The following is a 144179-nucleotide window of genomic DNA, read 5'->3' on the forward strand; positions in this document are numbered from 1 at the left end:
TGGCCTTTTCTTTCTTTCCTGTATTTTCAATACCTCTTGCTTTCTTCATGTATGATGTCCTTGATGTCATTCCACAACTTCTCTGGTCTTCCGTCACTAGTGTTCAACGCGTCAAATCTATTCTTCAGTTGGTCTCTAAATTCAGGTGGGATGTACTCAAGGTCATGTTTTGGCTCTCATGGACTTGCTCTGATTTTCTTGTTTCAGCTTGAACTTGCATATGAGCAATTGATGGTCTGTTCCACAGTCGGTCCCTGGCCTTGTATGACTGATGATACTGAGCTTTTCCATCATCTCTTTCTACAGATGCAGTCAATTTGATTTCTGTGTTCTATCTGGCGAGGTCCATGTGTATAGTCACCATTTATGTTGGTGAAAGAAGGTATTTGCAATGAAGAAGTCGCTGGTCTTGCAAAATTCTATGATTCGATCTCTAGCATTGTTTCTATCACCAAGGCCGTATTTTCCAACTACTGATCCTTCTTCATTTCCAACTGCCAGTAATTATCAATGCATCTTGATTGCATGTTTGATCAATTTCAGATTGCAGCAGCTAATAAAAATCTTCTTCATCTTTGGCCCTAAGTGGTTGGTGTGTAAATTTGAATAATAGTCATATTAACTGGTTTTCCTTGTAGGCGTATGGATATTATCCTATCACTGATGGCGTTGTACTTCAGGAGAGATCTTGAAACGTTCTTTTTGATGATGAATGCAACACCATTCCTCTTCAAGTTGTCATTCCCAGCAGAGTAGACTGTATGATTGTCTGATTCAAAGTGGCCAATACCAGTCCATTTCAGCTCACTAGTGCCTAGGATATCAATGTTTATGCATTCCATTTCATTTTTGATGATTTCCAATTTTCCCAGATTCATACTTTGTACATTCCAGGTTCTGATTATTAATGGATGTTTGCAGCTGCTGCTTCTCATTTTGAGTCATGCCACATCAGTGAATGAAGGTCCTGAAAGCTTCACTCCATCCACGTCATTGAGGTCGACTCTACTTTTGAGGAGGCAGCTCTTCTGCAGTCATCTTTTGAGTGCCTTCCAACCTGGGGGGCTCATCTTCCAGCACTATATCAGACAATGTTCCCCTGCCATTCATAAGGTTTTCACTGGCTAAATGCTTTTCAGAAGTAGACTGCCGAGTCCTTCCTCCTAGTCTGTCTCAGTCTGGAAGCTCAGCTGAAACCTGTCCTCCCTAGGCGACCCTGCTGATATCTGAATATCAATGGCATAGCTTCCAGCATTCCAGCAACAAGCAAGCCCCCACAGTACGGCAAACTGACAGACACATTTTTTGGTGTGGAAGGGGCCAAATGCAATAACTTATCCTTTACTTTAGAAGGAATAGCTGGATGTGCCCCATTGCACTGGACCTCCTAGAAATTTCAAGAGGTGGAACGTGCTTGAATTTTTGTCAGATTAATTTCCCATCCTCTAGCACACAAATGTTTTACCAGTTAAGTCCAAAGTCATTGACACTTCCTCCATACTAGGTCCAATCAGCAAAATGTCATCAATGTAATGGACCAGTGTGATGTCTTCTTGAAGGGAAAAGGGAACAAGGTCCCTGTGGACTAAATGATGATATAGGACTGGAGAGCTGATATACCCCTGACGTAGGTGTACTGCTGGCCTTGCCAGCTGAAGGCAAACTACTTTTGGTGTTCCTTCAAAACTAGAATTGAGAAAGAGGCACTGGCCAGATCAATGGCTGCATACTAAGTACTAGGAGATGTATTAATTTGCTCAAGCAATGAAACCACATCTGGAACAGCAGCTGCAGTTGGAGTCACCACCTGGTTAAGTTTACAATAATCCACTCTCATTCTTCAAGATCTGTTTTTTTGCACAAGCCAAGTAAGAAAGTTGAATGGGGATGTGGTGGGAATCACCACCCCTGCATCCTTCAACTCTTTGATGGTGGCAGTAAACTCTACAGTCCCTCCAGAAATGCGGTATTGCTTTTGGTTTACTATTTTCCAAGGTAGGGGCAGTTCTAGTGGCTTCCACTTGGCTTTTCCTGCTATAATAGAACTTTCTCCATGTGTCAGGGATCCAGCGTGGAGGCTCTGCCAGTTACCGAGTATGTGTATTCCAATTATGCATTCTGGAACTCAGGAAATTATGACAGAGTAGATTCAGGGACCCACTGGACCCACTGCCCCCACTGTGAGATGGAAGTCAGCTAAGACTCTATGGACAACCTGACCTACATATGTCCCTACTCTGACTGGTGGGCCACAGTGACATTTTTGGTCTCCTGGAATTAGCGTCAGTTCAGAGCCAGTGTCCAGTAATCCCTGAAAAGTCTGATTTTTCCTTTCCTCAGGGAACAGTCACTCTCATAAAAGGCCATAGATCTTTTAAGATTAACACTATAAAACTTAGCAGTGTAGTAAGGTTCTTCCTCAGGTGGACCCAGCTTCCCCTTCACCCTTCATTCAAGGGGTTGTGGGTCTGTAAATTGGTTCGTCTGGGAATTGAATGAGGGGCCATGAACCTATTTTGGCGATTCAGGTTAGAATGCCGTTCACTTCACCTAGAATTCTTCTGTTTGTACAGATCAAGTAAATATTTAGTAGGCTTTCCATCAATTTCACTCCTAGGGACACCACGATTAAGTAGTCAGTGCTGTAAGTCCATGGAAGTCACACTCTTCTGATTATTGCTGACTCTGCTGTCCATTGTATTACCCATGCCTACCTTGTCTTTTGCAATTAAGTGCTGCCACTTGGCCCTTGCTGTCCCAGGGTCCAATCAGCCCCATTGTAGTTAGGGGTCTTAATGCAGTTAGGGCAGCTCCCAATGTAAAATCTGACCTATGTAAAACACCAATCACAGCAGTCTTCAAGTATGCTGGGGCTCCCTTCACAAATTTGTTCCTCACAGTTGTGGTGAAAGGTGTGTCCTCTGGGCACTCCCTGGGTGGGTCTGTGGGTCCAACCTGATAAATCCACTCTAACATGCTACCTTCTTCTACAGTATACCAAGGCAGTTCTGGCATTTCAACATGATTTAATGAAGGCCACCTCTTAATCTAGGCTTCAGTCAACCAACCAAATAAACTTAGATCCTTTTCTAATCTCTCAAGGTGAAAAACTGAATGAAAAATCTGTGCTTAGTGGGCCTGTATCAATAAACTCAGAGTTATCCAACTTTGTTCCTTTTACCATTATCCCACACCCTTAAAAGCCATTCCCACACATATCACCGTGTTTCTGCTTGTACATATTAGAAAAACCAGTTTTTCTGGAGTGTAGTGTAACTTCTCATGGATCACACTTTGTACTTTGCTCTTGGGGCGTGTAGGACTAAGTCTAGTTATAGATCTGGAAGCAAAAATGAGCAGTAGGGGTGGTTCTGGGGACATTCACCAATGTTTTGTAAGGAATCTACCTCAGGCAATGCCCCACGCAATGTCTCAAAGACTCTAATTAGATGGAGGTGGAAAGGATAATGATTTTACTGGGGAGGGTGGTTTAGCAATATTGGAGTAATCTCAGATAGGTGTGAAAGGGCTGGTTTGGTTAGCAGGAGTGATTCAACAGAATTTAGGGGCTCCATTTTATATCCCTAGCTTCCTGGTTATATGCCCATATGTCCCCATCCCAAGTTTCATGATCCCATTTCTTCTCAATTATTGCTCTTACTTTAACTTCAGACACCATTTGAAGTTGGAAACTTAAATGGTGTTATAATTCAGCCTCTTGTAGCAAGAGATCCTGGGTCTGATGTTCTGCAGTGTCAGCTTTGTTACTCTAAGAAATAAGGCTTTCATAGCAAAAAGATGGAAGCAACCAAGGATGCCCATCAAAGGATGAATGGATAAATAAATTATGGTATATTCACACAATGAAATATGACGCATCCGTAAAGAACAATGATGAATCTGTGAAACATTTCATAACACGGAGAAATGTGGAAGGTGCTATGCTGAGTGAAATTAGTGAGTTGCAAAAGGACAAATATTGTATGAGACCACTACTAAGAACTTAAGAAATAGTTTAAACACAGAAGAAAATATTCTTTGATGGTTATGAGGGTGGGAAGGGAGAGAGGGAGAGGGGTATTCACTAATTAGATAGTAGACGAGAACTATTTTAGGTGAAGGTAAAAACAACACACAATACAGGAGAGGTCAGCACAACTGGACTAAACCAAAAGCAGTTTCCTGAATAAACCAAATGCTTCGAAGGTCAGAATAGCAGGGGTAGGGGTCTGGGGATCATGGTTTCAGGGGACATCTAAGTCAATAGGCATAATAAAGCGTATCAAGAAAACATTCTGCATCCCACTTTGGTGAATGGCGTCTGGGGTCTTAAACGCTGCCAAGCGGCCACCTGAGATGCATGTATTGGTCTCAACCCACCTGGAGCAAAGGAGAATACCAAAGACACAGGTAATTATGAGCCCAAGAAACAGAAACACAGGACCACATAAATCAGAGACTACATCAGCCCGAGACCAGAAAAACTAGATGGTGCCCGGCTACAACCCATGACTGCCCTGACAGGGAACACAACAGAAAATTCCTGATGGAGCAGGAGAGCAGTCGGATGCAGACCTCAGATTCTCATAAAAAGATCTGACTTAATGGTCTGACTGAGACTAGAAGGACTCCGGAGTTCATGATCCTCAGACCTTCTGTTAGCCCAAGACTGGAACCATTCCCAAAGCCAACTCTTTAGACAGGGATTGGACTGGAGTATAAGATAGAAAATGATACTGGTAAGGAGTGAGCTTCTTGGTTCAAGTAGACACATGAGACTATGTGGGCAGCTCCTGTCTGGTGGGGAGATGAGAAGGCAGAGGGGGACAGAAGCTGGCTGAATGGACACGGGGAATACAGGGTAGAGAAGAATGTGCTGTCTCATTAGGGGGACAGCAGCTAGGAGTACTTAGCAACATACATATAAATTTTTGTATGAGAGACTGACTTGATTTGTAAACTTTCGCTGAAAGCACAATAAAAAGAAGAAAAGGAAATAAGGCTTTCTTTCAGAGCACAAGTGGTAACTTTCAGGCCTTTATGTAGCCCTTGAGCTGTGACTCTGAAGCTCAGTCACCACTCTGTCTATAGAAAGCTGGACCAACCAACCAGCCTCCCTATACTTCTGTTTGACAGAAATGTTGAAAGTATCAAATACACAATCACCCAAAATCTTATTTCTCACAAATATTTGATCCAATGGTGAGGGTATTTCATGTTTCTACTGCCACCTCAGCCATCGATTAGCAGTGCCCTCTTCACTACTGGAATTAGTCATTAGTGCCTTTAAGACTACCCAGGCTTGAGAACCAATTCAGAAAACTTATTCTCAAGGTTTTGTTCTTCTAGAATCACTCTTGGTACCAAATGTCTTAGTCTGGGTTCTCTAGAGGAGCAAAACCGGTGACACGTAGATACATACATATAGAGAGATTTACTTCAGTGAAACGGCTCACACAATTGTGAGAAAATGTTCACGTCAATTGTTGGGGCTGGCAAGTCCCAAATCCGAGGGTTAGACGAGAGGCTGGCGATCTCCGCTGGCTTGTGCGGTTGCAGGGGCTGATGAACCCAAAACCTGTAGGTGAGCCGACAGGCTAGCCGCCTTTGTTGACTTACAGGGTTGTGGGGGTTGGTGAATCCAAAATCTGCAGCTCAGGTGACAGGCTGGAGGCTCCTGCTGGCTTACGTCCCAGGAATCAGGGTCTGACACTGAGAAGACGGCAGGATCAGAAAGAGAGCGAGCTTTACAGGAACATTTGTTTATATCACGGATGCAGGCCACACACCCGTAAGAAAACTCCTCTTCCCACTGATTGGCAGTTCACATCAGATCATGAAATGGGAGATGATACAGTGCCAGCCAACCCACTGAGAATTATAGCCTAGCCAAACTGACAACATACCATCAACCATCACAGCTCCCCACCCCTGTGAAAAACTCTGGTGAACCAATCTCAATGGTTAAGGATTCCTTTAGCCTAGGTAACGCAGGCCTAAGTTGCCTAACCCAAGGAAGGCCAAATGTACGCATTCTGTCTTTTCACCCCATCCCACACCAGATGAAGGAGTTCACCATCCCAATAGGAGGAAGGTGATCTCAAGTGTGCTATAGTGTTGGCCCCAAAGACATGGCAAGAACTGGCAGACTTCCTGTCTCCATCTGTTCAGGGCAGGGCAGAGAAGAGCCCCAGGCCCAAACTGTTCACAAGTGTCGTAAGGCAGGATGGCCAGGTCTTGTCTCCAGAGGCAGTAGACTGAAACAATCTTACTGTCACACAAGGGCTAGCTAGAAGGGAGATAGCTGGGCTTGTCCTCTACGGGAGCAAGCCTGGCTACCTTACCACTGTAGAAGAAGGAAGAGGATCTATACACCTGAAAGTCCCACCCCAGACCTGAGACCTTAATTGCCCTAGAGTTTGATCAATTTATATTCACACCTGGACATAACAGAGTCTGATACTGAGGATAATCAAAAGCTGACAGACTTTGGCACTGTGAGAACTTTAAAATGCTGGGCCAAACGGAACTCTTCATGCAGAATAACAAAGCTATTAACAGAGTAGACTCTCATCAATGTGCGAGCAACTATAGTAGTGATACTACACAGCACTGATAGACTTGATAATAAAAAGGTACAAACTGCTCATGTACAAAAACCTCTTTGAGTCCTTTATTGATTTTGGAGATGTGTGGTACGTACAATTAACAGCATCACACCAGCTACGAAGTACAGATATCCAAAAGTGTACTTCAGAACCAGGATCTCAGAGCAGCTTACGGTGCTGCCTGCTCTGAACGTCAACACCCAGGTCTGACACACACAGGACAGACACTCTAACAATTTCACTCTGAAATAGTTCTTTAAAAAAATGACAAGAACTAATAGTTCAAACCCCTTAGAATGTGAGATACGGCAGCTCTTTTGGTGCTGGGGCACTGCTGTCAAAGGCCAGCTCAGGCATTGGAAGGTAAGACAGAATAAGAACCAACCATGGTGAGGGGAAGAGGTTTTATTTTCAGTGTAGAGAGATACCAGATGGTCCAAGTGGATATGTTCAGTCCAGGCTCAGTGTGGGTCCTGCAGGAATCCACCAGATAAATATAGTTTATAAACCAGAGGCTGAAAAATGCCAGCCAGCCATTTGTGTCACTGATTCCAACTGGCAGACACTGACACATCAGGAGTCATTAATGATCGCAGAGCAAGTTTGAAAGGGAAACATGTGAAAGCAAGAAGTGGGCTCACGGTGCCAGCTGGCTCTGATCCTTCCTGCCACTGGGTGCCATAGGTCCCTCTGCTTTCACATGTGAGTTAAGGAAGGCTTCCTTTATTTCAATGTTCCACTTTGAAAACAGCCAACCCCCCCACCCCACCCCTACCATCATTATTCATAAATTCTGTTTCCAAAGTCCTGATTCTCCTGGGCCTAGACTTTCTCCTTCCGCTTCAATTTGGACACTTTCTTAACAGTTCCGTTCTTGTTTAGCAGCTTCAGGACACGGTCCTTATGATCTAACACTTTAAGCATGGAGTCTCTGGCCTCACTGATTTGATCCATCACCAGTTTACACCTCTGCATATTTCCCTGTAACAAAGACAGGACAGCATCCGTCAGTAACCATGAGGACAATATGTTTCAAAGAATTTCTCACCAACCGGGCTGATGCCGTTTTGAGGGTTTCACATGGAAAAAAGGTCTTAATGTTTCTTGGTAATGCAGGCTGAAGTAATGGCTTTTATGAAGGTTATGAGTGGATGGGGGAGAAAATAAGACTTTACAGTGAACAACTCCACAGACGGGCCGCTCAGTCATTAAGGGGCTCACACGAACCTGTATCAGCTCATTTATTCGGTGCAGATCGTCGTCAGTTGCCGCTTTTTTCTTTGGGATAATCCCTTCCTGTAAGTTGGTGAGTCTTTCATAAACATCATGCTCTAGATTCGTCTGCAACATATAAAAGACACTGTGGCCTCAGAGAAATTTTTCTGTTCATCTGAGGCAAAGTGTAATTCTGTAATGAACCTGCCTTGAATTAGCTTTGTAAACTGGTACATGAGTGTTCAGGTGATAAAGTCCTGTCTCTCAAGAGGTAAATTCACAGTAAGGGAAACTGACTAATACTGATTTACACATAATTTGCCAAAGTCAAGCGTCTATTTTTAAGGATAGCTTTTAAACACTGTCCTGAATTCACAATTCCTCTAAAAAGCACACCTATATAACTGACATAAAAATTTGTTTTTCTGCTAAGTAGAAAAACCAACCAAGGCATATGTATTTTAGACGCTCATAACAGAAAATGTTTTTCAGATCACTGTTACTCCAAAGATGGGAAAACTCTGAAGCTATTCCATATATTTTGGTCCTGGGTACCAGAACTAAGACATATTTAAGTTACAAGCATTATGTAGCACACACAAAAATTCTACCATGACTCATGTTAATTTGGAATGCTTCAGAAATTACTCGAAAACTCAGATGTCTCCAGCAACTTTTCTTCTCTTCACATGATGTCTCAGTTGCTAGAACTTGACCTACCAGCTGTAGTAACTGGGCGGCACAGAGGTGGACCTTCCAGCCTTGAGCACGACAGGATACTCCTTTTTGATTAGCTATTTCCTGCAGCATAGCTTTTTTCTCCTCTGGAACCATAAAAAATATTTAAATTTTTACAAAGCTAAAGTCATCAGCCTAAATGGTCATATTTTATCAAGATTTCTTTACCTAAACATCCCTGAATAAATCCCCTGAATTTAAGTCATTAAGATAGCAGGCAAGACATATTCTGCTAAATTTGTGAGTTAAAAAGAGAGTAAGTTCATATTTTACAAAAGGGGAAACAGTCTTTATGAGCTGGACCCTTGCTCAACGGTGCAAGTGCTCAATGTGTGATGGTTACAAGCATGTAGAGGGTTGGGCATAATGACTCATAACAGCATTATTCATGAAAGTCCAAAAATGGCAACAACCCAAATGTCCACCAAGTGTCAAATGAACAAGCAAAATGTGATATGTTCATACAATGGAATGTTATTTGGCAATAAAAAGGAATAAAGCACTAATACAAGCTATACCACGGAAGAACCTAGAAAACATTATGCTCAGTGAAAGAACCCAGAAACAACAGGTTGTATGCTGTTATGATTCCATTTATTATGAAACTTCCAGAAGAGGTAAATCCATAGAGACAGAAAGTAGATTAGTGGTGTGAGGAGCTGGGGAGGCTGGGAAACTGGGGTGAGGGGTGAAGGGTGCTAGGTTTCCTACTGGAGTGATGAAATGTTCTAAAACTGATGTGGCAGTGGGGGCACCACTCTAAATACACTAAAAACCACTGAAGATGTTTTAAATAGGTAAATTGTACGATATGTGAATTGTATCTCAACAAAGCTGTTACTATAAATATATACACTACAGAGAGGTTCTGTGTACCCTTCACCTGATTCCCCCAATGACCATATATAATTATAGCACAGTATCAAAACTAGGAAAGTGGCACTGATATGAAGTGTATCATTCTGTCACTTTATCACTTGTAGATTTATGTAACCAGCACAGCAAAACCTCCCTCGTGCTACCCCTTTATAGTCACACCCCCCATCCCCATCATCCCTAAGCCCTGGCAACAGCTAATCTGTTCTTCATCTCTATGCTTCTGTTATTTCAAGAATGTTCTATACATAAATGGAACCATACAGTACGTGTCCTTTTGAGAATGGCTTTTATTCATTCAGCATAATGCTCTGAAGACTGATCCAAGTTGTTGTATGTATCAGTACCAGACCCAAAAACCCAGTGCTGTCGAGTCGATTCCGACTCATAGCAACCCCACAGGACAGAGTAGAACTGGCCAACAGAGTTTCCAAGGACAGCCTGGCGGATTCGAACTGCTGACCTTTTGGTTAGTAGCTGTAGCACTTAACCACCAGGATTTCATATAGTCCTTTCCTTTCTATTGTGGAGAAGTATTCCATGGTATGGATGTACCACAGTTGGTTTAACTATCTGCCTACCAAGAGACACTTTGTTTCCAGCTTTTGGCCATTAACAAAAAAGCTGCTATAAATAATTGTGTACAGGTTTTTGCATGGGCATTAAGATTTAATTTATCTGGGACAAATGTCCAGGAGTACAACTGCTAGATCCTATGGTAAATATGTTCAGTTTTTGAGAGACTGCCTAATTATTTTCCAGAGAGGCTGTAGAACTTTACAGTCCTGTCAGCAATGCATGAGAAGAGATCCTTTTTTCTGCATCCTTGCTGATAAGTGTACATCTCACTGTATTTTAATTTGCATTTCCCTGGTGCTAGTGACCACCAAACCAAACCCATTGTTGCTGAGTCAATTGTGACTCATGTAATAATCAAATAATCTGAGGAGCTAGACTATATGAAGAATACGGCATCAGGACTGGAGGAAGACTCATTAACAATCTGTGATATGCAGATGACACAACCTTGCTTGATGAACGTGAAGAGGCCTTGAAGCATTTACTGATGAAGATCAAAGACTACGGCCTTCACTATGGATTACTCCTCAGTATTAAGAAAACAAAAAACCCTCACAACTGGACCAATAAACAACATCATGATAAACAGAGACAAGATTGAAGTTATCAAGGATTTCATTTTACTTGAATCCATAATCAACACCCATGGAAAAAGCGGTCAAGAAATCAAATGACATATTGCGTTGGGCAAATCTACTGCAAAAGGCCTCTTTGAAGTGTTAAAAAGCAAAGATGTCACTTTGAGGACTAAAGTGGACGATGAATAAGGACAGAAAGAAGAAGAATGGATGCACTTGAATTAAGGTGTTGGTGAAGAATATTGAATATAGGATGGACTGTCAGAAGAATGAACACATCCGTCTTGGAAAACGTACAGCCAGAATGCTCTTTAGAAGCGAGGACAGTGAGACTTCATCTCATGTGCTTTGGATATGTTATCAGGAAGGATCAGTCCCTGGAGAAGGACATCATACTTGGTAGAGTAGAGGGTCAATGAAAAAGAGTTCAACCTTCAATGAGATGGACTGACAGTGACTGCAACAACTGGGCTGAAACATAGCAACAATTGTGAGGATGGCGCAGGACCGAGCAGTGCTTCGTTCCGTCGTACATAAGGTCACTGAGTCGGAACCACTCAACAGCACCTAACAAATAACAACAGTGACCACCATCTGGCTGTCAGTTTTTGTTCTGGTATATATAAGGCAACCATCAGTCAGAGTCAACTCAATGAGTCAACAGTAGCTATCTAATGCTAGCGGTGTTAAACATTTTTAAATAATTGATTTTATTTTTGGTGCAGCTTTAGATTTACAGAAAAGTTGAGAAGATGGTAGAATCCTCATATACCCCTTCACATACTTTTCTCTATTATTAACAGCTTACATTAGTAATACTGTAGTTGTTACAATTAATGAACCAATACTGATGTATTACTGTTACAGATTGAATTGTGTCCCCCTCAAAATACGTGTTGTAAATATACTACTACCCCTTATAGGAGAGAGTAGAACTGCTGACCTTTCATTTGCAGCCGAGCACTTAACCACTGTGCCATTAGGGGTTCTACAGGGGTGCTATGAGTTGAAATGATGGCAATGGGTTTGGGTTTTTTTATTTTTTAAATAGGCCTGCCTAATCTTTGGCTGAGGAGCCCTGGGGGCACAGTGGTTAAGAATTTGGCTGCGAACCAAAACGTCAGCAGTTCAAATCTACCAGCTACTCCTTGGAAACCCTATGGGGCAGTTCTAACCTGCCCTATAGGGTTGCTAGGAGTCAGAATTGACTCGATGGCAATGGGTTATCTTTCGCTGAAGGGTGAACCTCAGGAGTCACTTTAGTACTGAGTTAAAAGGGTGTCTGTGGGCCATACTCTCGGGGTTTCTACAGTCTCTGTCAGACCAGTTAAGTCTGGTCTTTTTTTTTGTTTTGAGTTAGAATTTTGTTCTACATTTTTCTCCAGCTCTTGTCTGGGACGCTCTACTGTGATCCCTGTCAGAGCAGTTGGCAATGGTAGCCAGGTACCATCTCATTGTGCCGGACTCAGTCTGGTGGAAGATGTGGTAGTTGTGATCCATCAGTCCTTTGGAGTAATCTTTCCCTCGTGTTTTTGGTTTTATTCATTCTCCCTTGCTCCAGACAGGGTAGGACCAGTAGATATTATCTTAGATGGCCGCTCACAAGCTTTTAAGACCTCAGATATTACTCACCAAAGTAGGATGTAGAACATTTTCTTTATAAACTATGTTACGCCAACTGAGCTAGATGTCCCTAGAATCATGTTCCCTAGTGCTCAGCCTAGTAACTCGGTCCGTCAGGGAGTTTGGATGGTTGCCTTGATCAAGTTGTGCTGACTTCCCCAGTATTGTGTACTGTCTTACCCTTCACCACTTATCTATTGTCTAGTTAGTGTCTCTCCTTCCCTACCCTCCCCTTCCCTTGTAACTATCAAAGATTGTTTCTTTCCAGGTATAAGCCTCTTCTTGAGTATTTATAATAGCGGTCTCATACAATATTTGTCCTTTGGCGACTAACATTTGCTCAGCATAATGCCCTCCAGATTCATCTACGTTGTGAGGTGTTTCCCAGGTTCATCATTGTTCTTTATCATTGCGTAGCATTCAATTGTGTGTACGTACCATAGTTTTTTATCCATTCATCCGCTGATGGGCACTTAAGTACTTTCCACCTTTTTGGCTGTGTGTGTGTGTGCGCGTGCGGTATTTTTGTATACCTGTGGTTATGATATCATCTGGGCAACGGGTTTTCTCTGTTGCGTTAATGAGACAGCACTAGTGCAGCATATGTCTGAATTCAATCTCTTCAGTTATAAAAGAGATCAAATAAGCAAGCCAGAAGCAGAGATGGGGAAGACAGATGCCAAGCCACATGATGATCACCCAGGAGCAAAAGCTCAAAAGAAACAAGGACCTTCCTCCAGGGTGGACACAGAAATCCTTCCCCTAGAGCTGGCACCCTGAATTCAGACTTCTAGCTTCTTAGCTGTGAGAAAATAAATTTGTTTGTTAAAGCCACTGACTTGTGGTATTTTCGATACAGCAGCACTAGGTAACTATTAACTAAAAAAAAATTAACTGAAGTCCATAGTTATTCAGAATGACTTAGTTTTTATCTAATGTCTTTTTTTGTTCTAGGATCCCATATTCCATCTACTCATCATGTCTCTTAGGCTCCTCTAGGCTTCTCTCAGTTTCTCAGACTTTGTTTTTGATGCCCTGGACAGTTTTGAGAAGTACTAGTCAGGTATATTGTAGGGTGAACCTACAATTTTAATCTGTCTGATGTTTTTCTCATGATTGGACTATGGTTATGGGTTTTATGGAGTAAAGTGCCATTTTCATCATATCATACCAAGGGAATGTACTATCAACACGATTCAACAGTTGATAATGAGCTTCATCACCTGGCTGAGGTGGTGTTTCTCGAGTTTCACCACTGTAAAGCTGCTCTTTCTTTCCCCCCTTCCATTCAGTGTACTCTTTGGAACAAAGTCCCTATGCACAGCTACACTTCAGGAGTGGGTATTTTTTGCTTCCTTAAACATCTTTTCATGTGCTTATTGGCCATCTGTATGCCCTATTTGGTGAAATTTGTCTTCATGCCTCTGCCCATTTTATAACTGGACATTTTGTTTTTACTGTTGAGTTTTGAGAATTCTTTATACAGTCTACGTAAGTTTTTTTTATTAACTTTTATTGAGCGTCAAGTGAACGTTTACAAATCAAGTCAGACTGTCACATATAAGTTTATATACACCTTACTCCGTACTCCCACTTGCTCTCCCCCTAATGAGTCAGCCCTTCCAGTCTCTCCTTTCATGACAATTTTGCCAGCTTCCAACTCTCTCTATCCTCCCATCCCCTCTCCAGACAGGAGATGCCAACACAGTCTCAAGTGTCCACCTGATATAAATAGCTCACTCTTCATCAGCATCTCTCTCCTACCCACTGTCCAGTCCCTTCCATGTCTGATGAGTTGTCTTCGGGGATGGTTCCTGTCCTGGGCCAACAGAAGGTTTGGGGACCATGACCACCGGGATTCCTCTAGTCTCAGTCAGACCATTAAGTATGGTCTTTTTATGAGAATTTGGGGTCTGCATCCCACTGATCTCCTGCTCCCTCAGGGTTCTCTGTTGTGCTCCCTGTCAGGGCAGTCATCGGTTGTGGCCGGGCACCAACTAGTTCTTCTGGTCTCAGGATGATGTAGGTCTCTGGTTCATGTGGCCCTTTTTGTCTCTTGGGCTCTTAGTTGTCGCGTGACCTTGGTGTTCTTCATTCTCCTTTGCTCCAAGTGGGTTGAGACCAATTGATGCATCTTAGATGGCCGCTTGTTAGCATTTAAGACCCCAGACGCCACATTTCAAAGTGGGATGCAGAATGTTTTCATAATAGAATTATTTTGCCAATTGACTTAGAAGTCCCCTTAAACCATGGTCCCCAAACCCCCACCCTTGCTCCGCTGACCTTTGCAGCATTCATTTTATCCCGGAAACTTCTTTGCTTTTGGTCCAGTCCAGTTGAGCTGACCTTCCATGTATTGAGTATTGTCCTTCCCTTCACCTAAAGCAGTTCTTATCTACTAACTAATCAATAAAAAACCCTCTCCCACCCTCCCTCCCTCCCCCCCTCGTAACCACAAAAGTATGTGTTCTTCTCAGTTTATACTATTTCTCAAGATCTTATAATAGTGGTCTTATACAATATTTGTCCTTTTGCCTGATTAATTTCGCTCAGCATAATGCCTTCCAGGTTCCTCCATGTTATTAAATGTTTCACAGATTCGTCACTGTTCTTTATCGATGCATAGTATTCCATTGTGTGAATACACCACAATTTAACCATTCATCTGTTGATGGACACCTTGGTTGCTTCCAGCTTTTTGCTATTGTGAACAGAGCTGCAATAAACGTGGGTGTGCATATATCTGTTTGTGTGAAGGCTCTTATTTCTCTAGGGTATATTCCGAGGAGTGGGATTTCTGGGTTGTATGGTAGTTCTATTTCTAACTGTTTAAGATAACGCCAGATAGATTTCCAAAGTGGTTGTACCACTTTACATTCCCACCAGCAGTGTATAAGAGTTCCAATCTCTCCGCAGCCTCTCCCACATTTATTGTTTTGTGTTTTTTGTGTTTTTTATTGTTTGTTTTGTGCCAGCCTTGTTGGAGTGAGATGGAATCTCATCGTGGTTTTAATTTGCATTTCTCTAACGGCTAACGATCGAGAGCATTTTCTCATGTATCTGTTAGCTGCCTGAATATTTTCTTTAGTGAAGAGTGTGTTCATATTCTTTGCCCAAATCTTGATTGGGTTGTTTGTCTTTTTGTGGTTGAGTTTTGACAGAATCATGTAGATTTTAGAGATCAGGCGCTGGTCGGAGATGTCATAGCTGAAAATTCTTTCCCAGTCTACAGGTGGTCTTTTTACTCTTTTGGTGAAGTCTTTAGATGAGCATAGGTGTTTGATTTTTAGGAGCTCCCAGTTATCGGGTTTCTCTTCGTCATTTTTGGTAATGTTTTGTATTCTGTTTATGCCTTGTACTAGGGCTCCTAAGGTTGTCCCTATTTTTTCTTCCATGATCTTTATCGTTTTAGTCTTTATGTTTAGGTCTTTGATCCACTTCAAGTTAGTTTTGGTGCTTGGTGTGAGGTATGGGTCCTGTTTCATTTTTTTGCAAATGGATATCCAGTTATGCCAGCACCATTTGTTAAAAAGACTATCTTTTCCCCCAATTAACTGACACTGGGCCTTTGTCAAATATCAGCTGCTCATATGTGGATGGATTTATATCTGGGTTCTCCATTCTGTTCCACTGGTCTATGTGCCTGTTGTTGTACCAGTACCAGGCTGTTTTGACTACTGTGGCTGTATAATAGGTTCTGAAATCAGGTAGAGTGAGGCCTCCCACTTTGTTCTTCTTTTTCAGTAATGCTTTGCTTATCCGAGGCTTCTTTCCCTTCCATATGAAGTTGGTGATTTGTTTCTCTATCACCTTAAAAAATGACATTGGCATTTGGATCGGAAGTACATTATGTATAAATGGCTTTTGGTAGAATAGACATTTTTACTATGTTAAGTCTTCCTATCCATGAGCAAGGTATGTTTTTCCACTTAAGTATGTCCTTTTGAATTTCTTGTAGTAGAGCTTTGTAGTTTTCTGTGTATAGGTCTTTTACATCCTTGGTAAGATTTATTCCTAAGTATTTTATCTTCTTGGGGGCTACTGTGAATGGTATTGATTTGGTGATTTCCTCTTCGATGTTCTTTTTGTTGATGTAGAGGAATCCAAGTGATTTTTGTATGTTTATCTTATAACCTGAGACTCTGCCAAACGCTTCTATTAGTTTCAGTAGTTTTCTGGTGGATTCGTTGGGGTTTTCTGTGTATAAGATCATGTCATCTGCAAATAGAGATAATTTTACTTCCTCTTTGCCAATCTGGATGCCCTTTATTTCTTTGTCTAGCCTAATTGCTCTGGCTAGGACTTCTAGCACAATGTTGAATAAGAGCGGTGATAAAGGGCATCCTTGTCTGGTTCCCGTTCTCAAGAGAAATGCTTTCAGATTCTCTCCATTTAGAGTGATGTTGGCTGTTGGCTTTGCATAGATGCCCTTCATTATGTTGAGGAATTTTCCTTCAATTACTATTTTGGTGAGAGTTTTTATCATAAATGGGTGTTGGACTTTGTCAAATGCCTTTTCTGCATCAATTGATACGATCATGTGGTTTTTGTCTTTTGTTTTATTTATGTGGTGGATTACATTAATGGTTTTTCTAATATTACACCAGCCTTGCATACCTGGTATAAATCCCACTTGGTTGTGGTGAATTATTTTTTTGATATGTTGTTGAATTCTATTGGCTAGAATTTTGTTGAGGATTTTTGCATCTATGTTCATGAGGGATATAGGTCTGTAATTTTCTTTTTTTGTAATGTCTTTACCTGGTTTTGGTATCAGGGAGATGGTGGCTTCATAGAATGAGCTGGGTAGTATTCCGTCATTTTCTATGCTTTGAAGTACCTTTAGTAGTAGTGGTGTTAACTCTTCTCTGAAAGTTTGGTAGAACTCTGCAGTGAAGCCGTCCGGGCCAGGGCTTTTTGTTTTTGGGAGTTTTTTGATTACTGTTTCAATCTCTTTTTTTGTTATGGGTCTATTTAGTTGTTCTACTTCTGAATGTGTTAGTTTAGGTAGGTAGTGTTTTTACAGGAATTCATCCATTTCTTCTAGGTTTGCAAATTTGTTAGAGTACAATTTTTTGTAATAATCTGATATGATTCTTTTAATTTCAGTTGGGTCTGTTGTGATGTGGCCCTTCTCGTTTCTTATTCGGGTTATTTGTTTCCTTTCCTGTATTTCTTTAGTCAGTCTAGCCAATGGTTTATCAATTTTGTTAATTTTTTCAAAGAACCAGCTTTTGGCTTTGTTAATTCTTTCAATTGTTTTTCTGTTCTCTAATTTTTTTTTTTTTTAATTCATTTAGTTCAGCTCTAATTTTTATTATTTGTTTTCTTCTGGTGCCTGATGGATTCTTTTGTTGCTCACTTTCTATTTGTTCAAGTTGTAGGGACAGTTCTCTGATTTTGGCTCTTTCTTCTTTTTGTATGTGTGCATTTATCGATATAAATTGGCCTCTGAGCACTGCTTTTGCTGTGTCCCAGAGGTTTTGATAGGAAGTATTTTCATTCTCTTTGCATTCTATGAATTTCCTTATTCCCTCCTTGATGTCTTCTATAACCCAGTCTTTTTTCAGGAGGGTATTGTTCAGTTTCCAAGTATTTGATTTCTTTTCCCTAGTTTTTCTGTTATTGATCTCTAGGTTTATTGCCTTGTGGTCCGAGAAGATGCTTTGTAATATTTCGATGTTTTGGACTCTGCAAAGGTTTGTTTTATGACCTAATATGTGGTCTATTCTAGAGAATGTTCCATGTGCGCTAGAAAAAAAAGTATACTTTGCAGCAGTTGGGTGGAGAGTTCTGCATAAGTCAATGAGGTCAAGTTGGTTGACTGTTGTAATTAGGTCTTCCGTGTCTCTATTGAGCTTCTTACTGGATGTCCTGTCCGTCTCCAAAAGTGGTGTGTTCAAGTCTTCTACTATAATTGTGGCGGTGTCTATCTGACTTTTCAGTTAAAATTTGATTTATATATCTTGCAGCCCTGTCATTGGGTGCATAAATATTTAATATGGTTATATCTTCCTGATCAATTGTCCCTTTTATCATTATGTAGCGTCCTTCTTTATCCTTTGCGGTGGATTTAAGTCTAAAGTCTATTTTGTCAGAAATTAAGATTGCTACTCCTCTTCTTTTTTGCTTATTGTTTGCTTGATATATTTTTTTTCATCCTTTGAGTTTTAGTTTGTTTGTGTCTCTAAGTCTAAGGTGTGTCTCTTGTAGGCAGCATACAGACGGATCGTGTTTCTTTATCCAGTCCCAGACTCTGTCTCTTTATTGGTGCATTTAGTCCATTTACATTCAGCGTAATTATAGATAAATGTTTAGTGTTGTCATTTTGATGCTTTTTTATGTGTGTTGTTGACAATTTCATTTTTCCACTTACTTTTTTGTGCTGAGACATTTTTCTTAGTAAATTGTGAGATCCTCATTTTCACAGTGTTTGACTGTATGTTTGTTGAGTCGTTACGTTTTTCTTGGCTTTTATCTTGAGTTATGGAGTTGTTATACCTCTTTGTGGTTACCTTAATATTTACCCCTATTTTTCTAAGTAAAAACCTAACTTGTATTGTCCTATATCGCCTTGTATCACTCTCCATATGGCAGTTCTATGCCACCTGTATTTAGTCCCTCTTTTTGATTATTGTGATCTTTTACATATTGACTTCAACGATTCCCTGTTATGAGCTTTTTTTTGTTTTTAATTAATCTTAATTTGTTTTTGTGATTTCCCTATTTGAGTTGATATCAGGATGTTCTGCTTTGTGACCTTGTGTTGTGCTGGTATCTAATATTATTGGTTTTCTGACCAAACAATATCCTTTCGTATTTCTTGTAGCTTTGGTTTGGTTTTTGCAAATTCTCTAAGCTTGAGTTTATCTGTAAATATCTTAATTTCGCCTACATATTTCAGAGAGAGTTTTGCTGGATATATGATCCTTGGCTGGCCGTTTTTCTCCTTCAGTGCTCTGTATATGTCATCCCATTGCCTTCTTGCCTGCATGGTTTCTGCTGAGTAGTCTGAACTTATTCTTATTGATTCTCCCTTGAAGGAGACCTTTCTTTTCTCCCTGGCTGCTTTTAAAATTTTCTCTTTATCTTTGGTTTTGGCAAGTTTGATGATAATATGTCTTGGTGTTTTTCTTTTTGGATCAATCTTAAATGGGGTTCGATGAGCATCTTGGATAGATATCCTTTCGTCTTTCATGATATCAGGGAAGTTTTCTGTCAGCAGATCTTCAACTATTTTCTCTGTGTTTTCTGTCCTCCCTCCCTGTTCTGGGACTCCAATCACACGCAAGTTATCCTTCTTCATAGAGTCCCACATGATTCTTAGGGTTTCTTCATTTTTTTTAATTCTTTTATCTGATTTTTTTTCAGCTATGTTAGTGTTAATTCCCTGGTCCTCCAGATCTCCCAGTCTGCATTCTAATTGCTCGAGTCTGCTCCTCTGACTTCCTATTGCGTTAATTCTGTAATTTTATTGTTAATGTTTTGGATTTCTACATGCTCTCTATGGATTCTTGCAATTTTTCCACTATGTTCTTGAATAATCGTTTTGAGTTGTTCAACTGTTTTATCAGTGTGTTCCTTGGCTTTTTCTGCAGTTTGCCTTATTTCGTTTCTGAGGTCATCCCTGATGTCTTGGAGCATTCTGTAGATTAGTTTTTTATATTCTGTATGTGATAATTCCAGGATTGTATCTTCATTTGGGAAAGATTTTGATTCTTTTGTTTGGGGGGTTGTAGAAGCTGTCATGGTTTGCTTCTTTATGTGATTCGATATCGACTGCTGTCTCCGAGCCATCACTAAGATATAGTAGTGATTTATTCTATAATTGCTCACTGAGTCTTACCTTGTTTTGTTTTCTTTCAATATACGTGGATGGGCTACTAGATTCTGCTGTCTTGTTTGTTGTAGCCCCTGACTTACTTATGACCTATTACCAGCTGGTTTGGGCTGTTGCCAGATATATACGCCTGAGTCTATTCACTATTCTTGAGCAGAACCTGATTTTGGGTCAAGTGTGTGCTGCACCCTAACACCTATCTACCTCAAGAAGTAGTGGTGATAGTTGTGTGCACCAGATTCTATTAGCAGCTGGGGTTCACACTCCAGGGGGGGCAGGATGCTGACAGGCTTCCCCCAAGTGTCAGTGAGGTAGGTGTGTCTCTATTCCTATAGCACCTTGGTGGGAGGGCACTGCAGCTGTACCTTAGGCTCCCAATGCAAGTACCTCTACTGATGGTAGGTGTCACCCTCCTTAGACCCCTAAGGCAGGAGGCTATGTGGTCTGGGGGGAGCTTCAGCCCTCAGTTCCCTGTTGTGGGTCAGTTAGGGCTCTGTTGAATAAGCAGAGATATCAGACCTGGGAAGCTTGTTTTTCCAGAAAATCCGCTAAAAAACAAATGCAGTCAGATCCCTATCAGAACTGCCTTTGGATTATAACCGGCACCTTGTTCCGTGTAAGGATGAAAGTCCGAGATTTGGATCATATATGCTTGGCTGTAGCTGGTTCTGTGTTTTTAGTCCAATTAGGGATGGATTTTTGGTCCCTGGGTTTTTTGTGGTTCCTTCTCTCAGGCCGGAAGAATGGGTTAGGAAAAGACCAAAAAAAAAAAAAAAAAAGGGAAAAGCAAAGCCACCGCGGAGCCGGAGCCGTTCTCCCTCTGGGTCAGGAAATTCCAATGTTAATGAAGCCGCCTGGGAAGGGTGGGGGAGGGTACAGAGGAACAGGAGAGTAGCACCGCAGAATATAGCCAAAGTTGCTTATCTTGCTTGGAATGACTATTTTATCTGAGACTCCCGAGGGGCATGTCACCTATGTGTGCTGGCTGTGGGGAGATTGCCCCCGAGGGTCTGACCCGCTGAAGCCGCGGTCAGATCCTCCACTGCCAGTCCAAAGCCCAGCGTCAAGGTTCCCCTGCTGGGACGCTGCACTCCCGGCTCCAAAATCAGTCGCTGCCTCCCGGGGACTTCTCGTCCCACCAGCCGCGTCGCCGCGCTGCTCCCGCGGACCGGCTAGGCCCCCTCCCGGGGTTAGTTCAGGGGAGTAGGGCTGTGCCCCGTGCTTGTGCCATGACAGTGCCCAGTCAAAAGCCCAGCGCCAAGGTTCCCCGGCTGGGACGCTGCACTCCTGGCTCCAGAACCAGTCACTGCCTTCCAGGGACTTCTCCCACCAGCCGCATTGCCAAGCCACCCGCATGGACTGGCTGGGCCCCCTCCCGGGGTCAGTTCAGGGGGATAGGGCTGCGCCCCTTGTTTGCGCCATCACAAGATTTTGTGTTCAGCTCCCCTGGGCCGAGACCTAAGGCTGGCGCCAAGGTTACCTGACTGGAACGCTGGTTCCAGGCTCCGAAAACAGTCGCTGCTTCCCCGTATTTGTTCGTTCTCCGTCTCTAAATCTGTGTTTGTTGTTCAGGGTTAGTAGATTGTTATGTATGTGATCGATTCACTTGTTTTTCCAAGTCTTTGTTGCAAGAAGGATCCGAGGTAGCATCTACCTAGTCCGCCATCTTCGCCCCGCCTCCGACTACTCTACATGAGTATTTTATTACATATGTGGTTTACGAATATTTTCTCTCAGCTTGCAACTTGTCTTTTCATCCTTTTCCTGGGTTTTCTTGAAGAGTAAAAGTTTTGATGAAGTCCAATTTACTGATATTTTCTTTTATGGACTGATTGTACTTTAGGTTTTCATCACACCCTAGGTCTGAAGATTTACTTGTGTAAGTTTTATGTTCTACATTTAAGTTTATGCTCCATTTTGAGTTAATTTTTGTATACGGTGTGAGGTTTAGGTTGAGACTTGTTTTTTTGCCTATGAATGTCCAATCGCTCCAGTACCATTTGTTAAAAGGCTATCCTCCCTCCATTGAATTGCTTTTGCATCTGAGTCAAAAATCAGTTGAGCACATTTATATGGGTCTATTACTGTGATCTCTACCCCTCAGTACCTGTCTTGATTACGGTAGCTAAAAAAAACAAGTATTACTATCAGGAAGATAGTAAGATGATTTCTCTCCTTTTTCAAGATTATTTCTAGCTATTCTAACTCCTATGCCTTTCCACATAAAGTTTAGAAAAAGCTCTATGTCTATTAAAAAAATCTTGCGGGGATTTTGATAAGAATTACATTAAACCTGTGTATTAATTTAAGGAGAACTAACATTTTTACTATGTTGAGTCTTCTAACCCATGAACACTTTATGTCTCTCCATTTATTTATATTTTCTTTCATCAGCATTTTATAGTTTTCAGCATACAAGTCCTACCATGTTTTGTTATATTTACACCTAAATACATAGTTTCTTTTAGGAGCTCTGGTGGCACAGTGGTTAAGCGCTCTGCTGCTAACCAAAAGCAGTTCAAATCCACCAGTGTGCTCCATGGGAGAAAGATGTGGAAATCTACTTTCCAATGGGGAAGTTCTACTTTATACTACAGGGTTGTAAGGAGTCAGAATTGACTTCACGGCAGCAGGTTTGGTTTGTATCATTTTTAGGAGTGGCTGCAAATGGTATATTTCTAATGTCATTTCCCACACAATCATTCCTAGAATCTAGAAACATTTTTTTTTCACTGCAAATGTTTGATATCGTGTGTGTGTATGAATATATATATAAAAAACTGTGTTTTAAGTGAAAGTTTACAGCTCAATTTTTCATACAAAATTTACACACATATTGTTATGTGACATTAGTTGCAATCCCTATAATGTGACAACACACTCCTCCTTTCCACCCTGGGTTTCCCGTATCCATCCAACCAACCATCTCCTGTCTCTTCCTGCCTCCTCATCCTGCCTCTGGACAGAAGCCACCCATTTGGTCTTGTGTTTCTGCTTGAAATAAGAAGTACACTCCTTATGAGTATTATTTTATGTTTCATAGTCCGGTCTACTCTTTGTCTGAAGAGTGGGCTTTGGGAAGGGTTTTAGTTCTGGGTTAACAGAGTCCAGGGATCATGGTGCTGGGGGTTCCTCCAGTCTCAGTCAGATCATTAAGTCTGGTGTTTTTATGCGAACTTGACTTCTGCTCCACACTCTTCTTCCGATCCATCAGGGACTCTCTGTTGTGCTCCCTGTCAGGGTGGTCACTGCTAACAGCCAGGCGACATCTAGTTCTTCTGGTCTCAGGCTGATGGAGTCCCTGGTCTTCTGGGCTAATAATTTTGGATCATTTTCTCTTCCTAGTTGATCAATCCTTTTATCATTATGTAATGTCCCTCTTTGTTTTAATTTTCTTTGCTCTGAATTCTACTTCTTCTGATATTAATATAGCTATAATTTTTGGATTAATGTTCACCTTGTGTATATTTTTCCATCCTTTTACTGTCAATCTACTTATGTCATTATATTTGAAGTCAGTATCTTGTAGACAGCATATTGGTGGGTCATGTTTTTCATTCACTCTGCTAATCTGTCTTTTAACTGGTATACCGAGGCCACTTACATTTAAAGTAATTACTGATATGTCAGGCCTTATCTATGCCTTGTTATTTTGTGCTTTCTGTTTGTAACCTGTGCGTCTCATTCCTATTTTTTTTCCCTTGCCTTCCTCTGGGTTACCTGAACTTTTTTTTTAGGATTCCACCTTGATTTATTTATATGAATATGATTTTAAAGCTCAGGCAAAGTAATTCAACCAAAGTTTAGTGGTCAGGAGGGGCTTGGCCCAAAGGAGGTGATTTATACATATGTCTGTGTGTATATACATATATTTGTGTGTGTATGTATACATCTATCTATATCTCCTAATAGGAGATGGAAGGATCATCAACATTTTCACAGATGTCTAATTATCTTCCTCTGGATAGTTTTTAATAAAGACTCCCAGTAAGCAATAAGAATCCATTGGTACAGCTTAAAATGCTACCAGGGAAATCCTAAACATTTTACTGACATGAATATAGAATACTTGGTGGTACTAACTGAAAACTCACAGTTCTCTGTGCATTTATTATATTTGGGACAAACGACACTTAAATACAGTCTATCAGAAGAATATTTGCAGAGTATTTTCAAAGTACTATTAGCTATTTTTATTATATGTAAGTTTATTAAAATGTTACCCTCAGGGTTCAACAACAACAACAAAACATTTATTTAAGGCTTGCCTATTGATCATACCAAGAACTTTGTATACATGTTAAATAAAAGGTCCTCTTGGAAAGTAAACTTCCCAGGACTTAAAATACACACATATTTCAGCATTCTGCTCCCATAAAAAACACATTTGGGGCGAGGGGGTGGGGCCAAGATGGCAAACTAGCCAGAAGCATTAAGTCATTCTTCTGCAACAAAGACCCGAAAAACCAAGTAAAACAGATAAAGATGTCAATTCTGGGACCTTGAACCTTAAACAAATGGATAAAGGGAAACCGTCAAGAAAAAGAAACTGACAGAAAGTGTGAAGGAGTAAAGATACATAGTGGAGGTTCCTGGCCAAAAGGCAGAACACAGCATAGCCATCTTGGAATAAAGCCAACAACCCCACATGGAAAGTACAGAATTCTCAATAGGAGATAACAGGTACGGTGTGGACACACCAGAACTAAGTAAGGTCACATTTGCTGGCTGCAGCTCAAGGCGGTGCCCAGACACTCTCACGCAGTAGCCACAAGTGCACACTCCTAAAACCTGACCCCTCTAATGAATAGTGGCAAGAACTGCCCCATCTCAGCAGCCTCCACTGCCAGGGAACATAGTACAAACCCACCTCATTGCTCTTCTCCATCTAGCCTAGCCCTACCCACTCCACCCTTTGCCCCCACCTCTCTCCCCTACCCTGCCACACACCACACCTCTGAGCAGGACTGGCCTGAACCTGAGGCCCCTTCCCACCACCTCCAGCCTTGTCCCATGCCCACAACTGGGACGGTCTGGGCCCAAGACCCTTCCCTGCCTACTACGCGCTAAGCCCTTGAATGGGACCAGCCTGGACCCCAAGCACCTCCCTGCTGCCTCTAGCCCCACTCACCGTGCACCGTGGCCCTAAGTGAGACCAGCCCAGCCTCCAGACCTTGCCCTGCCACCTTGGGCCCTGTCCCATAGCACCCTGTGGCCCTGAGTGGAATGGGCCTGGCCATCAGCCCCCACCCCACCCCACCTGCTCTGGTTCCTGGCACAAACGACCTGGATCCTGCCCCTCCTCCCAACTGGACCTGCCCTGCTGCACCACAGCTGAGTGACCTGCTCTGCCCTCCTGGACAAGGTGGTGAGAACTATTGTGCCCACAGATAAGTAACCAACAAAACACGGCCAGCCCACACGACCAGGCATAACGAAGCCAAACAACAAAGCAGGACAAAAGAAGCAAACCTACAATCAATAAAGAAAATAATAATAATGTCTCGGAGACAGCAGACAATACCAAAACATATTAAAAAACCGGACAGGATGACCAAAATAAAGTAGCAGATAACCTTCTCATAGAAGTAAAGGCACTGGAACTACCTGATAGGGAATTTAGAAGTCTTAATATTCAGGAATCTCCAAGAGATTAGGAAAGAGATCACGGAAAGCACAGACAAAACTAAGGAAAAAACAGCCAAGCTCAAGGAAAACACAGCCAAACCCTGCCAAAACAAAGCCAAAATCAAGGAAACACAGACAAAGCAATCGAGGAATTCAGGAAAATAAAAAAAAGAAAGTAAAAAAAATAAACAATTAGAAATGACACAAAAGTGCAATTAGAAAGAAATCCAAAAGATAAACAACAAAATTTCAGAAATAACCAACAGAATAGGAAGTTTTAGGAGCAAATTTGAAGCAATGGAAGGCAGAATCAGCAAAACTGAAGACAAATACATGGATGTCATTTTGTTTGAGGAAAAATCAGAGAAAAGAATGGAGAAAACCTAAAAAATATGTGTAATACAGTCATTAGCAAAAATATGTACATGATTGGAGTTCCAGAACAGGGGAAGAAAATGGAAAACAGAGAGGATCACTGAAGATTTGCTTACAGAAAACTTCCCCAATATCATGAAAGATGAAAAGCTGAGCATGCAAGAAGCTCAACGAACCCCACATATGATAGATCCCAAAAGAAAGTCACCAAAACATATCATAATCACACTCTCCAAAACCAAAGGTGGAAAGAATCCTGAGAAAAATGAAAAGTCATATTCAAAGTGGAAACAGGAAGACTAAACTTAGCAGAAACAATGCAGGCAAGAAGGCAATGGGATGACATGTATATAAAAACTTAAAAAAAAAAAAAAAACTGCCAACCAAAAATAACATATCCTGCAACACTCTCTCTCAAATATGATGGTGAAATTAGGACGCTTCCAGATAAAAAGAAATTAAGGTAATATGTAAAAACAAAACCAATTATAAGAATTATTAAAGGGAGTCCTTTGGTTAGAGAACCAACGTCAGACAACAACCTGAATCTAGGATACAGGTCATCATCAGCCATATACCACCCTAAGTAATGAACTTGCAAGGATAAAACAAAAGTAAAAGATTTATAACAAGGAACCAGAGACATCAATCTGTAAATGACAACAAAGAACAACAGAAGGGGGAATACATGGTGAAGGTATAGAACTTTCAAATGCAGAGGAAGTCAAGGTGATATCAAGTAATAAGAGGCTGGTTCAAACTTAAGAAGTTAAGGATAAATTTCAAGGTAACCACAAAGAAGGTTAACAAACATAGTCATCAAAATAAAGAAGAAAAATGTAGTCTCAGTAAACACAAAATCTACAAAAATGAAATAAATGAAAAGAAACCCACAAACAAAAGGAACTTAGCACAGGGGAGTAAGAAGAACAGAGAGAGCATCAGCACCACAAAAAAAAAAAAAAAAAAGGGCACTATAAATGACAGCATTAAAACTCCCACCGAACTGACAATCACGCTGAACATAAATGACTTAAATATACCTGTAAAAAGACAGAGTCACCGAATGGATTAAAAAAAAAAAAAATCAATAGGCTATCTACGAAAGGCAAACCTTAGACACAAAGACATAAATGTATTAAAAATAAAAGGATGGAAGAAAACGTAACAAGCAATCAGCAACCAAAAAAAAGCAGGAGTGGCAAAACTAAACTCAGATAAAATAGACTGTAAGGCAAAATCCGCCATAAAAAATAAGGACGGACATTATATAATGATTGAAGGGACAATTCACCAGGATGACAATCATAATAAATATCTACACACCCACCAATAGGGCTCAAAATACATAAAACAAACTCTAACAGCACTCAAAACAGAAATTGACTGTTACACATTAATAGTAAGAGACTTCAATACACCACTCTCGGTAAAGGACAGAACATGATCTAAAGGCCACAATCAACTAACTTGACCTCACAGACATATACAGAACACTCCACCCAAGAGCAGCGAAGTATACATTCTTTTTCAACGCACAGGGAACATTCTCCAGAACAGACCACGCCTCAGGCCACAGAACAACCCTCAACAAAATCTTAAACACTGAGGTAAGACAAAGTATCTTCTCTGATCACAACTCCATAAATGCAGAAATTAATGACAGAAAGAGCAAGGAAAAAGAAATAAAAAACATGGGAACTGAATAACAACCTGCTTAAAAAGTACTGGGTAATAGAAGAAACCAAAGATGGAATCAAAAAATTCCCAGATTCAAATGAGAATGAAAACACATCATACCAAAACCTTTGGGACACAGCAAAAGCAGTGCTCAGAGGTCAGTTTACAGCAACAGACACACACCTCAAAAAAAGAAGGGACAAAATCAAAACGTTAGCCCTATAACTCAAACAAATAGAAAGAGAATAGCAAAAGAAACCCACAAGGGTTTCTGCAAGGAAATAATAAACATCAGAGCAGAGAACAGAAAAACAATAGAATCAACAAAACCAAAAAGGATCAACAAAATTGACAAATTACTGGCCAAATTGACAAAAGAAAAAAATTAAGAGAGGAAGCAAATAACCCAAATAAGAAATGAGATGGGAAACACTACAACAGACCCAACTGAAATAAAAGGGATCATAAAAGAGTACTATGAAAAACTATAGTTCAACAGATTTGAAAACCTATAAGAAATGGACAAATTTCTAGAAACACACTACCTAAACTAACACAAACTGGGGCAGAAAATCTGAACAGATCCATAACAAGAGAAAAGACTGAAAACTAATAAAAAAAATACACCCAACAGAAGAAGCCCTGGCCCAGATGGTGTCACTGGAGAATTCTACCAAACATTCAGAGAAGCACTCACACCAGTATTACTCAAACTATTACAGAACATAGAAAAGAAAGGGATACTCTCGAATTCATTCTATGAAGCCAGCATAACACTGATGCCAAAACCTGGCAAAGACACCACAGAAGAACATTACAGACCAGTATATTTCTCATGAATATAGATGCAAAAAATTTTAACAAAATCCTAGCCAACAGCATTCACCATCATACAAAAAAAAAAAAAAATTATATACCACGACCAAGTGGGATTCATACCAGGTACGCGAGGATGGTTCAACATCAGAAAATCAATCAGTGTAATCCGCCACATAAACAAAAGAATCGGGAGATCAACTCAATCAAGGCAGAAATGGCATTTGATGAAGTCCAACACCCAGTCCTGATAAAAACTCTCAGCAAAATGGGAATAGAAAGGAAATTCCTGAAGGTAATAAAATGCATCTGTACAAAACCAACAGCCAAAATCATTCTCAATGGACAGAGGCTGAAAACAATCCCCTTGAGAACAGGAACAAGACAAGAACCACTCCTATTTAACCTTGTGCTGGAAGTTCTAGCTAGAGCAATAAGCCAAGAAAAAGAAATAAAAGGCACGTAAATTGGAAAGGAAATAGGAAACTATCCCTATTTGAAGATGACATATACCGTACATACGGAACTCAAAAGACTCCACAAGAAAACTACTGCTACTAATAGAAAGATTCAGCAGAGTAGCCAGATGCAAGATTAACATACAAAATCAGTTGGATTCCTATACACCAATAAAGAAAATTAAGAAAAGGAAATCAGGAAAGCAATACTGTTTATAATAGCCACTAAAAAAAATACTTAGGAATAAATCTAACCAGGGACAGAAAAGACCTGTTCAAAGAAAACTACAAAATGTTACTGCAAGAAACCAAAAGAAATCTACACAAATGGGAAAACATACCATGCTCATGAATAGGCAGACTCAACATTGTGAAAATGTCAGTTCCACCCAAAGCAATCTACAAATACAATACAACCCCTAACCAAATACCAACAGCATTCTTGAATGAGAGAGAAAAACTAATCGTTAACTTTATATGGAAAGGAATGAGGCTCTGGATAAGTAAAGTATTACTGAAGAACATAACAGCAGGAGGCCTCGTACTCCCTGACCTCAGAACCTATTATACGCCTATGCTAGTCAAAACAGCCTGGTACTGGTACATGTTGACGAATGGAACAGCATTAAGAACCCAGATGTAAATTCATCCACCTACGGCCACCTGATCTTTGACAAAGGCCCAAAGTCAATTAAATGGAGAAAAGACAGTCTTTTTAACAAATGGTGCTGGCAAAACTGGATGTCCATGTGTAAAAAAATGAAAGAGGATCCATACCTCCCACCATACACTAAAACTAATTCAAAACGGATCAAAGACCTAAACATAAACCAAAAACTATAAAGGTTATGGAAGAAAAAACAGGGTCAACACTAGGGGCCCTAATATACGGCACAAATAGATACAAACTGTAACTAACAATATACAAGCACCAGAAGGTAAACCTGCAAACTGGGAAAAAAATTTTGTTTATGAACATATCTGACAAAGGATTTATCTCTAAAAATCTGTTAAGAAAATCCAACACCTCTACAACAAAAAGACAAATATTCCTATTAAAAAATGGGTAAAGAATATGAACAGACACTTCACCAAAGAAGACATTAAGGCAGATATATGAGGAAATGCTGGCAATCACTAGGCATTAGAGAAATGCAAATTAAAACCACAATTAGATACCATCTCACCCAGACATAACTGGCACTAATAAAAAAAAACAGAAAACAAACGTTGGAAAGGTTTTGAGGAGATTGGAACTCTTATGCACTGCTGGTGGGAATGGAAAATGGTATAACCATTTTGGAAAACCATATGGTGCTTCCTTAAGCTAGAAATAGAAAGACCATATGATCCAGCAATCCCACTCCTAGGAATACATCCTAGAGAAATAAGAGCCGTCACACAAATAGACATATGCACACCCGTGTTCACTGCAGCATGATTCACAAAAGCAAAAAGATGGAAACAAACTAAGTGCCCATCAACAGGTGAATGGGTAAACAAACTATGGTACATACACACAATGGAATACTATGCAACAATAAAGAACAATGATGAATCTGCAAAACATCTCACAACATGGATGAATCTGGAGGGCATTATGCTGAATGAAATAAGTCAATCACAAAAGGACAAATGCTGTACGAGACCACTATTACAAAAACTCAAGAAAAGTTTTACACATGGAAAGAAACAATCTTTGATGGTTATGAGAGAGGGGGAGGGTAGGGAGGGAAAAACACTAGATAATAAGTAGATAAGTCATAACTCTGGTGAAGGGTAAGACAGTACACAATACTGGGGAAGTCAGCACAACTTGACCAAGGCAAAGTCACTTAAGATTCATAGACACATCTAAACTTGCCGAGGGGCCGAGTTACTGAGCTGAGCGCTAGGGACCATGTACTCAGGGGACATGTAGCTCAACTGGCATAACATAGTTTATAAAGAAAATGTTCTCATGTCCAATTGTGGTAAGCAGCATCTGGGGTCTTAAAAACCTGCGAGCAGTCATCTAAGATGCATCTACTAGCCCCACTATGTCTGGAGCAAAGGAGAATGAAGAAAACCAACGACACAAGGGAAAGGCTACTCCAAAGGACTAATGGACCACAACTACCAGAGCTTCCACCAGACTGAGCCCAGAACAACCAGATGGTGCCCGGCTACCATCACTGACTGCTCTGACAGGGATTACAATAGAGGATCTCAGACAGATTGGGAGAAAAATGTAAAACAAAATTCTAACTCATAAAAGACATGACTTACTGCTCTGAAAGAGACTGGAAATACCCCAAGAATATGGCCCCTGGATGCCCTATTAACTCAGTTCTGAAGTCACTCCTATTAAGTTCACCCTTCAGCCAAGGATTAGACAGTTTTATAAAATAAACACCACCATATGTATACAAGACTAAATGGGCACACCAGCTCAAAAGCAAAGACGAAGAGGCAGGAAGGGACCGGAAAACTGGATGAATGGAAATGGGGAATCTGGGATGGAGAAGGGGAGAGTGCTGACATATGGTGGGGGTGGCAGCCAATGTCACAAAACAATTTGTTTATTAATTGTTTGAGAAACTGATTTGCTCTGTAAACTTTTACCTAAAGCACAATTAAAAAAAAAATAAATAAGAAGAGTATAGCCTAGAAAATCCTATGGGGCCATTCTACTGTGTTTTTTTAGGGTCGCTATGAGTAATGGAAACCCTGGTGGCGAAGTGGCTAAGTGCCACGGCTGCTAACCAAAGGGCTGGCAGTTCGAATCCGCCAGGTGCTCCTTGGAAACTCTATGGCTCAGTTCTACTCTGTCCTATAGGGTCGCTATGAGTCGGAATCAACTTGACGGCACTGGGTTATAGGTTTTTTTTTTTTATGAGTCATAACAAACTTGACAGCACACAACCACAGGCACTACTGTCAACTATCAAACAACCATCTAGTACAGTTCTTCTGCAATTGCTCTGGGAGTTAAGCAGGTCATGCTTTTTATACTTGCCAATCTGTTAACACATTAGCTTTACTACAATCCAGGTTGCCACTTATTCATTAGACTGGGTTTCCAATACAGTGCATATAACTTTCTGGGACAAAGGATAATTTTCCAAATTTTATACTCAACTAGCTATTTCACCTAAGTTGAACACTAAAGTCTTGAGATTTTATAATAAAAACAGTGGTTTGGAAACTGAAAACTTGTGGTTCTGTCTTTCTTTTCTACTGTGATTGCAATATAGCCAGGTGTCTCACCAATTTCATGCATTAACACTGGATGTTTCTGGGAAAACTAACCTTTGACCCGGACATCACTGTACCGCTGAAAGTGGTGGTAAGCAGCTTTCCAGGGGTTCCGATAGTGACGAAGCAAAGTAATGGGAGGTCTTGGCCGCACGGGGACATACCTCACACCTTCCTCATCTGTTCAAAAGGGAAGAAAAATAAGATGTTAAATAGCTTATTATAAATTTTCAACTAACTTCCAGGTCAAATTCCAGTGATTCATAAATCTGGCTTATGTAATCTGACTACGCAAAGAGCCTCAGGGATGGACAGCTGACTGAAGTGAGAAAGCCTCACAAGACAAGAATAAATAATAAGCCCAAGTGACCATTACCGATATACTCTTTCGGCGGAGACTTGCGCTTCTCAGCCTTCACTAGAAGACTCTTGGCAGTAGACTTCTCATCATCAGTGCTATTTGTCTCCATCATATCACCTTCTTCTGTTGAGATCACATGCTGTTGCTTTCGGGGCTTTTTCCTTGGAGAGGCACCAGGTGGTAGGTCACTTGTAGCTATGGACAGGTTGTTAGCCAGCAATGCAAGAGATGGAGACACAGTGTTGGTGGCCAGTGGAGGAACTGCTGTCATAGGAAAAGGAGCACACACATGAGAGCTCACCATAATGGAAAACTCCATGTGATTTTTAGCAACGAGAAGATTAAGGAAATCACAGAGATAGCTAAACTTATGGAGTCTTGCTACGCATCTGGCACTGCACTAAGAATTCTCATTGCGGCAGAGCCTGCCAGTTGTATCCCAATATCCCACACTTGCTCATCTTCCTTCATATTACCAGTTGCCGTCGAGTTGATGCCAACTCATGGTGACCTTATGTGTGTCAGAGTAGAACTGTGCTCCACAGCGCTTTCAAAGGCTGACTTTTTGGAAACAGATCTCCAGGCCTTTCTTCCAAGGCGCCTCCAACCTTTTGGTTAGCAGTTGAGTGCTTAACCATTTTTGTCACCCAGGGATGCTCTCCTTAGTCCTAAGACCTTTCTTTTTAGAGGGCCATGTTGCCATCCTGCTACAGGACACTCTCTCCTAGCCTCCCTTGTAGGTAGGTGTGGCCCTATGAGATGGAAGCAGAAGTGTTCTGTAGCACTTTTAGGAAGTTTCTTAAAAGGTAAAGGAAGGAGGTATGCCCCTTCTTTCTGTGGCCTGGGAACTCAGATATGATGGCTGGAGTTATAGCAGCTAACTTGTGGAATGAGAGGTGGAAGAAGCCTGGATCCCTAATGATTTCATGGAGCCTCCATACCTTTCCTGGACTCTGCCTCAGGGCATGCACCAAGGGAGACAATAAAATTTTATGTGTTTAGGCCACTATTTTTCAGGTCTTTGCACATAATTCCTAGTAGATAACCTATTAACTCACACAATCTTAAAGGTAATCCAAATAAGTAGGCATTATTATTATAAGTGGGCACAGCTACATAAGTAGGAAGTGGCAGAGGTGGGATCTGACAGAGGCAGCTGGCTTCAGCAGTGCACTCTGAACTACTGCACACACTGCCTTCAGTGAGATGGCACTCACAGTGATGAAGCCAACACGGGGTTGAGCTTTCATGGATCACACAGCTAGGGATTTAGAAACATGGGAAAGGTTCTCCTCAATGCTTATTTTCACTCTACCACATACCTGCCCCATCTTTTTCCAGATATCCACTCCTAATAGTCATACCAAAATTCAGCCCACCTCCCATACCATCTCAATTTCTAACCTCTACTCTCCAGCCCAAACCAACCATCTTTCCAAGTCACTCCTCTTAGTAATCAGCCTCCAACAATCCTGAGACCCCACTAGGAGCTATAAGCCATTCACCCTACTGTCTTCTTACTGTCCCTCATCCCTGTCCTATCACCCTGCTTAAATTCTATAATCAATTTTATTCCCTCCATTGACCCTCCTCTTGTGTCGCAAAATCACAACAGTTTAAATCCAACTCTCCAACTGGCCTGCAGTTATGCACCTGAGTGTAGCTAGAGAAAGCACAAAGCGATGTTGACTCATCTCACTCTAACCTCAGGTGGCCTGACTGCTGTCTGACAATCAGGTTATTTCCCAAGTCCATTCACTCTTCACCCTTCTCCTCCTTCCTCATACCTCCAGCACCTCCTTCACCATCCTCACTCTCAGTTGATGATCTTACTTTCTGTTTTACTGGAAAAAAAAAAAAAAAAAGCAATCAAAGGAAACTTTCAGAAATCTCCACCACCACATCTACCTACCTCCTTGCACTGTGTCCACACTCTCTCCATGCTTTCAGCAAAGGCTAACCCATCCATCCACACACACACTAGACCTCATGCACTCTTACCTACTCAGCCACTGCTCCAGCAATTCTGTTTTCTCCTGCAGGATCCATTCCTACCTCTCTAGTGGCTCTTTCCCAATAACATACAAACATACTGTCATTTGTTCCATCTTAAAACAACTTACTCTTGACATCACATCCCCCTTCAGATACTGTCCTTCTTTCCACCTCTTTATAACAAACTTTGCCAAAGGTTTATACTCAATGTAAACTTTCTCCCAACTTTCTCCTGAACCCACTCCCAATTATGTTTTACCTCAATCATTACTCTTCACAAGATCTCATGACTTCCATGTTGATAAATGCCAATTCTCAGCCTTTATCTTAACTCCATCTCTCAGAGGAATGTGATCCAGCTGATCACTCCATCCTCCTGGAAATATTTTTTTTTTTTCCTTTTCTTCCAGGGCACTCTGTTCTCTAAGTTGATCCCAACCACTCTGGCTACTCCACTCCATCTCCTTCTCTGGGCTCCGCCTCATTTCCAACTCTGTGAATAGAGCAGTGTGCTAGAAGCTTAGGCCACGGATCGCTTCCCTTTATCTGTACTCACTTCCTAGGTGATCTCATCCAGTCTCATGGCTTTACCCACAAGTTGTACATACAATGATGACTCTCAATGACGACTCTCACATTTGTATCTTCAGCCTCATTTTCTATTCCAAATGCCATATATCCAACTACCTACTTGATGTCCCCAGTTAAATGTCTAACCAAACCCCAAACCAAACCCACTGCCGCCTATACCCTACAGAATAGAGTAGAGCTGCCCCAAAGGGTTTCCAATGCTGTAAATTTTTATGGAAGCAGACCGCTACATCCTTCTCCTGCGGAGTGGCCGGTGGGTTCAAACCACTGACTTTTGATTAGGAGGCAAGCACCACCAGGGCTCCTTAAATGTCTAACAGACACCTCAAATGTACCATATCAAAAACTGAACTCCTAATCTTTCCATGCAAAATATGGTCCTCCTACAGCCTTTTCTATCTCAGCTGATGGCAACTCCATCCTTCAGGTTACTAAATCCAAAAACCTTGGAGTTGCCCTGGACGCTATTTTCTCACACACAACATATAATCTGCAAAGAAACTCTCAGCTCTCCCTGAAAAATACATCCAGAATCCAACCACTTCCCACCACTTCCACTGCGACTACCCTGGTAAGAGCCTGCACTGCTTTCTTGCAATTACTGCAACAGTCCTTACAATGGCTCAAAAGACCCTAGGGAATCGTGACCCTCTCTTTGTCTTCTACCATGTCCCTTACTTATGTAGCTCTACCTACCTCTGCCTCTTTGCTATTCTGTGAACATCCTAAGCATGCTCCTATTTTAGGGTTTTTGCATCTACATTGTCTCTTTCTGGAACACTCTTCTTCCAGATAACCTCATGGCCAGCACCTCATCTCTTTCATGTCTCTGCTCAAAGGTCACTTTCTCAGTGAGGTCTTCTCTTGAAAATTCTCTAATTATTGCAGCCAAGACTCCAGCTTTCCATTAGTTTCCTTCCCTGCTCTATTTTTTCCCATAGCACTTAGCACTAACATATATACATAATTATAAATATGCATGTATATATGTTTATTTTAGACTTATCTTCTATTTGTCTGCCTTGCTAGAATGTAAACTCCAAGATGGAGATATGTTTGTTAGTACAATGCTGTATCCCCAATGCCTAGGACAATGCCCAGCACAGAGGAGTCCTCTAATAAGGACATGATAAACCCTACAGTTTGAGTCAAGATTACTGCCATCTTCCCAGCACAGAGCAGTGGGGACAGTCATCCAAAGCCAGAAAGCAAATGAGCAGGAAAATTAAGAACATTTCATTTCCCCTCCTGGGTTATCCATGTTATCTTTCAGTGGAAGTGCTGAGACTAAATATACATAAAGAAGGATATTTCATGGCATAATAAATTAAAATAAATAAATACAGCACATAGCACCACCATGCTTCTTAGTGAACAAACTGCATTGAAAATGGAAGGAGAGTAAGATTGGTAATCGACTGGGTAACTGGAGCACAGATCCATTTACTTTCACTTTGGATCTGTCTGTATTTTATAAGTTTCCTATACTGAACATGTTACCTTTGTAGTTAGGAAAAAAAAGATTCCACAGTAAGTTATTTTTAAAAACTCCAAATAAGCAAAAAAGACAACCTCTCAACTGATCTTTCACAAACTGTAAGTTTAAATTTCAGAAAAAAAGGGAGAAAGGGTAAATGAATATTTTTAAGAGTTATTATTTACATACAAGTTTACCAGGACAGTGTTTTCAATAACATAAATCTTACTTCACCACACAGCAAGGTTTTTAAATTCCTTTCAGAAATTGGCAGGGAATAAATTGTAAAGAAACAGTACTTAGTACATCTAACATATCTCAACCTCTTTTACATGACAATATTTTCTTTTCTCACGATAATTACAAAACATTTGCCATTTCAACATTTTTAACGTGTACAATTCCAGTGACATTAATTCACCATGTGTGCAACCATCAACACTATCCGTTTTCAAATTTTTCCATCACCCTTAACAGAAACTCAATCCCTTTAAGCAATGACTCCCCTTCTCCCCCTCCCTCCTGTCTCTGGTTACCATTAGTGAGATTTGGTTTCTATACATTTGCACAGCCTAGATATTTTACAAAAGTGGGATCATACAGTATTTCCTTTTGTGACTAACTTATTTCACTCACTATAATGTCTTCAAGGTTCATCCATGTTGTAGTGGGTCATTTCTCTTTATGGTTGAATAATATGCCACTGTACATATATGGAAACCCTGATGGCATAGTGGTTAAGAGCTACTGCTGCTAAACAAAAGGTTGGCAGTTCGAATCCACCAGGCGCTCCCTGGAAACTCTATGGTGCAATTCTACTTGTCCTATAGGGCCACTGTGAGTCAGAATTCCACTTTATGGCAATGGGTTTGGTTTTTCGGTTTGTATGTACATACGACGCTTTATTATGCATCTCTTGGGGGACACTTAGGCTGCATCCACCTTTCAGCTATTGTGCATAATGCTACAATGAACACTGGTGTACAAGTATATGTTTGTGTTCTTGCTTCAATTCTTTTGAGTATATACGTAGGAGTGAAATTCTGGCTCGATGACATTATTTTCTTAATGAATAATAATAAAAAAAATTAAATAATATAGGGAAATATTAATTTTTCAGTTTTGATAAGTAAATTAAAATAAAGTATAAAAAGCAGTAAAATGGTTTTAGCTTTCAGAAGGAGGTGAACGCTTTCTTCTATTTATTAAAAATCAATGAAATGCAAATAAACCATACAAGGGGACTGAATCCTTTAATAAACACGAGCTCTGAAGAGAATTCTAGTGAGGATCACTTAAAATGGGCATTAAGAAGTTGGGCTTGCTGGCTAAGGGTCACGCACGCATTTGGACTTTGAGGAGAGTTAGGAAAGGGAGAAGAAGCAACTGCTAACTAAGAGTATTCTGTGAATGAACTTACCAGAAACTGGCCTCATGATGTCCATGGGTTCCACTTCTTCTTTAACTTTTATTTCAGGAACAGGAGGGGCCAAAACAGAGGAGAGACTGCCGCCCACAGCTACTGATGGTGGCGGGGCAGATGCAATGGTGGTGATGGGAGGAGTGATGTGGACCGCTCCAGGAATGGTTGAAAGGGCGACCGCTGGTTGTGCTGGGGGACTAGCTGCTGCAATCATGGCTGGAATGGTTGGTGTAGGCTGCTGCACAGTGGGAGGGACTGCAATGGTGGGCTGGTCGTTACTTTGATTAGACACTGCCTCCACGGACACAGTGACGGGAGTGGTCATGGATACGTGGATTTCCGACTTAGGTTTGGCACTGAAACACAAAAAGAAAGCACATGTAGCAAATGACAGAAACGATCTTAACATGCAACATCTCAGAGGATGGATACTGGTCCAATTCTTTTTGTACAGCACACACCATATCTGATACTCTATTCTTTGATTATAACAGTTGAAATTCAAGGTAATTTTTAAAGAGAAATTTAAAGGAAAATTCAGGTTTTAAAAGTATTCCGTATTTGCTCCCACCTACAACTAGTTTTTATAAACAGAAATAAAATTAACTTACAAAATGAGAAACATTATAAAGAAAACACTCAAAGCCACTCCACCAAAGGACAGCCAACTTTCATGACGTTAGTGTATTTTTCTAGGATTCCTTAATGCACATATACTGTCTTTGAAGTTTTTTTTAGCTTCCTATGTAGTTCTCTGTAAATCAGTTTCTTAAAAAGGAGGTAACTCACACATGACAATGATCCACAAAAAGCACAGAATATAAACTGAAAGTTAAGTTCCCTCCCCCTTCTTACAGTCTGTCCTCTGTCAGAGGCACCGTGTTCACAACCTCCTAGAATAGTGTTTTAGAGATACTCTATGCAGAGAAACTAGTTAAAAATATTTTGTCTGGAAGTATATAGCATAGTTTTCAGTTTTATAAGAAACATTTATCATATTATAAATTCATGATAAACATGATTTTTTTTAAATACAAAAATATTCCACCACATAGATGTAGTAACAGTTCACCTACTTATACTCCTACTGCTGAAAACTGGTTGCAGGACCAAAGGATCTCATACATTGCTGGTGGGAATTTAAAATGGCATGGCTACTCTGGAAAACAGTCTGGCAGTTTCTTATAAAATTAAAAATGCATGTACCATATACCCCAGCAATTATACTCCTGTGTTTTCACCCTAGAGAAATGAAATGTATGCTCACCTATACCCCCCCACCAAAAAAAAACTAAACAAAAATATTCATAGCAGCTTTACTGGTAATATCCCCAAAATGAAAACACCACCAATGTCCTTCAACAAGCAAACAGATAAACAAAGTCTAGTACATCCATACAATGGAATGCTTGTTGTTGTTAGGTGCCACTGAGTCAGTTCTGCCTCATAGTGACCCCATGTACCATAAAACGAAACACTGCCTGGTCCTGTGCTATGCCCACAATTGTTGTTATGCTTGAGTCCATCGTTGCAGCCACTGTGCCAATCCATCTCACTGAGGGTCTTCCTCTTTTCCGCTGACCTTGCACTTTATCTAAGCATGATGTCGTTCTCCAGGGACTGATCCCTCCTGACAACATGTCCAAAGTATTTAAGACATAGACTCGCCATCCTAGCTTCTAAGGAGCATTCTGGTTGTACTTCTTCCAAGACAGATGTGTTCATTCTTTTGGCAGTACATGGTATACTCAGTATTCTTTGCCAACACAATTCAAAGGTGTCAATTCTTCTTCTGTCTCCCTATTGATTGTCCAGCTTTCACATGCATATGAGGCACATGAAAATACCATGACTTGGGACAAGTGCACCTTGGTCTTCAAGGTGGCATCTTTGCTCTTCAACAATTTAAAGAGGTCCTCTGCAGATCTGCCCAATGCAATGCGTCTTTTGATTTCCTGACTGTTGCTTCCATGGTTGTTGATTGTAGATCCAAGTAAAATGAAATCCTTGACAACTTCAATCTTTTCTCTGTTTATCACGATGTGGCTTATTGGTCTAGTTGTGAGGACTTTTGTTTCCTTTATGTTGAGGTGTAATCTGTACGGAAGGCTGTGATCTTTGATCTTCATCAGTAAGTACTTCAAGTCCTCTTTGCTTTCAGCAAGCCAGGCTGTGTCATCTGCATAATGCAGGCTGTTAATGAGTCTTCCCCCAATCCTGATGCCCCTTCCTTTTTCATACAGTCCAGAGTCTTGGATTATCTGCTCAGCATACAGACTGTATAGGTACGGTGAAAAGATACAACTCTGACACACACCTTTCCTGACTTTAAACCATGCAGTAGCCCCTTGTTCTGCCCAAACAACTGCCTCTTGATCTATGTACACGTTCCTAAGAAGCACAATTAAGCATTCTGGAATTTCCATTCTTTGCAATGTTACCCATAATTTGTTATGATCCACTCAGTCAAATGACTTTGCATAGTCAATAAAACACAGGTAAACATCCTTCTGGTATTCTCTGCTTTCAGCAAGGATCCATCTGGTATCAGCAATGATATCCCTGGTTCCATGTCCTCTTCTGAATTTGGCCTGAATTTCTGGCAGTTCCCTGTCGATGTACTATTATTATCGCTTTTGAATGATCTTCGGCAAAATTTTGCTTGCATGTGAATATTAACGATATTGTTCGATAATTTCCACATTCGGTTGGATGACCTTTCTTGGGAATAGGCATAAATGTGGATCTTTTCCAGTCAGTTCGCCAGGTAGCTGTCTTTCAAATTTCTTGGCATAGACAAGTGAGCACCTCCAGCACTACATCCTTTAGTTGAAGCATCTCAATTGATATTCGGTCAATTCCTCGAGCCTTGTTTTTTGCCAATGCCTTCAGTGTAGCCTGGACTTCCTCCTTCAGTGCCATCTGTTCCTGATCATATGCCACCTCTTGAAATGGGTGAGGTTGACTAATTCTTCTTGGTATAATGACTCTGTGTATTCCTTCCACCTTCTTTTCATGCTTCCTGCATTGTTTAATATTTTTCCCATAGAATCCTTCACTATAGCAACCTGAGGCTTGAACATTTTCTTTAGTTTTTTCAGCTTGAGAAATGCTGAACTTGTTCTCCCCCTTTGGTTTTCTATCTCCAGCTCTTTGCATGTGTCATTATAATACTTTACTTTGTCTTCTTGAGCCACCCTTTGAAATCTTCTGTTTAGTTCTTTTACTTCATCATTTCTTCCTTTTGCTTTAACTGCTTGACGTTCAAGAGCAAGTTTCAGAGTCTCCTCTAATATCCATCTTGGTCTTTCTTTCCTGTCTTTTCAATGACCTCTTGCTTTCTTCATGTATGATGTCCTTGATGTCATTCCACAACTCATCTGGTCTTCGGCCATTAGTGTTCAACACAACAAATCCATTCTTGAGATGGTCTCTAAATTCAGGTGGGATATACGCAAGGTCATACTTTGACTCTCATGGACTTCCTCTGATTTTCTTCAGTTTCAACTTGAACTTGCATATGAGCAATTGATGGTATGTTCCCCAGTCAGTCCCTGGCCCTGTTCTGACTGATGATATTGAGTTTTTCTATCGTCTCTTTCCACAGATGTAGTTGATTTGATTCCTGTGTATTCCATCTGGTAAGAGTCATGTAAATAGTCGCTGTTTATGTTGGTGACACAAGGTATTTGCAACGAAGAAGTGGTTGGTCTTGAAAAATTCTATCATGTGATCTCTGGCTTTGTTTCCATCACCAAGGCCGTATTTTCCAACTATTGATCCTTCTTCTTTGTTTCCAGCTTTCGAATTCCAATCACCAGTAATTATCGATGCACCCTGATTGCATGTTTGACCAATTTCAGACTGCAGAAGCTGATAAAAATCTTCAGTTTCTTCATCTTTGGCCTTAGTGGTAGGTGCATAAATTTGAATAATAGTCATATTAACTGGTCTTCCTTGTAGGCATATGGATGTTTTCCTATCATTGACAGCGTTACAGTTCAGGATAGATCTTAAAACGTTCTTTTTGACGATGAATGCAACACCATTCCTCTTTAAGAAGTCACTCCCGGCATAGTGGACTATGTGATTGTCCGATTCAAAATGGCCAATAGCAGGACTGCCGGGCCCTTCTTCCTAGTCTGTCTTAGCCTGGAAGCTCAGCTGAAATTTGTCCTTCATGGGTGACCCTGCTGGCATCTGAATACTTGTGGCATAGCTTCCAGCATCACAGCAGCATGTGAGCCCTCACAGTACGACAAGCTGATAGACGTGAGGGCAATGGAATGCTACCCATGCATAACAAGGAAAAAACAACTGGTATAACCAACAACTTGCCTGGATCTCAAAGGTACTATTTTGAGTGAAAAATGCCAATATGAACAGGTAGCATATGATTCCATTATATAAATCTCAAAATGATCGAGTTACAGAGATGGAGAACAGAACAGTGGTTTTAAGAAGTTAGGGTTGAGGGGCGGGTCTGAACATAAATGGATAACATGAGGGAGTGTGTTTGTGCTAATAAAACAGTTCTGAATTCTGACTATGGACAAATATACACATGTGATAAAATTTCGTTGTATTATGTAATAAAAAATACAAATGCATATTAACAAAAGGCTTGCAGCAATTTGGCAAAATTATTCAAGAAAAGTAGTTGAAGCTTGGTAAGAAAAAACAAATTTTGTGGTTTTTTTTTTTTTTTACCTTGCCCTATTTGCATCATACACCCATTCTCGAGCTCCATGGTAGCCTTAAAAACCTATGGCCCATAATCATGATGAAAACCTGGCAGCAACCAGAGGTATAAGAACAGTATTGGAGGATCTTCAAATCTCATTCTCAGAGGACTGTTATGGTGGTAGTCCTTACCTGAAATGTAAAGAGCATTTTTGCTGGGGGCATTTGTCTTAAAAAATCAGAGGCAACTGATTAATTCTGCAGTTCTCTGAAGCAGTGGGTAAAACTAGGGAAGTAAGAGGCTACCCAGAAACTATAAAATGAAAAGCTGGGGAATGAGATGCTCACAGGGGCGCTGGAAGCTGTGACGTATCACTGGGAATCCAGAAGGCTGTGCACATGCATAGGCCTGTGTGCATACCCAGGGCTGAACACACACCTGAGAAAGACCTGAGAAGGGCCTGAGCTCTGACCTCTGACCTCTGGGAATCTCTGAAGCTCTGCAGAAACAGGAAGCTGGAACTGCAAATTGCCTGGATGGCTGTCGAAGGCATGTTCCAAAATACAGAAAGACCCTTGGCAAAGACTGGGAGATTTACTGAATCTAGGTCTGCCAGTTTGTCATACTGTGGTAGCTTACATGTTGCTGTGATACTTGAAGCTCTGCCACCAGTATTTCAAATACCAGCAGGGTGACCCTTGGTGGGCAGGTTTCAGGGGAGCTTCTAGACTAAGACAGACTAGAAAGAAGGACTTGGTAGTCTACTATTGAAAAAACTGGCCAGTGAAACCTTGTGAATAGCAGTTGAACATTGTCTGATACAGTACCAGAAGAGGAGCCACTCAGGTTGGAAGGCACTCAAAATATGACTGGGGAAGAGCTGCCGCCTCAAATTAAGGGTCAGTCTTAATGATGTGGATGGAGTCAAACTTTTGGGATCTTTGTTTGCTGATGTGGCATGACTCAAAAGGAGAAGAAACAGCTGTAAGCATCCACTAATAATCAGAACGTGGAATGTATGAAGTATGAATCTAGGAAAATTGGAAGTTGTTAAAAATAAAATAGAATGCATAAAGAAGGATATCCTAGGCATCAGTGAGCTAAAAGGGACTGGTATTGGCCATTCTGAATCAGACAATCATACAGGTTACTATCTGGGAACGACAAATTGAAGAGGGGTGGCATCACACTCATCATCAAAAAGAACATTTCAAGACCTATCCTGAAGTACAACACTGTCAGTGATAGGATAATATCCATACGTCTACAAGAAATACCAGTTAATACGACTATTATTCAAATTTACATACTAATCACTAATGCCAAAGATGAGGAAATTGAAGATTTTTACCAAGTTCTGCAATCTGAAATTGATCCAACATGCCATCAAAATGCATTGATAATTACTGGTGACTGGAACGCAAAAGCTGGAAACAAAGAGGGACTGGTAATCGGAATATACAGCCTTGGTGATATAAACGACGCCAGAGATTGCACGATAGAATTCTGCAAAACCAATGAATTCTTCATTGAAAATGCCTTTTTTCAACAACATAAATGGCGATTATACATGTGGACCTCGCCAAATGAAATATACAGGAATCATACTGACTACATCTATAAAAGGAAAAGTTCAATATTACCAGTCAGAACAAGGTCAATGGTCAACTGCAGAATAGACCATCAACTGCTTGTATACGAGTTCAAGTTGAAGCTGAAGAAAATTAAAATAAATCCATGACAGCCAAAATATGACTGGTGTATCTCACCTGAATTTGGAGACCATTTCAAGAGCTGATTTGACGCAATGAACACTAATGACCGAAAACTGGACAAGTTGTGGGAAGACATCAAGGACATCATAAATGAAGAAAGCAAAAGGTCATTAAAAAGACAAAGAAGAAAGAAAAGACCAAAATGGATATTGGAAGAGACTCTGAAACTTGCTCTTAACACAGGGTAGCTAAAGTGAATGGAAGAAAAGATGAAAGAAAAGAGCTGAACAGAAGATTTCAAAGGGCAGTTTGAGAAAACAAATTGAAGTATTGTAATGAAATGTGCAAAGACCTGGAGTTAGAAAACCAAAAAAGGGAAGAACTCACTTGGCATTTCTCAAACTGAAAGAACTGAAGAAAAAATTCAAGCCTCAAGTTGCAATTCTGAAGGATTCTATGGGCAAAATATTGAATGCAAGAAGCATCAAAAGCACATGGAAGGAATACAGAGTCACCGTACCAAAAAGAACCAGTTGAAGTTCAACCATTTCAGGAGGCAGCATATGATCAAGAACCAGTGGTACTGAAGGAAGAAGGCACTGACAAAAAACAAGGCTCCAGGAATTGACAGAATATCAATTGAGATGTTTCAACAAACAGATGCAGCGCTGGAGGTGCTTACTTGTCTTTGCCAAGAAATTTGGAAGACAGCTACCTGGCCAACTAACTTGAAGAGATTCATACTTGTGCCCATTCCAAAGAAAGGTGATCCAACAGAATGAGGAAATTACTAATATCATTGTCACACTCGAGTAAAACTTTGCTGAAGATCATTCGAAGGCAGCTGCAGCAGTACACTGACAGGAAACTACCAGAAATTCAAGCCAGATTCAGAAGAGGACATGGAACAAGGGATATCACTGCTGATATCAGATCGATCTTGGCCTAAAGCAGGGAATACCAGAAAGATGTTTACCTGTGTTTTACTGACTATGCAAAGGCATTCGACTGTGTGGATCATAACAAATTATGGTAAAACTGTAAAGAATGGAAATTCCAGAACACTTAATTGTGCTCATGAGGAATTTGTACATTGACCAAGAGGCAGTCATTCGAACATAACAAGGGGATACACCATGGCTTAAAATCAAGAAAGGTATGTGTTAGGGTTGTATCCTTTCACCATCCTTATTTAATCTGAATGCCAGCAAATAATCTGAGAAGCTGGACTATAAGAAGAATGTGGCATCAGGACGGTGGAAGACTCATTAACAACCTGAGATATGCAGATGACACAACCTTGCCTGCTGACAGTAAAGAGGACTTGAAGCACTGATGAAGATCAAAAACTACAGCCTTCAGTATGGCCTGTGTATTAATACAATGAAAACAAAAAACCTCACAACTGGACCAATAAGGAAAATCATGATAAACAGCAAAATGATTGATGTTGGCAAGGATTTCATTTTACTTGGATCCACAATCAACGTTCATGAAAGCAACAGTCAGGAAATCAAACAACGTATTGCACCAGGCAAATTTGCTGCGAAAGACCTCTTTGAAAGTGTTAAAAAGCATAGATGTCACTTTGAAGACTAAGGTGCTTGTGACCCAAGCCAGGATATTTTCAGTCGCCTCATAAGCATGTGAAAGCTGGACAATGAATAAGGAAGACTGCAGAAGAATTGATGCCTCTCAATTATGGAGTCAGTGAAGTAAAGAATATTGAGTATACCATGGACTGCTAGAAGAATGAACAAATCTGTCTCGAAAGAAATACAGCCAGAGTGCTCCCTGGAAGTGAGGATGGTGAGAGCTCATCTCACATACTTTGCACATATTATCAGGTGGGAACAGTCCCTGGAGAAGGACATCATCCTTGGTAAAGTAGAGGGTCAGTGAGCTAGAGGAAGACCCCAGACGAGATGGACTGACAGTGGCTGCAACAATGGGCTGAAACATAGCAATGATTGTGAGGATGGCTCAAGACCAGGCAGTGTTTCGTTCTGTTGTACATGGGGTCACTATGTGTCGGAACTGACTCAACAGCACCTAATAACAACAAAGGTGTTTAAGGAAATCTGTGTTCAATCATTAGCTGACCATTAAGCTGAGAAGAAACGCTGGTGGAAACACAAAGATAGAGATTTTATCGAACTATTTAAGAAAAATCAAGAAACAAACAACAACAAACACCACCACCACCACCAACAAAAAGCAACAATAACCAACTCTGAGGAGGAGGGAGGATCTGAGTTCCAAAGCTACCACTTTCTATTGCTTTAAATGTCAATTTTTCAACAAAATATTAAAAGATGTACAAAGAAATAATATAAGTATGGCCAATTCACTGGGAAAAAACAATCAACAAAACTGTTACTTGGAGCAGTCTAGATGTCTTTCTAGACAAAAAATTTAAATTAGCTATGTTAAAAATATTCCAAGAATATTAGACAAGTTAACATGTCTAAACAACTAAGGGGAAGTAAGAATGATGTGTCAGCATATATAGAATATCAGTAGAGAGACTGAAATTACAAAAAAAAAAAAAAAAATCAAATAGAAATTCTGGAGTTGAAAAAACAGTAACTGTAATGTTCACTAAGGGGTCCAGTAAAAGATAAGCAGGCAGAAGAAAAAAACCCACAAATTTGAAAATAGGTCAATTATGATTAAATAGTCTGAGGAATAAAAAGAAAAAAAAATGAGGAAACATGATTACAGCCTCAGAGACATGTAGCATACTATTAAGCGTACCAACATATGCATAATGAAATCGCAGAAGAGGAAAAAGAGAAAAGAGGAGAAAGAATATGTGAAGAAATTTTCCACATTTCCTGCAAATATTATCACATACATCCAAAAGTTTAACAAATTCCAAATTCAATGAATTCAACTCAAAGAACAGGACCTACCTCTAGATACACCATATTTAAACTGTCAAATGCTATCATGGATTGAACTGTGTCCCTCCTCAAGTATGTCTTGTAAATCCTAACCTTATACCTGTGAATGTAATCCCATTTGTGAATATGGTTCTGTTAATAAGGCCATATCAGTATAGGGTGTGCCTTAAGTCTAATCACCTTTGAGGTAAGAAAGATTAGCAAAGAGGTGTCAAATGGGGAAATATTGATGCCATGTGGAGATCTTCAAGGAATGCCAAGAACAACCCCAGAGAAGCTGAGACAATGATTTTTCCCTAGAGCAGAGAGAGAGCCTTGCCTTAGAGCCAGTGCCCTGAATTCAGACCTCTCGCCTCCTAAACTCTGAGAAAATACATTTCTGTTTGTTAAAGTCATTACTTGTGGTATTTCTGTTACAGCAGCACTAGATAACTAAGAGTCAGAGATAAAATGAATTTTGAAACCAGAAAGATGCAACTCATCATATAGAACAGATTCTGAATAAGATAAAAAGCTGATTTCTCACCAGAAACCATGGAGGGCAGAATAAAGTTGGATAAAATATTCAAAGTGTTGAAAGAAAAAGACTGTCAATGGAGACTTCTATATTAAGCAAAACAATCTTTCAAAAATGAAGGAGCTGATAAAAAAAATTTTGGAAACAGACAGTAGCAACAGTTGCACAACCATGGTGCGTGTACTTAATGTCTCTGAATGGCACACATAAAAACGGCTGAAATAGCCAATGTTTTGTTACATATATTTTGCCACACACACACACAAAATAACCCACTGAGACATTTCCAGATAAACAAGAGAATTTTAGTTGCTAGCAAACTTGCCCTACAAAAAATGTGAGAAGGAACCCTTCAAGCTAAAAGCAAAGGAAATGAAAAAATAACCTGAAAAAACATGAAGAAACAAACAACACTAATAAAGGTAACAAAAACCTAATAAATATAAAAGATGTTATAAACACATTTTTGTTTGTTACTCATTTTTCCCCATCTGATTTAAAAGACAATTGTGTAAAGCAGTAATTATAAATCTGTGTTGAGGGGCACATGGTATAGAAAGATGTAATTTGCATGATGGTAAGAGCAAAGGAGAAGGGGAAGGAACAGTGCTACATAAAAAGCAAAGGTTTTGTATACTATTAAAATTAAGTTGGTTATTACTCTGAACTAGATTGTTATATAAATTAAGATGTTAATTATAACCTCAGGACAATCTCTAAGAAAATAACTAAAAAACATACATAGTAAAAGAAATAACATGCAAATTAAAATGGTACACTATAAAATACTGATTTAACACTAAAGAAGGCAGTAATAGTGCAATAGAGTAAGAAAAAGATATAGAAAATAAATGATAAACTACGTAACAGAGGTATGAATCCTATGCTATCAATAATGAACTTAACTAAGTAGATAAAACACTCTAATTAAAAGGCAGAGACTGGCAGATGGATAAAAACATAATCCAAGTATATACTGTTCACAGGAGACATAATTTAGATTCAAAGGTACAAACAGGTGCAAACCGTAGCCAAGAGAGAGCTAGCAATACCAGACAAAAGACTTTAAGATAAAAATTGTTACTGAACACAAAGAAGGATAGTTAATGTTAAAAAGGTCACTTCAAAAAGATAAACAATTATACATACATGTTAATAACGAAGACCCAAAATACATGAAGCAAAACCTGACAGAACTGAAGGGAGAAACAGACAATTAAACAATAATGGCTGAAGATATCAAACCCCACTTTCAATACTGGACAGAACTACTAAAGAGAAGTAATTTTTAAAGAATGGAACACTATGATCAACAACCTAACAGACATCCATAGAACACTCCACCCAACAATGGTAGAAGACAGTTCTTAAGTGCACGTGGTACATTTTCCACAACAGATGATATTGTAAGGTCATAAAACTAACCTCAATAAATTTAGAAAACCAAACCAAATCTGTTGCTGTCGAGTCTATTTCGACTCATAGCGACCCTAAAGGAGAGAGCAGAACTGCCCCATAAGGTTTCCAAGGAGCGTCCGGCGGATTCGAATTGCCGGCCTTTTGGTTAGCAGCCGAATACTTAACCACCGTGCCACCAGGGCTTCAATGAATTTAAAGGGGACTACAATAATACAAAGTATATTCTCAGATCACAATTGAATGGAATTAGAACTCAATTAAAACAAATTCGGAAAATTCACAAATACATGGAAATTAAACAACACTCCTACATAACGTATGAGTGTTGTTTTTACAGAAATTACAAGGGAAATTAGAAAATACTTTGATATGAAAGAAAAAAAGATACAATATGCCAGCATTGATGGAATGTAGCTGAAACAGTGATTTAACAGAAGTTTATAGCTGTAAACACCTACATTAAAAAAGAAAAAAGCTCTCAAATTAACAATCTAACCTTGTACCTTAGGATACTGGAAAAAGAAAACTAAATCCAGAACAAGGAGGTAGGAAATAATAAAGATTACAGTGAAGAAACACGAAATAGAGAATGGAAAAACGACAGAGAAAACCAACAGCATCAAAAGCTGGATCTCTGAAAAGATCAACAAAATTGACAAACCTTTAGCTAGACCGGCCAAGAAAAAAGACAGAAGGCTCGAATTACCCAAATCAGAAAACTATAGACCATTATCACTTATAAATATAGATTCAAAAGTTCTCAACAAAATCCTAACAGAATTCAGCTTCACATAAAAATTATACACCACGACCAAGTGGGCTTTATCCTAGGAATGCTGTTAAATTAATGAAGTCACACTGGAATAGGGTGGGTCCTAGTCCTAATCCCTTCTGAGGGGCATTTTACAAAGAGAAGGGCCTAGGAAGGGTCACACACACAGAAGAAAGCAGCTCGTGAGGATCCATCATCAACAAGCCAAGGAACACCAAGAAATGCCCGGGGCTGCCAGAAGCTGAAAGAGACAAGGAAAGATCTGCCTCCTGGATCTGACAGAAAGCATAGCTCTACCATGGCCTAGAATTCAGGTATCCGGCATCCAAAACTGTGAGAAAATCAGTATTTGTTCTTTAAAACCACCCACATTGTGGTATTTCGTTATGGTAGCTTTAGGAAACTAAGGCAGGATCCAAACTTGGAGACTGTCATACTACATCTCACCAAGATCTGTGGTCTGTATCCTGTTATATGATGAGAAGAGGGCAAACACTGTTGCAACTTCTTGTTAATATTCTGCAGAAGCTTTTAAAGGTCATGGGACAGCAGTAACACCCCCACTGATTCAGTGCTTTGTTTGCATGGTTTCAACTTGCACCACCATTTTTACAGCTGTGCATTACCGTGCAAAACGAGGGCTGCATGTACTTCTCCACAAAGCTTTGTTCTGTTTTTCCCTCTGTCTGACACATTCGGACATCAGGGAACACAGTGGCTCATTCCCGCATGCTCCTCAAAACTCTGCTGAGAGGCCTTTCTGTTTACTCTGAGTCATCGCCTGGTCCTCCCATGGCTTTATATTCCTGTCTCAGTTTCTTAGTGCTGCTGTAACACAACTGCCACAGGTGGGTGGCTTTAAAGAAGAGAAACTTATTTTCTCACAGTTCAGGAGGAAAGAAGTCTGAATTCAGGGCACCAGCTACAGGGCAGGGCTCTCTGTTGGCTCCGGGGGAAGATCCTTGTCTCAGGCTTCTACCGCCCTCTCGTTTCTCGGTTCCGTGGCTGTCCTCATGTTTGTTTTCCCCAGTGCATGCTCACTCCTTTCTGTGTCTATGCTGCTCTTTACATCATTCAGAAGTGATTAGGTTTAGGACCTACCCTACAATGATACGACTTCATTAATATAACAAACAAAACCCTATTCCCAAACGGGGTTACATCCACAGGTATAGAGGTCAAGACTCCAACACGTATTTTGGGGGAACACAATTCAACCCATAACACCTCCTTTACACAGCTCTCTTCTCCTTCATATATTTATTATTTCTCTACACCCACTAGAAAGTAAGCCTTATGAGAATAGGCACTGTCTGGTTTAGTTGCTGCTGTATCCCCAGAGCCTAAAACGATACCTGGTATACTGAGGCATTCCATATTTTTTTCCTTGAATAAAGTTTTATGAAGAAGTAGCTCTAAGTAGACTAACGTGGTAAGCTATTACTGATACAATAAATAAAAAATGCAAGCTACAGAACAAACTATACAGCAAGACCCTTTTTCTAAGAGTATATTAATCTATCTGTATGTATATGGTGGAAAAACATTTATCAAAACTGATAACAATGAATATTATTTCTGGGGGTGGGGCTGGCAAGGTGGGTGGGGAACAGAACAATAACTTTCATTTTATATTTTAAGTATTTTTATATTGCCTGTTTTTTCCCCTGAAATTATATTACTTTGGAATTAAGATTAAAAAAAAAAAATCCTGCATGTTGTGATGCCGTGTTTCACAGCCTGCTTATTGAAGGCAGGCTCTGTTCAGAGTGTCTGAATCCATCATTTCATTTAAATTCATAAGACGTCTATGAGGCAGAGGTTATAAATACACCCATTTTATCCAGAGAGGTTGAGAACCATACTCAAGTCACACAGCTGGAGTGTGGATTTTAAAAGATGCACAGGTGCAAATTCTGTGAAATGCGCCACACTTAACAGAAACCCTCTCCAAGGAGGTGCAGCTGAGAGTCACAGCGACAAGAGACTGTACGTCCTCCTCACCCTGCAGGCCTAGGAGACCCGGATGTGCTCCGCACACAGCTCTCCACTCGCGGACTGGCCACTTCAGGAGGCTGCGGAGGAATGAGGGTTTTCCGAACTGCCGTTCTGAAAGAGACAGACAGACTAGGAAACAGTAGTCCAAGGGCATTAAAGGATAAGCAGTACAAGACATTCATTCGCCAGGGATACAAAATGTGCGTGGTTCAAACCCACCAGCCGCTCTTTGAAACCCTATGGGGCAGTTCTACTCTGCCTTACAGGGCTGCTAGGAGTCGGAATCGACTTGACGGCAATGGATTTTTATCTATCAGGGTAGATAAGGATTATAATGCCAACTCCCTTGCTTTCCTCCTCTATCTTCCCAATATAGTCATATTACAATTTAAATTCATATATTTGTAATCATTATTTCTGTGCATTTATACATAGCTGAGCTAGTGGAACCCAAGTGAAAACGTTTATCAGAGGAAAAACGAATCAGTGATCAACTGTCATGCTACTGTTGTTGAGTTGATTCTGAGTCATGGTGACCCCATGTGTGCAGGGCAGAACTGATCCTTAGGGTCTTCATGGCTGCGACCTTTCGGAAGCAGATCACCAGGCCTATCTTCTGAGGTGCCTCTGGGTGGGTCGGGATCGCCAACCTTTTGGCTACTAGTCAAGTGGTTACCTGTGTGTGTCCCCTGGGAACTCCCACATCATGTTACATAGATGCCAAGTAAAGCTAGTACTGAGAATTAACCACTGGGTTTAGCAATATGGAAGCACCGGTGACCCTGACATGTTTAGTTTCCACAGAGTGGTGAGGGCAAATGCCAGACATGAGTGGGTTTGAGAGAAAGTGGCTAGAACTAGACTACACCATTTTGCAATTCCTAATAATTGGTTATGACTTGGACCATTGTGATCCACATGGCTTTCGATGGCTGTTTTTGGGAATAGATCTCCAGGTCTTTCTTCCTAGTCTGTCTAACTTTGGAAGCACCACTGAAACCTGCTCAGCATCACAGCAACACACAAGCCTCTACTGACAGACGGGTGGTGGCTGATGAAGGACACTGGCTGGGAATCAAATGCAGGTCTTCTGCATGAAGGCAAGAATCCTACCACTGAACCACTCCTGCCCCCAAGGGATCACAGGGATGGTGCAGGACTGGGCAGCAGTTTGTTCTGTTGTGCATGGGGTCACCTTGAATAAGGGGTTAACTCAGTGGCAGCTAACAACAACTAGTGGATCTGGGTAGCAGGGAAGCTAACATCCCAAAAAACATGACCACTAGGTATCATGCCTCCTGGTAAAAGAGTAAAACCCCACCACCAACAAAGCAGTCTTGCCAGAAGAAAAAAGTGATTCTAATCAAGCCTTTAGTTTCATCTATAATTACAGAAAATGTGGAGGACAGAAGAACAAGCAAAACTACACTGTGGAGATTCAACTAGCAAAATCCAGAAGAGACGGAAAAACTACAGGACACAGACCAAGCTTCTTCACTAAGGAGCAAGGGAAAAAAGAGATGGAAGAAATCTGTATATTAAAAGAGTCTTATGAGACATATTGACTAATTACACAAAATGTGTGTAACTTACCAGATTCTACTCTGATTCAAATAAATACAAAACAAAATCTGTGACATTTGAGACAAGTTGAAATTTAACAATGATTGGATATTTGATGACACTAAGGAGTTACATGCATTTTTAAGGTATTATCTCTCAACAGACACATGCTGAAACAGATACAAATAAAGATTTGTTTCAAAATAATATGGTAAGATGTGGTGCGGCAGGCATATAGATAAAACAAAATTAGCCATGAGCTGATAAACCGAACATTGAAGATGGGTATTCCCTCTTATGTGTACGTTTTTATCATCCTTATAATTTTCTATAATAAAAAGTAAAAAACAAAAGTAGAAAGACTAGTCTTCCTGCCCCCACCCCCAAACACAAAAACAACAAAACCCAATGAAATATACCACTGTAAGTTCACAGCATGACTCAACTTACTAACACTGACAATAACGAATGTTGGTGAGGATGAGGCAATGATCCTCACTCTTAGAGTGTAAATCAGCATAAAAGCCAAAGCAATCCAGTTGCCACTGAGTTGATTCCAACACATGCTGACCTCATGTGTGTCAGAGTAGAACTGCTCCGTAGGGTTTTCACGGCTGTGACCTAACGGAAGTAGATCGTCAGGCCTTTCTTCCAAAGTACCTCTGGGTAGGCTTGAACCACCAACCTTCTGGTTCGCAGCCCAGCGCTTAACCATCTGTACTACCTGGGGACTCCTTGTAAATCAATACAAGCACTTGGAAAAACTGCTGGCATTTATCTACTACATACAACTGAACGTATGACCCCACAAGTCTCCTAAAGGTATGTAACAGAAATGCATGTGTGATGTATCCAAAATCATGAAAAAATATGTTCAGAGTGATCTATGACCCCCAAACTGGAAACAGCCCAAATACTCATCAACAGCAACATAGATAGATAAAGCGTGATATAGTTTATACAATGGTGCTGTGTGTAACAATCACATGAAAAAAACAGCAGAATCTTACAAAACTGAGTAATGGAATCAGAGGCTCACAAAAAAAGTGTTATATATAGGTTCAAAAAGAGGCAAAACAAACCCATAGGGTCAAAGGTTAGAAAAACTGGTTCGTTACCCTTGGGGGAAGGTGCTCGTAGTGTGATTCTAATCAAGCCTTTAGAGTCGACTACAAATTACAGTGAACGTGGAGGACAGAAGAATGAGTAAAACTACATTGTGGGGACTCAATCAGCAAAATCCAGAGAGATTCTGCAAGACACCCTGGGTGGTGCAGTTAAGTGATCGACTAGTAGTGGAAAAATTGGCAGTTCAAACCGACCCAGAGGCGCCTCAGAAGACAGGCCTGGTGATCTCCTTCTGAAAGGTCACAGCCTTGAAAGCCCTAAGGATCAGTTCTGCTCTGCACACATGGGGCGCCATGAGTCGAAACTGATGTGACGGAAACTAACAGTCGTAGCACACTGTATTCACTGTGTGCTAACTCATTAGGCTGGACATGCGGTATGGGTGCAGTTTTCTGCATTTCAATGAAAACGTTGAAAGAGACTGGAAGAAGAATTGGAAATAGCAAATACAGACAATTCCTTTACCTTCTTTGCATATAATAGCAAAGAAATGGGGTGGTAGATGGTGGAAGAAAGTGGGATCAATAGAAACATTAAAAAAAAATTTATTCATTTATTTTGTTGTTGTTGAGATATACACAAGATAATCCAATTCAACAGTTTGTACATGTACGGTTCAGTGATACTGATTATACTCTCTGAGTTGCGCTGGGTGGGTTTGAACTACGGTTCGAACTACGGGCCTTTTGGTTAGCAGCTGAGCGCGTAACCACCGTGCCATCAGGTCTCCTTGATTTCAGCTTAGCCACTCCTTCCTTCATCCCCAGTTGTGCCTGTTTCTAGTTGTTCTAAAGATTCTGCAATTCTCAACTTTCTCCTATATACACTGAAGACTCAGACTTCTCACAGCTAAGCAAGCAATCATTTGCCTATCTGCTTTCTAGCTTCCAAAGTTTTGTTTGTGGTTTGTGTCCTCTCCTGTTCTCCCCTTCCTTGTATTTATAACTAAAAAAACAAAACAAACAAACAAAAAAACCCACCCACTTTACTGAAGTTCTACAGGGTTTTGAGGAGAGAAATTGACATAGTATGTTCAATCTGCCCTCTTCACTAGTAAGCTTTGCCTCTTGTTTTTATCAGTTAGGTTACGTCATCATGGGCTGACTCAACATTAAAAGACATCCTTCATAACGCATTCACAAATGGGCAAAGATACATGGGTCTAGGCAGCACTTTATGCATCTGAACACCTTTCACAGACCCTGGTCCCAGCAGTTTAGGTATGTTCTCTAATTTAACCTTCTGATGTCGAGTTATCAGCTCAGTTGAGCCACAGAAACTGCTCTGGAAAGTGACTGCTCATCTCTCACCTCCCCAAGTTTAAAGCTCGTTTCACAGCACAGCACACACCTTTCTGACTGACCCACCAATCCAGAGGTTTATATGGCTGCTAAATATAAGTCTTACTGTACTTGGGAAATTGCCTGCATGTGGTACACGCTAATGTTCCTACCTAGACAAGCCTCAAGAGTTAATTATAAGCTATTTTAAGGTTCTAGAATTAAGCTCCCAAACTAGAGAGAACTCCTGAAGTAGTATGCAACAGCTGCTTACACACTCGCACTTCACTGACTCCTGGATTCTTAACACCTGTAGCTCGTGGTTGGCAAGGCTCTATTCAACAAATCTGGGGTCAAGTTATTTTTGAGGAAATTAAAAAATGTCACAGAAGATGAGAAACTTTGGATTTTGCTACCAGCATTGAAGGAGCCCCTAGGTGGCACAAACAGTTAAGCGCTCAACTACTAGTCGACAGGCTGGTGGTTCAGACTCACCCAGAGGCGCCTTGAAGACAGATCTGCCAATCTGCTTCCAAAAGATCACAGACTTGAAAACTTACACGGAGCAGTTCTACTCTGCACACATGGGGCTGCCGTGAGGCGGCACCGACTCAATGGCAACTAACAACAATCAGCACTGGATGCATGTCTACTGTTTATACTAATTATATCCAGAACTGAAGGTGTCAGCTGGCACTGTTGAGGCTACTTACCCATCAGTGGCTGGTTTCTTCCGGAGTATGCTTGGCCGCGGTGATGAGCCCTGGGCTGGCGCGTTGGTGCTGGCACTCTGGCTGTGGGTCTGGACCACAGTGGTGGCTGCTGGAGCAGCACTGAATGTATTGCTAATAGGGTTGGCTACAATTGTGGCTCCATCGGCCAACACCACTGCTGTAGGAAGAGGAGGGGCCGGGAAAGAATAATGAAGACAGGGAAATGGAAGAAACAGTACTAAATGCCACAAAAGACATACACAGAAAGGAGCAGGCCACTGGCATTAGGGTATCCATGTCAAGACTGTCCAATTTCAGGAAGAGAAGGGGTGGAAGCACAATGTCCATCTGCCTGAAAGCAGATGGTAAAGCAGGGGGCCACTGGGTCTACTGACGCATGCTCGTAACTATTCACTTTTCTTTGCTCTACAATCACAGTCAGTAGTCAGTGAGACGAGGTACATACAGTACACAGAGTATCTTGCAGAATATCTCACTATACACAGTGCTTTATGTTTTTTATTTATGTAATTCTTACATCAATTATTATTCCCATTTTAGAGATGACGAAAGAGTCACAAATGGACAGGAAACGAGGTCCTCCGGCTTGACAGCATGCTCTAAAATGTACTTCAAGAAATGTGCGCCTACATTTTTGTGAAACATCACTTCCTCTCAGCATCTAATACTGGGAATCTTTAGGAACTCACTCAACTAATAATTAATTTTAATCAAACTGTATTTAAAACTAGCATCAAAAATTGATGAACATAAGACCATGATGAGGAATCAGTTCATATCTGACCTACAAAAACGGCAATTTCAAATGACTAAAATGTCCAAATAACAGAATGAGTATCCTAGCAGGTACTATTGAAGACGTAGGTACAACGTTCTTCCAGCTGGGTCACCACGGGTTATCTTTTTGGTCAACTGCACCTCTACGACAGCCATTTAGTAGCTCAGAGTCTGGAAAAACTTTGATTAAACAGTGAAATTCAACATCTACTTGACAATTAAAATAATCAGTTCCAAGTTGCTCTCTTTATGCTACACTTAACACAAAAGATAATCTTTAAAACCAATACCCTGAATGAAAAAAGCTATTTCTTTAATTGCATCAGAGAAATCGCAAATTAATGCTCTGAGCATGGCTTACTCCATTTCTTAAAATGTCTACTCCGTTAGCATTTGTTTTGTCAACACTGACACAGCATTAGCTAACACTAGGGTAAGATCTTACACCTTTACATACAGCCCTTAGAAACCTCAGGCTGAATGAGGACACTATCGGTATAAAGTGAATTTGCTCCCTCAACCAAAAGCCCCTTATACAAGCTTCCTACTATGTGCAAATAACATATTAGGCTGTTTATATATGTTACTTCTAATGCTTACAACGACCCTGGAGGGTAAGCTCAAAGAAACACAGTTACAAAGAGGAAACTAAAAACTAGAGAAAATACCTGAGAGACCACAAAACCAGCCAGTTGGCAGAACCTCCACATCACTTTCCGTGCAAAGCGATAAATTTACCTGAAGTCTTTCCTTCAGGCGGAGGCTGCTGAGTACCCAGCGGTGCAGGCTGCAGTCCCTGCGTGCTGATTGGGGCTGCTGAGTGAATCCCCTGTGTCCCAATTGGGGCTGGCTGTATTCCCTGTGTTCCGATGGGGGCTGGCTGTATCCCCTGGGTACTGATGGGTGCTGGTTGGATCCCTTGGATATGTCGAGCATGAGATGCGTCCACTGTCATCAACTGCATGGGGTTTAGATGTACTGTAGATGCCACCCCAACACCAGTCTGAGCTGTGATGGCAGAGTTTGGAGCCTGAGCTGAAACTAACAATAATATAGAAGGTGACTACAAGAATGTTAGCGCCGATAAAACCAGTCCACGTAACTAAGCCAAACCCACTGTCATCGAGTTGATTCTAAATCGTAGCGCCCCTATAAGACAGACTAGAACTGTCCCATAGGTTATCCAGAGCTGTGAATCTTTACAGAAGCAGAATGCCACATCTTTCATTCGCAGAGTGGCTGGGGGGGTTCAAACCACTGACTTGTTAGCAGCTGAGTGCTTTAACCACTGTACCACCTTCTGTCCACAGAAGGAAGGAAAAAACCCCAAAACTAATCTAATATAAAAACAGCATTTCCCACTGTACAAAATCTAAATCTTCAGTTTTCAAAAAAGCCTAATAAAACATTGTATAGCTAAGTTTGTTTTTTTCCTACTACTGCCCACAATTTGGTAAGTCTTTTTGCAGATTACTTGGAATAAGATTAAAACAAGAAAAAAGCAATTGACTACTAAATTCCAACTATAAGGCCAGGCACTGTGCTAAGTATTTCACATAAAACTTCTGAAATGCATCCATGGCTAGCAGGTCAAGAATCTTTGCTGTAACTGATAAAAACACCATCACAGCCACTTCTGAAAAGTGAATTCCAAATTCCATATATCCACTGATGAGTGAACAGGCATGTTTCCTTTTCTGTTCTGTGTATTAAAAACAAACAAAAAACCTGGAAACAATGGCGTTCCCAGAAAGCAACAAAAAGAAAGGATTTCTAATTTTTCATGGGAAGGAAAAAATACAAAAGACTTTTCTTCTCAGTCATCAAATAATCCACAGATGGAGGAACCTCTTCCAAAGCCCCTTAAATTCCCTAGAACACTTGAAAATTTTGGACTCGCACTGTATCTGGTGGAAATATAAGTCACAGTGTAATTCTAAATTTTCCAGTAGCCACACTAAAAAAAAGATAAGAGTGGAATTAATTTTAATAATATGCTGCATTTACCCTAATAAAAAATTTTGTCATTTTAAAATATAACCAATATAAAAACTATTAATAAGATATATTCTACATTCTTTTTTCCAAATTGTTTCAAAATCTACTATGTGTCTCATCCGTAACCCAAAAGCACATCTCAATTCAGATACTGACTTTTCACCAGAAATACCTGATCCATGTTCTCATTTCACAGCATCTACAACTGAAAAAGCAGTTTCACATGGCCATGTTGTTTCAAACGTATCTGGAACTTTTCAAATTTTAATTAAATCATGTTAGAAATTCAGTTCGTGAGTCGAGCCAGCTCCACTTCAAGTGCTCCCTGGCCTGTGTGGCTCACGGACACTGCAGAAGGACAAAGCCCACAATACGGACAAACTGGCTTCCTGATGCCTCAACTAAGCTGACAGCCCACAGGAGAAGATTATGTAAGCCTTGAAAGTGGGAAAATCAACACTGTCTACATGTGACATGATGAATGTTGAACACAGCTGGACAAAAACTGAAAACAAAAGAAAAAATCAAAACAACCCCCCACCTCTGATATCCCACGAACAACAGAAACCCCACAAGAATATACAGCTTTATTCACTGTAATTATTCTACCATTTCAAAGTGCGATAAAAATTAGCAGGATTATCCTCAGGGTGAGATAAAAGCTTACAATGATCACCAGTAAGTCACCACCTTTTTAGATCACAAGGATGGTGATTTAAGACCTTAAAGCTTCAGATTTTAGCTTTATCTGAGCCTGAAAATAAACGCTGGAGTAATTATATGCCATACTAGAAACACTCACTGCTTGCAAAAATTAAAATGTTAAGAGTTATCTTAAAGAAAGATGGGATCATACCTGGATATTGTCGGATGGTGGATACTGAGCTGGTGATGGGCGTATATGTGTGCGCGGCCAGCGGGTATGCAGATGGCGGATAAGTTGGCAAAAAGTATTGAAACTGAACAGGAACAGATGGTCTATAGATGGAACATGGGTTATAATGAGACAAATGGTTTTTTTTTTTTTTCTTTACCTTCAAATAATACCATCCTCCACACCTTCTTAATACTCTTCGTAACTAACATAGTGGCATTTCCCCAACTGTGTCCCACACAATATTAGATCAAAAGAGACATACCTAGAGAAAGTAAAATTTTTTAAAATAGTGGATACTAAAAAAAAAAAACATAATTATACAGGGTCACTATGTATCAGAATCAACTCGATGGCAATGGGTTTGGTGTTCTTTTGGATAAATAATTATACAGATACATTTTAAAACAAATAATTTTTATGGATGATTTTCTAGAACTATTACCAAAACTGACACAGAAACTCAGTAATTGAGTCTCCCCATTCAACCCCACTTGAATGGCGCTAAGTTTCAAATGTTTTTGCTGGGAATTTTATCAAATGTACGTAAGATAATCCCAGTTTTAAACAAACTGTTTCAGAGAATACAAAAAGAAACACGATCCAACGTATTTCTTGAATTTAATATAGCCTTGATACCAAAATTAGTTAGGGAGAACACAACAAAAAGATTACCAACAAATCTCATTTCTCCTTATTGATCAAAAATTCATAAATAACATGCAATTCAGTACCATATACAATTAAACATATCATGATCAAATGAGACTTAACATAGAGTCAACACTAGATTTTCTATTAATGTTTTATAGAAACATTTGTTCCTCAAACCGAAAGTGGTATCTACCAAAATCTATCATGAAATTTCAAAACAGCCATTCAGGCCAAGAATAAGAAAGACAAGGTGGCTCACTATCTCTGCCTCTATTCAACCTCGCATTGGAAACTCAAACATAAGAAAAAAACAGGCATAAAAATTGTGAATGAAAAGACTCCCACAGGAACCAGAACCGCTCAGGCACAATCCCCTGGAGCGACTGTGGCAGAGCTGCCGGCGTTCAGGACGCAGGTTTCTCAGGGAGAGACAGCAAGCCACACAGTCTACTCATGCCTCCAGAATCAGAGAAGAACAGCACTCTCGGCAAAAAATACGCACGTGCATCTAATTTACCATGCCCTCAGCCCCCAAGCTGGCTTCAGTAGCTGTCGATTTCCTTGGGCCTGAGATATGTCCTGCTACACGCCCTGAGCCATTCTCCTGGCCTTGGAGAAGGAATAATTAACAATTGGGGGAAAAGGAAATCTGCCGACTCCCCTAAGCTAGGAACTCAGGGCAGAAGCAGCTCTTGTCAAGGCACAAATGGTCCATGGACTTTGAATGTTTTTTACCCCTGAAGGGACCTGTGTGGGCCCATTTCAGGAGCTTAGGCCCTTGCTGGCAGACTGCAGTGGTGTATGTGCCTGAGATCTGACTTCAACTGTTTTAGCTGTGTGGTGAAGAGGTGGGTTTTTGACATTTCACACCACTCTGCCTATTAAACAGGGTCCTCATCTACTTACACCTGCAGCCTGAGGGCTGGTGGCTCCACCAACATGCCCTAGCCACCCGCGACAGGGGTCCAAGGATAAGTGATGCCTCCCAATCCTTATAACCAAAAGCACTGGGTACCCATAGTCTGACTGCAGAACCCACCCACCTGTGCGCTCTAGGGAAGAGGGACAGGGATGCAATTTCCTCACACACACTTGGGAGATGGTTATCAGTCCCCTGCCTTGCTCAGAGCATGACTCCATGCTGCAACCAGATACCTGTGCCTAAACCGATCACCCCTGCCCTCCTAAGACTGTAGGACAGAGCCTGAACCACACTCTTGGTGACTGACTACCTGGACACCTGAGCTGAATCCAAACAAGAAAAGTGAATGGACTCCTAGGCTCATGTACCTGGTAACAGCTATAGCCATCTAGTGATAGAATGTCAGAGCTTCAAAGGTGCAAAAATTAAGCTAGGTCTCTTAAGCAGCCTATTTGAGCATATCAAAACAAAACAAAGCAAGAAACTAGGATATGGTAAGCAAAAATAAAATAAATTAATGCAATAACTTATAGATGGCTCGGAGACAACAGTCAACATCAAATCACAAAGAAACAGACCATATTGCTTCAACAAGCCCTCAAAACAAAGAATCAAGGAATCTTCCGGATGAAGAGGTACGCCTGGAATTCCCAGGGCAGAATACAAAAGATTAACTCACAGAATTCTTCAAGAGATCAGAAAGAAGATCAGGCAAAATGCAGAACAAGCAAATGAACACAAGATAAAACAATGGAAGATATTAAGAAGGTTATTCAAGAGCATAAGGAAAAATTTAATAGGGTGCAAGAATCCATAGAAAGCCGTGAGAAATTCAAAAGATTACCAATAAAATTTCATAATTAAATAACTCAACAGAAAGTTGAGAGGAGGAGAAGTGAGGAAATGGAAGTCAGGATTAGTGAGATTGAAGATAAAACACTTGGCACCAATATATTAGAAGAAAAATCAGACAAAAAAATTAAAAAAAATGAAGAAACCCTAAGAATCATGTGGGGCTCCTATCCAGAGAAATAACTGAATGATTACAGTACCAGAACAGGAAAGGAGAACAGAAAATACAGAGAGAATTGTTGAAGATTTGTTGGCAGAAAATTTCCCTGATTTCATGAACGATGAGATGTCTCTATCCAAGATGCTCACTGACCGCCACATAGGGTAGATCCCAAAAGAAAGTCACCGAGACATATTATGATCAAACTTGCCAGAGCCAAAGACAGAGAATTTTAAGAGCAGCTAGGGATAAACAAGAAGTCACCTACAAAGAAAAGTCAGTAAGAATAAGCTCAGACTACTCAGCAGAAACCATGCAGGCAAGAAGGCAATTGAAGGGCACTGAAGGAAAAAAAATCGCCAGCCAAGAATCATATATCCAGCAAAACTGTCCCTCAAATATGAAGGTGAAATTAGGACATTTCCAAATAAAGAGAAGTTTATGGAATTTGCAGAAAACAAATCAAAACTACAAGAAATACTGAAGGGAGTGCTCTGGTTAGAAAATCAATAACATCAGGTATCAACCCAAGACTAGAACACAGGATAAGGCAACCAGATATCAACCCAGATAGGGAAATTACAAAAATAAATCAATATAAAAAAAACACTCAAAACAGGGGAACAGCAATGTCATGATGTAAGAGATGGTAACATTAAATCAAAAATGAGGGACTAAAACATGCAGTCATAGGTATTTCATGTGGAGAGGAAGTCACAGGGCTATGAAGAGATAAAAGTTTGTTTTAAACTTGGAAAAATAGGGGTAAATAATAAGGTAACCACAAAGGAGACTAACAATCCTACATGTCAAAACGAAATACAAGAAAAAACATCAAGACTCAGCAAAAACAAAATCAACAACAATAAAAAAGAGGAAAAGACAATATATAAAGAAAAACTACTCAGCACAAAAAATTAAGTGGAAAAAAGAAACTGTCAACAACACACAAAAAAGGCATCAAAAAGACAGCACTATATTCATACCTATCCATAATTAACTGAATGGAAATGAACCAAATGCACCAATAAAGAGACAGAGTGTGGCAGAATGGATAAAAAAAACATGATCCTTCTATATGCTGCCTATAAGAGAAACACCTTAAAGACACAAATTAAAACTCAAAGGATGGAAAAAAATATATCAAGCAAAAAACAAGAGAGAGCAGGAGTGGCAATATTAGTTTCTGACAAAATAGGCTTTAAAGTTAAATTCACCAAAAAGGATAAGGAAGGACACTGTATAACGATTAAAAGGACAATATACCATCAGGAAAACCACATTAAACATTTATGTACCCAACGACAGGGCTTCAAGATACATAAAACAAATTAACAGCATTGAAAAGTGAGATAGATAGCTCCGTAATAATAGTAGATTTCAACACACCACTTCTGGTAAAGGACAGAACATCGAGAAAGAAGCTCAACAAAGATACAAAAGCTCTAAAAGCCACCATCAGCCAACTTGACCTCATAGACATATACAGAACACTGCATCCAACTGCAGCCAAGCATACTTTCTCTTCCAGTCCATATGGAACATTCTCTAGACCACATATTTATAAAGCAAGCCTTAAGAGAATACACAACATCGAAGTATTATAAAGCATCTTCTCTGACCATAAATCCATAAAAGTAGAAATCAGTAACAGAATTACCAGGGAAAAGAAATCAAACACGTGGAAACTGAACAACTTGCTCAAAAATGAATGGGTTACACAAGAAATTAAGAATGGAATAAAGAAATTTATAGTATCCAATGAGAATGAAAACTCTGTCACAACCTTGGTACACAGCTAAAGCAGTGCTCAGAGGGCAATTTATAGCAATAAATGCACGCATCAAAAAAGAAGAAAGGGCCAAAATCAAAAGAATTATCCCTACAACTTGAACAAATAGAGAGCAGCAAAAGAAGCCCTTAGGAACCAGAAGAAAACAAATAATAAAAACTAAAGCAGAATTAAGTGAAAGAGAGAACAGAAAAACAATTGAAAGAGTTACAAAAAACAAAAACTGGTTCTTTGAAAAGATCAACAAATATCAGTAAGCCACTGGCCAAACTGACAGAAGAAAAACAGGAGAGAAGGCAAATAACCTGAATAAGAAATGAGATGGGTGATATCACAACAGACCCAACTGACTTAAAGATTCTTAACAGATACAATGAAAAACTGTACTGTAACAAATTCGAAAACCTAGAAGAAATGGACAAATTTCTAGAAATACACTACTTTCCTAAACTAATACAAACAGAGATGCAACAACTAAATAAACCCATAACAAAAGAAGAGGTTGAAAAGGTAATTTAAAAACTCCCAACAACAACAAAAAAGCCCTGGCCCAGATGGCTTCACCGAAGAGTTCTACCAAACTTTCACATTTAACACTGTTACTATTAAAGGTATTTCAGGGCACAGAAAAGGATGGAATACCCCCAAGCTGATTCTATGAAGCCAGCATATCCCTGATACCAAAACCAGGTAAAGACACCACAAGAAAAGAAAATTATACACCTATATCCCTCATGAACGTAGATGCAAAAATCTTCAAAATTCTAGCCAATAAAATACAACAACACATCAAAAAAATAATTCACATGCCCAAGTAGGATTCATATCAGGTATGCAGGGATGGTTCAATTGTAGAAAAACAATCAATGTAATCCATTACATAAATAAAACAGAAGAACCACATGATCTTCTCAACTGATGCAGAAAGGCATTTGACAAAGTCCAACACTCATTCATGATAAAAACTCTCAGCAAAATAGGAACAGAAGGGAAATTCCTCAACACAAAAAGCATTTATACAAAGCCAACAGCCAACATGATCCTAAATGGACAGAGCCTGAAAGCATTCCCTCTGAGAACAGGAATCAGAGACAAGGATGCCCTTTATCACCACTCTTATTCCACACTATGCTGGAGGTGCTAGCCAGAGCAATTAGGCTAGAAAAAGAAATAAACGGTATCCAGATTGGTAAGGAAAAAGTAAAAGTATCTTTATATGCAGATGACATGATCTTACACACAGAAAACCCGAAAGAATCCTCAAGAAAACTACTGAAACTAAGAGTTCGGCAGAGTATCAGGATACAATACAAATATAGAAAAATCAGCTGGATTCCTCTACACCAACAAAGAGAACGCAGAAGAGAAAATCACCAAATCAATACCATTTACAATAGCCCCCAAGAATACAAAATACTTAGGAATAAATCCAACCAGAAATATCAAAGACCTATACAAAGAAAACTACAAGATGCTACTGCAAGAGACCAAAAGAGACCTCCATATGTGGAAAAGATACCTTGCTCATGGATAGGAAGACTCAACATTATAAAAATGCCTATTCTACTCAAAGTGACCTATAGATACAATGCAATTCTGATCCAAATTCCAACATTTTTTAATGAGATGAGAAACAAATCACCAACTTCATAAGGAAGGGAAAGAGGTCCCAGGTAAGCAAAGCATTACTGAAAAAGAACACAGTGGGAGGTCTGACACTACCTGATTTTAGAACATATTGTATCGCCACAGTAGCCAAAACAGCCTGGTACTGGTACAACAGTAGATGCATAGACCAATGGAACAGAATTGACAATCCAGACATAAATCCATCCACATACAAGCAGCTGATATGACAATGGCCCAAAGTCTGTTAAATGGGGAAAAGATAGTCTCTTTAACAAATGGTGCTGGCATAACTGGATATCCATCTACAAAAAAATGAAACAAAACCCATACCTCACACCATGCACAAAAACTAACTCAAAATGGATCAAAGACCTATAAAATCTAAAATGATAAAGACTACGGAAGAAAAAATAGGGACAATGCTAATACATGGCATAAACAGTATACAAAACATTACTAACAATGCATAAACGCCAGAAGGGAAACTAGATAACTGGGAGCTCCTAAAAATCGAACACTTACGCTCATCCAGACTTCACCAAAAGAGTAAAAAGATTCCCTACAGACTGGGAAAAAATTTTTAGCTACCACGATTCCGATCAGTGTCTGATCTCTAAAATCTACACGAAACTGCAAAAACTCAACAACAAAAAGACAAATAACCCAATTAAAAAATGGGCAAAGGGTATGAACAAGCACTTCACCAAAGAAGACATTCAGGCAGCTAACAGATACATGAGGAAATGCCCACGATCATTAGCCATTAAAGAAATACAAAGCAAAACTACAATGAGATACCATCTCACTCCAACAAGGCTGGCATTAATCCAAAACACACAAAAAAATAAATGTTGGAGAGACTGCTGAGAGACTGGAACACTTACATACTCCTGGTGGGACTGTAAAATGGTACAGCCACTTTGGAAATCGATTTGGTGCCTCCTTAAAAAAGCTAGAAATTGAACTATCATAAAAAAAATTATAATAGGATCCAGCAATCCCACTTCTTGGAATATATCCTACAGAAGAGCTCTCACCGGAATAGATATATGCACACCCATGTTCACTGCAGCAGTGTTTACAATAATAAAAAGATGGAAGCAGCCAAGGTGCCCATCAATGGATGAATGGATAAACAAATTATGGTATATTCACACAATGGAATACTATGCAACAATAAAGAATGATGAATCTGTGAAAGATCTCATAACATGGAGGAATCTGGAACGCATTATACTAAGTAAAATTAGTCAGCTGCAAAAGGACAAATACTGTATGAGATCACTATTATAAGAACTCAAAAAATAGTTTAAACAGAGAAAAGAATATTCTTTCATGGTTATGAGAAGGGGGAGGGAGGGAGGGGTATTCACTAATTAGATAATAGCTAAGAACTATTTTAGGTGAAGGGAAAGACAACACACAACACAGGAGAGGTCAGCACAACTGGACTAAACCAAAAGCAAAGAAGTCTCCTGAATACAACTCAACACTTCGAAGGCTAGAGCAGCAGTGGCAGGGGCTTGGGGACCATGGTTTCAGGGGACACCTAGGTCAATTGGCACAATAAAATATATTAAGAAAACACTCTGCATCCCGCTTTGGTGAGTGGCATCTGGGGTCTTAAATCCTAGCAAGCAACCATCTAAGATGCATCAATTGGTCTCAACCTACCTGGAGCAAAGGAAAATGAAGAACACCAAAGACACAAGGTAATTATGAGCCCAGGAGACAGAATGGGACACATAAACCAGAGACAACATCAGCATGAGACCAGAAGAACTAGATGGTGCCCAGCTACAATTGATGACTGCCCTGACAGGAAACACAACAGAGAATCTCTGATGGAGCAGGAGCACAGTGAGATGCAGGCCTCAAATTCTCATAAAAAGACAAAACATAATGGTCTGACTGAGACTAGAAAGATCCTGGAGGTCATGGTCCCTAGACCTTCTGTTAGCCCAAGAGTGGAACCACTCTTGAAGCCAACTCTTCAGACAGGGATTGGACTGGACTATAAGACAGAAAATGATACTGTTGAGGAGTGAGCTTCTTGGCTCAAGTAGACACATGAGAGTATGTGGGCATCTCCTGTCTGGAAGCGGGAAGACAAGGCAGAGGGGAACAGGAAGTGACATGAGAAGGCAGAGGGGGACAGGAGCTGGCTGAATGGACACGGGGAATACAGTGTGGAGAGGAGGAGTGTGCTGTCTCATGAGGGGAAGATGTCTCATCAGGGGGAGAGCAGCTAGAAGTACATAGCAAAGTGTATATAAGTTTTCAAAGGAGAGCCATTTGATTTGTGAAGTTTCACTTAAAGCGCAATGAAAAAAAAAACAAAAAGACTCCCGGCTCCCCAGAATTGTCCTTATTTGTAGATGAAATGAACATACACATAAGAAAGCTAAGAAGCTATATACTTCTAGAGCTAATAAGAGTGTTCATTAAGGTAGACGGATACAAGATCAACCTACTAAAACTTTTAAGAGGGAAGTATGAGAAGGCTCAAATGATGGTGATACAGCAAAAACCACAGAACTCGCTTGAAGGGGCTTCTAAGGGCCGAATGGAGATAACGAGCATCAAAATAAATTACAGCCACAAACTGTAATAGCGAATAAAACCAAATCTCTGAGCTCATGCTGATTAAAAAAATAAACAACTAGATAAACAAATGGGGAGTAGATAATGTGGAAGAAATAACAGAAATAGAAACGCCACTATTCAGTAATCACCATATTAATAACCGACTCAGCCAAGAATCATCAGTGTATGCTAAACTACTGCAAGTTAATTGGGGAACAAGACATTCACGGTTCCAAAGTATCACCACACAGATTACTTACACACAAAGAAGAAAAAATTATCTTTACAGTAGAAAAAGCTGGAAAACATCTCCTCAGCTAAGTTCTTGTTAACATAAGTAATAATGGGACGAACAGATAGCAAAAGCTCTCTGACGTAGTAATAACACTTAGGTGGTCTTCTTCCAAAGACAGATTACCTGGATGTAACCATGGGGAAACTACCTGATAAACCCTAACTGAAAAATATTCTATAAGACAGCTGACCTACACTCGTTAAAAATAGCAACCTATGAAAGGCTAAAAAAAAAATTTTTTTTTTTTTTTATGAAAGGCAAGGAAAAGCTAAAAAACACATTCAGGTAGTTGTATGTGGTTAAGCAAGAGAATGTTTTTGTTCTTAGAAGATACATACAGAAGTATTTAGGAACAAAGGGCTATGATGCTGCAACCCTGAAGTGACTAAAAAAAAAATCACACATAACACAAAAAAATGGACACTAGGAGAATATCCATCAAAAAAAGAAGGGGTGAATAAACACAGCACATTTCCCCATCATTTGAGCCCACCCTTACTTTCCACATAAAAAAGAAACCACACAGTGTGTTATTTCCAAGGGAAATTTCAAAGTATGAATAAATAAGTGTATTTCATGTATCCCAGATATTTTGTTTTACTGAACAATCAACACGATAACTGACACAATGGGCAGCCGTAACTGGTATTTCTCACCTACCTGTTGTCACTTCGGGTTTCCATGGCCACAGGGTTTGGAGAGGCCCGATGTCCTGAAATGGGAATTAGACTGCTCCTCTCTGCGGGGTAGTCAGGCTGGATCCGGGGAGACGTGTGTGTGATCTGCTGGGGCACGACCTTAGCTACAAAAAGCAAAATCCAATACAGCATCACTCATGCACTCTTCCTGGCAGGCCAAAGCATTCCTGCCCTGGAACCATCTTAAAAATGCAAATACTAAGCATGGGTTTTACGTGTTAACCAAGATAAAAAATGGAAGATGAGTACATAAAGTTCAACTGAGCTATTTCAGCAATCCACTGATATATTCATACTATTATTTGTGAAAACAGGGTTCAGCATGATAAAAATCAACAAAAACCCCTCTTCCAGGATGCCTTTTTTTAAATTAAAAAAAATAAAATAAAAGAGAGGAGAAAACTGTGTAATATAAAAAAAAATTACATAAAATTTTGAATATAGAACTGGCATTCTACTCCAGGGTCCATAGCTGATTAGTATGAAGTAAGCAGAGCATTTTAATTTCCACATCTCAGTTTCCTCATCTATGAGGACTGCTCTAGATCACTGTGCAAAGATTTCTGAAGTCCTTGGAAAGTTCTGAGAATCTACATACTTTATGGAAAAATAAAAGTCATTACCACCTCAGCATTTTCAGATTCAATTTAGTATGCTCTCCTCTACAAACTGAAATCAAATCTTGCTCGGAAGGTAGCTCTCAACTGTACCTACAGACCTGTCTGTTAACTCCACGCCTAGGGATCTGGACAGGTACTGCTCACATAAAGAGTACATTTCATCAGTGACAGGCACAGAACACTGGGACTAGGATGACACTGCCACATTACTTCCAGTGCAGGGCACGGAGCCCCAAAGTTAAGCAGCACAAACCCTACTGTACTGGGTGCCAGCTAGCTCCTAAGGGAAGGAGCGGGAGAAGTTTCTGCAGGAGGCTGGCCAGGATTTCCCATGCTCCCAGAGATGTTGGCATCCACTGGTTAATAAGGAGAAGCTGACAGGACATGTTTTCTTTCCCTCAGACCAGTAAACGGGTAAGTACGGGGGATGCTGAACTGAAAGCAACTGAGCTTTGTTTTTTAACTCTGTCCCGTAGAGTAGGAATGCAGCTCATGTGGCAGAGTAGCTAACCAGTGGTTGGTAACCATACATGTAGCACTTACATTCGCGCTTTCAAATCTTCATTTAAAAAAACAAAAACAAAACCTTAAAGCAACATAGAATACAGAAAACATAAGTCTGCCACAATGCTATCTCCAAAGATAATGTTTCCCACTTCTGCCTTTTGTAATTCTGAGACAACTGTTGTCTGTGGGCCAGAAGCATGGGGGAAAATAAGGATGGCATTCTACCGCAGATGAGCATTCAGGAGAGGTGGAAACCCTATGCTGGGGGTTAATCAGGCTTTTTCTTCCTGATCCAGCACGTTCCTATTAGCAACCACAGCTGAATTCAAGATGTAGTCTCACCTGGAGAAGGCACATGTAACTTGGAAAAAGCTGCTTTGGTGATTTTAATATACCTCCTACATTCCAACATGAAAATTCAATATTGGAGGGTTCTATCCGGTTTCCCTTCTCAACCGAGGTTCCTCTTTAGAGGAACCTATTATGACATGATAAAGAAATATATGGGTTACGATATAACGGGAAAACAAGTTACAGCATAGAGCTGTTGGAACTGAGAAAAAAAAAATCACATTAAGTGGCACATGTTAAATGTGTCTGAACATTTCTGTGAAATGATACTTATATTTGGAACTTAGTAAATTGTTTAAATTTAAAGACTAATGAGGCAGGGAGATATGGACTACATTAATACAGTGACCCAGGACAGGTAAAAATTTGATAGTTTTAACCAAATAAATGAACATATTAGTGTCTCCTCGTGCTTTTAGGTAGTTGGTGTGGCATCTTATGAAGATACAGCAACATTAACAAGAACTAATCTTTAAAAACGATTGAAAGGATGGCTTAAGACCAGGCAGTGCTTCGTTCTGTTGTCCACAGGGTCGCTGAGTCAGAACCGACTCAACAACAACAACAACAATCTTTAAAAAAATCCTTTGCAATGAGGGTTCAAGAGGATGTAGTCCTCACATGGCACACTGTCCCCCTTTATGGGCTCGATTTTCTTCAGAGCTACAGATAGCTGGTGAGGCTCTGATTGCAATGTCAACGACACAGCGGTGCTTGGCCCCATCATCACAGAACTAATGCCATTGTAAGGCGAAACCAGAAAATGGTTTGAAATGACAATATGGAACAACTGATCATCTTTTTCATCCAAAAATGCATTAATGATAACCAATGCACACACACCTCCCCAAACTTCTTTCCATAAAAGTGAAATTAAATCCAGAGGGGCATGAGAGACGTTTGGTCTCTCCAATGCCAAGTGGTCGAGAGCAGCAGTGTGCGAAATACCCCACAACAGTGATTTCTCTGTTAATGGCTTCCTAAGAGGTGGCATGGCCCATCGTCCAGAAGAGCAGGGTCCTTCTAAGCCCTAACCATTATTCAGGGAAAAGTGCCTTTGAAGTGTGCTAAGAGGGCTGGGAAGGTCAGGCTGTTTTCACGTGGCTAGGAAGGGAGGAGAGACCACCCAGATGCTTCATTACACAGCAAAGAGGGAGGCCACATTTCTGTGTCTATGTGTCAGTGAAGGCTAAGACAGTACACAATACTGGGGAAGCCAGCACAACTTGACCAAGGCAAGGTCATGGAAGCTCCACAGACACATCCGAACTCTCCAAGGGACGACCATATTACTGGACTGAGGGCTGTGGGGACAATGGGCTCAGTGAATACCTAGCTCAACTGGCATAACACAGGCTATAAAGAAAATGTCTACATTCTACTTTCGGGAGTAGCGTATGGCGTCTTAAAAGCTTGTGAGCAGCCATCAAATATACTCCGCTGGTCCCACTCCATCTGGAGCAAAGGAGAACAAAGAAAACCAAAGACACAAGGGAAAGATTAGTCTAAAGGATTAAAAGGACCACAACTACTGCGCCCTCCACCAGACTGAGTCCAGCACAATTAGATGGTGCTGGCTACCACCATCGGCTGTTTTGTCAGGGATCACGATGGAGGGTCCCAGACAGAGCTGGAGAAAAATGGAGAACAAAATTCTAACTCACAAAAGAAAAAACCAGACTTCTGGCCTGACATGGAGTGGAGAAAACCCAAGACTATGGCCCCTGGACACCCTCTTAGCTCAGTAATGAAGTCACTCCTGAGGTTCACCCTTCAGCCAAGGATTAGATAGGCCCATAAAACAAAATGAGACCAAATGGGTACCAGCCCAAGAGCAAGGACTAGAAGGCAGGAGGGGACAGGAAAGCTGGTAATAGGGAACCCAAGGTTGAGAAGGGAGAGTACTGACATGTCATGGGGTTGGCAAACAATGTCACAAAACAATATGCGTACTGTTTAATGAGAAACTAGTTTGCTCTGTAAACCTTCATCTGAAGTACAGTTAAAAAAAAATAGAATGCTGGTGTGTGTGCTTCACAAAAGGCAGCAGTCTTTGTAAATTTGCACTGTGTAAAGATGGCCGCCATCCTGTGGCTGTAGTGGAGAAAGACAGAGATGACCTGCCCATCATTACACAACCTAGGCAGACATGAGAAGCTGAAACCTGTGGCCTCTGGATTAGAAAGCAGATTCTGCCTTGCAGGCCATGGGCTCTGCTCTGGAAGCCTGGAAGTATCAGCCCCAGGACAGGAGTCAGCACCTCCGGCCCCCGGGCCAGATCCCGCCTGCTGCCTGTATGGCTCCTGAGCTAAGAATAATGTCACATTTTTAAATGGCTGGAGGAAAAAAACCAAAAGAAGACTATTTCACAACACCTGAAAATTATATGAAATTCAAATTTGTGTCCATAAATAGTCATTCTGGAACACAGCCATGCCACTTCTTACATCAAGTCTTTGAGTGCTTTAGTGCTACCACAGCAGAGGTGAGTGACATAGGCCCATGTGGTCTGCAAAGCCTGAAGTGTTTACTATCTGGCCCTTTATAGGAAAATTCTCCCAATCCTTACTCTAGATGGCTGAAGTCTGGCTGTGAGAACATTCGAAGATTTTTAGTATTCAAAGTATACACATAGTTTTTAAAGAGAGTAAACAAAGCCTAGAAGAAAGCATAGGATGGTCTTAACCACCTTGGGGTAGCACTCAGTGAGAACCTGGGTAAAATGAAAATCAAGGTTTAGTGTTCTTCTCACTGCTGCATCACCCACAGATTCTCCCTGAAAAATCTATCAAAGTGTACAAATTCTCCTCACTCCAGATCTTTGCTTCTTTTCTTGCTTTTCCTGTTGTTTGTGTGTGTTAGCAAAGTTAACCTATTTCTTTAAGAGATACATATCCAGAGAAGAGACAAAGTTTGATGAGTGAGGGAGCTAAACTTAGAGGCGTAAATGAAGTTCACTTTCTAAGAGTACTCAAATATCGTTACCGCTACTGTCAACGCGAAATCTCTATGACAGATAATGTTAAAAGTCAAAATCAGTGTTGCTTTAAAAATCAACAATATTAAAAAAACCAATACTAGCCTTTGACCTTGGGGCCTAGTTAGGGGGGCTGAAAAATTCCTTTTAAGCTTCTACCTGAAGGCTGCGAGACACTTACCGACGGGGATGTTTGAGGTGGTCACAGCAGTAGCATGCGATGAATGTGAGGGCACTGTCATGGTGACAATTGTACTCGTGGGAGCTTGTGTGTGTGACACAGATCCTAAAACAGGAGGAAAAAGAAAATGCTTCACCAATGGCCTCTGCACATATCCCAGTTCTCACAAACCTGAGAAAGGCTCACGGGAAGAGTAAAGAGAACTTTTCTAGCCTATTCTTTTTCTCTGACATAAGCTCAGAAATGAGAAACTAACTCGCCATTCACATGTTCTTATTCCTTCACAAGAAGAGCAGAGTTACCAACTTACCAGCTGTGGTTGCTGAAGGAATGGTGTTGGTCGCCAAAATAGGTGCTACCGTTGCTGCAGCTACTGGCGTACCAGTACTGAAAATCGTCTTCTGTGAGGGAAAACCCCGTAACACAAAGTTATAAACAAAAATATTTCCCAATCAATCCCGTTTAAAAGCAAGCACCACCTTCAGCACTGCCAGGTCCTTAGCAAGTTTTGCACAATTCTAGTTCTCACCCACAGAGCACACAGGCGGTTCTTCATGCCTGTTTTTACCTGAGCCATGGTATGAAGCTGCTGTTTTGGCGTCCCTAATGCTGGGTGAGACGGTAGTGTGATTCTTGTTGTGACATCCCGTGACTGGGCAGGACGCTGAATACTAATTGCTGCAGACGGTGGATGTTGGATAGACAAAGTTGGCCGACTGAAAAGATAGAAAACACACAGCTATTTATAACCTGTCCACAAACACAGCTGAGGTCACTTCACACCTGTATCAAAACATAATCATACAAGCTGTAATTTCTCACAATTCTGTGCAGTCCACAGCTGAACCATGCTTGATCTTTAATCACTCCAAACGAGTAAGCTGTCCATGGAGTTTCTCTCCTGAAACTGCTTTGTCTCATTTTAAAAGGTATCGTTGTGTATCCTGAACTGAATAAAATAATCCTTAATCATTCTCATCATCCTTGATGAACTTAACACTCTTTAACAATCTTGTACGAACGTTATAATAACGGATACACTTCATTCTGTGGACAAGTTAGAAGACAGGCAATAATGTTCTCATGTTACGAATTTTTGACAAATTTCCTGGGGGAAGATTACAGGCAACCTTGATTAACAGCATCTTAACCTGTGATTCTTGGAGCACTTATCTCCCTTGTGATTTTATATCATTCCTTACCAGATGTAAGGAGTCCTGGTGGCACAGTGGTTAAGTGCTCAGCTGCTAACCAAAAGGTCAGCGATTCGAACCCACCAGCTGCTCTGCAGGAGAAAGATATGGCAGTCTGCTTCTGTAAAGATTACAGTCTTGGAAACCTATGGGGCAGTTCTACTCTGTCCTACAGGGTCGTTATGAGTCAGGATTGACTTGATAGCAATGGGTCCTGGTTTTACCAGATTAGCACCTCTCTTGAAGTGATAAAGATTTACAGTTATGATTGCCAACTAACTAAGATGATCTCATCACAGGCAGTATGTGAACTTAACTGAAAGCAAGCTGATGAAATTCCAACAATGGCAAGAAAACTTGACAGTATAACAAAGCTGGGCTCTCAAATCGGGGCGGGGGAGAGAATGAACTATTCAAAAAATGGTGTTAGGAAGCGGCCATCTAAGATGCATCAATTGGTCTCAACCCACCTGGAGCAAAGGAGAATGAAGAACACCAAGATCACACGATAACTAAGAGCCCAAGAGACAGGAAGGGCCACATGAACCAGAGACCTACATCATCCTGAGACCAGAAGAACTAGTTGGTGCCCGGCCACAATCAACGACTGCCCTGACAGGGAGCACAACAGAGAACCCCCAAGGGAGCAGGAGATCAGTGGGATGCAGACCCCAAATTCTCACAAAAAGACCATACTTAATGGTCTGACTGAGCCTAGAGGAATCCCGGTGGTCATGGTCCCCAAACCTTCTGTTGGCCCAGGACAGGAACCATTCCCGAAGACAACTCATCAGACATGAAAGGGACTGGACAGTGGGTAGGAGAAAGATGCTGATGAAGAGGGAGCTAATTATATCAGGTGGACACTTGAGACTGTGTTGGCATCTCCTGTCTGGAGGCGGGATGGGAGGATAGAGAGAGTTGGAAGCTGGCAAAATTGTCACGAAAGGAGAGACTGGAAGGGCTGACTCATTAGGGGGAGAGCAAGTGGGAGTACGGAGTAAGGTGTATATAAACTTATATGTGACAGTCTGACTTGATTTGTAAACTTTCACTTGAAGCTCAATAAAAGTTAATAAAATTAACAACAACAAAAAAAATGGTGTTAGGAAGACTAGGTAACCATATGGAAAAAATAAAATCTGACCCATGCCTCACACACAGCAAACCAGACGAAGTATCAAAAGGATCAAAGATTTAAAGGCAAATGAAGAAGCACATGAAGAAAAGTTGGGAGGCTGCTTTTGCAACCTTGGAATGGAGATCTTTCTATGACTCAATATTCAAAAGCTATAAAAGACCAGTAAATCTGACAAGCAAACCTCCTGCATGGCAAAACACAACTATAAGCAAAATCAAAAGGCCAATGTCTAACTGGAAAAAGATTTGTGATTCCTACAGAGGTTAGGAGGTAGGCTGCTAACCAAAAGGTCAGCGGTTCAAGTCCACCAGCTGCTGCTCCTTGGAAACCCTACGGGGCAGTTCTACTCTGTCCTACAGGGTCACTCTGAGTCAGAATTGACTTGAAGGCAATGGGTGTTTAATGGGTTTACCACAGATCAAAGTGTAATCTCCCCAGTATACAAAAGCTTCTAGAAATCAATGAGAAAAAGGATAGCCCAATAAAAAGTGGGCAAAGGATAGGAATAGCAAGTTCACTAAAAAGAAAGCACAAGTTGCCGCTTAACAAAGAAAAGATCCTCACTCTCACTCTTAAGAAGAGAAATCCAACTTAAACTATATTGAGATACCACTGTTCACCTGTCAGACTGGCAAAAGTCCAAAAAGCTCACAGTGTACTCCGTTGCTGAGGCTGTAAGGAAACAGGTGCTTTAAACCATTGTGGGGGGAGTGTAAATTGGTATAAAGCCTAAGGGAAGTAATTAGATAGTACGTTTCAAAATTACGATGGCATTTACCCTCTGACCACTTTTGGGAATTTACCCTACAGGTACTGTTGCACATATGTGCAATGACATAAGCACAAAGTTTTTCACTACAGTATCATTCATGATAGTAAAAGACTGGAAACAACCCTAAATCACTCATATGATGGATCACTAAAAGAACCAGGAAACTCCACGTACTGAAAGCTTCCAATGTACATTGTCATACAGAAAAAAAAAGGGAAAGAATATATGAATAAGCTACCTTTGGAATAAAATGGTAAAAAGAATTACATCTGGATTTGATTGTATTTGTGTAAAGAAACACTGGAAGGATACCCAAAAAGCTATGAAACCATAGAAAGGCAAAGAGAGAGGAAATGGGAACATGGTAGTTAGGGGCAGAGGAAAGGAATGCCCCTTGTATATGCCTTCTGACACTTTTACATTCTGGAACCATGTGAATATAAATTAGGTAAAAGAAAATGTGATAAGCTCAGCTATAATGGTGACAGCTGGATTCGGACTTCATGTCTCCTTTGAGAAATCCTCTTCCAAATTGCTTTACATCAGACCTAGTGGGATATGAGTGAGAGGTTTGCAGACTGATTAGAAGATGGCTTTATGCCTGCAGGAAGAGATGAATGGTGTATCATTAGAGTTCGAAGGAAAGCTGCAGGTCTTGACGCAGATGTAGCTATGCGATGTGGTGGACCTCACTGGAGTAAAAGCAATTTATTGGAGACGGGTTTTTAAAGAGTCAGTGAAATAGTTAATGGAGAACACTGCCATGAAAGCTGCCCCTCTGCTTGCATTTATGTTGAAAAGTGAGTACTAGGGCAAATTAGCCTAATTATGAAAACAATTTGAAGATCCTTATAACAAAGAAAGATGCCTACTGAATCACCTACAGAAAGGGGCTCCTCAATTCAAACTTTAAATGGGCTCGTATTTTAAGAGGTCCAGTTCATGCAAAAATGTACCCAAAAAAGAATGTTAAGTTTTTAAATATGTTTTAAAAATCAAGGAATATAGTTGTATTCTATTTTCATTTACTCTAATGAACAACTGTTAATATTTCAATAATGTACATTATATGCCAAGCATGTTTTAACTGATTTATATATTAAGTATCGTTACCCCTCACAACGAACACTGAGGTAGGTAATATTTCTAGATGAAGAAACTGAGACATTGACTCTCTGACCTAGCACTATTACCTCCACGAATCTACTGTGAAGACAAACCATAGCAAACATGAAACAACACAGGCCTAAAAGCCTACCAGTATATCCACACACACCAGGGCACGATGCAGCCAAAAAAGCGTAAGTAAAGATCTCTATGGACACATCTGGAGTCACCTCCAGAATATACTATTAAGAGGAAAATCAAGGTATGAAATAGTATATATAACATGCTACATTTTGTGTAAGAAAGAGGACAACCAGGAAAGTGTATGTGTCTACATGTGTGTATTCTTATTTTCGCAAAAAGAAGGCCTGGTAGGGCAAGCTAGGGAATAAAAGAAGTGGTGCCCTACAAAGGGCAGATGGCAATGTGGGAGGCCACAGGGCTGGAGGAGAGACTCACTAGTCTACCTTTTTATACAGCTTTGACTTTTGAACCAAGTAAAAAGCTTACATGTTAAGAAAAGCTAAATCCAAAGGAAAAAGCAAATCCTAAAATCCAAAGAAAAACTTGAAGAACTAATCCCAACTACATATTACATTATAAGAAAGCAACACTGGGAGGATACCCAAAAAGCCTGTAACAGATTACTCTAGAAAAGAGCGAAAGGAACATGAGAAACTGGTAGATGTGAGGCCAAATGGAGAACCATACTCTTTATTGTATACCTTTTGAGTATAAATTAGGAAAAATACAATGGCACGACACAACTCTTGGTGTCCTGGTGGCGTAGTGGTTAAGAGCTCGGCTGCTAACCAAAAGTTCAGGAGTTGAAATCCACCAGCCGCTCCTTGGAAACCCTGTGGGGCAGTTCTACTGTGTCCTATAGGGTTGCTATGAGTTGGAACTGACTCGACGACACCTAACAACAACAACGCAACTCTAAGAGGAATGAATCACTTCGAATGAATAACTTTCGAATACATTCCCACTCTCCTTAATGGATCTAACCTGAGGATAAAAAGAACTGTCAAGTATTTCCCCCCTCCAAAATTTTTTTTTAGTCTTACTGTTAGTAGTGCTACCGTTGTTTACTTCAAAACTTTTTCTGTATACTATGGAATGAAAATAAGTAAGCAGTTATATTAATATTAATATTAACATTAATATTAATGTCTTTAGGAAACAAGGTTTTCAGTGTAAAAAATACAAAAATATAAAATCTAAGCAAGAAAAAACTTGTTAAATTTCATTTGGAAGTATCAGTCTGAACATAACTGTTTTACTATATTTATTGACTGTCTCTGTCCTCGGAAAGTCTGAAAGCAATGGTAGCCTAGCACCCACACCCTGGGTTCTACATCAAGTGATTCTTGGTGAAATAGCTGATTTCAGGACTAGGGAAGCAAGGAAAGTATAAGATAGCTGGAGACATCTTGTAACAGAAAGAATAAAGTGCTCAAAGACTGCTGTTATTGTTAGGCACCACCAAGTTGATTTCGACTCATATAGTGATCCCATGTGACAAGAGTGTAACTGCCCCATAGTTTTCTTGACTGTAATCTTTATGGAAGCTGATCGTCAGGTCTTTCTCCGTGGAGCTGCTGGGTGGATTCGATCTGCCAATTTTTCAGTTAGTAGCCAAGCACTTAACCATGTGTACCACCAGGGCTCCTTCAAAGACTAACAGGAATTATCAAAAGGGCACTCAAGCCAGCTTGAAAGGGTTTTCACTAGCCAAATTTGAAACAACTCAAAGAAAAAGAAAATGACTTTGATTAAAACACATTGAATCAATAAAATATCTTTGAGTTCACAATGACAACCATCCTGCCAAAAATAAAAAAGTCAAAGAGATTAAAGAAAGTTACCTAAGGTCAACCAGCTGGAAAGTGCTCCAGTCTGCCGTCTTAAGCACTACACTAGTCCTCTCAGGGATCTTTTTTTTTAATGGTTTCAAAAGTGACTCCAGGAACACTCAATTTAATAAATTCTATAGGAAATAAGGGGTTAATATCTGACAAGTGGACTTGTGAGAACCCCCCAGTGTTTAGCTGGGTCCTTGCTTGACTTCGGTGGAGTGAGAAGTAGTACTACAGGCAACCCAGGAATCAGAGAAAGAAACGGACTGCGGGCTTAACTGCCTCCGTAAACTACTACCTCCCTTACTGTGACACCAGAAGAAATGGATGATCCTGGCTACCATTACCGAAAGTTTTGATCAAGGACCCAACAGATGGATCCTGATCAAAAGAGGAAAAAGTGTAGAAGAGAACTTGAGACTCATGTGGAAACCAAACCTACTGGATCCATTGTGACTGGGGGGATGCCTGAGTTTAACGCCTAGAAAATAATCTTTAAATCTTGAACCAAAACTATCCCATGAAGTCACTGTGAAATTAAACAACAGTTTAGCCCAATTAATAAAGAATGTTTGTCCCAAGCATAGCGTTCTTATAAAGAATTATCTATATGAGTGTACACTGACAAAGTTAATCCGAAGCATAGATAAGAACTTTAAGGGACAGAGAGGCTCAATTAATGGTGATGAAACACTGTAACTAGAGATAAAATAGTGACACCATGTGAAGTATGTAACCAACATTACTGAACTGTTCATGTAGAAACTGTGAATCGATGTATGTTTGGTTGTACATATTCCCACCAAAAATAAAATGTTAACCGTCCCGCCCCTCGGCCCCCCAAAAAGCACTACAGGTAGAGACTGCTAGTTTGGTATCTTCTCCTTCTTTTCTCAGAGAAGACAACAATGAAAAAGAGGAACGCAATCTCCATCTCTGAAAATCTGGAGACATCTGAAACTTCAAATCACAAAATAGGTAACAGAACTGCCAAAGGCAGTGATAATCAAACAGGAACTAAGGAGGAAATGGAAAGAGGACTGTATTCTCAAGAATAAAATCCAATAAAGAATAATTCCAAAGTGAGGAGCATACTCTGACAGAAGAAATCAAAATCTCTTGCTTGTAACACTGGGAACAGAGCCAGCAGTTAAGGTGGACCTAAACATGTTCCAAGATCCAAAAAGGAAAGAAGGTAGGGCTGAACCAGGACCACACAGACACAGCGAAGCCCCCTTCAGTGTGAGGAGACCCAGGGAAGAGAGAGACTCTGCCATTTGAGCAGTCTATCTTCAGTGACAGGACAGAAACAGTGGCCAAGAAAACTCATACACACGGCCCTGAGTCATTAGGACAATTTCTCCTAACCCAGTACGTAGCCCAGGCTACCATGAGAACAATGACAAAGAGCTGGTCCAGGATGAACTCAATCCATTTAAAGATGAGTACTCAGAAGGAAGCAGCACACGATCTAGTCAAAGATGCTACAAGAAAAAAGGTGAAAGGAAACAGGAAAAATTTACCAGAAATGCTTCTACCGAGCAGATGAAAACTGTGCCATGAATTTAAAAAACTTAATGAAGTAAGTATTTCCATGAAATGAAAACACAAAGCAGAGATACAAGTTCATCGAAAGTAACAATGAGACAACAGGAGACAAAATAAATGGGCAGAGCTCTAGAGTAAAATTATTCAGCAGTTTCAGAAACAAAGGCAAAATTAAAAGTAACACCTGAGAGACAGTGCTGAAAACTCAGTAAGGAAAAGAGAAGATCCTGAGAAAAGTGAGCAGAATGAAGAGCAAAAAAAAGTTTAAAAGGATCTGGTAAAGAAGTCACATAAAGAGATCCAACACACACGTTTAAAGACATAATTCAAGAAAATTTTTCAGAAATAAAGGTAATTTTATACTGCAGTGTAGAAAAGCATGTCATGTTCCAGAACAAAACGACATGTAACAGTCACCACAAAAAACATTCTAGTAAAGTTGCTAAAATTCAAAGATAAAGCATTCTGGGCAAGAATGAGGCAAAAAGCATACTGTGCACCTATGACCATCACAGCACTATTCACAACAGCAAAAAGATGGCAACAACCTGAGTGCCCATCAATGTATGAACTGATAAGTAAAATGAGGCATACACATACAATGGAACACTACTCAGCAAAAAGAAATATGAGTTCCCAAAACACCCTGGAACGTGGATGAACCTGAAGACATTACGTTGACAGCAGGAAGTTAATGACAAAAAAACAAATACTGTATGTTCTCACTTTTATAAAGTGACATGAACTGGTCATGAACAGAAACAAATGCTCATTAGTGGTTACCAGGGATGAGGGGAGAGAGGAATATTCATTCTCTGGATAGTAGACACTTGCTATTTTTGGTGATGGGAAAGGTAACACTGAATGAGGGTGAAGTGTACACAGCCCCACGAAGGTTAATGATGTCACTAAAAAGTACACAAGAAAAAAGGACCTGTTGGTAATTGGTATGGCATATACAATTTTGAAACAACAGCAAAAACAACCAAAAAATACACGTGCATGTGTAATTTTATGTATGTAGGCATATATGTGTATAGGTATGTCCATATGTGTGTGTATATATATATGTATACACATATGCATATGCATCTATGTGACTTTACGGACATATATTTATATGTATAATAAAGCACACAGGGGTCACAGTTACAGATACTTCTTAGCCATGCCCAAATACCTCACGAGGTTAGATTTCTGGGTTTGAAGATTTAGGACCACAGTCTCGTGGGACATCTCAGTCAATTGGTATAATGTAGTTTATAAAGTTATGTTCTACATCCTAGTTTGGCGAGTAGTGTCTGGGGTCTTACAAGCTGTGAGCAGTCATCTAAGATACATCTATTGGTCTCTACTCGTCCACAGCAAAAAACAATGAAGGAAACCAAAGATTCAAAGAAGAAACTAGTTTACAGGAGAAATAGTCTACATGAACCATGGCCTTATCTACCTTGAGACCAGAAGAACTAGATGGTGCCCAGCTACCATTAACGACCATTCTAATCATGGCCACAATAAATGGATTAATAGAATGGGTGAAAAATGTGGAACAGGGCCTCAAATTTCTTAAATAAAAACAAACAAAAAAACACCAGACCTCCTGAGGTAAGACAAGAGACCCCCCCCCAAAACTATTGTCTTGAGATACTCTTCAAACCTTGAACCAAAACGATCTCTGAGGTCACCCTGTAGCTAAATAACAAATTGGCTCAAAAAATATCACCTGTAAGTACTATGACCCTTTAAAAAATCACCTATATGAGCCTCAACAGTCAACAATTACTTTAAAACAAAAATGAGAATGTAAGGAGGCAGCAAAACTAGATTAATGGAACAGAACAACCAGAATGGAAATAAATGAGAACGTTCATGAGTTGTGAAGAATGTAATCAATGTCACTGAACAACCTGTGTAGAAAATGTCAAATGGGAACCTAAACTGCTACATAAATTTCATTGAAAACAGAACGTTATTTAAAAAAAAAAAAAAAAGGCAAAAGGATCAAGGTCTTTTTAAGGGGCTAAAGAAAAAATATGCTTGCTTCAGATTTCTCTACAGTATCATTCAACTCTAGAAAAAAGAAAAAAATTTTTTTTTTTTTGCAACTCTAGAAGGCAGGGAGAAATACCTATTAAGTTCTTATGGGAAGAAAATAGAAACTAAAAAAAAATATTGTCTTACATATAAAGATAATCTGACAGTTTTGAGCAAGTAAAACCTTGGAAAGTATTAGTCCCATAAATGCTTCTTAAAGAAATAGAGAGGAAATTTATTTGAAATGAAAAAAACAATGAAAGAATTGATAACACAGTATTGAATCTACTTAACAGAAGGAATAAGACTTCCTACTTAAATTTTTTTGGCACTTACTTTCTTTTTCTATGCCTTGAACCAGTTTAATTATTAGCGGGGTTATCTGGACCTTGAGAACCAAAAAATCAAACCAAACCCATTGCCGTTGAGTCAATTCTGACTCATAATGACCCTACAGGACAGAGGAGAACTGCCCCACAGAGTTTCCAAGGAGCACCTGGTGGATTCACACTGCAGGCCTTTTGGTTAGCAGCCATAGCTCTTAACCACTACACCACCAGGGAGAGTGTGGTAGAATTCTCCTATGGAACTGTTTGGCCCAGTGCTTTTCTAGAAGACAGTGATTTGAAATTTTTTTCTGTTTCTTTTACAGAAATTAGTCAACTTAAATTTTGTACCTCCAGAATTCAAAGGCAGATATTAGGAATTTACCGTAATCATAGATCTACTTAAAAAAATCATTAGGGTTTTTGTCTGTTATATTTATTAGTTTATTTCCAGTGCCTGGCACATAGAAAGTACCCAATAAATATTTGTTGTATGAATGAATGCTGAAAATGCATTTGACAGAATTTAATACCTGTTTTTGTATTAAAAACTAAAACTCAATACATTGGAAAAAATTGATACTTTGGTTACATGACATAAAAAAAAAAACCTAAGCCACAGTTTTCAGTATATACCCATTCATACTAATAAATCTCATCATACTACCTGAAAAAAAAAAATTTATATATGTAATTTTTTTTTCCATCCTCAGACAAAGTTAAAATGAAGAGCAAGAACAACAAAAGAAGTCTATTTTACGCTGGGTAGCTGTGCCTCTTTATACTGCAAGCAAAATCTTCAGTCCTCACAAAGTAGAGTATCCCCGTTCTATTGAAGAGGGGACTAGGGACTTAAGAAGTTAGGGAACTTGCCAAAAGTCACACAGCTAGTAAATCACAGAGCTAACAGTGACAGACAAGGTCCTAGGCACACTCTTCATTTAAATGTCATTTTCTTTAGAGTCCTAGGCCGCCTTCTCATTTTATTCACTCCCCTTGGATAGATTCAGATACTGCAAAGCTTTACTTGTGGCCCACATGTTGATGACTCCTAAACCTATTACCTTCAGCACAGACATTTCTCCTGAGCTTCAACTGCCTATTGACAAGAGCACTTGGTTACTCCACAGGTAAGCTCGATATCCCAAAACTCAACCTCTGTTCTAAAACCTGCTTTTCCTTCCCTGTTTCCTTTTTATTTACCTGGTCAATCAAGGAAGAAACCTAGGCAACAGCTCAGACCCCACCCTCTCCCTTGCCACCCTGCCCTTCTTCCAATAGGTAATCAAGGGCTAGGGACAGTCTCCAACTTCTAACAGCGCTATTTTCCATGTCTACACTCCCTCCTTCCCATCAGTGAGTCACTTCTTGTTACGATACTGCCAAAGACTCCCTCTCTGGCATCTACATATCAGATGGCAAGAATCAAGAAAGACTACCAGAACTCTGTGTGCTCTGAGTAAGACCCACATCCTACTCCCCTCTCCAACCCTTACAATCTCACCACCATAACATGGCTTGGAGACCATGTATCACTCATATACGAGGCCTCTGAGATCATCAATCATCAGTCAGACTTTATTTCTATACGGCTCTGTAAATAACACTATCTGTCCTCCCTTTTCAAAACTCCAACTCTTTCACTTAGATCCATTTATTAGCAAAATCCCCCATATGTTCAACCTCTCCTTTGAATATACCCCTTACCTTACCCTCTTGCCCTAATGCATCTTGGCTCTCCTCTGAGAACACTGCTTCCCCGATTCAGCGCTCTCAAGTGGGGCCATTTTTCTCTCATCAGCCTCTTCCCTATCTACTAGATTCTCTCTTCCAAACCTCTTTCCTGTGATCCAAACACCATATACCAATCTGTATCAACATCTCCAACTTGGATGCTCAGAAGTCATCACAACCTAAAAACGTCCAAAACCGAAGTCTGGAATTTCTCCTCAAAGCCTGTTCCTCCCATTTCTCTCCAGCTCAAGTTAATGGCAACTCCACCCTCCTAGCTGTGCAGGCCAAACATCTAGCATCATGCCCTGGCAGGAATTTCTCAGAAATCCTCTTGACTCTATCTTCAAAATATATCCAGAATCTAACCACATCTTTCTACCTCCAACATCGTCTCTCTTAGATTACTGCCATAAGCCTTCTAAATGATCTTTCTGAATCCAACTTTGCCTCTCCACAGCCTATCTACTCTCTACCCAGCACCGAGGCTGGACCTTCTCAAACTTCAGATGATGGTACTCCTGCTCAAAACTCTTCTAAGGTTTCCCACCACATTTCCAGCAAAGTCTGAATCCTGACACTGGTTCATTAAAGCCCTATGTCACTGGGGCCCTTGGCACCTCCTGGACTTATCTCCTACCACTGGCTGCCTTGCTGCTCCTTACATATGACAAATATACTCCTGCCTCAGGGCCTCTGCACTTACTATTCACATCGTGTAGACTGTTCTTCTCTCAGATAGCTAGATGGCCTACTTCATCACATCTTTTCATTTTCCACTCAAACGTATTCTTATTAACAAAGTCTTCTCTAACCAGCTTATATGAAATAGAAAGTCTCCGGTACAGCCAAACTCGTTGCTACAAATCCCCCTCACCCTACTCAATTTTTCTGAAAAGCACTTGCCACCCTCTAACAAACAATATATTTGTTTACTGTGTATCTCCAGCCCCTAAAAATATAAACTCTATAAAGGCAGGAATTTGTTTACAACTTTATCCCCAGCGTCTGAAACAACACATGGCTTATAAAAACAAAAACCCAAAAAACCTCAATAGATACTGAGTTAAATGAGGGACTGAAGGAAGAAAAGAAAAAAGGAAGGAGGGATAAGAGGAGGAATGGAGGATGGAATCGTGGCTCGATGTTCAGACCCCAACCATACCTCAGTGCTGAATCGGTGGCATGTGCTGCCGTTGTAGTAATGACCGGAGATTGAGCTCTGGTGGCTGAGACAGTTGCCACCACGGCAGGAGGGATGGTATTAGAGGTGGTCACGGGTGGACGAGACTACCAAGATAAGACAAAAAATATTTCATTTAAAATAAAAAGCAAAACAAATATACTGAACATTAAAAGTATAACTGGAAACCTGGGCCTCCTAATAAATGTATTTTTGGCCAAATGAAAGTAAATTCTCACCATTCTGATATTAAGGAATTCCCTTTTCACACGTACTGCTATAAGACCAAGAGACAGAATTATCAAAAAATCAGTCAAAATTATGTCCTACCATTCATACATATTGGAGCCCTGGTGGTGCACTGGTTAAGAGCTTGGCTGCTAACCAAAAGGCCGGCAGTTTGGAATATACCAGCTGCTCTTTGGAAACCCTATGGGGCAGTTCTACTCTGTCCTATAGGGTCCGCTATGAGTCGGAGTCAGCCCAATGGCAATAGGGTTCATACACACTCAGACCTACTTATTCAGTTCTACAGTTTCCACAGATCTGCTGGTTTTGGAGCACACAGTTCACACCACCACATCATCCAACGTCTTCCACAGAGGGCCCGCCTGGCTACCAGACAGAGCTGCTAGCTCTCAGGCCCTCTGCAAAAGGTGACAGAATTCTCTGCAGTGAAAGACCCACAGTGCCCAGGTCCTTTATGGATGTCTTCATATAGATACGATGCCATTACAACTACCTATGCGTGTAGAAGCCTCACCTGACAGGTGAGATTCACCTGGGCTTCATCTACATGTCCACTCTCCCTCTTCCCATGACCTGAACTCTTCTGTTTCTTCCCTTCTTCCTGACCCTGCATGTCTGCAGTTACAAGTCTGCCCATTCTTTATCCCAATTTTTTCACCTCCAGCCTGCTTACCTACCGCTCCCACTGTGGACAGCTTATTATCTCACACCAGGGTTACTGCAGTATCTTCTTCACCAGTCACCTCCCTGTCTTGGTTCTCCTTTCTCCGATCTTTCATATACCATACCATACATACTCCTGGGGGCCTAAACACCCTCCGAACATGTTCTCCTGGCTAGCAGGGTGTTCTGTTTTAAAGTGAAATCTGTAGGCTGGACATGTATGATTAACCAGTGTCCTAAGAAGGACTGCTCCTTCTTGCCTTAACCTTAGCTGTTTCACACACATTACCTGCCCGGCCCCTGAAGGCACAGGGATGTTCACTCCTCTTAGGTAATTCAGCTCCATTCACCTTTCAGAGGTATTTCTTTGATCACACGTTACTATGCATAAAAATCTCAGTGGTTCTCTACTGTCTACAAAGTCAAGTTTACAGTCTATATGAGAAAGTCCCCAACTTACAAATGCCACATTATCACCCACGTTTTTTAATACGCTACACATCTCAGTAGCACTGAGGCCAAAGATTTCCTTGAAAGTAAGTTTCCTTAAAGTAATGAACAATCCTCCTAGAAAAACACACGCATACACAAAAACGTGAATAAAAACTTTTAGGATTTTATAAACCCCTGTCTAAATGAAAACCCCTCAGTTCCAGCTAGCCGTACGACTGATCGTCTGATACGCTGTAGCTATCGTGCTCTTCCTTGTCACTGTTCATGCTATATCCCCTCTAAAGTGCCCTCCTCTTCATATCTGACTCCTCACTCCTACACCCATCCCAACAAAAAGTCTTCGCGTACTATCTCTTTCCTAAACTCCTACAGCTTATCACGTGACACTGTATAGCGTCAACCTTCCCTATGTCTTGGCGACTAGCCTGAGTTACTTCAGGTCGAGGCTCCCGTGTGGCTAGCGGAGTATGTGACTCAGAGCAGGCACTGGATCCTCGCCGCTGGCGACCCCCCCAGACGTGCCTGGATAGGCTGGTGAATGATGTGCTGCACGGCTGGCTGTGCAGCGGCAGCGTTCGGCAGCTGGGACGTCGGCCTCAGGACCGTGGTTACTTTAGAGCTGGACATCACCGCAGCAGCAGCTGCACCTGAAAACAAACGTCAGCAGTCAACGCGGTTGAATTTCCTAGGAAAAGAGTCACGATAATTTTTAAAACTCAGCTAGTTAAGTCAGTGCTTCGCAAACATTTTAGCTTTAGGATCCCTTTACATTTGTAAACGTTACTGAGGATCCCAAAGAGCTTTTGTTTCCGTGAGCCTTCCTACTACTAGTTTCAACGGTGGAGCTGAGTGGCCATCAATGGCTGTCTATCACCAAATCTGTTACTGCCACGTGCACTTATTACTGTGTATATATGGTTGATTACTTACTACGTAAACTAATGAAAAATGATGCACCCCAGAAAGATGTTTCTATGAAATGTAAGTTAATTGTTTTAGAATGACTCAATAAAGACATTGCTTTAAAAAAATATACACTGAGAAAACTTTACAGTGTTAATCCAAAAATAGCAATAAACCCATTGTATCAAACCAAACCACCTGTCTTCGAGTAGATTCTGTCTCATGGTGACCCCGCGTTGTGTCAGAGTGGAACTGAGGTCCACAGGGTTTTCAATGGCTGACTTTTTGGAAGCTGATCACTAGGTCTTTCTTTTGAGGTGTCCCTAGGTGGATTTGAACCACCAACCTTTCTGTTAGTGGCTGAGTGCTTAACTGTTTGCATCACCCACAAACGCCTATAAACCTGTTATGTATTAATATAATCTTTTGTGACAATAACTACATTAAAAAGTATATTTGGTGAGAAGATTAACACTGTTTTACATTTTTGCAATTCTCTTTAATAACTGGCTTAAAAGAAGATAGCTGCATTCTCATACCTGCTTCTGCATTTAATCTGTTCTGATATGTTGTTTTGGTTAAAATATATTTAAGGAAAAACAACCTCCTACAGGCACTGAATTGGAACATGTAAAAACATTTAATAGTCTTTCCAGATAACTGTGGACGTTCACTGAAACTCAACAAGTACTAGTTTATCAGAGCTGGGTGACAACGCAGAATCTGAAACCGTATCAGTAAGCTTTTCGTACTCTGTTACCTTAAAATCCACCAGTCTGTCTTGCACTTTGAATGGATATTTCCCCCGTGTACGATCTAATGACGTTCAAACCATTGGTCATTTGAAAATAACTGATTCCCTGTGTTATGCAGATAATCCAATTGTTGACACATTTCAAAATACAATATAAAACGTCACGTTTATTAATAGCACCACTAGTCTAGTCCCATTATAAAAGTTTAAGTATTGAGAAGCTGTTAAGCTCACAGTAGAAAATACAAGTTTTCCAAAATTCTAATTTTTGCTTGCAAACTCGAATTTTAACATTGGCAGCAAATACTGTAGTTGTTTTTTGAGAAAATGTCTGCCAAGTTTCAAAGTCTAAATAACCATAGTTTGTCTGTCATTCTTTCAAGTAAAAATGGTGTTCCATGAAAAGGCGACTAATACAGCTCACAGCTCAAATATCGGCACAAGTGCTTTACCTTGAGACAGTAATTAAATTTCAACATTCGGCATGAATGCTTTATGCATAGTTCCCATTTCATCACATGAAAATTAAGAAGACATGTACTCAAGGGTTGAGATTTACTAAGATTAATAATTTGTAATGCTTTTTCAAGGAAATTCTTACACAAAACCCGCTTTCTTTTCCTTTTCTTTTTTTAAAAAACTGCAAGCATGTAGCAGTGAAGAACACTGACTCACCCAGGTGGCGACCACTGCCTGGAATCAGGCTACGGTGCCAGCAGTGAACACCAGTCAGTCACAGTTCACGTTAACCATCGCTGCCTTTGAGCCTCTAGTGCAAATGTCAACATGGTGAAAAAGGCACCTGACGGCTTCCCACTTTTACAAAGACAGTTTTGACCTTATAGATGCCCTAAGAGGATCTGTGGGCCACATTTCTGAGAAAACCTACGAGTTATGAAAAAAAGTATACCTCGTGTTGTATTTAACTTGACTTTGCCAGCAATGATTTTTACACTCCCAACAGAAGATAACAATTTCTATTGGTCAATTCGTTGAGAAATCTCATTAAATTTAATACCTTACAACCCTTTAGAATACACTAAGAATAAATTAATTTCATTGTTACACAAGTAAAAAAAAAAAAAAAATTTGAGAGGCCACTATCACTAAACATTTAAAATATTCAGTATTAATATACTTCGCCTTTTAAAATGAAGACTATGTTTAGACTACCCTAGCTTTGGAGAGTTCCATAGTTATGAGGGACAAAATTTTGACCAAGCTAAATATTTACACTGCTTTATATTTACACAGACACATGATACACATATATGCGTATGCTACACTGCAACTATAACTATAATAAGCATATATTAAAAACCTGCTGCCATTGAGGCAATTCCTACTCATAGTAACCCGACAGGACAGAGTAAAACTGCCCCATAGAGTTTCTAAGGAGCAGCTGGTGGATTCCAACTGCTGACCTTTTGTTTAGCAGCTGAATGCTTAACCACTGTGCCACTGGGGCTCCAAGCATGTATCAGACTATGCTAAAGCTGTTTACCACTCTGAATCTATTTCTACTGTTCTGTAACTTCAACAGGCTGATTTTAGGTAAGTTGTGTCACCACTCCTACCATTTCGAGAGTCTGAAGAGAACTTGCAGTCTTTACCTCGAGGTAAATGAGAAGCTCCTATGTGAAGAGGGGGCCCAGGAGCGTTGCTGCGAATGATAGACATCTGTACATTTGTGGTCATGATATGATGCAGGTTACTGGGATGTCCCTGCAACAAACAGGATGGAACATTATTTTCACGTGCCTGGTCATCACTTAGCCATTCTTCCTAGGAAGTCAGCTGACTCCAAGTGTGGGTTAAGTTGTACCTTTTAGGTAGTGAGTACCCAAAGGCAAAAAACTGAAGGCATTTAAGCTTTTTTTGTTTAGCACACTGCACAATGACCCATGCAAACAGGCATGTGCTCAGTGACTGTGAGGATTCCATCAACTGCTCAGGGCCCTGTGGTCCCAGAAACAGATGACACATTTGACTATCCAATTTGAGAGAATTTTATCTCCAATAATAGTTTTTCAAACTTGCTTTCTCTGCCCTGGCCAAGAGTTTGTTTTTTCCCATTCTCACTACTTCCTTCACATGTTGCTGTCCCTATCAAGTCTTTGATGCTATAAAGGATTTCTAAGTAAATTTCAGTTGGCACCCAACATGTTACTTCCCTACCTGTTCTTTGGCTTACCCCTTAAATGTCCCTTCTTCACATTCTCCCAACCCTCTGATACCAGTGTTTCTTGGGTTGGGGTTTGAGTGCTTCTGGGAATACTTGGCAGTGTGACCAAAAAAAAAAAAGCCACACTGCATCTTTTTGGAATACTAAGTTTTCTTCACCACCACTCATTCATCTGTCAGTTTGTCATATTATGGTAGCTTACATGTTGCTGTGATGCTGGAAGCTACGCTACCGGTATTTCAAATACCAAGAGGGTCTCCCACAGTGAACAGGTTTCAGAGCAGCTTCCAGACTAAGAAAGACTAGGAAGAAGGACCTGGCGGTCTATTTCTCAAAGAATTGGCCAGTGAAAACCCTTATGAATAGCCGTGGAGCACTGTCTGACATAGTGCCAGAAGATGAACCCCTCAGGTTGGAAGGTATTCAAAATATGACTGGGGAAGAGCTACCTCCCCAAAGTAGAGGCAATTTTAATGACATGCGTGGATGCAGTCACGTTTTTGGGACCCTCATTTGCTAATGTGGTATGACTCAAAATGAGAAGAAACGGCTGCAAACATCCATTAACAAGCAGAACCTGAAGTATGAAATACGAATCTAGGAAACTTGGGAGTCATCAAAAATGAAATGGAAAGCATAAAGATCAATATACTAGGTGTTAAAATGACCTGAAATGCACTGGTATTGGCCATTTTGAATCGGGCAACCACATGGCACATGAAAAAAGCAAAAGGTCATTAAAAAGACATGAAAGAAAGAGAAAACCAAAATGATGTCAGAAGAGACTCTGAAACTTGCGCTTATAATGTACAGTAGCTAAACTGAAAAGAACAAATGAAGTAAGAGCTGAACAGAAGTTTTCAAAGGACAGCTTGAGAAGACAAAGTACAATAACGAAATGTAGAGACCCGGGAGATAGAAAACCAAAAGGGAAGAACAAGCTCAGCATTTCTCAAGCTGGAAGAACTGAAGAAAAAATTCAAGCCTTGAGCTGCAATACCGAAGGATTCTATGGGCAAAAAACAAAACAACAACAACAACAAAAAAAAAACACTGCTGTCAAGTCGATTCCGATCACAGGGCCCCTAGGAGTCAGAACGGACTACACAGCAATGGTTTTTTTCATAAGCGAAACACCGAATGACACAGGAAGCGTCGAACGAAGATGGAAGGAATACACAGAGTCACTGTACTAAAAAGAAATGGTCAACATTCAACCATTTCAGGAGACGGCATATGATCAAGAACCAATGGTATTAAAGGAAGAAGTCCAAGCTGCACTGAAGGCATTGGAGAAAAACAAGGCTCCAGGAGCTGATGGAATACCAATTGAGATGCTTCAACAAATGGATGCCATGCTGGAAGTGGTCACTCATCTACGCCAAGAAATTTGGAAGACAGCTAAATGGTCAACTGACTGGAAGAGGTCCATATCTGTGCCTCTTCCAAAGAAAGGTGATCCAACAGAAAGCAGAAATTATCAAATAATATCATTAATATCATACACAAACAAAATTTTGCTGAAGATCACTCATAAGTAGTTGCAGTAGTATATTGACAAGGAGCTGCCAGAAATTCAAGCCAGATTCAGAAGAGGATGTGGAACAAGGGGTATCACTGCTGATGTCAGATGGAGCCTGGCTGAAAGCAGAGAATACCAGGAAGATGTTTACCTGTTTTCATTGACTATGTAAAGGCATCTGACTGCGTAGATCATAACAAATCATGGATAACATTGTGAAGAACATCAATTCCAGAACACTTAATTGTGCTCATGTGTACACAGACCAAGAGGTAGTTGTCTGAACAGAACAAGGGGATTCTGAGTAGTTTAAAATTGGAAAAGGTGTGTGTCGGGGCTGTATGCTTTCAACATACCTATTCAATCTGCATGCTGAGCAACAATCTGAAAAGCTGGACTATATGAAGAACACAGCACCAGAACTGGAAAAAGACTCATTAACAACCTGTGATGAGCAGATGACGCAACGTTGCTTGCTGAAACGGAAGAGGACATGAAGCACTTACTGATGAAGATCGAAGACTACCGCCTGGATTACATCTCAACATAAAGTATGGATTACATCTCAACATAAAGAAAACAAAAACCCTCACAACTGGACCAATAAGCAACATTATGATAAATGCAGAAAAGACTAAAGTTGTCCACGATTTCATTTTACTTGGATCAACAATCAATGCCCATGGAAGCAGAGGTCAAGAAATCAAATAATGTACTTCACTGGGAAAATCTGCTGCAAAAGCGTTAAAAAGCAAAGATGACACTTCGAGGACTAAGGTGTGCCTGACCCAGGCCAGGGTATTTTCAAGAGCTTCATACATATAAGAAACCTGGAAAATGAGTAAGAAAGACCAAAGAACTGATGCCTTTGAATTTTGAATATACCACTGTCTGTCAGAAGAATGAACAAATAATCTGTCTTGGGAGAAGTACAGCCAGAATGCTCCTTCGAAGCAAGGATGGTGAAACTTCATCTCACGTACTTGGAACGTGTTATCATGGGGGATGAGTCCCTGGAGAAGGACATCATGCTTGCTCAAGTACAGCATCAGCGAAAAAGAGGAAGACCTTTTTCAACGAGATGGACTGACACAGTGGCTTCAAACACAGCAATGATTGTGAGGATGGTACAGGACCAGGAAGTGTTTCGTTCTGCTTTACGTAGCTGCCATGAGTCAAAACAGACTCAATGGCAACTAAGAGCAACAACTTTTCTTGAAAACATGAACAAAAGGGTCTTGAGGTTTAGATTTTCCATCAGTAAGTAGTTTAAAATATCCAAACATCAAATGACGGCGCCCTCAAGGCGCAGTGCTTAAAGTGCTCGGCTAACTGAAAGGTTGGCAGTTTGAACCCACCAGCCACTCCACTGAAGAAAGATGTGGCAGTCTGCTTCTGTTAAGCTTTAGAGCCTTGGAAGCCCTGTGGGGCAGTTCTACTCTGTCATGTAGTGTCACTATGAGTTAGAACTGACTAGACGGTAGTGGGTGGGTAGTAAAAATCAAATCAGAGAAGCACTGTCTGACACTACTGCTATGAGGACTGCTTGATCCCATCAAAGTTTTCTACACAGACCAAGGGACAACTGGACTCTGAGCTCCTCAAGGACATGGCCCATCTTATCTGCATGTGTATCTTACAGCGAGAGCAGTGCCTAGCACATAGCAGACGCTCAATAAGTACTGCCTACATAACAAAGATCACTATGCATGTTAGTTCCTACTCCTTACAGCTCTCCTTTCTCCCACGTACTATCTCCCCTTCACAGACATCAGTGACCGTTTTTTATTTAGTACTGTGCCTAATGTACTGCTGGCATTCAATAAATAGCGATCAACAGTTTGGCATCTCAGTTCGAAAATCGGCAAATTAAGAGGAAAAAAACCTGTTGTCCACTGATTGTTGCCACAGGAATGGCTGAAGCTTGAGGGATGCTACTCTCCATGGTAACGGTAACCTGCCCTGGAACCTTTGGGGGAAGTGACAAGGTAGAAGGTGGAGCAGGAGCAATAGGACGGCTAGGCATGGTGGGCTTCGGGGGTGGCTGCAAACAGAAAACCACACGACACATATCAACAGCCTTTTACTAGTGATGCATTTCATTCTATAGATACAAGTATACAAATCACACTTGGAGGGAGCCAGGAAAGATGCCAGAAGAGATATATTTTATATCTTAGCATCACAGTTTTTCCATTTCAGTACTAGTGTTTTCATTTTACAGATGAGAAAATATACAGAGTAAGGCTAAATGACTTGCCTAAAGCCACACAGACAATAAAAAGTAGAGCCAGGAATAAACCCCAGCTCTGCGTGGCTCATGGCCCATTCTCTTTCTTCTATGCAGTGTTGCCTTCCAAGTTTAGGTACCAGTAAATAAAACTCCCAGTAACTGAAACACACCTCAAGGTAATTCAGCAAAGCAGTTTTCTAGGATACCCTGATACCAGGAAGCTTTTAACACAAAACCTTGGAGAAGAGTAGTGCCACTCCAAGATAAAAACTGGCTCAGCATGCCTATGACTTAAAATCAGTTTCGGAATGGATAAGAGAAAAGATCCTGTGATGCCAACTGCCCAGCGCACAAGATGAGGCACTGCAGAACAGCAGAGCCCTGGGTTACAGAGAATAGCTGCACTGATGGATTGAAAAGAAAAAACAAAGTAGGATACTAGTGTACAGCCTAAGGTAGTGTGAAAATTGTCATAAATATTAGCCAGTCTTTAGCTGGGGGTCATTGTGGAATTTTTAGCTTCTCCATTACCTTCATAAGTCCCTCCGAAAATGAGAGTGGTACCGCTGGCGTCAGATGTGCTGGTGGGGTTGTCACTGTGACAGGTGTGCCCGATGCAACAGCATGGTGTGTGGACAACATCTGGACCTGCGGATAGGGCCTTACCACAACAGGCTCTTGCTTCTCCTCACGGGACTGGAGGGAGCTGCTGGGACCCAGGTGCTCCCTGGCAGTGACTTCAGCATCTCGACTAGGTTCATCGTTGACTAGGAAGGACATCAAGGGTTAAATAGTCATATCCTTCCAGTTAGTTAATACAGCAGCACATACAAAAATGGCACTTGAACTTAAGCTTCAGGGTTGACAAACTGATCATTTCCTTGGAGGTTTTCTTAACGAGAATTTGGGCATTGATTCGCCTTATGGAACCAGGCCTCAGAGTGACAACAGTGGAACATATGACTTTTTCTGGGTATTGCGGCCCACCTCTTAGAAAAAACGGCCTGGCGACCATCTAAAATGAGCTCAAATAGTTTCTTGAAAGTGTAATACAGGACATAGGTGATTTCATTTAAAACATTTCTGAAAAAAATTATAGAAACCTAACATTAAAAAGATATTTAAGTACATACAGTTACTGATTATAAGAACATACAAATTTTCACAACAAATTTCTCAGTCAAAACCCCTGCAGAGAGAACATGACTGTATCTATCACTATGACAATGCATACTCTCTCTGCAACTTCCAAGAATCTGTCCTATAGATGTACAGCATACATGTAAAATGACTTAAGTACAAGCTTATTCATTTCAGCATTTCTATGATGTGAAGAGATTTAAAAAAAAACTCACATGTCCATCAATAGGGGTTTAGCAATAGGAATTATGGTATATTCCCACAATAGAATAGAATACTATGTAGTTTACAAAAATAAAATGAAAACTCTTCCTAGATCTTCATAAGGTATAGAACAAGAAAGTATTGTTGCTGTTGTCATTGTCAGCAGCTGTCGAGTCAGCCCGACTCATGGTGATTCCATGCACGACGGGATCAGACTGTTGTGCTCCATATGGTTTTTATTAAAAAATTTTTATCCCCAAAGGCCCCCAGTAATTAATATTTTGGTAAAACCTTCAGATATTTCTCACCTCTTTGTAATCAAAACCTTCAGATATTTCTCACCTCTTTGTAATCTTTTTTTTTTTTTTGCACTCTGGGGTGGGCTTTGGTGGCGCAGTGGTTAAGCGTTGGGCTGCTAACCAAAAGGTTGGCAGTTTGAATCCACCAGCCGCTCCTTGGAAACCCTATGGAGGCAGTTCTACTCTGTCCTATAGGGTTGCTATGAATCGGAATCGACTCAACGGCAATGGGCTTGGTTTTTGCTAATTTAACTTTTATTGAAGTGTAACATCAATAGTTAAGTGCACAAATAAATGTTAATTGTGTAGCTCACTGAACTTTGCAAACTGAATATATCTTTGCAACCAGCACCCACCAAGAGAAACAAAACATTGCTGTTCCCCTAGAAAACCTCCACTCAGCCCCATTCCAGGGATATCCACTATGCTAACACTTTAGGTTAGCGTTAACTACTCTTGAACTTTATGTAAATAGACTTTTAACAAATGTACCCTGTTAGGCCTTGCTTCTTTCACTAATTAGGCATGAGAGGTAGAGTTTTCATTCTCGATGCTGTCCAGAATGCCACCGTGTGAATAAACCACAAATCAGCTGTCCATTTTCCTGTAATGGACATTCAGACAGTCTCCAGTGTTTTACTGTTATGAATATTCTTGTATGTGTCTTTTGGTGAACATATTGTCATGGATTGAATTGTGTCCCTCAAAAACATGTGTTGTAAATCCTAACTGCTAGGCCTGTGGTTATGATCCCATATGGGGGTGGGTTGTCTTTGTTATGTTGATGACATAGCATCAGTGCAGGGCATATCTTGAGTCAATATCTTTTGAAATACAGAAAAGATTAAACAAACAAGGTAGAAGCAGAGACCAGGGAAGAGAGATGCCAAGCCACATGAAGACTGCCCAGGAGCAGAAGCTAAAGGAGACAAGAACCTTCCTCCAGAGCCGACAGAGAAACGGAAAGCCTTCCCCTAGAGGCAGTGTCCTGATTTTGGACTTTTAGCCTCCTAAACTGTGAGAAAATAAACTTCTCTTCATTAAAGCCACCCACTTGTGGTATTTCTGTTGTAGCAGCACTAGATATCTGAGAAAGAATTTATACCACTTCTGTTGGACATATACCTAAGAGTGGAATTGTTGAGTCATATAGAATATATACGGCATCGTTTTTTCAAGTCTAAATGAATTCCATTGCATAGATGTACTACAGATTTTTAAACCATTATACCATTGATGGGTTTCTAGGTTATTTCCTATTTTTTGCTATTACCAACAACTCTGGGCTGAATATCCATATATATCTTTGAGCCCTCGTACAATGATCTTTTTAAGAAAAAACTGCTATACACCCACTCTTCTCTTATCCACATGGCTAGGTTCCAAAGACCAGGTCACTATGCAAAAATTGGTGTTATGCAAAAATGGAGGATGACCACATCAGATGACAAAATGGAGGATGAGTACATCATTACATAACCAGCAAATCACTGAGAATCATGGCCCAGCCAAGCTGACGCATAACCTTAACCATCACAGCCAGTGCTACTCTGGCCTCTCACCTCAGTATTCATTACTGCCAAATGTATGTCATTAATGTACAAAATAGTCAGGTAGCAGACTTTTTACTATTGTTATAAATGCATAATGTCAGAAAATGAGACAGATTTAAATAAGTGAGGAGTGGGCATGTACTGATTTTTTTCTCAGGTCATTCAGAATTTTTTAAAATTTTCATTTCTCAAATCTCTTTATTAAGGTATAGTTACATACAAGACACGGCTAGTTGAGAGTTGAATAATTTTTCACAAACATCCTCACCAACAACTAGGAAAAGACAGCTCAGTCAAATGGTAAAGTGTCTCAGTTATCTACTGTTGCTGTAACAGAAATACAACAAGTTGATGGCTTTAACAAACAGAAATTTATTCTCTCACAGTCTAGGAGGCTCCAAGTCCAAATTCAGGGTGCCAGCTCCAGGGGAACGCTTTCTCTCTCTGTCGGCTCTGGGGGAAGGTCCTTGTCATCAACCTTACTCGGTCGAAGAGCTTCTCAGTGCAGGGACCCCAGGTCCAAAGGACATGCTATTCTGCTGGCTCTTTTTTCTTGGTGGTATGAGGTACCATCTCTCTGCTCACTTCTTTCATATCTCAAAAGAGATAGATTCAAGACACAACCTTATCTTATAGATGAGTCCTGTCTCATTTACATAACTGCCTCACATTTTGCCTCATTAACATCATAGAGATAGGGTTTACAACACATAAGAAAATGACATTAGATGACAAAATGGTGAACAATCACACATACTGGAAGTCACAACCTAGCCCAGTTGACACACATTTTTGGGGGGCACAATTCAATCCATAACAGTAAGTAAATGTTTAACTTCATAAGAAATTGTTAAAGTGCTTTCCAAGGTATTTGTATCATTTTATATCCTCAGCAGCACTGTACGAGAGTTCCAGTTGCTCCTCATACTCATCACGACCTGATACACGGCCATTCTAGTGAGTGTGCAGTGGTGTCTCACTGTAGCTTAATGAAGATTTCCATGATGACTAGTGACATGGACCACCACTCACCTGTCAGTTTGTCACACTGTGGTGGCTTATGTGTACCTATGATGCTGGAAGCCATACCAATGGTACTTAAAATACAAGCAGATGGTTGCACAACTTGAAGAATGTAATCAATGACACTGATTTATATATATAGAAATTATTGAACTGGTGTATGTTCTGCTGTGCATGACATGTGAGAATTCCACCAATGAATCACCACTGTTCTCAAAGTAAACATACCCACAAGTGAACCCATTTATATTTCTCTAAGGATATCTCCAAAAGCACTGTGGTTTGCTTAATGGAAAAGAAAGTGACTGAGCGGGGGGACAAGGACAGGAGAGATACTTTTCACGGTATTCTCAATGACAAAAAGAAAAAAAAAAAAATATATATATATATATGCACATACATACATATATATATATCAGCAGGACCACCCACAGTGGACAGGTTTCAGCAGAGCTTCCAGGCTAAAACAAACTAGGAAGAAAGGCCTGGAGATCTCCTTCCATAAATTAGCCAATGAAAACCCTACGGATCACAATAGAGTATTATACAATACAGTGCTGGACCACGAGAATCCTAGGCTGGAAGGCACTCAAAGTGCACGGCGGCCGCAGTAATGGGCTCAGCACACTGACGATTAGGAAGAAAGTGCACGGTCTGGCAACTTCTCGCTCTGCTTTACACGGGGCTGCCACGGGTCAGAGCCAACTCGACCAACTTCTCGCTCTGCTGTACGTGGGCTGCCACGGGTCACAGCCAACTCGACCAACTTCTCGCTCTGCTGTACGTGGGCTGCCACGGGTCACAGCCAACTCGACCAACTTCTCGCTCTGCTGTACGTGGGCTGCCACGGGTCACAGCCAACTCGACCAACTTCTCGCTCTGCTGTACGTGGGCTGCCACGGGTCACAGCCAACTCGACCAACTTCTCGCTCTGCTGTACGTGGGCTGCCACGGGTCAGAGCCAACTCGACCAACTTCTCGCTCTGCTGTACGTGGGCTGCCACGGGTCACAGCCAACTCGACCAACTTCTCGCTCTGCTGTACGTGGGCTGCCACGGGTCACAGCCAACTCGACCAACTTCTCGCTCTGCTTTACGTGGGCTGCCACGGGTCAGAGCCAACTCGACCAACTTCTCGCTCTGCTGTACGTGGGCTGCCACGGGTCAGAGCCAACTCGACCAACTTCTCGCTCTGCTGTACGTGGGCTGCCACGGGTCACAGCCAACTCGACCAACTTCTCGCTCTGCTGTACGTGGGCTGCCACGGGTCACAGCCAACTCGACCAACTTCTCGCTCTGCTGTACGTGGGCTGCCACGGGTCAGAGCCAACTCGACCAACTTCTCGCTCTGCTGTACGTGGGCTGCCACGGGTCAGAGCCAACTCGACGGCGACAACTAACAAGCAATCTCGAACGCTGTATTAATCATTGGCCATTCATAGGTTATTTTTACTCATAAGTGAAGTATGTGTTCATATCTTTTGTCCATGTTATATCAATCAGCTTTACATATCATAAAATTCACTAATTCTTCATGTAAAATTAGATCAATTTTCACAAAGTAGACCGTATACACAATCAAGACACAGCATTTTCCATCATGCCAACAAGTTCACTCACGTCCTGCTGCAGTCAATTCTCTCCTTCCCACCCCATTGTCTAAACGCCTGTGATCTTCTTTTTGTCACTATAACTTTGCCTTTTCTGGAATTTCATAAAAAAGAATGGTACAATATGTGGTTTCTGTGCCTGGCTTCTTTCTCTTAGTACAATGTTTCTGAGGTTCATTCACGTTGCTGCATACTCAATAGAATTTTTATTACAGAATTCCATTGTATAGATGTACCACAATTTGCTTACCTAGGCAGCAGCTGATAAAAACTTGGGTGTGGTATGATGGTTAATTTTATGTGTAAACTTGGCTAGGTGATGGTGCTGAGTTGTCTGTTCAAACACCAGTCTATGTGTTGCTGCGCAGGTAATTCTGTATATGTAATTAACATTTATAGTTAGTTGACTTTAAGTAGATTACCGTTGACAATGTGAGCGGGCCTCATTCAACACATTGAAGGCCTTAAGAGCAAAAACTGAGGTTTCCCAGAGAAGAAGGAATTCTGCCTCAAGATGTAACATAGAAATCTTGCCTGAGTTTCTAGTCTGCTAGCCTGCCCAACAAATTTCAGACATACCAGTCCCCACAACTTCATGAGCCAATTTCTTAACATATACCTGTGTATGTGTATACATAAATATGTATGCATATCAATATATGTGTGTACATTAATGTTGTCATTAGCTGCTGTTGAGTTGGTTGTGACTCAGAGTGACCCTATGTATAACAGAACAAAATGTTTCCTGGTCCTGTGCCATCCTCAGAATAGCAGGTATATCTGAACCTGTTGTTGTAGCCACTGTGTCCATCCACCTTGTTGAGGGCCTTCCACTTTTTTGCCAACCTCTACCACGCATGATGACCTCCTCCAGGAATTCGTCCCTCCTCCTGATAACATATCCGAAGTGAGGTGAAATCTCGACATCCTTGCTTTTACGGAGAATTCTATTCTGGCTATCCTCCCTCCAAGGCAGATTTGTTCATTCTCTGGCAGTCCATGGTATATTCAACATTCTTCGCCAACATCATAACTCACATGCACCCATTCTTCTTCAGTTCTTTTTCACTGTCCTGTTTTTACATGCACAGGAGATGATTAAAAATACCATGGCTTAGGTCAGGCAAACCTTAGTCCTCAAAGTAACATCTTTGCTTTTTAATACTTAAAAGAGGTCTCTTGTAGCACATTTTCCCAATGCAATACGTATTTGATTTCTTGACTGCTGATTCCATGGGCACTGATTGTTCATCCAAGTAAAATGAAATCCTTGACAACTTCCTATTTTTTTTTCTGTTTATCATGATGTTGCTTACTGGTCCAGTTGTGAGGTTTTTTTGTTTTACTTTGAAGTGTAATCCATACTGAAGGCTGTAGTCTTTGACCTTCATCAGTAAGTGTTTCAAATCATCTTCAGTTTTGGCAAGGTTGTGTCATCTGCTTATCACAGATTGTTAGTGAGTCTTCCTCCAATTCTGATGCTGTGCTTTTCTTCATATAGTCCAGCTTCTCAGATTATTTGCTCAGCATATAGATTGAAAAAGTATGGTGAGAGGATACAACCCTGATACACACCTCTTCCAGTTTTACATCACACAGTATCCCCTTGTTCTGTTCAAATGACTGCCTCCTGATCTATTTACAGGTTCTGCCCGAGCACAACTATGTATCTGTTCTGGAATTCCCATTCTTTGCAATGCTGTTCATAATTTGATATAATCCACACAAATGCCTTTGTGTAGTTGATAAAACACAGGTAAACATCTTTCCGGTATTCTCTGCTTTCAGCCAAGATCCATCTGACATCAGCAATGATATCACTCATTCCACATCCTCTTCTGAACCTGGCTTGAATTTCTGGCATCGACCTGTCCATGTACAGCTGCAGCAGTTTTTTAATTATCTTCAGCAAAATTTTGCTTGTGATAAAAGTAGTGTTGTTCAATAACTTCCACATTCTGTTGGCTCACCTTTGTTTGGAATGGACACAAATATGGATCTCTTCCACATATATGTGTATATATACGAATGCACATATGTGATTCTGTTTCTCTGGAGAATGCTGACTGACACAGATGCTTCTGGTTTCTGGCTATCACAAATGAAGTTCGCATGAACACTCAAGTACAAGTCTTTGTATGAACATGTTTTCACTGATCTTGGGTAAATACCTTGGAATGGGATTGATACACTATACGGTAACCACACGTTTATTAGATATTACCAAACTGTTTTCCAAAGTAGCTAGACCACTTTGCGTTTCTACCAACAATGTATGAGAGTTCTACCTGACCAACAGCTGGTGTTGCTGGTCTCATTTTAGTCATTCTAGTGGGTGTGTGAAGTCCCTGGGCGGTGCAAACAGTGAATGCACTTCGCTGCTACCTGAAAGGTTGGAGGTTTAAGTCCACCCAGAGACTCAGAAGAAAGCCCTGGTGATCCAGTTATGAAAAATCCGCCAGTGAAAATCCTACGGAGCACAGCTTTACGATGACACACGTCAGACTGCCATGAGGCTAGAGCAACTCGAAAGCGACTGGAGTGATGTGCAGCAGTTTGTCACTGTGGTTTTGCCCTGAGGATCAGTGATGCTTAGCATCCTTTCATGGGCTTGTCATTCATACAGGTTTTTGGTGAAGTGTCTGTTCAAATCTTTTGCCCGTTTAAAAATAATTAGGTTGTACATCCTCTTATTATTGAGTTATACGAGCTCCTTACACATTCAGGATGTAAGTCCTTTTGCAGATATACTTATCGGGAATGTCTTCACTCAGTCTGTGGCTTACTTTTATTTTCTTAATGGTGTCCTTCGAAGAGCAGTTGTTTTTAATTTTGATGAAGTCCAATGAATCAGTTTCTTCTACCTTCAGTGTTTTTTGTGACCTAAGCAAATTTTTCTATCCCAAGTTAGCAAACAGTTTCTCCACAAATTTTAAGTTTTACATTTACGTCTGGACACATGTTTGTGTAAGATGAAGGTAACTGTCAAGTTTCATTCCTTCCATACGGATATTCTGTTGTTCCAACACTATTTTGTTGAAAAGACAATCATTTCCTTTTTCAATTACCTTTGCCCTTTTGTTAAAAATTCATCAACCATACATGAGTAGATCTACTCTGGATACTCCCTGTTTCACTGACCTCTGTTTCTATATTACTGGTAATACCACAGTGTCTTGATTAGTATAACTTTATATTAAGTCTTCCAAGAAGGTAGTATAGTCCTCCAACTTTATTCTTTTTTTTTTTTATCAAAATTGCTTTGGTTATTTTGGGTCCTTTGAATTTTCATATAAATTTTAGAATCAGGTTGTCTATTTTTACAAGAGAGCCTGCTGGGATTTTGATTAGGAGTTCTCTGAATCTATAAATTCTTTTCGGTAGAACTGATATTTTAAAAATACTAAAGTCTTCCAACTCGTGAGCATGATATATCTTTTCATTTTCTAGGTCTTCTTTAATTTCTCTTAGCAATGTTTTGTAATTTTCAGACTACAGGTCTTACATATATTTTGTTACATCTGTCACCAAGTAACATCCTTTTTGTTGCTATTGTAAATAACTTAAAAAAAAAAATCATTGTTCATGGTTAGTATTTGGAAATATAACTGATTTTTGTACATGGAACTTGCACCTTTCAAATTTACTAATTTATTAGTTCCAATAGCTTCTAAAAAATTCTTTAGAATTTTCTTCATACATGATCATGTCATCTGTGCAGAGACAAGTTTTACCTCTTCTTTCCATTACCTACTGATTTTAACCTTCCTTGGGTGGTCCCAAGTGATTTGCAATTGATCAGCTGCTAACCTAAAGGATGGTAGTTTGAACCAACGCAGCCGCTCTGTGGAAGACAAGCCTGGCGAGAACCAAGGAAACCCTATGAAGCCATTCCACTCTGTAACACATGGGGGTCTGTCATGAGTTGGAATCAATTTGATAGCAATGGGTTTGGTTTTTTTGGTATTATCCAAATAGATGTTCCCCTAATTAATTCTCAAGGAAAACAATTTCATAACTTTCCTCAAAATCTATTTGTCCAGAATGACTTTGATTTGTCTCTATTTCATTAATATACAAGTAGTGATCATTTCCTCTTAAGTTGTTTTTAAGATCCATTTGTCATCTCCTCCTGGACATTCTGCAGTTCATTTTTACCAGAAAAGAACCTTAAAGCAGTAGTTAACTTCATTTTAATCCATACTTCCTAACTTTAAGTATGCACTTGAAATCCTCACAAGCTTAGGATCCCAAATTGGCTCTTCTAAAAAAAATGGGAAACATAAATACCTATTTATGAAAAACTTCTATACTCTGTTTTCAAGATCAATTTAAAGAATAAACATTTATACATATATACTCTTCAGAAGTAAAATTATAGACAATTTTGGTCTAAGTCAATGATTTCCCTTTTATTGAGCCATCAAAGTTTGGGGGCAATTATTAGTAATTAACTCCATTTTTAATAAGCAGCATAATTCCTTGTAAAAAAAAAAAGTGTTCACAAATATTATCTTCGGCTATGTTCCTTTATTCTGTTGTGAATTTATCCCAAAGACTGTCAAAAATATTTGTTAAGGAGTAAAAGAGCTTTAAGTCACTCTGTAAGAACTTACAGACCACTACTTTGTGCTCTGTATTTTATTACGTATAGTACATTCAAAGACGCATGGTCCCAATCCCTGAGCAGCCTTCAGTCTAGGGGAGGTCCTAACTTGAATTGTTGTTAGCAAAGACTTCCCAGAGATGACATCTGAGATGAAAGCTCAAGAACAAGAATTAGCCAGGTAAGTGAGTGGCTGCACCATTTTACATTCCCACCCAAAAGGATGCGGGTTCCAACTTCTCAATGGATCTTGCCAACATTGCTGTTTTCTGTTTTTTTTTTTGCATCATTGTCATTCTGATGGGGGTGAGGTGGTATCTCACTGTAGTTTGGATAGCATCTCCCTAATGGCTAAAGATGTTGAGCATCTTTTCATGTGCTTGTTGGCCATCTTAACATCTGCTTTGGTGAACTACGTCCTCTGCATATTTTTTGATCAAGTTCTTTGTCTTTTTGTTGTTAAGTCCCCAGAGGGTATTTACTAATTTTTAAATTAGAAAACTAGCAATACTCTTAATGCAGAAAGCAATGCACAATGTTAAACATCTTACCTGTAGCAGTTGGGTTTATCAATCCTGCAGAGCCACTGTTTGAAATCTGTGAAGGAGCTTGGCCCAACCCAGTGGAAGGGGTTCCTAAACGAGGAAACTGTTGAGAACTCATTTCCACCTGCAGTACATACAGTCACATGGTTATTGACGGATTCTGAGGTTAAAGTAACGGAAAATTAAAGCATCTTTAGTGACCCATGATATCTTCACTTAGTAAATACATTATTTAAAAAAAAATACTTGTGATCGACATACAGTACTGAAATTACCTAAGTTTTTAAGGTATACATGTTCAATTAATAATAAAAATCATTTGTATAACACTGTGGGATACTAACCACGAGAGTAAGATGTGGCAGCCAGCTTCCGTAAAGCTTACAGCTTTGGAAACTCTATGGGGCAATTCTACTCTGTCCTATTCCTTGTGAGTCGGAATCGACTTGATGGCAACTGGCTTGGTTTGGTACTAGTGAGATACTATGATCCTCCACAGATACTTACGGATTGCTGTGATTAAAAAATCAACATAGAATCCTGTACTACAACCACATGGCAGGTACTAACAGAATGCATATGTACCTATCTGTGCAGTTGTATGGAGAATGACAAGTCTTTTTGAAAGTTAAACCTCACACCAAGGTGTACAGAACTATAGTCAATATGACAGAGGAGATTTGGGACAGAGATGCCTTTTCCTGAAAGGATCAGGAAACTTTCATCAAGACTGGATCCAAAAAGAATTCTCACAAGGCAAAGGCCTTTACTGACAGATTTCCTTTTTTCCCTTCTTTCATATTCCTCCACTAAGCCAAAAGGACCAAAGACCTTCACCGCCTCCATTCAAGTCGTCCTCCGCTCGTCCCCTACGGGCAAGCTCCACTGATTTCCCCCGATTCGCCTGTAACCCTACCCCATCGCCAAGCCCATCGCTGAGATCAAAGAAAACACAGGTTTCCAGAAACTTCGGGTCTCTGAGGCTCCATCTCGCCGGGAGGGCCGGCATCCTGGGGAGCCCCAGGACGACCTGCCTGCCCCTTTACCTGCAGCTGACGCCCGCACCTCCCGCTTTCATCTCACCAGGCCGGGGGTGCCGTGGAGGGCCCATCCCGGTGGCAGCGCGGGTCTCCGGGGGGCGCGAAGAGGGCTCGTGCGGAGCGCGCCGAGGGCACGCCGCTGTCCAGCCCAGCCGGCCCCACTCACCCAGTCACTCGGCCGCCGCAAGGCTCCCAGTCCTATTACCCCGGACCTGCCCCTACCCTCCTTGCCCGCCCACTGGCCCCCACACCGCGCGCGTCACTCCAGGGCCGGCACCAATCCAAAGCGGCCTGCGCGCTCTGGTCCCGCCCCACCCTCCCGCCGACTGCCAGCCAATCAGGCGCGAGCCCCGCTGGGGCACCCCAAACCTCTCCAGCCGCAGCCAATGGCAGAGGAAGGCGAGCTCTCCCAGTGACGGGGGCGGGGCACGGGCAGGCCCCGCCTCGGCCGGGGTCTGAAAGCGGCGGGCGCAGGGCCCGGATGTGGAGAGTCACTTTAAACTGCTCCAGGAGCCAAACTCCCCGGGCCGCCCGCCCGCCCGCCGGCCGCCGCCCGCAGCTCCGACTCCTCCACTTCCCCGCCCAGGCCCGAGCCCGCCACGCCCCCACGCCCGGTTCAGCACACCCCTCCCGGGAGCCTCTCTCTTCCTTGCCCCGGGACGCCCGACCCCTGTCGCCGGCCCAACCGCCGTGCCCAGCTCGCAAAATAGCCTGGGTCCTAGCCGCAGGAGATAGGCACAGCTGCCCTTCCCCGGGGACGCGCCGCGGACGAACGCTGCAGCCCGGTTCGGCCGCCCCGCCCCCTCGTCTCCTCCCCTCGCCTCCCGGGCGCCCGTCCCGCCATTACCTAGGTGCCTGCGCCTAGTGGCCGCCGCGCCGCCTCGGGCTCAGTCCTTTGCGCTCTCAGCCCCTGGGGCAGACGTCCTCCGGCTCCGGACCCGCTGCCGCCGCCTCCGGAGCGCTAGCCCTCTACCCCCCACCCCTCAGTCCAGCGCCGCTGCTTCCGCCGCCGTAACGAGCCTCCCGTCTATTGGCTGTGGAACGCCCCGCCCCCCTCGGGGAAAGCCAGTCACCGCCCAGTGTGAGTGGAGAGAAGGCGGGCCCGCCCCCTCGGTGCCTCAGAGGCCTCTGGGAAATGTAGTCCTCGGTGCCAAGAGGGCGGGCCGGGAAGGAGGTGGGAGTGCCGGGACGGGGCGGGGCCTCTCGGCGAACCGGGACTGGTCCGTTCACCGCTTTGCTGTCTGGAGTATTTGGGCCTCTCCTCTCCGCCGTGTGAGAAGATAGTGAATCCCCTCCCCTGTGCCCCAGCGTGACAGCACTAGGTTCCGTTTTCCTGAGAGGAGAAGCGAGCGGCGCGGGAAAAGAGTAACGGAGGCTGAACTGCAACGGGCCGACGGGGTTGCAGGCGCGGCCGAGAGCTTTCCTGAGCCCGCCTCCCCGCGCCGCCTGGGGGACTCGGTCTCGCCCCCGAAGGCCACGGCCAGAATAGCCCCGGCATCGTGGGAGGATTGTGCACACTGAACTGAGCGACCGTCTGGAGTCTGCGGCGGGCGCACAGCCTCCTGAGCTGCACACCCTGCCCAGCTTGCCCGGGCCCCCGTTAGAGGTCTGCTCCGAGAGGCTCTCCTGAAAAAGAACTGAGGCATTGTGCACCTGCTCCGTTTTTCTGGATTATACAGAATCGAAGGATGGTTTTGTTTGGTTCTTTTTTGTTGGGGTGGAGGGTTGGAGTTTATACACCTCTGGAAGTCGTAGCCAAAAGCTGCTGAGGCAAAATTTATGTCTCTTAATAATTTTTTAATAATAGAGATTAGTCCCCATCTTTTTTTCCCTCCCCAGATGGTAATTTAGGTATGGGGGGTTCGTGACTAGTCAAGATGTGTTGTTGTTGTGTTGTTGATGCCGTCCAGTCATCCCGACTCATAGACACCCTATAACCAAAAAAACGAAACCCATTGTCTTCGAGTCCATTTCCACTCAGAGCGACCGTATATGACAGAGCAGAACTGCCCCATGGGGTTTCCAAGGCTGTGATCTGTATGGGAGGAGATGGTCAGGTCTTTTCTCCTGCAGAGTGGCTAGCAACCAACCTTTTGGTTAGCAGCCTAGTGCTTAATCATTGCGCCACCAGGCCTCCTTAGTCAAGATGTACCCATACCCACTGCCGTCGAGTTGATTCTGACTCATAGCAATCCAAAGGTCAGAGTAGAACTGTCCCATAGAGTTTTCAGGAGCGCCTGGTGGATTTGAACTGCTGAGCTTTTGGTTTGCAGCCTTAGCTCTTAACCACCATGCCACCAGGGTTTCCTAGTCAAGATATAAATGGGCTCAAATCCCTTCTTCCTATCATGCACTGCCAAGACAACTGCTGGCTAGGAGGACAGTAGCTCAGGGCAGCAAGAATGAGTCTGAGATACCCTGCCCTCTTCCTTCAAGCCACTTTCTTTTCTCACTTTCTCCCCTTCATTCCCAAACCTCTTCTAAAAGTAACGACTATCAGATACTTTAGCCTCCTCTGTCTCATTGTTGAATTCTGCTCCCACCGCCCTTCTCAAACTGCTCCCCAAAAGTTGCCACTGGCCTACTCCAAATCCAGTGATCCTTACTTAGTTCTCCTCTTGTTTAGTTTACTGAACAGGTGTTCCTACTTAAGGTGTTCTTCCCCTGGCCTCCATAATCGCACCCTCTCCTGTTTCTACTCCTTTTACATTATATCTCTTTTTGCTCATAAATATGGCACTCTCCAAGGCCCCAAACCTCTTTTAATGCTACTCCCAACCATTTAAAATGCTTCCTTCTAATTGACTCAATTTTTTTTTTTATCTGTATGGTGACCTGTCTTTGAATTGCTCACATGTATTTCCAAGCGCTGTACCAGTTCACGTAGCTGTGTTACAAGCCGCTCAAGCTTAACATATTGAAAAACTTCTTTGATTTGCTTCACCTATCTACTCCTCCTGGTTCCTAGGCTTGGTTAAGGGCACCACCATTCTTTCTGCCTTTGGTTTCAACTCGTTTCCCACTCTTCCATCACCCAAAGTCACCATATTGGATTGATTTTGTACCTTTTCACCTTTCCAAACTCTTCCATAGCCCTGGCTCCAAGCTTCATCATTTCTTGTCTTGATTAGACTAATATTGCCCCCACTCTAATATCTTCCTATTTGCAGCCTGTTCTCCAGAGAGTTCTTTTTCTAAATTACTAATCTGCGTATGATGTTCCAATAATTTAATAATATATTCCAGTCCATTAAATCTAGTGTCCAAAAACTGTAATAATTTAGCCCGTTCTACCTCTCCAAACACTGGATACTCTCTCGACAACAGCTTTCACCAGTTCTCCACAGTTGGTCTTCCAGGGTTTTACTGAAGCCTGAAAAGTCTTCTATAGGTCTCGACCCTCAGTAACTATCAGTTAGAGTTCTGCCAATTCTGTAATGCCTAACTGGAAAGAAAGTGATTATTATTCTCTAAGAAGCCTTTTTTTATGGATTGAATTGTGTCCCCCAAAACTGTGTATCAACTTGGCTAAGCCGTGATTCCCAGTATTGTGTGATTCTCCACCATTTCTCATCTGGTGTCATTTTCCTATGTGTTGTTAATCCTACCTCCATGATGTTAATGAGGCAGGATTAGAGGCAGTCATGTTAATGAGGCAGGACTCAGTCTACAAGGTTAGGTTGTGTCTTGAGTCAATCCCTTTCAAGATATAAAAGAGAGAAGCGAGCAGAGAGACAGAGGGACCTCCTACCACCAAGAAAGTGGAGCCAGGAACAGAGTGCATCCATTGAACCCCAGGTCCCTGTGCTGAGAATCTCCTTGAAATAGTTGAGCAGGGGAATATTATGACAAGGATCTTCCTGCAGAACTGACACAGAGAGAAACCCTTCCCTTGGAGCTGGCACCCTGAATTTAAACTTCTAGCCTTCTGAACTATGAGAGAATAAATTTCTGTTTGTTAAAGCCATCCACTTGTGGTATTTTTGTTATAGCAGCACTAGGGTAACTGAGACACCTTCCTCACATTTCTCTCCTTCCCCTACTCTCTAGGATACTTCCATAGAACTTCCTCAATATCTCTATTACAGCACTAATTTGTGCCTGCCTTTTATTCCCCCGGAGTAGGAAGGGAAATAAATGACTTATCTTTGTATTCTCTATCCAGGAGACATTCAGTAAGTGTTTGCTGAATAGAATTACAAAAACATCCACAAGAGGGAACACAATAGAGAACCCCTGAGGGAGCAGGAGAGCAGTGGGATGCAGACCCCAAACTCTCATAAAAAGACCAGACTTAATGGTCTGACAGACTAGAAGGACCCCAGTGCTCATGGCCCCCAGACCCTCTGTTGGTCCAAGACAGGAACCATTCCGAAAGCCAACTCTTCAGACGGGGATTGGACTGGGCAATGGGATGGAGAGGCATCCTGGTGAGGAGTGAGCTTCTTGGATCAGATGGACACTTAAGACTATGTCGACATCTTCTGCCTGGAGGGGAGATGAGAGAGTAGAAGGGGTTAGAAGCTGGCGAAATGGATACAAAAAGAGAATATGGAAGGAGGGAGTGGGCTGTCTCATTTAGGGGGAGAGCAATTGAGAATACGTAGCAAGGTGTACATAAGTTTTTGTGTGGGAGACTGACTCGTAAACTTTCACTAAAAGCACAATCAAAATTAAAAAAAAACCCACAGTACATGAATGAAATCTGAGTTGTTATTAGTTACTAGGGACAGTTTCTGCTGCTTTATTCATCCATGCCTCCAGTACCTCACATAGTGGACATTGGAAGGAAAACTGATGCTTTGCCCATTGTTGTTACTAGTATTTAGAATTCCCATCCACTGATCTTAGTGTGCTGTTTGGAGATGAAGACACCTTCTTGTGCCCCAGCTGTCCCTTCTACTGTCCTCAGGTATTCAAGCACCTACCAGAGTTTCAGAGCTTTATTGTATCTTGAGTTCTTTAAGATGATGTTGACCATACACCATTATAGTTTGTGTGGGTCGTTTGATATATCATTTGTTTGGATGGATTGAATGAAAACATCAACAGGCACCATACTCACTGGCTGGTTGTCTAGAGAACAGCCCTCTGTCATACAAGGAGGACCAATTCCTGGTGCAAATGACATGTGGTGGTCAATCACATATCAGCAGGTGGCCTGCAAGTGTTGGTGAAGCTCTCATAGACCTCTCTATCACTGAACCCAGATGGTTCTTACTCTGGCAGAGTTTGGGAAGTCTAATGATACTGGCTTCTTACGGGTGCTCTAAGTCCAGATACGTCTCTTGGTGCAAATTCCCATCCAGGGAAATCCTAGTCCCTTCCAGTTTCCTCATCTGTAAAATGAGGATACCATTACTTACCTCAATCTTATTGTATAGATTGAATGAGCTACACATTAAAGGATGTGAAGCCTTTGAACTTGTCCATGTCCATTTTTTTTATTAACTTTTATTGAGCTTCAAGTGAATGTTTACAAATCAAGTCAGACTGTCACATATAAGTTTATATACACCTTACTCCGTACTCCCGTACTCCCACTTGCTCTCCCCCTAATGAGTCAGCCCTTCCAGTCTCTCCTTTCGTGACAATTTTGCCAGCTTCCAACTCTCTCTATCCTCCCATCCCCTCTCCAGACAGGAGATGCCAACACAGTCTCAAGTGTCCACCTGATATAAATAGCTCACTCTTCATCAGCATCTCTCTCCTACCCACTGTCCAGTCCCTTTCATGTCTGATGAGTTGTCTTCGGCAATGGTTCCTGTCCTGGGCCAACAGAAGGTTTGGGGACCATGACCGCTGGGATTCCTCTAGTCTCAGTCAGACCATTAAGTGTGGTCTTTTTGTGAGAATTTGGGGTCTGCATCCCACCGATCTCCTGCTCCCTCAGGGGTTCTCTGTTGTGGTTCCTGTCAGGGCAGTCGTCGATTGTGGCCGGGCACCAACTAGTTCTTCTGGTCTCAGGATAATGTAGGTCTCTGGTTCATGTGGCCCTTCCTGTCTCTTGGGCTCTTAGTTATCGTGTGACCTTGGTGTTCTTCATTCTCCTTTGATCCAGGTGGGTTGAGACCAATTGATGCATCTTAGATGGCCACTTGTTAGCGTTTAAGACCCCAGATGCCACATTTCAAAGTGGGATGCAGAATGTTTTCATAATAGAATTATTTTGCCAGTTGACTTAGAAGTCCCCTTAAACCATGGTCCCCAAACCCCCGCCCTTGCTCCGCTGACCTTTGAAGTACTCAGTTTATCCCGGAAACTTCTTTGCTTTTGGTCCAGTCCAGTTGAGCTGACCTTCCATGTATTGAGTATTGTCCTTCCCTTCACCTAAAGCAGTTCTTATCTACTAATTAATCAGTAAAAAACCCTCTCCCACCCTCCCTCCCTCCCCTCCTCGTAACCACAAAAGTATGTGTTCTTCTCAGTTTATACGATTTCTCAAGATCTTATAATAGTGGTCTTATACAATATTTGTCCTTTTGCCTCTGACTAATTTCGCTCAGCACAATGCCTTCCAGGTTCCTCCATGTTATGAAATGTTTCACAGATTCGTCACTGTTCTTTATCGATGCATAGTATTCCATTGTGTGAATAGACCACAATTTATTTAACCATTCATCCATTGATGGACACTTTGGTTGCTTCCAGCTTTTTGCTGTTGTAACATTGTTTTTATAACCATCTGTTTATCACCCAGACCAAACTCAGTATCTGTCTCTTCATGGCACCACATCCTCTACCATGACCCCTAGCCCAACTGCACCTATACTAGGTGTGGTGGACAGACTCTAGGATGGCCCTTCATGACCTCTACCTCCTGGTACTCACATCTTGCATAGTTTCCTTCTCTTGAGTGTGGACATGATTTCTGGTTTGCTTCTAACCAACAGCATATGGCAATGGGATGTCACTTCCATGATTAAGTTATGTTATATAAGACTCTGTCTTGCCAGAGAGTCCGTGGGTGGTGCAGATGGTTAAGTGCTTGACTAGTAACCGAAAAGTTGGCAGTTCGAACAAGCCCAGAGGTGCCTAGGAAGAAATGCCTGGTGATTTGCTTCCAAAAGGTCACAGCCTTAAAAATCCCATGGAGCACAGTTCCACTCTGCAACACATGGGGTTCACCCTGAGTCAGAATTGACTCAACAACAACCAGTTTGGTTTGGTTTCTTGGCAGGATACTTGCTCTAGAGACTCTCCTTGCTGGCTTGATGAAGTAAGCAATCATGTGGTTCCCATGGCAGGGAACTTCAGGTCACCTCTAGAAACTGTAGGTGGCCTTTAGGAGTTGAGGGTTGCGTTCAGCCAAAGGCCAGACAGAAGCCAGGGTCCTCAGTCCTACAGCTGCAATGAAGTGAGTTTTGCCAACAACCTGAGTGAGGCTGGAAGTGGATTATTTCTTAGTCACGCTTCTAGATGAGAATGCAGCCTGGATGATATCTTGATTGCAGCCTTGTGTGACTCTAAGCAGAGTACCTAGGTAAGCCGTGCCTGGACTTCTGACCCGTAGAAACTGTGAGATAATATGTGCTGTTTTCATCTGCTAAGTTTGTGGTAACTTGTTGCACAGTAATAGGTAGCTAATACAGCAAGAGTAGGATGGCATCTGACCCTAGGACAGCTGTTCTGTAGGCTGTTGGGAAGGAAAGTTCTGCCCATTGCCATTAAGCTGATTCCAACACTGCAGGACAGAGTAAAACCGCTCCATAGGATCTCCAAAGCTGTAAATCTTTAGGGAGACAGTCTGCCACATCTTCCTCCTGAGGAGCAGTTGATGGGTTCAAACCATGACCTTTCAGTAAGCAGCTGAGCACTTCACCAGTGTCCTACCAGGGCTCTTTGCCCAAGCTAGTAGGAATGCAATTGGCCAACTTCAGAGTCTCTCCAGAATTTGAAAATGATGTAGAAAGAAAAATAGAAGGAACAGAACTTGGAAAGCCTGAACCCCATGGAAGCCATAAGAAAGCTGAGCCAAGGATCAGCTGAAACCATAAGACAGAAAACTACAGCATGGAAGTTCTCAGGGACTACTGGCAGGCAAAGAAGGCCAAGTCATAAGACTGTGGGTTGGAGATGGACAAACAGCTCTTACTAGGCCAGAGCAACCAACTCACCAGGCCCTGGGTCTTCTCCTCCAGCTCGCCCAGCTTCATGAGACAGAATGAACACCCATGTCCTTTACAGACATGACCTTTTAATAAATTCACATGAACCTGCATGAGTCTGAAGGCAGGCAGCCCACATTTGATATGGTCTAAGTGTGAGGTATGGAGGCTAGCAGTCCACGGTTGATGTGGTGGGTGCATAACCGACAGGGATCCAGCTTACTATTTTCCTGTGCTGCATATTGTCTGCTGCCTCATGATCAAAGTTGTTGGGCCAGCTCTAGCCATCACATCTGCATTCTAGCCAGGAGGATAGAGCAAAGGCCAAATACTTTCCCTTTAAAGATACTTACTGTAAGTTGCATAGGTCAAGTATGCCCACATCAGAGTCTAGGTTACTGTTTGTGGTATCATCAGGGACATGAACAATTACGCAGCCATCCAGAGAAGAAGAAGACAATAGTACATATTCCATGGAGTAGACAGGAAGAATGGGAGAATGGGCCACCCATTCCGCTGATAGTTACCAGGTGTCCTAGGCTGCATGACAAGCGTTATATCAAGGCTAGGACTGTAGACTCAAACGAAAACACTGCCTGAGGGAGCACTATATAAATACAGGAAAACTTTTCCTGTAGAGGGGTACGGGTACAGTCAACGAATTATTTACTCGTGACTATTATTATGACAATACTTTCCTAGTTCAGAAATGTTGTTCAAATGTTTTTTATATAACAATGATTAAACATTGGCAACTGGTATTTTGGCTGATCCGAAGTTCTTCTGTTTAAGAATGCCTCATCTCCATAAACCCAAGTGGTTTGGTAGGGATGACAATCACATGACACTGTCCCCTGACCATAGGAATGGGCATGTGACCACAGCTGGGAATAGTGAATCCTCTCCCATGAACCAGAAACTTGAGTGAGGACATGCAGAGACTAAAAGGGTTTGGATACTCCAAAGGCAACCCCACAAATTTCTGGTCCACAAGATCTCAGAGATGCCTTTTCTGGAGTCTGTCCTCAAGCTCATCCTTTAGTTCTGTGCTTTTCCTGCATGTATCTGGATTAGTTTTCTGTTTCTGCCATAACAAATTACCACAAATATAATCAACTCAAATTTATTCCCTTACAGTTCTGTGGGTCATATGTCCAACAGGAGTCTTCCTGGGCTAAAATCAAGGTGTTGGCCATGGTGCTTTTCCTTTCTGGAGGCTCTAGGAGAGAAACGATTTCTTTGCTTATTTGGGTTGTTGGAGAATTCATTTCTTGCAATTATAAGACTGAGATTCATCATTTTTCTGCTGCTGACAGCCGAGTGCTGTTTCCAGTTCATAGAGGCCAACCATATTCCTTGGCTCTTGGCCTTCTTCTTCCCTCTCATCTTCTACGCCAGCAGGAGCAGGTTGAGTCCCTTTCATGCTTTGAAATTCTTCTTCCTTCTCATTTCTCTGACCCACCTGAGAAAGATCTGTCCTTTTAGGGAATCATGCAATTAGATTGGGTTTACCCAGATAATCCAGAATAATCTCCCTATCTCAAGGTCCGTATTCTTAGTCATACCTGAAAAATCCCTTTTACCATGTAAGGTGATATATTCACAGATTTCAGGAATTAGAGAGTGTTTGATTACTCGCTGGGAGTCTGGGGACCTGGTTTCTTTCTTTTTTTTTCTCTTTTGCCTGGTATTAGTTTTTGTTTTTTTTTTTAATTGAACTTTAGATGAAGGTTTACAGAACAAGGCAGTTTCTTATCAAACAGTACACACATTGTTGTATGACATTGGTTAACAACCTCAAAACATGTCAACACTCTCCCCTCCCAACCCTGGGTTCCTTATTACAAGCTGTCCTGTTCCTTCCTACCTCCTAGTCCCTGCCCCAGGGCTGGTGCACCCCTCTAGTCTTGTTTCATTCTATGGCACTGTTCAATCCCCAGCTGAAGGGTAAACCTCACGAGTGGCCTCATTACTGAGCTGAAAGGGTGTCTAGCAGCCATACTCTCAGGGTTTCTCCAGTCTCTGTCAGGTCAGCAAATCTGGTCTTTCTCCTTGAGTTGGAATTTTGTTCTACATTTTCCTCTGGCTCTGTCTGGGACCCTCTATGGTGATCCCTGTCAGAGCAGTCAGTGGTGGTAGCCGGGCAACATGTAGTTATACTGGACTCAGTCTGGTGGAGGCTGTGGTAGTTGTGGTCCATTAGTCCTTTGGACTAATCTTTCCCTTATGTCTTTAGTTTTCTTCATTCTTCCTTGCTCTTGAAGGGGTGAGACCAGTAGAGTATTCTAGGTGGCTGCTCACAGGCTTTTAAGACCCCAGACACTACTCGCCAAAGTAGAACATAGAACATATTCTTTATAAACTTTGTATGCCAATTGAGCTAGAAGTTCCCTGAGACCATGCTTGGGGACCTGATTTCAATATTAACTTTAACTGTCTGACACTGGGCCAGTCATTTCCTGTCTTTGAGCTACCAGGTCACACCATGAGTTCATATCCTTGGAACCCATGCTGGCAAAACCTACCCACAGGCTGACAATGAGACAGAACTCATGGGTCCAGGGCAGATGGAATAAGTCAATTACTTGGAGGCATGAGGGTAGATTGACCTCAAGAGTGAAAGCTAAGCTGTTCCTGAGGAGGAGATACATAGAGCAGACTGGGAAACTCCTATTAGCTATTACATCAGGGAGGTGAGCCCAGGCTGTGCGAAGAAAGGCAAAGCAGGAGCACTGGATCTCTGCAAAGGGAGAAGAGTTGGACTATCAGACATCGACAGGCTGAGAGCCAGCCAAACCATGCGTAGAAAGTCAGTCAGCATCAGAGAGACAGCACAGCTAGGCAAACGGGCAACAGGGCCAGAGCTCACACTTGCTCTCTGCCTCCAGAACCGTTATAGACTCCAGGAGGGGCTCAGCCTGGCTCCTGTGATTCTTGGTGGCCTTGGGGCCTCAGGTCCTCAGAACAGTTGAGGTGTGTTTCAGGACTAAGAGTAAAGCCGGGGAATGGAGATCATCTGATTCCACCCTTGGACAGTGATTCCGACCTCCCTTCCCCCCACCACAGGGAGGCCCTCGAGCCCTATAGAAGCTCACTGGGTACTCTCCCATGGGCTCAGGATCTTGCTCCGGGGCCTGCCTCCCATCCCTTCTACAAGGCCTTGTCGGACAAGTTCCCTGGTGTTTCTCCCTGCCTACCTGCTTCATACTAATTGTATGTTTGGTCTTTTGGTCAGCAAAGCCATCTACTGCAATTCTAGCCCTTTCAGGAAGAAGGTGATCCAGAAATATGCCTTAATGAGCCACTGACCCACCATTGCAATCACTTGATCACTGTAGCCTTGAATAGCTGAGAGGGCCCTGGAAAATCAGGTCCCGTGGGACCAGGGGAACTGTCTCTTTCAGGTGTCTATGAATTAGGAAACAAAATCAACTGGGCCTATGTCCTAGACAACAAGAGGACCAGAGAACAACAAAATACTAGAACTTAGAAGTGAATGTAACAAAGTCAAAGGATGCAAGGTCAATATGTAAAAATCAATTGTATATATACCAGGGATAAACTATTAGAAGATGAAATTTAAAAATATTATCAGTTACAATAGCAACAATGTTTAAGACACGTATACTGAAAACCTTAAAAGATTGCTAAGAGAAAATAAAGAAGAACTAAATAAGTGGAGATACATCACGTGAGTTTGGATTGGTAGACTGAATATTAAGGTGATAGTACTCCCCAAACTGATTTATACATTCAAGACAATCCCAATCAAAATCCCAGCAAGCTCTTTTTGTAGAAATTGACAAACTAATCCTAAAATGTATTTTGGAAATACAAAACACCTAAAATAGCCAGAACAATGTTGAAAAAGAAGAACAAAAGCCAGAGGGCCTACACTTCCTGAATTTAAGTCTTTCAAGACTTGCCATAAAGCTACAGGAGTAAGGCACTGCAGCATTGCTGTAAGGATGGACACGTTGATCTATGGAACAGAACAGAGCCTAGGATTATAACCTCCACATACATGTTGAATTGATTTTCAAAATGGCATGAAGGTAATTCAATGGGGAGAGGGATATAATAGTCTTTTGAATACATGATGCTGGAACAACTGAATATTTGTAAGAAAAGAAAGAAAGATGAACTAATAAACCATATACAAAAATTAACTCATGAGAAACTTGTGGATAAGCCCTTCAAATGTGCTCAAAGAAAGAAAAAGGAAATAAAGTTATCATCTCAGTTTCTCAGCTGTTGTATAAACATTAGTGAAAATGCCTTATAAGTGTCATATTTAATGGCATATTGTGTGGAAAAGGAAGAGGACATATAACAAATATTCTTCCAGCATATATGAACATAGAACCATTTGTTCAATATTGCTGACATATTGATTTATTATATTTAATAAAGTTTTGATAACTCAGGTAATAAACTTAAAAATATTTCTAAGTCATAATACAGTATTTCATCCAATCTCTACCATTGACAAAAGAATGCTTGTAGAATCTGCAATCCACCTTGATGAGAGCACTGGCGGTGTCGGTTGTGCAGCCTTCTAAGCTTGTGTCTGCTATTGTAGCAAGGCTGTTTTAAGGAGAATTTGTTAATTTATTCACCACATGTTTACTGAGTGCCCAGTATGGACCAGACACTATTCTAGGTGCTGGGGATATAGCAGTGAACAAAACAGACCTTTACTCATGCCACCTATATCTCGTCTAAAATTGACTTCAAATACGAATAGACATATAGAGTTGGAAAAGTGTAATGCTGGATAATATAAATTAAATTCAAAATGTAGTAAAGGAATGAGAAGTTATAAGGTAGTAAATATGACCAGAAACATAGCATAGATAATTAATATCTATGCTGCTAATAACAGTGCTGACTGGAACCATTGCTTCATACATCATGAAATTTTGGTATCAAAAAAAATTTTCGTGTATCGACAAATGAAATTTGTTAATATTATTCAAGTAAAGTAGGTTTGCTGGATGGCCAAATTTTAGACATGTTCTGTTCAGAGACTGGGTGAATCCTGCCTGCTTGTTATAATCATACCCAGATTAGTTGGTTATTGTCAGGAAAAGTACTAAGCATAGTGTATAGGTGCAAAAACGACAGTTGTGTTTTTCTTGTTGAAAACAACCACATTAGGCAAATATTTTAAAGATGATACTTGGCAACAAAATTATTTAACTAAAGCTTTCGACGTCCTTGATAAGCTAAATGTGAAACCACAGGAGAAACATGGTATCAATATATTCAGGATATTTAAGAGAACAGAAGACGCTATTGTTACAGCAATCAGAAAAAAAAAAAAAAGGTGATAGACCTCACTACAATATGAAGAGAATATTACAATGAAGACATTTTGGATAAAACAAAATTAGAGACATTGTTATATCTCATTTTTCTCTCTTAAACTTAAAAAATATATGTATTTTACCATGTTTTAGGTGAAAGTTTACACAGCAAATAAGGTTCCCATTTAACAATCTTTACACAAATTGTTCCCTGTCATTGGTTATAATTTTCACAACGTGTCAGCATTCTCATTGTTTCCATTAGGTTTGTTCTGCTTCCACTGAGCTAGCTTCCTTTCCCATGTTTGCTTTCTAATCTTTGCTTTTGAGTAAATGTTGACTGTTGGGTCTTATATAGTTGATTGTCTAAGGAGTACATTACTCATGATTGATATTCTTTATTTTATAAGCCAATCTATGATTTGGCTGAAAGGTAACCTCCATGAGTAGCTTCAGTGCCAAGTTCAAACGGTATCTTAAACGATAGTCTTGGTGGTTCCTCTAGTCATTATAGGTCCAGTAAGTCTGGCCTTCTTTAAAATTTGAATTTTGTTCTGCATTTTTCTCCCACTCCATTTTATCCAGAACCTTCTATTGTGTCCTGGTCAGAATGGTCAGTAGTGGTAGCTGGGCGCCATCTAGTTCTTCTTGACTCAGATTAGAAGAGGCCATGTTTTGTGTGGGCTTTATTAATTCTATGGAATAGTTTCTTCTTTGAGTCTTTGGTATCCTTCACTCTCTTTTGCTCCAGAGAAGTAGAGACCAATACTTGCATCTTAGATGGCCACTTGCAAGCTTTTAAGACCCCAGGTGCTATTCATAAAACTAAGGATGTAGAATATTATCTTTATGAACCATGTTATGCCTACTGACTAAGTTGTCCCCAGGACAATGGTCCTAAGCCTTTTAACCCATGAGTTGTTTGGATATGTCTGGGAAGTCTCTGTAACTGTGCTGTCTATATGCTTTATTATATATATGGCTATATATCCAGCACACACAAACATGTACATACATGTGCCTACAGACACACCTATCCATGCGTGTGCATCTACTCGTGTGTCTTCCTTCCTATTCACATGCGTGCATGCGTATCTACCTATGTAACTACATACGTATTTTTCGTTGTTAATACTGTTGTTGCAAAATTGTAAATGTTATAGCATTTACCGAAATGGACCTTTTTTCTTGTGCACTTCTTTGTGTCTTCATTGACCTTGGTCAAATTGTGCAGATTTCACCCATATTTAGTATTGCCTTCCCCATCACAAAAAATCACTATTTAGAAACTTATTCACTGTCTATCCCCCTCCCATCCCAGGTAGCAATCAAAAAGTGTTGTTTTCTGTATGTACATGTATTCTTTTTTTTTTTTTTTTTGGATTTTTGTAAGCCTACTTTTTTTTTAATTTTTATTGTGCTTTAAGTGAAAGTTTACAAAGTCAGTCTCTCCTAGAAAAACTTATATACACCTTGTTACATACTCCTAATTCTCTCCCCCTAATGAGACAGTCTGCTCCTTCCCTCTACTCTCTCTTTTTGCGTCCATTCTGCCAGCTTCTGACACCCTCTGCCCTCTCATCTCCCCTCCAGGCAGGAGATGCCAACGTAGTCTCAAGTGTCTACTTGATCCAAGAACCTCATTCTTCGCCAGCATCTTTTTCTATCCCATTGTCCAGTATAATCCCTGTCTGAAGAGTTGGATTTGGGAATTGTTCCTGTCTTGGGCTATGAGAAGATCTGGGAGACATGACCACCAGGGCCCTTCTAGTCTCAGTCAGACCCTTAAGTCTGGTTTTTTTTTTAATGAGAATTTGGGGTCTGCATCCCACTGCTCTCCGGCTCCCTCAGGGGTTCTCTGTTGTGCTCCCTGTCAGGGCAGTCATCGGTTGTAGCCAGGCACCATCTAGTACTTCTGGTCTCAGGCTGATGTAGTTTCTGGTTTGTATGGCACTTTCTGTCTCTTGGGCTCATAATCACATTGCATCCTTGGTGTTCTTCATTCTCCTTTTCTCCAGGTGGGTTGAGACCGATTGATGCATCTTAGATGGCCACTTGCTAGCGTTTAAGACCCCGACAACATTCTCCAAAGTGGGATGCTGAATGTTGTCTTAATAGATTTTATTATGTCAATTGACTTATATGTCCCCTGAAACCATGGTCCCCAAACCCCTGCCCCTGATACACTGGCCTTCAAAGCATTCAGCTTATTCAGGAAACTCCTTTGCTTTTGGTGTAGTCCGGTTGTGCTGACCTCTATTGTGTGTTGTCTTTCCCTTCACCTAAAGTACTTCTCATCTACTAGTTAGTGAGTGCACCTCTCCCTCCCTCCCTCCATCCCCCCTCTCATAACCATCAAAGAATATTTTCTTCTCTGTTTAAGCTATTTCTCGAATTCTTGTAATTATGGTCTTATACAATATTTGTCCTTTTGCGACTGACTAATTTCACTGAGCATAATGCCTTCCAGATTCCTCTATGTTATGAAATGTTTCACAGGTTAATCACTGTTCTTTATCGATGTGTAGTATTCCATTGTGTGAATATACTATAATTTATCCATCAATGGGCACCTTGGTTGCTTCCATCTTTTTGCTATTGTAAACAGGGCTGCAATGAACATGGGTGTGCATATACCTGTTCATGAAAAGGCTCTTATTTCTCTAGGATATATTCCAAGGAGCGGGATTGCTGGATTGTATGGTACTTCTATTTCTAGCTTTCTAAGGAAGCGCCAAATCGATTTCCAAAGTGGTTGTACCATTTGACATTCCCATCAGCAGTGTATAAGTGTTCCAGTTTCTCCACAACCTCTCCAACATTTGTTATTTTGTGTTTTTTGGATTAATGCCGGCCTTGTTGGAGTGAGATGGAATCTCATTATAGTTTTGATTTGCACTTCTCTAATGGCTCATGATTATATTTCCTCATGTATCTGTTAGCTACCTGAATGTCCTCTTTAGTTCGTATCCTTCGCCCATTTTTTAATTGGGTTATTTGTCTTTTTGTAGTTGAAGTTTTTGCAGTATCACGTAGATTTTAGAGATCAGGCGCTGATCGGAAATGTCATAGCTAAAAACTTTCTCCCAGTCTGTAGGTAATTTTTTTACTCTTTTGGTGAAGTCTTTGGATGAGCATAAGTGTCTGATTTTTAGGAGCTCCCAGTTATCTAGTTTGTCTTCTGCCTTGATAGTAACGTTTTGTATACTGTTTATGCCATGTATTAGGGCTCCTAATGTTGTCCCTATTTTTTCTTCCATGATCTTCATCGTTTTAGATTTTATATTAGGTGTTTGATTCATTTGGAGTTCGTTTTTTGTGTATGGTGTGAGGTACGGGTCTTGTTTTATTTTTTTGCAGATGGATATCCAATTATGCCAGCACCATTTGTTAAAGAGACTGTCTTTTCCCCATTTAACTGCTTTGGGGCCTTTGTCAAATATCAGCTGCTCATATGTGGATGGATTTATGTCTGGATTCTCAATTCTGTTGCATTGGTCTATGTATCTGTTGTTGTACCACTACCAGGCTGTTTTGACTACTGTGGTGGTATAATAGGTTCTTAAATCAGGTAGAGTGAGGCCTCCCACTTTATTCTTCTTTTTCAGCAATGCTTTACTTATCTGGGGCCTCTTTCCTTTCCATATGAAGTTGGTGATTTGTTTCTTCATCTCATTAAAAAATGTCATTGGAATTTGGATTGGAATTGCATCAAATCTATAGATGGCTTTGGGTAGAACAGACATTTTTACAATGTTAAGCCTTCCTATCCTTCAGCAAGGCATGTTTTTCCACCTATACAGGTTTGGTTTCTTGCAGAAGTATTTTGTAGTTTTCTTTGTATAGGTCTTTTACATCTCTGGTAAGATTTATTCCTAAGTATTTTATCTTCTTGGGGACTACTGTAAATGGTATTGATTTGGTGATTTCTTCTTCGATGTTCTTTTTGTTGGCGTAGAAGAATCCAACTGATTTTTGTCTGTTTATCTTGTATCCTGATACTCTGCTGAATTCTTCTATTAGTTTCAGTAGTTTTCTTGAGGATTCTTTAGGGTTTTCTGTGTCTGAGATCATGTCATCTGCAAATAGAGATACTTTTACTTCTTCCTTGCCAGTCTGGATGCCCTTTATTTCCTTTTCTAGCCTAATTGCTCTGGCTAGGACCTCCAGCACAGTGTTGAATAAGAGTGGTGATAAAGGGCATCCTTGTCTGGTTCCCAATCTCAAGGGGAAAGCTTTCAGACTCTGTCCACTTAGGATGATGTTGGCTATTGGTTTTGTATAAATGCCCTTTATTATGTTGAGGAATTTTCCTTGTATTCCTATTTTGCTGAGAGTTTTTTTCATGAATTGTTGAACTTTGTTAAATGCCTTTTCTGCATCAATTGATAAAATCATGTGGTTCTTGTCTTCTGTTTTATTTATATGATGGATTACATTAATTGTTTTTCTGATGTTGAAACATCCCTGCATACCTGGTATGAATCCCACTCTGTCATGATGAATTATATTTTTTAATATGTTTTTGAATTCTATTGGGTAGAATTTTTGTTGAGGATTTTTGCATCTAAGTTCATGAGGAATTTAAGCCTGTAATTTTCGTTTTTTATGGTGTCTTTTCCTGGTTTGGTATCAGGGATATGCTGGCTTCATAGAATGAGTTTGAGAGTATTCCGTCGTTTTCTATGCTCTGAAATACCTTTAGTAGTGGTGATGTTAACTCTTCTCTAAAAGTTTCATAGAACTCTGCAGTGAAGCCATCCCGGCCAGGGCTTTTTTTTTGTTGTGAGTTTCTTGGTTACCTTTTCAATCTGTTTTTTTGTTATGGGTCTATTTAGGTGTTCTACGTCTGTGTGTTTTAGTTTATGTAGATAGTGTGTTTCTAGGAATTCATCCATTTCTCCTAGGTTTTCAAATTTGTTAGAGTATAATTTTTTATAGTAATCTGGTATGATTCTCTTAATCTCAGTTGGGTCTGCTGTAATATTGCCCATCTCATTTCTTGTTTGGGTTATTTGCTTCCTCTCCTGTTTTTCTTTTGTCAGTTTGGCCAATGGTTTATCAATTTTGTTAATCTTTTCAGAGAACCAGCTTTTGGTCTTGTTAATTCTTTCAATTGTTTTTCTGTTTTCTATTTCATTTAATTCTGCTCTAATTTTTATTATTTGCTTTCTCCTGGTGCCGAGCATTTCTTTTGTTGCTCTCTTTCTATTTGATCAAGTTGTAGGGGTAATTCTTTGATTTTGGCCCTTTCTTCTTTTTTGTATGTAAGCATTTATTGATATAAATTGACCTCTGAGCACTGCTTTTGCTGTGTGACAAAGGTTCTGATAAGGAGTGTTTTCGTTCTCATTGGATTCTATGAATTTCTTTATTCCATCCTTCATGTCTTCTATAATCCAGTCTTATTTGAACAGGGTATTGTTCAGTTTCCAAGTGTTTGATTTCTTTTCCTTGCTTTTTCTGTTATTGCTTTCTACTTTTATGGCCTTAAGGTCAGAGAAGATGCTTTGTAATATTTCAATATTTTGGATTCTGCTAAGGCTTGCTTTATGACCTAATATGTGGCATATTCTAGAGAATGTTCCATGCAGTAGGAAAGAAAGTATACTTGGCTGCTGTTGGGTGGAATGCTCTGCATATGTCTACAAGGTCAAGTTGGTTGGTTGTAGCATTTAGATCTTCTGCAACTTTATTGAGCTTCTTTCTGGATTTCCCATCCTTCACCGAAAGACATGTTAAAATCTCCGACTATTATTGTGGAGCTGTCTCACTTTTCAATTCTGATAGAGTTTGTTTTATGTATCTTGCAGCCCCATCATTGGGTACATAAATATTTAATAGGTTTATATCTTCCTGGTATATTGTCCATTTAATCATTATATAACATCCTTCCTTATCCTTTATGATGGATTTAACTTTAAAGTACATTTTGTCAGAAATTAATATTGCCACTCCTGCTCTTTTTTATTGTTGTTTACTTGATACATTGTTTTCTACCCTTTGAGTTTTAGTTTGTGTCTCTAAGTCTAAGGTGTGTCTCTAAGTCTAAGGTGTGTCTCTTGTAGGCAGCATATAGATGGATCATGTTTTTTAATCCATTCTGCCACTCTCTGTCTTTTCATTGGTGCATTTAGTCTATTTCCATTCAGCATAATTATGGATAGGTATGAATTATGAATTAGGTGCTATCATTTTGATGCCTTTTATTGTGTGTTGTTGACAGTTTCTTTTTTCCCACTTAATTTTTTGTGCTGAGTAGTCTATCTTTATATATTGTCTTTTCCTCCTGTTCGTTATTGTTGAGTTTGTTTCTGCTGAGTCTCTATTTTTTTCTTGAATTTAATTTGATGTGTGGGATAGTTTTTCTCTTTTGTGCTTATCTTAATACTTACCCCTATTTTTCTAAATTTAAACCTAAATTTTATTTCTTTGAATCGCCTTGTCTTCCTCTCCATATGAAATATCTATGACTGCATTTCTTAGTCCCTCTTTATTGTTTTAATGTTGTCTTCTTTTACATAATTACATCGCTGTTTCCCTCTTTTGAGTGTTTTTTTTAATCTTGATTTATTTTTGTGATTTCTTTGCCTGGGTTGACATGGGATTGTTCTGTCCAGTGTTCTAGTCTTGGGTCGATACCTGATATTATTGATTTTCTAACCAAAGAACTCCCTTTGGTATTTCTTGTAGTTTTGGTTTGGTTTTTACAAATTCCCTAAACTTCTATTTATGTGGAAATGTCCTAATTTCACCTTCATATTTGAGAGACAGTTTTGCTGCATATATGATTCTTGGCTGGCATTTTTTTCCTTCAATGCTGCATATAAGTCATCCTATTGCCTTCTTGCCTGCATGTTTTCTGCCAAGTATCCAAGCTTATTCTTATTGACTCTCCTTTGTAGGTGACTTTTTGTTTATCCCTAGCTGCTCTTAAAATCTCTATCTTTGGTTTTGGTAAGTTTGATTATAATATGTCTTGGTGACTTTCTTTTAAAATCTACCTTATGTGGAGTCCGATGAGCATCTTGGATAGATATCTTCTCATCTTTTACGGTATCAGGGAAGTTTTCTGCCAACAAACCTTCAAACAATTCTCTCTGTAGTTTCTGTTATCCCTCTCCGTTCTGGTATTCCAATCACACATAGGTTATTTCTCTTGATAGAGTCCCGCATGATTCTTAGGGTTTCTTCATTATTTCAAAATTCTTTTTTCTGATTTTTCTTCAAATATATTGGTGCCAAGTGTTTTGTCTTCAGTCTCACTAATTCTGCTTTCCAGTTCCTCAGTTCTGCTCCTCTGACTTTCTATTGAGTTGTCTAATTCTGTAATTTTATTGTTAATGTTCTGAATTTCTTATTTTTGTCTGTCTATGGATTTTTCCAGCTTATTAAATTTTTCATTATGTTCCTGAATAAACTTTTAAATTTCTTCAACTGCTTTATCTGTGTTTCTTGGCTTGTTTTGCATATTGCCTGATTTTCTTCCTGATGTCTTGAGGGTTTCTGTACATTAATCTTTTGTACTCTGTATCTGGTAATTCCAGGAAGGTACTTTCATCTAGACTATCCTTTGATTCTTTGGTTTGAGAGCTTGTTGAGGCAACCATGGTCTGTTTCTTTATGTAACTTAATATGGACTGTTGTCTCCAAGCCATCTATAAGTTATTGTATTAGCTTATTTTATATTTGCTTACTGTATCATAGCTTCTTGCTTTGTTTTGTTTTGATATGCCCAAATGGGTTGCTTGAGTGAGCTAGCTTGATTATTTTTGCCTTTGGAGCTCTGATGTCCTGTCCCCAGAAGGCTAGAGCTGTTATCAGGTATCAGTCTAGGAGTCCATTCACTTTTCTTGTATGAATTCAACTCAGGTTTCCAGGTAGTTAATCATCAAGTGTATGGTACAGGCTCTGTCCTACAGACTTAGAGGGGTGGGGTAATTGGTGTAGGTACTGGTATCTGGTTGCAGCAGGGGGTCATACTCTGAAAAACGCAGGCGGCAGAGAATCGTCGCCCAAGTGTCTCTGAGGAAAGCATGTCCCTGTTCCCTAGAGCATACACGTGGGTGGGTTCTGCAGACGGATCATGGGCAGCCAATGTTTTTTGTTGTAAGGACTGGGAGGTACCAGTTATCCTTGGATCTCTGTCACAGGTGGCTGGGTGTCCTGAATGGTGCCACCAGTCCTTAGGCCCCTGTTGTGAGTAGAGGAGGACCCTGTTTAATAGGAAAACAGAGTCAAACATCAAACACCCACCTCTCCACTGCACAGCTGAAACAGTTGTAGTCTGCCAACAAGGGCCTATTCTCCTGAAATAGGCCCACACAGGTTCTTGCCGGGGGGCAAAAAAAAGGGGAAAAGGTACTAAAAGTCCATGGACCATTTATGCCTGGACAGGAGCCGCTTCCATCCTGAGCTCGCCCTGTTAGTGGAGCAGGCAAATTATCTTTTCCCCCAATTGTGAATTTATTCCTTCTCCAAGGCCGGGAGGATGGCTCTAGGCACTCAACGGGGCCTACCTCAGGCCCAGGGAAATCAACAGCTGCCGAAGTCAGCGTGGGGGCTGGGGGCATGGTAAAATACGTGGAAGTACTAAGATTTTGCAGAGAGCACCGTTTCTCTCTGGTTCAGAGGCATGAGTAGGCCGTGTGGCTGGCTGCTTCTCCATGAGGAAACTGTGGCTGAACACTAGTACCAGCCAGCTGCAGCCACTCCCAAGAATGGTGCTTGAGTGCTCCCAGCGATTCAGGTCTGCTAACTCCTCTCCACTTCTGAAACATCTCTTCCTCCCCTGCCACTCAGTTCGTTTTCTAACTTTGCTTTTGATGTTCAGGGCTCCTAGCTAGTCATAAATATACTTGTTTCACTTTTTTTTCCTGGTCTTTGTCATAAGAGGGCTCCCTGGAAGCATCTGTCTATTCTGCCATCTTGGCCCCACCTCCTACTATTTTTTCAACTACTCTTTTATTGCACTTTAAGTGAAAGTTTATAATTCAAGTCAGTTTCTCATACAAAACCTTATACACACATTGTTATGTGACCCTAGCTGCTCTCCCTACAATGTGACAGCACATTCCTTCTCTCCACCCTGTATTTCCCATGTCCATTCAACCAGCTTCTGTCCCCCTCTGCCTTCTCATCTTGCCTTCAGACAGAAGCTGCCCACATAGTCTCAAGTGTCTACTTGAGCTAAAAGCACACTCCTCAGCAGTATCATTTTCTGTCTTATAGTCCAGTCTAATCTTTGTCTGAAGAGTTGACTTCTGGAATGGTTTTAGTTTTGGGCTAACAGACAGTCTGGGGACTATAACCTCTGGGGTCCCTCCAGTCTCAGTCAGACCATTAGGTCTGGTCTTTTTTCTAGAATTTGAGGTCTACGTCCCACTTTTCTCGTGCTCCGTCAGGGATTCTCTGTTGTGTTTCCTGTCAGGGCGGTCATTGGTGGTAGCTGGGCACCATCTAGTTCTTCTGGTCTCAGGCTGTTGAAGTCTCTTGCTTATGTGGCCCTTCTGTCTCCTGGGCTCATACTTTCCTGGTGTCTTTGGTGTTCTTCATTCTCCTTTGCTCCAGGTGGGTTGAAACCAATTGATGCATCTGAGATGGCTGCTGCCAGCTTCTAAGACCCCAGACTCCACTCACCAAAGTGGGAAGAAAATGTTTTCTTAATACACTTTGTTATGCCAATTGACCTACATGTCCCCCAACACCTTGGTCCCCAGACCCTCACCCCTGCTACTGTGTTCCTTGAAGTGTTTGGTTGTATTCAGGAAACTTCTTATCTTTTGGTTTACTCCAGTTGTGGTGACTTCCCCTGTATTGTATGTTGTCTTTCCTTTCACCTAAAATAATTCTTGTCTACTATCTGATTACTGTATACCCCTTCCCTCCCTTCCCACCCTTGTAACCAAGAAAGAATGTTTTCTTCTGTGTTTAAACATTTTCTTGAGTTTTTATTATAGTGGTCTCATACAATATTTGCCCTTTTGCAACTGAGTGATTTCATTCAACAGAATGCCTTCCAGATTCCTCCATGTTATGAGATGTTTCATGGATTTATCATTGTTCTTTTTCTCTGTGTAGTATTCCACTGTGTCAATATTCCATAATTTGTTTATCCATTCATCTGTTAATGGTCACCTTGGTTGTTTTCCAGCTTTTTAAGGAAACGCTAAATTGATTTCCAAAGTGGTTGTACCATTTTACATTTCCACCAGCAGTGTATAAGTGTTCCAGTCTCTCCACAATCTCTCCAACATTTATTATTTTGTGTTTTTTGAATTATTGCCTGCCTTGTTGGGGTGAGATGGTATCTCATTGTAGTTTTGATTTGCATTTCTCTAATGGCTAATGATCATGAGCATTTCCTCATGTATCTGTTAGCTACCTGAATGTCTTCTTTAGTGAAGTACCTGTTCATATCCTTTGCCCATTTTTTAATTGGGTTATTTGTCTTTTTGTAGTTGAAGTTTTTGCAGTATCATGTAGATTTTAGAGATTAGGTGCTGACTGGAAATGTCATAGCTAAAAACTTTTTCCCAGTCTGTAGGTAATCTTTTTACTCTTTTGGTGAAGTCTTGGGATGAGCATAAGTGTTTGATTTTTAGGAGCTCCCAGTTATCTAGTTTCTCTTCTGCATGGTTAGTAATGTTTTGTATACTGTTTATGCCATGTATTAGGGCTCCTAGCATTGTCCTTATTTTTTCTTCTGTGATCTTTCTTGTTTTAGATTTTATATTTAAGTCATTGATCCATTTTGAGTTTGTTTTTGTTCATGGTGTGAGGTATGGGTCTTGTTTCATTTTTTGTGGTGGATATCCAGTTATGCCAGCACCATTTGTTAAAGAGACTGTCTTTTCCCCATTTACCTGACTTTGGGCATTTGTCAAATATCAACTGCTCATATGTGGATGAATTTGTGTCCGGATTCTGAATTCTGTCCGTTGGTCTATGTACCTGTTGTTGTATCAGTACTGGGTTGTTTTGACTACCGTGGTGGTATAATAGGTTCTAAAATCAGGTAGTGTGTTCTTTTTCAGTAATGCTTTTTTTATCCAGGGCCTCTCGTTTCCATACGAAGTTGGTGATTTGTTTCTCCATCTCATTAAAAAATGCCACTGGAATTTGGATTGGGATTGCATTGTATCTGTAGATCACTTTGGATAGAATAGACATTTTCACAGTGTTGAGTCTTCCTATGCATTAGCTAGGTATGTTTTTTCACTTGTGTAGGTCTCTTTTGGTTTCTTGAGGTAGAGTCTTGTAATTTTCCTTGTATAGGTCTTTTATGTCTCTGGTTAGATTTATTCTTAAGTATTTTATCTTCTCAGGGCTATTGTAAGTGGTATTGATTTGGTGATCTTCTCTTCAATGTTCTCTTCGTTTTTGTAGAGGAATCCAACTGATTTTTGAATGTTTTTCCTTTATACTGATACTTTGCTTAACTCTTCTATTAGTTCCAGCAGTTTTCTTGTGGATTCTTTAGGGTTTTCTGCATGTAAGATCGTGTCATCTGCAAATAGAGATGTTTTTACTTTTTCCTTACCAATTTGGATGTCCATTATTTCTTTATCTAGGCTAATTGCTCTGGCTAGGACTTCCAGCACAATTTTGATTAAGAGTGGTGATAAAGGGCATCCTTGTCTGAGTCCTGTTCTCAAAAGGAATGTTTTCAGATTCTCTGCATTTAGGATGATGTTGGCTGTTGGCTTTGTGTAACCCAAAACTAAAGCAAACCTGCTGCTGTCGAGTCAATTCCAATTCATAGCAACCCTATAAGACAGAGTTTCCTCAGGGTTTCCAAGGATCACCTGGCAGATTTGTACTGCCAATCTTTTGGTTAACAGCTATAGCTCTTAACCACTATTCCACCAGGGTTTCTGTTGGCTTTGTATAAATGCACTTTATTATACTGAGGAGTTTTCCTTCTATTCCTATTTTGCTGAGATTTTTTTTATCATCATGGGTGTTGGACTTTATCAAATGCCTTTTCTGCATCAATTGATAAGATCATGTGATCTTTGTCTCTTGTTTTATTTATGTGATGGATTATATCGATTGTTTTTCTAATGTTGAACCAATCCTGCATACCTGGTATGAATCCCAGCTGGTCATGGTGAATTATTTTTTTGGTATGTTTTTGAATTCTATTGGCTAGAGTTTTGTTGGGAGTGTTGCATCTAAGTTCATGAGGGATAACGCATTGCCAAACTCATTGCCATTGAGTTTATTTCAACTCATGGCGACCATATAGGACAGAGTAGAACTGCCTCATAGGGTTTCCAAGCAATGCCTGTGGATTCGAACTGCCTGTCTTTTGGTTAGCAGCCATAGCTCTTAACCACTATGCCATCAGGGTTTAATATTCCTGAGGGATATAGGTTTGTAATTTTCTTTTTTGTGGTGTTTTTATCTGATTTTGGTATGACGGTTATGCCACCTTCCTATAGTGAGTTTGGGAGTATCCCATTTTTTCTATACTCTGAAATACCTTTAGTAGTAGTGGTGTTAATCTTCTCTGAAAGTTGGTAGAATTCTCCAGCGAAGCTGTCAGGGCCAGGGCTTTTTTTTGTGGGGAGTTTTAAATTACCTTTTCAATCTCTTCTTTTGTTATAGATTTATTTAATTGTTCTCTCTCTATTTGTGTTAGTTAGGTAGGTAGTGTGTTTCTAGAAATTTGCCCATTTCCCCTGTTTTTGAATTTGTTAGAGTACAATTTTTCATAGTATTCTGTTACAATTCTTTTAATTTCAGTCTGGTCTGTTGTGATATCACCCATCTCATTTCTTATTTGGGTTATTTGCCTCCTCTCCTGTTTTTCTTTTGTCGGTTTGGCCAGTGGTTTATTGATTTTTGTCGATCTTTTGAAAGAACCAATTTTTGTTTTTGTTAACTCTTTCCATTGTTTTTCTGTTCTCTATTTCACTTAATTCTGCTTCAATTTTTATTATTTGCTTTCTTCTGGTCCCTAAGGGCCTCTTTTGCTGCTCTCTTTCTATTTTTTCAAATTGTTGGGATAATGCTTTTATTTTGGCCTTTTCTTCTTTTTTATGTGTCATTTATTGCTATAAATTGACCTCTGAGGACTGCTTTGGCTGTGTCCCAAATGTTCTGGTAGGAAGTGTTTTCATTCTCATTTGATTCTATAAATTTCTTTATTTTGTCCTTAATTTCTTCTATAGCCCTATAGTTTTTGAGTAATGTGTTGTTCATTTTCCACATGTTTGATTTTTTTTCTTTGTTTTTTTTCTGTTACTGATTTCTACTTTTATGCCTTATGGTCAGAAAAGATGCTTTGTTATATTTGAATGTTTTGGATTCTGTTAAGGCTTGCTTTATGACCTAATATGCAGGCTATTCTGGAGAATGTTCCATGTGTATTGGAAAAGAAAATATATTTGGCTGATGTTGGGTGCAGTGTTCTGTATGTGTCTATGAGGTCAAGTTGTCTTATCGAGGCATTTACATCTTCCATGTCTTTATTTACTTTTTTGTGTGTGTGGGGGGGGATGTTCTTTCCTTCACAGAAAGTGGTGCGTTGAAGTCCCCTACTATTATTGTGGTGCTATCTCTCTTTTATCTCTTTTGAATGCTGTTGGAGTTTGTTTTATGTATTTTGAAGCCCTGTCGTTGGGTGCATAGATATTTATCGTGGTTATGTCCTCCTCTTAATTGGTGGATTAAGGCCATTTACATTCAGTGTAATTATTGATAGGTTTTTTTTTTTTTTTATGAGTGTAGCGCTGTCATTTTAATGTCCTTCTTTGTGTGTATTTTTTTTTTTTTATAATAACTTTTATTAAGCTTCAAGTGAACGTTTACAAATCCAATCAGTCTGTCACATATAAGTTTACATACATCTCACTCCCTACTCCCACTTACTCTCCCCGTCTTGAGTCAGCCCTTTCAGTCTCTCTTTGTGTGTATTTTTGATGGTTTCTTTTTTCCACTTAATTTTCTGTCCTGAGTTGTTTTTCTTTATTTTCTTTTTCTCTTTTTCAATATTCTTGCTTTTGTACTTGCTGAGTCTTTGTATTTTTCTTTTGATGAGTAGGACTGTTATTTTCCTTTGTGGGTACCTTAATATTTACCCCTATTTTTCTTAATTTAAACTAAACTTTTATTTCTTTATATCACCTTGACTTCCCCTTCATATGAAAGATCTATGACAACATTTTTCAGTCCCTCTTGTTTGATTTAATGCTGTCATCTCTTACGTAATGATGTCTTTGTTTCCCTGTTTTGAGTGTTTTAGCTTTGATTTATTTTTGTGATTTCCCCGGCTGAGTTGATATCTGGTTGTTTTGTCCTGTGTTCTACTCTTGGGTTGTTATATGATGTCATTGATTTTCTAACCAGAGGATTCCCTTTAATATTTCTTGTAATTTTGTTTTTGTTTTTGTGAATTCTCTAAACATCTGTTTATTTGGAAATGTCCTAATTTTGCCTTCATATTTGAGAGAGAGTTTTGGTGCATATATAATTCTTGGCTGGCAAATTTTTTCCTTCAAGGCTTTATATATGTCATCCCATTGCCTTCTTACCTGCATGGTTTCTGCCGAGTAGTCTAAGCTTATTCTTATTGACTCTCCTTTGTAGGTGATGTTTCGTTTATCCCTAGCTGCTCTTAAAATTCTCTCTTTATCTTTGGTTTTGGCAAGTTTGATTATAATATATCTTGATGATTTTCTTTTGAAATCTACCATGTGTGGGTTTCGATGAGCATCTTGGATAGATATCTTCTCATCTTTCATGATATCAGGGACATTTTCTGCCAACAAATCTTCAACAATTCTCTCTGTATTTTCTGTTAGCCCTCCACACCCCGTTCTGTACTCCAGTCACTTGTAGATTATTTCTCTTGATAGAGTCCCACGAAATTTTTAGAGTTTCTTCATTTTTTAAAATTCTTTTATCCGATTATTCCCCAAATATGTTGGAGTCAAGTGCTTTGTCTTCAGTCTTTCTAAATCTGATTCCTATTGCCTCAATACTGCTCCTATGACTTTCTATTGAGTTGTCTAACTCTGACTTTTTATTGTTAATCTCCTGAATTGCTTTTTTACTGCCTGTCTGTGGATTCTTGCACCCTATTAAATTTGTCATTATGCTCTTGTCTAATCTTCTTAAGTTCCTGTAATGCTATGTTTGTGCATTCCTTGGCTTGTTCTGCATTTTGCCTGATCTCCTTCCTGATTTCTTGAAGTTTTCTGTATATTAATCTTTTGTATTCTCTTTCTGGTAATTCCAGGAATTTATCTTCATCAGGAAGATTTCATGAATCTTTGTTTTAGCAGCTTGCTGAAGCCATCATTATCTGCTTCTTTATATGATTTGATATTGACTGTTTTCTCTGAGCCATCAATAAGTCATTGTATCCATTTATTTTATGTTTGCTTACTGTGTCCTAGCTTCTTGTTTTGTTTTGACATGCCCAAATAGGCTGCTCAAGTGAGCTAGTTTGATCATTGGTGCTTTTGAAGCTCTAACGTCCTGTCACCTGGTGGCTAGAGCTGTTACTATGTATATACACCCAGGAGTCTGTTTACTTTTCTTGTGTGGATTCAGCTCAGGTATCGGAGTAGTCGGTCGCCAAGTGTGTGGTGCAGATTCTCACCTACAGTCCTAGACGAATGGGGTGATTGGTGTAGGCACAGGTATCTGGTTGCAGTAGGGTGTCACACGCTGAGCAAGGCAGGAGACTGATGCCCACATATGAGTATCTGTGAGGAAAGCATGTCCCTGTTCCCTAGAGCACCTAGGTGAGTGGATTTTGCAGCCAGACTATGGGCACCCAATGCTGTTGGCACCACTTATCCTTGGGCCACTGCTGAGAGTGGTTAGGTGTCAAGGATAGAGCCACCAGTCCTCAGGCCCCTGATGTGGGTGGTGAGGACCCTGCTTTACAGGCACAGCAGTGTCAAATTTCACAAAACTGCCTCTCCACCATATAGCTGAAACAGTTGAAGTAGACTTCAGGTATATACCCTGTTGTACTGTGCTAATGAGGGCCTACGCTGTAGGTTTATGCAGAGGTGAAAGGCATTCAAAGTCCATGGACCACTTATGCCTGTGCCTAGTCAAAGGAGCTGTTTCTGCCTTGAGTTTCCAGCTTAGGGGAGCTGGCAGGTTATTTTTTTCCCCTGTTTGTTAATTTGTTCCTTCTCCAGGGCCAGAAGGATCACTCAGGGCACACAACAGGTCTTACTTCCAGCCCAGGGAAAGCAACTATCACTGATTTTGGCTTGGGACCTGGTGCAGAGCCAGGAGGGGTCAGTTAAATGGGAGACAATTTTTTCCAAAGGAGTGGTTTTTGGTCTGTGCGGTAGATTAGACACAAGTCCAATGCTAAGAGTGATGCTCTTTGCTGACCTCGGAGGAGTGAGTGAACTCTCTGCTGCTCCATCTCTCCTGGAGTGGAAAATGTGTCCTGAACACCACTGCTTGTCTCACCACGCTCGAACTGTGCCAGTGAATCTGGCCTGTGGGGCGCTGGTTCCTGCTGGGTCAGGTCTGGCAACTCCTTGCTGCTTCTGAACTGTCTCTCCCTCCCCCTACCACTCTGTCTGATTCCACAACTTTGCCTTAATGTTCAGTACTCCTAGATTGTCGTATATAATTGATTCACTTTTGGGGGGTGGAGGGTGTTTTTGTTGTAAGAGGGACCACTGAAGCATCTGAGTGTTCCGCCATCTTCTGTACATATATTCTTGACTTTTTATAATAGTAAGATCATACAATATTTGCCCTTTTGTGATTGATTGACTTATATCACTCAGCATAATGTCCTCCAGATTCATTCATGTTATAAGATGTTTTGCGGACTTTTTGTTGTTCTTTTAATTGACTCATATGCATGCAGAAGCTGAATAATGAATAAGGACTCAAGGACTACTGAAGAAGAATTGATGTCTTTGAATTATAGTGTTGGTGAAGAACATTGAATATACCATGGAATGCCAGAGGAATGAACAAGTCTGTTTTGGAAGAAATACACTCAGAGCGCTCCTAGGAAGCACGGATGATAAGTCTTCATCTCACGTACCTTGGACATGTTATCAGGAGGGACCAGTCCCTGAAGAAGGACATCATGCTTGGTAAAATAGAGGGTCAGCGAAAAAGAGGAAGACCCTTGATGAGATAGATTGACACAATGGCTGTCAATGGGCTCCAATGTTACAACCATTGTGACGATGGCTCAGGACCAGGCAGTGTTTCATTCTGTTGTAATGGGGTTGCTATGAGTCGAAACCAACTGCATGGCACATATCAACAGCAACATCTATTCTTTAAAGTTGCGTAGTATTCCACTGTATGTATGTACCACATTTTGTTTATCCATTCATTCATTATTGGGGACTTAGGTTGTTTCTTTTTGCTATTGTGAATAATGTTGCAATGAACATAGGTGTACATACGTGTATTCATGTCACTGCTCTTAAAGCTCTTGTATATATATGTAGAGAGGGGTTGCTTGACCATAAGGTATTTCCATTTCTAGCTTTTTGAGGAAGCACCAAACAATTTTCCACAGTGGTTGTATCATCTCACAATCCCACCAGCAGTGTATAAGAGTTCTAATCTTCCCACAAACTTGTCAGCATTTGTTTTTACTGTTTTGTTGATCGTTGCCATTTTTGCAGAGGTGAGACAGTATCTCACTGTAGTTTTGATTTGCATTTCTCTAATAGCTAATGATTGTGAGCATTGTTTCATGTATTTCTGGGACACCTGAATGTTCTATCTGCTGAAGTGTCAGTTAATGTCCTTTGCCAATTTTTTTCCACTTTTTTAAAAAATTGTATTTTAGGTGAAATTTACAGCACAAAACACTTTCTCATTCAAAAATTTATACACAATTTGTTTTGTAACATTAGTTGCAATCCCTGCAATGTGTCAGCACTGTCCCCCTTTCCCTTTCCACCCTAGGTTCTCTGCGTCCATTCATCCAGTTTTCCTGTCCCTTCCTGACTTCTTGTCTTTGCTTTTGGGCAGGCTTTGCCCATTTGGTCTAGTGTACTTGATTGAACTAAGAAGCACGTTCCTCACATGTGTTACTGTTTATCTTATAGGCCTGTCTAATCTTTGGCTGAATGGTGAACTTTAGAAGTGGCTTCAGTTTTGAGTTAGCAGGGTGTCTGAGGGCCATGGTCTCAGGGGTTCCTCCAGTTTCTATCCGACTAGTAAGTCAGGTCTTTTTCTGTGAATTTCAATTTTGTTCTACATTTTCCCCCTCTCCGTCAGGGACCCTGAATTGTGATCCCTGTCAGAACAGTTGATGGTGGTAGCCACGCACCATCTAGTTCTTCTGGGTGCAGGCTGGTGGAGGCTGTGGTTCATGTTGTTCATTTGTCCTTTGGACAAACATTTTCCTTGTATCTTTGGTTTTCTTCACTATCCTTTGCTCTGAACATGATGGGACCAATAGGTGTATCTTAGACAGCCGCTTGCAAGCTTTTAAGACTGCAGATTCTACTCACCAAAGTAGGATGTAGAACATTTTCTTTATGAACTGTGTTATGTCAATTGGCCTTGATGACTCCCAAGTCCATGGTCCCCAGCCATCAGCCCCAGTAATGTGGTCCCTGAAGGTGTTTAGATGTCTAGGAAGTTTCTGTGACTTTGCCTTCATCAAGTTGTTCTGACTTCCCTGATTTTGTGTGTTGTCTTTCCCTTCACCAAAATTAACACTTGTCTACTACCTAGTTAGTGATGTCTTGTATCCCTCCCCTCCCCCATAACCATCAAAGATGGTTTTTTCAGTGTGTAAACCTTTTCTTGGGTTTTTACAAGAGTGGTCTTCTACAGTATTTGTCCTTTTGTGATTGACTTATTTCACTCAGCATAACGCCCTCCAGATTCATCCATGTTGTGAGATCTTTCGCGGACTGATCTTTATTGTTGGGTTGTATTCCACTGTGTGTATGTACTATAATTTGTTTATCCGTTCCTTTGTTGATGAGCACTTACATTCTTTCCATCTTTTTGCTACTGTGAATAATGCTCCAATGAACACGGGTGTGCATGTGTGTATTCTTGTAACAGCTCTTATTTCTCTAGAGTATATTCATAGGAATGGGATTACTGGGTCATATGGTATTTTTCTATTTTTAGCTTTTTAAGGAAGGGCCACATTGTTTTCCATAGCAGTTGTACCATTTTACACTCCCAACAGGAATGCATAAGAGTTCCTATCTCCCCACAATCTCTCCAACACTTGTTATTTTCTCCTTTTTTGATTAGTGACAGAAATGTCTGGGTAAGACAGAATCTCTATGTACTTTTGATTTGCATTTCTCTAATGGCTAATGATTATGAGCATTTCCTCATGTGTCTTTTAGCCACCTGGATGTCTTCTTTGGTGAAGTGTCTGTTCATATCCTTTGCCCATTTTTTAATTGGATAATTTGTCTTTTTGTTGTTGAGGTGTTGCTGTATGTTTTAAATTTAAAAGACTACACCCTGGTTGGATATGTTGTAGCCAAAAAAAAAAAAAAAATTTTTTTTTTTTTCCCCCAGTCCGTAGGTTCTCTTTTTACTGTATTGGTGAAGTCTTTTGATGAGCATAAGTGTTTAATTTTTGGGAGCTCTCAGTTATCTACTTTATCTTTTGGTGCTTGTGCATTGTTATTATGCCATACATTGGGACTTCTAGCATTGTCCGTATTTTCTCTTCCATGACCTTTATAGTTTAAATTTATATTTAGGTCAATGGTCCATTTTGAATTAGTTTTTGGGTACGGTGAGATATGGGTCCTGTTTCATTTTTTAACAGACAGATAACCATTTTTGCCAGCACCAGTTCTTAAAGAGACTGTCTTTTCCGCATTTATGGACTTTGGGTCTTTTTAAAAGATCAATTGACCATAGACGAATGGATTTAAGTCTGGGTTCTAAATTGTGTTCCATTGGTCTATGTGTCTGTCATTGTACCAGTACCAGGCTGTTTTGACTACCATGGCTGTATAGTAGATTCTAAGATCAGGTAGTGTGAGGCCTCCTACTTTGTTCTTTTTCAGTAGTGCTTTACTTATCCTGGGCCTCTTTCCTTTTCATATAAACTTAGTGATTAGTTTTTCCATCTCATTAAAGAATGCTATTGGTATTTGGATCGGGATTGCATTATATCCATAGATTGCTTTGGGTAGAACTGACATTTTCACAATGTTGAGGCTTCCTAGCCATGAACACGGTATGTTTTTCCTTTTATGTAGATCTCTTTTGGTTTCTTACAGTAGTGTTTTGTAGTTTACTTTGTATAAGTCTTTTATCTCCCTGGTTAGATTTATTCCTAAGTATTCTATCTTCTTGGGGGTTATTGCAAATGGTATTGATTTGGTGATTTCCTCTTCAAATTCTCTTTGTTGGTGAATAGGAATCTAACTGATTTTTGTATGTTTGTCTTGTATCCGGATACTCTGGTGAATCTTTCTACTAGTTACAGTAATTTTCTTGTGTAATCTTTGGGGTTCTCTATGTGTACCAAACAAACCAAAGCCATTGCTGTCAAGTCAATTCTGACTCATAACAACCCTATAGGACAGAGTAGAACTGCCCTATAAAGTTCCCAAAGAGTGCCTGGTGGATTCGATCTGCTGACCTTTTGATTAGCAGCTGTAGCTCTTAACCACTATGCCACCAGGGTTTCCTCTCTATATATAGTATCACAGAATCTGTGAATAATAGGGATACCTTATTTCTTCCTTTCCAATTTTGGTGTCCCTCCCCCCGCCTTTTTTTTTTTTTTTTTTTTCCTTGCCTTATTGCTCTAGCTCGGGCTTCCAGCCAGCACAATGTTAAATAGAAGCGGTGATAAAGGGCATCCTTGTTTTGTTCCTGTTCTCAGAGGGAATGCTTTCAGCCTCCCTCCATCGAGAATAATGTTAGCTGTTGGTTTTGTATTGATGCTATTTATTATGTTGAGAAATTTCCCTTGCATTCCCATTTTACTGAGGTTTTCATCAGGAATGGGTGTTGGACTTTATCAAATATCTTTTCTGTGTTGATTGAAATGATCATGTGATACTTTTGTTTTATTTATGTGGTGGATTACATTGATTGATTTTCTAATGCTGAGTTATGCTTGCATGCCTTGTGTGAACCCCACTTAGTTATGGTGTATTTTTTTTTTTTTTTTGGTATGATGCTGAATTCTAGTGGCTAGAATTTTGTTGACAATTTTTGCGTCTGTAATTTTCTTTTTTTGCAGTGTCGTTACCTGGTTTTCATATCAGGGTTATGCTGGCTTCATAGACTATATGTGAGTCATTCCTTTCTTTTCTATGCTCTGAAATAGTTTGAGTGGTACTGGTGTGAGGTCTTCTCTGAACGTTTGATAGAATTCTCCAGCGAAGCCGCCCGAGTCAGAGTTTTTTTTTTTTTATTATTACCTCTTCAGTCTCTTCTCTTGTTATGAGTCTGTTCAGACTTTCTATCTCAGTTTGTGTTAGTTTAGGTAGGTAGTGTTTTTCTAGAAATTTGTTCAAATATTTTAGAGTACAGTTTTTTGTAGTATTCTGTTATGATCCTTTTCATTTCACCTGGCTCTGTTGTAATGTCCCCCACCTCATATCTTATTTGGGTTATTTGCTTCTGTTTTTCTTTTATCAGTTTGGCCAGGGACTTGTTGATTTTGTTGATCTTGTCAAAGAAACAAATTTGATCTTATTGATTCTATTGTCTTTCTGTTCTCCATCTCATTTGTTTCTGCTCTAATCTTTATTATTTCTTTTCTCCTGGTGGCTATGGTCTTCTTTTCCTGTTCTTTTTCCATCTGTTCGAGCTGTGGAGCTAACGTTTCTTTTGATCTGTTCTTTTGTGCTGTGTGTGTTTATTGCTATAAATTGACCTCTGAGCACAGGCTTTGTTGTGTCCCAAAGCTTTTGGTATGGTGGGCTTTCATTCTCATTTGATTCTAGACATTTTTAAAATTTCTCTTCATCATCCAGTTGTTTTTAAGCAAGGTATTATTCAGTCTCCATGTACTTGACATTTTTTTTCCCTTGCTCTTCCAGTTATTCATTTATACCTTAATGATCAGGGAGAACACTTTGTATTTTTTTATTTTTTTGATGTTTTGGATTTTATTGAGGGTTGCTCTGTGGCCTAAAATGTGGTCTATTCTAGAGAACAATCCATGTGTGCTGGAACAATATATACTTTACTGCTGTTAGGTGGGTGTTGTAAATATGTCTATGAGGTCAA

General features: G+C 40.7%; 1 protein-coding gene across 5 annotated transcripts; it reads right to left on the reverse strand.

Annotated features, from left to right (window-relative positions):
• Positions 1-6646: 6646 nt before the first annotated feature.
• Positions 6647-109558, reverse strand: SAP130 (Sin3A associated protein 130). Of its 5 annotated transcripts, none has more exons than XM_049889121.1 (21): positions 109410-109558; positions 107529-107646; positions 97075-97310; positions 96196-96354; positions 92217-92328; positions 89469-89593; positions 87564-87688; positions 75256-75403; positions 74998-75088; positions 74688-74792; positions 70014-70155; positions 60446-60567; positions 58330-58632; positions 56794-56968; positions 52116-52220; positions 38096-38454; positions 32628-32876; positions 32306-32431; positions 8544-8647; positions 7836-7949; positions 6647-7589 (listed from the first exon to the last, which is right to left on the reverse strand). In XM_049889121.1, the coding sequence occupies exons 2-21, from the start codon at positions 107638-107640 to the stop codon at positions 7431-7433; spliced, it is 3171 nt and encodes a 1056-aa protein (XP_049745078.1). In that variant the 5' UTR covers positions 107641-107646; positions 109410-109558; the 3' UTR covers positions 6647-7430. The 5 variants fall into 5 exon arrangements, with proteins under 5 accessions (XP_049745078.1, XP_049745076.1, XP_049745077.1 ...); XM_049889119.1 differs by having other exon boundaries at positions 56794-56971; XM_049889120.1 differs by lacking the exon at positions 109410-109558 and adding an exon at positions 108606-108779 and having other exon boundaries at positions 56794-56971.
• Between the last annotated feature and the right edge of the window lie 34621 nt (positions 109559-144179).

This window comes from Elephas maximus, chromosome 6, assembly GCF_024166365.1.
Source record: "Elephas maximus indicus isolate mEleMax1 chromosome 6, mEleMax1 primary haplotype, whole genome shotgun sequence".
NCBI lineage: Eukaryota > Metazoa > Chordata > Mammalia > Proboscidea > Elephantidae > Elephas > Elephas maximus.

What these genes read in the sequence shown, in the direction of transcription:
- SAP130 (XM_049889119.1), bottom strand. Translation starts at nt 107,640, where the DNA reads ATGAGTTCTCAACAGTTTCCTCGTTTAGGAACCCCTTCCACTGGGTTG. An exon ending in AGCTTCTCATTTACCTCGAG is followed by an intron (nt 89,594 to 92,216) that starts GTAAAGACTGCA and finishes GTTTGTTTTCAG; the next exon opens with GTGCAGCTGCTGCTGCGGTG. An exon ending in CACCTCAAACATCCCCGTCG is followed by an intron (nt 70,156 to 74,687) that starts GTAAGTGTCTCG and finishes TGCTTTTTGTAG; the next exon opens with CTAAGGTCGTGCCCCAGCAG.